General features: G+C 34.8%; 1 protein-coding gene and 1 long non-coding RNA gene across 3 annotated transcripts; both read right to left on the bottom strand.

Annotated features, from left to right (window-relative positions):
- Positions 1-11339: 11339 nt before the first annotated feature.
- LOC109048675 (glypican-5-like) lies at positions 11340-105609 on the bottom strand. Of its 2 annotated transcripts, none has more exons than XM_042717008.1 (6): positions 104866-105609; positions 99463-99624; positions 51618-52312; positions 47269-47408; positions 45838-45960; positions 11340-11516 (listed from the first exon to the last, which is right to left on the bottom strand). In XM_042717008.1, the coding sequence occupies exons 1-6, from the start codon at positions 105014-105016 to the stop codon at positions 11354-11356; spliced, it is 1434 nt and encodes a 477-aa protein (XP_042572942.1). In that variant the 5' UTR covers positions 105017-105609; the 3' UTR covers positions 11340-11353. The 2 variants fall into 2 exon arrangements, with proteins under 2 accessions (XP_042572942.1, XP_042572943.1); XM_042717009.1 differs by lacking the exon at positions 104866-105609 and adding an exon at positions 103893-104063.
- A 1206-nt stretch (positions 105610-106815) lies between these two features.
- On the bottom strand, positions 106816-109701 carry LOC122135897. Its single transcript, XR_006153756.1, has 2 exons — positions 109255-109701; positions 106816-109152 (listed from the first exon to the last, which is right to left on the bottom strand). It is a non-coding gene; the product is annotated as an uncharacterized LOC122135897 (long non-coding RNA).
- Positions 109702-132632: the final 22931 nt, after the last annotated feature.

Below are 132632 nucleotides of genomic sequence, written 5' to 3'. Positions count from 1 at the left end.
ATAGATAGATAGATAGATAGATAGATAGATTGATAGATAGATAGATAGATAGGTAGGTAGATAGATAGATAGATAGATAGATAGATAGATAGATAGATAGATAGATAGATAGATAGATAGATAGATAGATAGATAGGTAGATGTTGTTTTAGGAGCTGTTTTATCAGACGTCACTGACACCACCGTCTCAGTCAAATGAATAGCAGCATCTGTAACATTCACTGAAGTCTTTCCTCAAAAACAGTCTTTAAAAGGGTCTCCGGTGAGTGACAGCGGCACTGCGTTTCCATGGAAACCAACACACAGCAAACAAAGAAGCTGTTGGGCTTTCACAGGATGCAAAATCAAGAGTCCGAGCTCTGAAAATAACTCTCAATCAATTTGATTGGAGGCTGACCTCGTTAAACCCGCAACGATCACTCAAACATCCACGAGTACCTCGTTCAACGCAGACTGTAGGACCCTCACGTGACCCTTGACCCCGGCCTTAGGAAGCGCTCCTATGGGCTTCTCTGCTAACAAGCTTGATGCATCAAGCCCAGTCTCGCACATCCAGCCTGATATGCTGTGACATCTTAATTGCTTTTCTGTGTGTGCATTGAAGTGCGTGAGACATAGTGCAAATGAAGATTTGTTTGGATTTGCGTTTGTTTTTACCGTTCAGGGCTTTGAACTGGGAATGAGCAGGTATCAATAATTCACCAACAAAACAGGCGGGCGAGGCTGCATGTCAATGAACGGTAAATAATTCAACCAGTGGGTGATGGGGGGTTGATGGTGAGTTATTGCAATGCAGAAACACTGACGGGAAAGAGCTGATAGACTCTTATGATCTGGAATCCATTCGATGAAAAGAAATAGGAGGTGTTATTTTTTCATTATTGTTATTATATGTTAGAAAGAGGAAGAGTAGAAAACTAGGAAAATATGTTATTCTGTGTCCACAAATCTTCTAAGAAACTTGTTGAAGATGTTTCATTTGGATGTTTCACAGATGACTGGATGGATTCATAGTCTGAAGCAAAAAAAATAAATAAAAAATAAAATTAAATTAAATTAAATAAATAATAATAAACAAATAAATAAATCATTCTATCGTATCTGTCAACTCAAATCTGGAGACTGGCTCTGACTTCGGTTACTAGTGTCAAGTTGTCTGACCGTAAATCAGGGGTTAAGTCATGTGGTGCATTCCAGCCTTAAGAAAACAAAAGTACAGTATGTCAGTCTGTTGGAACTTGTGTTGGAACACAAGTGAAGTCAGGCTTGAAGACTAAGGTTCGTATACTACAAAACGGATCATGTGACCTTGTTGACAGCATTTAGCCAAGGTGAATGTCTTTACGAAGCTACTAGTCCTGATGAGGTGTCTTTGACCAGGGCTGGAGTTAAATCGATGGTTCCACACAGGGGCAAGAGTCTGAGTCATTCAAATGAGAGAAATTGATTGGTTACCATTTCCATTTCCATATAAATGAGAGCAGTTATCAGTGCGTCTAGAGTTGGCTATCCTGTCCACTTGTCTGAGTTTCCTGACAGCTCTAACTTTGTTGAACTCATTTTTTGGACAGTCTCCAGTCCAGGAGAGAAACCGTGATACACACACGAAATAATAAATTAGCCAGTTATTATGCGGGGAAATTACACCGAGAAGCTGGAAAAACTTTCCATTTGGTTTCAAGGAGTGTGAAAATGGTTTGCTTCTTAGGTCTACAATATTCAGTGTTTGCACAGAAGTATTGAAAGCAGAATTACATATAAGCTAAATATTTGTGGAAGCTTCTGACAGGAATAATGTTGTAATATAATGACAGAACGACTGGATTACAACAACAAGCTCATGTTTTACCTGACAGACTTTGTCTTTTTAGATGTAATATGGTTATTCCGACATTTACTCCTGTTTGCATTTCAATAGAAAGAGCATCATGTGTATGAATGACTTCTTAGTAAATATAACACAAACACACACACAAAAAAAAAAAAAAAACTAAAAAAAAAGTATTTAATTATTAAGTACGGAAGAGGATTAGGGCCAAGCAATAATAAAAAAAATAAAACCATCTCGAGATTAAAGGTCCATTATAATTGCGAGATTAAACTCGTTAAATTTCGAGGAAAAAAAAGTCGAAAATACAATATTGAGAATAAACACATGAAATATCGAGAATAAAGTCGTTTGTGTTTCGAGATTAAACTCGTTAAATTTCGAGAAAAAAAAAAGTCGAAATTCAATCTTGAGAATAAACTCATTAAATATCGAGAATAAAGTCGTTGTGTTTCGAGAAAAAAACTCGTTAAATTTCGAGAAAAATAGTCGAAAGACAATCTTGAGAATAAACTCATTAAATTTCGAGAATAAAGTCGTTGTGTTTCGAGAAAAAAAAGTCGAAATGAAATGTAGAGAATAACGCATTCGATTCAGTGTTCATTGCATACGCCTATAGAGGACATGGCAGAGTTGGATCACTTAGTCAAGCTATATTTTAGACTTTCTTTCAGTAACAAAAAAGAAATACTATCAACTTTAGCTAATTATGACACAATAATAATTAGCACACGAACTTTAAAGAGAATTTGCAAGCGGCTAGGTCTTTTTAGAAGAAAAACTCGCTTTTGTCCAACATGGCAAGGTTATCGCTGGCTTCACCCAAATGCACTCTGGCACTTGGACAGCTATGATAAATTAAAAACCGTACGGCATTTTGCCATTAATGGCGTGTAATGTAATGAGTTTATTCTCAAGATTGTATTTCAACGTTTTTTCTCGAAATTTAACGAGTTTAATCTCGAAACACAACGACTTTATTCTCGATATTTAATGAGTTTATTCTCAAGATTGTATTTCGACTTTTTTTCTCGAAATTTAATGAGTTTAATGTCGCAATATTATGACTTTAATCTCGAGATGGTTTTATTTTTTTATTATTGCTTGGCCCTAATCCTCTTCCGTAATTAAGTATTTAAGTATTTTATTTATAATTTTATAATATTAAATTATAAAAATAATTTATAATATAAATGATAATGCTTATATATCTGTACATATTGAGATTTTTCAGTCATTCTTTATAGTAGGTTGCAAAAAATAAACATCTTTTTGAGTCATTGATTCATTCATTCATCTGATTCGTTCAAAAGCAAAAGAACAGAAAAATAAAATATTGCATACTAGCATACTATTACTATTCCTGCCACAGAAAGATGTTAAAAAAAAGTAATATAAGTATGCTAGCATGTGGTTCCAAATTCTGCAAAAGAGGAGAGGCTGTTTTTAGGAAGTAATTAAACTGAATCATCAAATGCAAGAGATTCTTTTGAAATGATTCAATGAATGATTCAGTGACTCTCTCCTTTGTTGCCACCCACTGACATAATGCAGAACTAATGTGATTTATATTAATAAATACATACCATTTATATATATATATATATTCACACACACACACACACACATACAAAGACAAATGAGAAGAGATAAATACTGCAATACTTACAATTGTGCAATGAAGACACCTTTATTAAAACACAATTTGTTGTGCACCTCCCTGTATCATATAAGCTAAAATAAATGTCAGATTTTCCAGTTTATTGTAATATTGTTATATATTGCTATATTGTTATATATTGTTTCTAGCATCATGCTCACCCAATTTAGCTTCAGGAACATATGCAACTGTACTTCTATGCTATTGTTTACATCTGCCCAAGTTATATTTCGTTCATAAAATTACAGCTGTGGGTCCATCTTATACAACTTCATACTATAGACAGAGATAGAGGAGCTGATAACTGCTGAATAATTACTGCTTCTCATGAATGAGATATATGGAATCAGATCCACGCAGAAGCACAGCTGACATCTCACACGTCATCGTTTGGTCCCTCACGGCGCAGTATGAGCTACAGCCATACGACAGCAAACACGCTTTAGCATGCAAGTATCTGATGCACTTATCTAACTGACACAGAGCTCTATGGATCTGCTGCAGTGACACATCACAGATGGTGAGGATCAGGCTGTAATGCCAGCGCAGGTCAACTAGACGACCTCAGCCTCTGCTCAGCCTGCTGGGAAGTCTGAGCCGCAGATGAGCTCCAAGATGCTAAATTAAGATGTGTTGAAAGATGCAGATCAGACTCGATGTGTTCAAGCCCTCCAAGGAACGAGCAACTCCTATATGCATGCATAAGGTTTTCCCGTTTTATAAATGAAAGGGTTTGAGAGAGGAGAATAAGAGGCAGAACATGAGAGAGAACGTCTCAAAAAGGAACCGAGACACAAAGAATGAGAAGCAGACAGGCGAGAAGAAATACGGACTTATACAGACAGAGAGGGTATGACTTGCATGGTGATTCACTGCAAAATTCAAAAGTAACAACAAAACTGCTGTGCAAAAACTATTTTTAAAGGGGTCATTTCTATATATATACATCAAACAGGTTCCCAATCAATTCCACCATTATTATGTTGAACATCCTGTTTCACTTTGAAATATTTCATATTAAAGAAGTTAAATGTAAATGCATCCCCAAGTGAATATAACAAAAAAAAAATTGATTGATTACATTAAGATATGCAAGTATTTTTTTGTATTACAACTTTAATGAAATTTTACTTTTAAAAATGCTAAATAACTCATTGAATATGCATTAATTTGCATACAACTGGAGAACGGATATAAACTTGCAAAGGTAAGAAAAAGGTATTTTTATCTCGCAATGCACATTTATATCTTACAATTTGAATATTTATTTTCAAATTGCGAATGTATGTCTCATAATTCAGAGTTTATATCTTGGTATTCTGAATTTATGTCTCACAATTCAGACTTTTTCCTTAAAATGAAATGAAAGGTAACAATTACTATTTATTATTATTATTAGTAGTAGTAGTAGTAGTTGTAGTAGTAGTATATCCTGTAGCAGAAACAATCTTCAGTACAAATGATATATGGACAAACCCATTCATAAAAATCTTCAGAATATAGACGGTATAAATATAAAATGGTACTGTGTATCCAAGTGCTACTAAAGTGGAGAAAAATACAGCTTACAATATATATTGTAATTGAAATCCACAGATGTTAATAGACAAGTGCGATAAAATAATACTTAAAACTGAATTTTGCATGTTTTCCTTCCCACTTGCTACATAATGAAAAGCCAAATAGCCCTAAATCTCAAAACTGACTGATGCATTTTTTTTTTTCCTGTAGTCTTTTACTAACAAAAGCAGTTGCACACCTCACCTTTAAGAAAGAGGCTGTACCTGAAACGGGAAAGTAATTTTTGGACAAAGAAAGCAAAGCATTGGCGCTGAAACTGACCCCTCGTGGACCAGAGCTAAAGCCCTGCATCACAAGAACATTTCTGAAGGCTTCATGGCTTGAAAAAAAAAAAACATGGGCTTTGTTTCCTAAGTCTGTGGGCCGAGCTGAAGGAGAGAAGCTCATTATCCTGATGTTCTGGGCATACTGAAGCTGCAGGGTGCTTTTTCTGCCACAGGCTAGTTGTATTGAAAGCTTGTGTCTGCTTCGGTATCATGGGGTAATGTTTAGCCCTTGAATATTGACACCATCATCCCACTGCATTTCACTCATTGATTCTCTGTGATTCTCCCTGAATCATACTGAAGTTAAAAAAAAAAAAAAAAAGGGAATATAACGTTTTTTTTTTTTTTTTAATAGTAATTTTACAGTCCTTTGGAGATTGTACTATGGTAATACCACAATATTCTTTTACAAAAACTCATGAGTATTACAAATAATACAATGCTGTTTTTGACCATGGAACCGTGATACAGTGATTGTAATATTATGGTACTTTAATATATACCATGATACTGAAATGTTTTTTTTTTATCATGGTACTTTCAAAATACCACGTGGAAGAAATATGATATGTTTTAGTAAGTGTTTGTTTTCCCAAAAAATATAAGGTGTTGTTGTTAATTGTTAATAAGACAATAGCAATGCAGTAATGCTATTTTTTTAACATACTGTACTGTCGCTTTGGATAAAAGAGTCTGCTAAATGCATAAATGTAAATGCATAAATGGTATGGTATTAACACACTACTTAAATATTTATCATGGTACTAAAATTCATACGCCATAGTATTTATAAAATTACTATGATATGTATACGTACTACAAACTATGGTATATGTCCAAAATACCATGGTAGTGCCATGGTATTTTTTGGTTTATTGATAATATTTTCCCTTTTGTTGTACAGTGATGGTATGGCAATACTGTGGTACATTTATTTACCATGGGTAATGACTTGGTATTTTTTAATGGGTATTCCACTCTGATGTATTTATCAAAATACAATATCCAACACTTATATCCCAAAAAAAAAAAAAAAAAAAAATATATATATATATATATATATATATATATATATATATATATATATATATATATATAATATATATATATATATATATATATATATTTTTTTTTTTTTTTTTTTTTTGGGGATATAAGTGTTGGATATTGTATATATATATTGAAAATACCATGGTAGAACAAATCTTAAGTGTTGTTTTTTCCTTTCAAAAAGGGTTGTGGTAACATCATGGTACTGAACTCATGTACTATGGTATTTATATGGTACTGCCAAAGTACTTCAAAAAATACTATAGTACTGCTATGGTATATGTCCAAAATATAATGGTAGTACCATGGTAATTTTGGTACAGTAAGTACTGTTGGTTAAGTACTGTGTGTGGTGATACATGGTACAGTGATGTATGGTATGTTAATACTCTGGTACCTTTATTTACCATGGTACCAAAGTTCATATACCATGGTATTTGTATGCTACTCTAAAAGTACTTACAATAATACAATAGCCAACACTTATTTCCAAAAAAAAAGTATCAATAATACCGTGGTAGTAGCAGTGTTATCATTGATATACAATTATAGTGTAGTTTTTACAAAAATTTTTGAATTTGTTTTTATTTTAAGATTTACCATTTTCATTTTAGTTAAATTAAAATCGTTTTTAATAATTTTATTGTGTGTTATTTAATATTTTGTTATTATATATTTAATATTTTTTTAGAATAATATATTTAAATAAAAAAAACATATTTTATATATTTTATTGTATTATTTAATATTTTTTTAATGTCAGTCATATTTTTTTAATTCAGTGTTAGCTTTTAGTTATTTTAGTACATCAAGTTAAAACTAAATAAAAATGAGAATGCTGCTTTGGAATCTTAATTGTTTATATTTTTATATATTAGATAGATAGACAGACAGACAGACAGACAGATAGATAGATAGATAGATAGATAGATAGATAGATAGATAGATAGATAGATAGATAGATAGATAGATAGATAGATAGATAGATAGATAGATAGAGGTATTTATTTAAAAGTATTAATTTTACTGTAATAACCCTGAGTAGAACCATGTTCAAAATATATCAATATAATAATTATTTAGGACCACCTTACTCTCTGCACACCAGTAAATGTCTGATCTGCTGAAGACGGCTCATGCTGCTCTCCTGAATGAGTTTTTCTTCCAGTCAAAGGCACAAATTGTAGTGCGAGTCTGTAAGTGCCCAACTCAACACAATTTAATTCCTAACACCCCATCAAAATGTACTGCTGACCCATAATTGGATATCATGTTTAAAAAAGTCATTGCGTCGCCCCCTCATCGGTTCATTTCCACAACAGGAGGACTCACTCATCAAGGGCCAAATTGCTTTGGACACCGAGTCCCGCTGGATCTGTCAGAGGACCAGTGGCTTCACACTGAGAATCCCAGCAAATGTCCTCTCCGTGTTCCAGTTATCATCATCATTAAGGAGTACACTTTGTTGTGTTATCAGAGATGTGACGGCACCCCGGGCCACAAAAGTATTGAGATTCCACACAGAAAGACTGAAGAGAACCTGCAGCGAGGAGACGTCTGAAGGCCTTCTCTACAGGTCTCTTTCAATCTCTCTACCTCTTTTTCCTCCATCAGCACCTCACTACCATCGAGATACCGTGAGATGGCCTTGATTATGAGAAGAAATATTTCAAGAGACAAGGAAGAGCTGATCCTTAAAGCTGATGTAATTTCAATCTAACTCCTTAGAGGGGTGCAATTTTTCAGTGTTAAAATACTTTATCTCTATTCCAGTTTAATGTGACGTCTTCAAATGAAAAACATTTGAATCTTACACTCTAAATTTAAATGTATATGAATTGCATATAGAATTTTCATCCATTTGGATTACACTATGTGTAATGTACAATGTGTGTGTGTGTGTGTGTGTGTGTGTGTGTGTGTGTGTGTGTGTGTGTGTGTGTGTGTGTGTGTGTGTGTGTGTGTGTGTGTGTGTGTGATAATCACACATTATCCAAACTAAAACTATTAAAAATTAATATACAAAAAAAAAAAAAAAAAAAAACTGGATTACACAGCTTTAAAATAACAGACTTGTAACGTAAGGTCATGCATACTGTACATGTCAATCATACATAGATGTAACAAAAATTGTGGCATAGTATTTAATTAGTTAAAAATACATACGATCTAAATAAATTGGATTTATTGAAAATGAATATATAAAACTGTTTATTGTGTATAGTTTATTAGATTATGTTATTTATAAGCAATCATTTGTGGGCTGGTGGAATCCTCCAGAACTTTGCAGAGGTCAGATGATGGTTTTTGAAACGTATGAACTTCTGTTCCCGAAAAACGCATGAAAAGCAAAAAGAAGGTGATAACACATTGCACAAAATGTTTCTCAAGATCAGAACATGCTGAACTACTTCTGATAGATCAAGATCAACTGTATTTTGTCTTGAAGCCACATCCAGCAGGAAGGGAAGAAACACAATCTATTCCAGCAGGCAGGACAGTAGCATCTGCTTCAGGATGGTAAGACATCATTGATTTGGCCGCCGGGTGGAACAGGGATAGAATAAACACGAAGGTGTTAAGGCTGAAAATGGATTTTTAAATATGTATTCATTGATTTTCTGGTCTCCAAGTGTTCCGCTGTGACGCATTATTTTGCAAAACGGAGGGATATGAAAAGAAGCATAAACTAATTTGCCTTCAATCGTATTAATTAAAGCGAAACATTCAAGCGTGAGTCAGCGTTTGAGCTTTTACCGTCCTCCAAACTGAGAGTGATGACAATAAAAATCAAATCAACAAAGGCGTTTGTTTGTTCAGGGAACGTCAGTACTTTTGGCTCTCAAGGTTAGACGGTGACGTTTATTCATCCCTACAAAAGTGGAGTTTTCCATTTACAGCTTTTAAGAAATTACTGTGAATCACATGCAGAAAAACACAGATGATATTCATCATAAAAAGTGAATGCAAATACATTTGAATTTATGCATTTGGCAGATGCTGGCATCCAGCAATTTGCATTGTATTCAAGGTGTATAATTTATCAGAACATGCATTTTCCAGGATTCAAATCCATGACCTTGGTGTTGCTGATGCTAGCAACGCTCGGGTTATGGGTTCAATTCCCAGGGAATGCATGAACTGAACTAATGTACAGCATGCAGCATGGGTAACTTTGAATGAGAGCATCTGCCAAATGTGGTTTGGATTACTTGTGGATTATTGTGATGTTTTTATCAGCTGTTTGGACTCTCATTCTGACGGCACCCATTCACTTGCAGAGGGACCATTGATGAGCAAGTGATGGAGTTTGCTACATTTCTCCAAATCTGATAAAGAAAACAAACTCATCCTAATCTTGGATGTCCTGATGGTGACTGCATTTTTAGTCAATTTTTTGTTGTTGTTGTTTTTAATTTTGGGTGAACTATTCCCTTCACTTGAGAAGCAAAATTATATTATTTTTTGTTTTCTGAAAAATGCATCAACATTAAGTGAATTTATGTTTAAAAAAAAAAAATGTGAATGATGTTTGGTCCAAGTTTCTCTTGTCTGGCATCTTAGTCATCCAGTGCGGCTCATAAAACAGCCTGCTATGAAATCCTGTGACAGATTACAGTAATAGGTAATACGAGGGATGACATTTCTAAAATAAACAGCTACATAAATCGTTCATAATGCAATGCGGCATGTGTGTTACTCCCTCCATGAGCAGCACACCATCCATATGCAGCACTTGTGTGTAAGAAATATGATTAAAACACCAATAGCGTGATTAAAAACCACAGTACACATATTTTACCTGTGATTATGGTTACTGTGCTTATTATGAGCATAATGACATTAACAATCATGGTATCTGTTTACATGAGCTCCAGCTTAATCACAGTACAGCCCTGATCGCATTATACGGCTGCATGTAAGTGTAGCCGATGATTAAAGAAACTGGATATAAGAGAAGAATTGGTTATGGATGTTTAGATGTGAGACCACAGTCTTAAATTCACCAGAACTTGATGCAAAAAGAGCATAGACACCAGACACCGTATGACTGAGGTTATTATCATTAACTAAAACCATGAAAAAGGAGACAAAATTATTACTTGAAATAACTGAAATACAATAAAATATACAGACATATAAAAACTGTTAATATATTTTTTTAAATAAATAAATAAAATTTCAGCTAGTTTCAAAGACTTTTTGAGGTACTAAAAAAAACTACAAATAAATAAATTAAACCTAAAAACTAAATTGCACATAAAATATTCACATAAAGTGAAGTATTTGAATGATTAAAAACACAACAATATTATTAAGACTTTAAGTAAAATGAAAGATGAAAACAAATATTTATTAAAAAAAATATAGAAAATATAAAAATAAAATCTATTTAAAATATTTACAAAAACTATAATAGTAGATAAGTGATAGTAAAATAACACAATGCCACTGAATTTCTATGAGTTTTCCAATCTTTAGGAATAACTGGATTTTTAATCGCTGAATTGTTTTTTGTTTTTTAGCCAATTGAGTTTTTTTTTTTATGTATTCAATTATTAATTAATATTATTAATGTATTGTAAAGTATTTCTTAGTTTTTTAATATATATATATATATATATATATATATATATATATATATATATATTATATATATATATATATATATACACACACACCACACACACACACACACACATGGTTTTATGATGATGTCTCCATGACTTTGTAGCTCTGGAAACCACGATTGAGAAATATTTTCAAGACTCTTAGAACCTTGAGTCATTCTCAACAGCAAAAAATGTCTCTATCACATTTACTACAACCATCCTAACACGTTTTTAAACACACAATGCACAGTTTTCAGACACGCATGAGCGGAACTAATGAAGATCTGCTCTGATCTGCTGGCATGAAAACACAGCAACTCATGAAACAGCAGTGCGTGGGACATCAAGGAGCTTGTTACATTGTTTCCTTTGACTGTATTTTTGGGGCCTGGCTCACCTGATTGATGTGCTTCAGTTTATCAATGACTTGACTGATCACCGGGTCGGCCTCCTTCACTTTGACTTCTGGGTTTTCAGCCTGGGCTTTAATGCCGTTGCCAACCACTCGGAGAGTGTAGCTGTAAAGACAAAAAAGGGTGAAGAATGAGAGACGGTTGTTCATGGTGAGTGGGTGTCGTTTCTTTGGATTCCTTTCCAATTTTTCAGCGCAAAGCCGATTGAAGCTTTGTTGTTGGCTTGATGAGGAAGGCCTTACATGAACCGACTACATTTATCAGCACAACAAAGAAAGAGGCGTAAAAAATCCCAGAAAAACCCACAAGGGCCTGAAATGGGATGAATAACTCAAGCCACACTAAAAAGCGATAGGACTCCAGGCTGAGAGACAGATTGGGGTTTATGTGGGCCAGAATGGATGTGTGCTGTGATGGGCCACAGATAAGACGCACTAGTGCAGAGAAAGCGCTGCTGACAAATGACAAGACATATTACAATTATTTATGGGTGAATTCGTTTTACACTAATGGTAAAATCAGCCCGTCCTGTTGAGACTCACCTTGAGAAGGACACGTAAAAAGTAAAGTCTTTGAACAGTGAGGGAAATATATATGAATGAGTAGGACAATGAGCAGCGGGCTTAGGTTATCGACTTTATTTACAGGTAATAAACAACAACTCTTCACGAATCCTATGAAACTGGAACTGGGCTTTTTAAATAAGCATACTAAAGCCTATAAAATGAACATTTTTAGTGGTAGTGTAAATTCTGATGATTATTATTTAGATTATAAATGACATAATTATAATATGACATTGTTAATTATCATACGTTTTATTTACATATTTTAAATCTGACAGCACCAATAAAAATGTTCCACGGTAATACTATGATATTTCCTTGAAATATACACATTCCTTGGAGTACCATCTAAATGCTACTGTTTATGAATATTATATCATTTAATACAGTAGCCGATTTTAAAGTACCATGAAACCTGTTTTGTAAGAGAGTCAGGAAATAAAGGACACAAATAAAAACATGCATCTCATGTCACGCTAAGCCTCAAGTCTCAAGCGTGCATCATGCACGAGCATGTAGTTTCACCTCGGCATGTGTCTGAGCGGGTTGATGCGAGACAAAAAGCGCTGAGCGTCTCTCTGCTGCTTTGATTCCAGCTGAAGGCGTCAGAGGTGTGTGTTCCCTCACTCAGCGCCGTTACTTTTCCACACACTCATCTGAATACGGCTCGAACCCGCGGCGGCGCTCAAGAGAAAGACGCGCACTTCAGTGGAATGCAAATCCTCCAGAAATACAGCGTTAAGTCTCGCTGTGGGTTTTGTGCTCTTGAGGCTTGGAGACAAATTGATTTAGGGGTTCGAATGGAAAAAAATCAGGACTGAAATACTGACTTCTCAATCTTGCCTTTGTAAAACCACTGTCTTCATAAAGATATAAAAAAATAAACACCTCAAAAATAAATAAATAAAACATCATAGTTTTTTTTTTTTAATGTGAAATATACTATACTGTTTTGTGGTATTTTTAAAAAAAATTTACACACCATGGGCCTATGATTTCCGCAATGCAGAAAACGCAGATAGAATCGCAGAATCGAGTCATGAAAATGGAATTTACTGTATAATGCAGAATGTCACGGAATTTGTCAAATTCGGATGAAGTAATCAAAAGAAGGTCCATACACTTAAATCAAACCGTGATATGGACTTGTGTTTCTGAATACTAAGCAGCAAAAGTACCATTTAAACATGAATCATGCATGTTCTGCGCATCTCTGTGTGAATGATTGGTGTTTTTTTTGTTTTTTGTTTACTACACACATACTGAAGCGCGTGACGCTTACTGTGTTTTTTTTAGCCTCTGTTGCCTCAATATGAGCACATGAACACATGAACATGATCTCTAGAACTGCTCTAGAGAGAGTCTCTTTATAAGCATTTTACCGTTTTCTTTTCTTTTTTTTTCTTAGAGTAAAACTATCATTCATATCATATGCAAATAGAAACTTAAAGTTCAGTTTTCAGTCGGTCACTACGAGTCACGTTGTGACTGATGAATTGGGATCGCGCTTGAAGAGACCAATCTACTTAGAGTGTTGACTAAACGAGCCGATGCACATTGCCATGCGATAATTGCATGCAGCTGCTGCTCGTCACAGAACAAGCATAAGTACGCAGCAGGTGCAATGCATGTTCAGCTTTTTTGCTTCAGAGCCGAGTGGTTCTATTGTTCTGCTCTGACGAGTCAACGAGCGCTCTGGAGAAGAGGCTTCTCAACACTGGCGTTGGTATGACGGCGCTGCAGCGGTGGTTCCCCTGTGCACTTCAGCACTTCTGAAGTTTCCTGTCATAACTCGCCCGCCATTATTAATATTTAATGAAACCATTAAAATGGAATCGAGGAAATTAATGGAAAACAGAATTTGGTCCAAAAAAAAGTAAAAAAAAAAAAGTTAAATAAAACTGATTTAAAAAAAGAAATTGTTAAACTTTTAATAAGTTAATACGTAAAACATTTAATGATTTCAATTAATTGAGCATGCTTTTGATGAATAAAATTTAATTCAGGCAAAATACAGGAAAAAAAAAAGACGGAATTTGGGGAAAATAAAATGGATTTCATTTGGCCCTACCGTGGTTCATGTTTGCTAGTTGCAATAAAGAGCCATCGAACTGTTTTGCTGTGCAGATCAAGGACTTTCCTAACCAGACCGAGTATGATATTTCTCCCTTTGATGCAGTCTAATGCTTTTAAGACCCTCGTTAAACAGTTGGGGTTGGCTCTGTCGGACTTGATTAATACCGAATCATCAACACGCAGGTCACACGCAAACATGCTGCTAAGCACATTTAAAAAAAAAAATCTGCCAGGATGCCTGCATGTGCTCTCAACAGAACACACTCCGCACTCACTCACTCCATTTAAAAGCCATCTTTTCACTGTGCCACGGGCCGCTCTGCAGACGCTTCACTAATATTTCATAACACACTCACGGAAGACTCTCACAGGGCAACACGCTGTCGTGAAATACGGAGCTGCTTTTTTTATAGGTGTCGCCTGATAAAAAAAACTACTAACATGCACGACGCTGCTCTATACATGCACATGCCATCCTCTGACTGTGAAAACACTCGGTTTTGCAAAAGAGAAAATAGATCAGAGATAGCATTTATCTGGTAAGGACTGACAGACAGCCTTTTCTGAGGATCTTCCAGCAAACTCGCTCAATCACAATGCTCTTCAGTCGCTCTTTTGGTGTTGTGTGCGGATCCTGAGCGCCAGAGTTTGATAATTTAAAGAAAGTGTTTTTTATGCACGGCCTGTGAATGATGGGAGAGTGTGGGTGTGCAGACATATGAGCAGGATTGTCTTTTTTAAAGACATAAATCATAAAGCTTTACAAATTTACACTGCAGCAGCGCACAACGGCTCATTACGCATTTTACTGCTCGACAAAACCACCCACCAAACGATCCCCGCGTAATGAGAAATGTAACTGTGGCTGACATAAGAGGCATATCACAATCAAAATCACTTCATTTGCCTCGAATAAAACACAAGCTATACGCTCGTATGGGCCCAAGACAGACATTGTAGAGTTTTGGAAAAAAACAATAACTGCACTCATAAAAACATAGCACTGCATGAATTAAAACAGCCAATAGATGTAAATCTCATAGCTCACATTAATTATAAATGTGTGTGTGTGTGTGTGTGTGTGTGTGTGTGTGTGTGTGTGTGTGTGTGTGTGTGTGTGTGTGTGTGTGTGTGTGTGTGTGTGGTGTGTGTGTGTGTGTGTGTGACAATCTATATTTAGCAAAGTTGATTGGAAAAAACATACAAAAATATAAATTCCATTATTGTGTTGAAAAAAATTTTGTTACTTGTTAAAAATGATTATGAGTGTGACAATGATTCTTCAAATTGTATTTAGCTCTAATAATTGTTATACTGTAAATAACAACAACAACAACAATAATAATAATAATAGAGTTTTATTGGCAAACATAAAGCAGTCTACAAAACATTTATTTTATATGGTTGTTTTAAAAACTCATCATCACAATGCTAAGATGTTTTAGATGGGTTGTCATGACAAAGCGTGTGTTACACTGATTTGACCACAATCAAAAGGTAATCACGTGCTTCATGTTCTGCCAGACATATCCCCCTCAGACATGTTAAAATCACTGCAATGGCTCATTGCTTGAATAGTGAATTACACAAGAGGCCAGCAGTGGTGGGAGAGCCACACAGAAGCTCTATAATTGCTCTATAATTGCAGAATTGTATAAGAGTTCAATCAGCGCTGCGATTCAGGAGGTGGAGGCCTCGCAGAAAGCTGCCGCTCTAGCAGGAGACTCTGCTCCATCTGCAGCCACTTTTCCTTTCACAGCTGTGCCACTATTTATACATTTTGGACACTACAGATGTGCTTTCAAATATTATTTTTATACAACTGCCTCCCTACGATACAAGAGAGTGTTGTGTGGAGCTTGAAATAAGGTCAACCAGGGAAGCTTCACTCCATTTTGATGGTTGGACCCTGACTCGCCTCCTCCTTATTCATGCTGAGCTTTTCTCAACTGGGTCTAGGTGCTCTGATGTAGCTTTCACTGCCCTATAATTGGATGCAATCATTTTGTAACACATTTTTATAACTGATGCATCGATTTTATTTCATCCCTAACAACTTTCCTATGTTTTGTGTAGAATTCATTTTTCACTGCTGTCCTTCAGATTCACGCACTGAATAATGATCCGTTTTTTTTTTTCTTTTACTGAAATGTGGTAGTGATCATAATGACTCAAGGTACAAGAGAATTGAGAGGCAATTGTGTCCAAATGAAGGGAAATGGTTTTTCATTTGTGGAAACATAATGTCTCTGCAATACAGGGGATTTAAATCATTTGCCATTCTTTCCTTTTTTAGATCAACAAAATTTCAGTATAGAATTGGTAATTTATGTAATATAAATGTACAATCACTACTCTATATATTGCATATCTGACGATCAGTTCTAAAACCATAATGTTCAGGGTAAAAACAGGGGTCCTTTCTCTAGAACCTTAAACTCGAAATATGAGTTCACATTTATGAGAAACTAAACATAAAAAAAAAAAAAAATTTCCTCCATTAATTCATTGTTCCTGACGAATAACCCAATCTATGCCAGCATACAGAGGTTAGTCAATCAAAATAAAGGTTAGTTACGTATACTAGTCTTTTAGCTTTCAGGTCATGATAGTGCACTCTAAAAAGCAAAATAAAAAAAATAAAAAAAATAATAAATAAATAAATAAAATAGAACATATAATAATAATAATAATAATTATTATTATTATTATTATTATTATTAATAATTACAATTTTAAATAATTTAGCAATTAAATAAATTTTAGTATTTAAAATTGACAATGAAAATGAGGTAATGAAAAAAATCACAATTTAGAGTCTTTTTCTTCCAAGTCCAGAACAAAAATTCTGAAAAGCTCAAATAAAATTAAATAAATGTATTGATTTATTCATTTATTTGAATGCTAAATTGATTAATGTTAAATGTATTAGTGTTCATATTTAAAATGTATTAAAGTTAATTTGTGAAAAAGTTTCAATTTTAGAGTCTTTCAAGTTTCCAACTCTAAAATTAAAAACTGGGATAAAATGAAATGATAAATAAAACAATAATTATTAAAATGTTACATTTATTACTGTAGCAATTAAAATTTATTAAAGTTGTTGAAAAAATGTCAAAATTTTTAGAGTCGTTTTCTTCTAAGTCTTAAACTAAACTTAAACTTAAACTCAGAAAAAACTAAAATAAATTAATAAATAAATAGAGAAGGTGATGATGGTGGTATTATTATTATTTTAAGTAATTACAAATGTAAGTGTTTTTTTTTTAATTTACAGTTTTTCTTCCTAACTTTGTAGAAAATCATCTAATGTCCTCTCCCACACCACAACCTGACGCTGACTAGCATAAGCAAGTTTCGAATCTTGGTTTAGCTAAAACAAACTCATTTCAAAACCAAAAATATATTACATAACTTCCAGTTTCAATATAAGAATTAGGCAAAAAATTGAGGGAATCTGTCCACTGCGTAGGCCAACAGAACTAATACGCCCAACAAACCACCTGTGAACCACAATCTCTGCTCATAAGCATCAGAATCACATCGGACTGTGATGTGGTGAGAATGAAGATGTAAGGAATAATGATTTGTGCCCCGTTCTGGTGTGATTGCAGAATTGAGAGAGAGAAATCAAGTGAATCACACCAGCAGCTGTTTCCTCATCATCTCTCCTCGTCCTGTAAGTTTCGAGAGCCCCCTGGGTCTCCTCAGGAAAATACAACCATCTAAATGTATCCGTGTTCTTCGGCATAAATTCAACGAGACAGCGGTGTTAATTAAAAGAAATAATGGCTGAGATTGAATGCAATTGCTGTGAAAGGAAATGGGACGGGGAGTTTGGAAGACAGACGTCGCATGCGGCGCACAAATGCTGCAAAACGTGTCTCCTCCGTCTCGGAGCATGACTGCCACCCTCGGAGCTCAATGCCATCATCCAACCCTCCCACAAACATGAATATGATGATTAAATACATAATTACAGCGACTCTTTGGTGCACTGCGCTTTGCACTTACAAATAACGCTTGCATTTTTATATCAAATGTTCGTGAATTTATGCCAAAAAAACAACAAAAAAGAAACAAAGAAAAAAAAAACACTTAATATCTTATGCAAAAAATGGTATGTTTATCTTGAAGATTTTTGAAATCTTAACTATCTTAAACCATTTTTCTTCACAAGTATCTTGAAGTGAGTTTAATTTCTCTTTGCATTTTTTATTGCATTATTTTTGTGTGAAATCTTCACTAATTTTACTTTAATAATATATCTTAAAATAGCGAAACAACAACAAGAAACAAAAACGATTGATTTATCTGAAGGTTTCATGCATTTTTTCTTCATATTTTATCTCGCTTTAAAATTTCTGGTTGCTTTAGAGAAAAAAAAAAGAGAGAAAGAAAAAAAAAAGTTAATGTTTTTGCAGTACAATTAGAGCAAGACCTGAACAAAAGCCATGCAGTCGTCCATTAAAACTGCAGCGCCTGTGTTCCAATCAATGAAACCCCTCCGAGGCCCTAAACGCCCATCGATCTGTGCCAGGGGCAAAGTGTGGCATAGCCAACAGGCCGGGCATCCAGGCAAGCAAGGCTTTCTGGGCACCTCTGTGTTTTGTGAAAAGGGTCAATATCTTATTGTTGTGTCCTATCCTTACTCCTCAGCTGCTGCTTCAACATCCGTTACCTGCTGCGAGAAGCACAACAACAAGCACAGACAGAGCTGAAGGGGGGATTTTGTATTGAGGTCAACACATCTTTCCCTAACAATATATCATATCTATTATGACTGCTGCTTTTTCACTGTTTACAAGTGAGAACATGGAACAAATGCAGTGTAATGCTAAAAGTTAATGACTAATTTGTTAGCATGTGGTAAAGACAAAAATTATCCTAATAAATTCAGTTTCAGTTTACAAGCCATTTTAACTACAACCTTTAAAGTGTATCTCCATCCATTATTTTCTGGGAACCATTGAATTACTCAATTTATTTTTTCACTTTTCTTTATAAATTAAATTTTCATATATTTATTAATAATGTATTCTTAAATTTAAAAATAATAATAATAAATATAAACAGGTAAATTTTTGTCATTTTTTTGATGATAAAATATATAAACAAGAATACTTAATCTAAAAAACATTTTTCAAATAAATTACATTAAGATCTCTTCTGTAGCAACATGCAATATATAATGTCACCTGTGTATGGTGCATGACCTTATCATTCATTTAATTACAAACTACCTTTTTATGAACTAAAGTTTTTATGTTAAAATAAATAAAAATGAAAAGCATAAACAATTTGTTGAATTTTTAGCAAATATGAATACAAAATACTCAAATAAATAATTACAAATAGATATTAAATAGTCCTTTATCATTGCAATATAATGTAACTGGTGATAGACATTTAATTCCACCACATATGTAGAGATGTTACCCCTTCATTTAATAAAAATCTTTTTTTTTGTTTAATTTACTAAAGTTTTATTTACAATAAATTAAAATGAAAAGCATAAAAAAAACTGTTGAATTTTTAGCAAAATATAAATACTTAAACAATAACTTACGAAATATATATTAAATAAGTTCTTTATCGTGCATATTATTGTCACTGTGATATAAAATTAATTGCCCATGGAGACATATTCAATATTGATGTAATATTTTTTTGTTTGTTTTGCTTCCATAGGGTTGAATAGAAAGAACATGAAACAGTATAACTACTTTTTGTTAATTTTACAGCCGAAGCACCAATTTAAACAATATACTTAATTAAAAGTTATTTAATATTCCTAATAGTTACAAAACCTTACACAATACATAGTAAAATGTGATTATAAAAAAAAATTTTAAACATTCCAACTATTTTCTGGTAATAACTTCCACCTCTAAATTGTCTGTTTTATAACATTAAACTCAACAGAAAACCAATCCTGCTGAAAGTCCTGTATATGCGTTAAAAAGTAATGCACTATAAGTGTGTACGTATTTTTTTCAGGTAACAACATATTGCAGTTTACAAGCAGTTGATCCCGCCACAAATTAACTGGGTTCTTTAGCGGTTACATACACAAGACACAGGATACTCATCTGATTTGCAGCTGCTGTTACCTGGCTGGTTATACCTCAGGAAAAACTCTTTTTATATGATGTTTGAGCTATCAGCGCCCATGCTCCTTGTCCATTTATCCCCTACAATTACCTGAACTGAATATAGTAGCACATCCCAGCCAGCAAACCCAAGTCTTGTGGTGAAAAGCGGGTTTAAAAAAAAAAAAGAAAGTAATAACCCTCTAAGAGCTTTTGACTGGTTAGAATTTAAAACATCTATCCAGCTCCATCACATAATATGAAAGCTGCTTTTTCATTACTAAGCCTCAGACATATTTAGGCTCCATGTCGAGCCTGCATAATTTGGTGGCGACGTCTGGCACAAGAAGAATGATCTTGACTTGATTATTTCTCTTTAAAAAAACAGACGCCAGAAACGAAAATGCCAAAGTCAGAATCCAGAGGCCTGAAAGTGAGTCTACACTACGTTAACCACATGCATCCTCATAAATAATTCCTATTATCTTAGAAAAACAAGCTGCAGTACACAGGCTGTATGAAAATAGCAATATGCAGGGGTTCAAAATTAAGTCAACAAGAGATAAATATGAATAAAAAATGTGGATTTGGTGAGCACAATAAACCATGGCTATGCCATCATAGAATGGGTTAAAATCCAATTGCTTGTGTGATGGTGGTTTTTCAGTCATTTCTTTCTGCACGTTTCATTGTGATGGGCCAATAGGTGGCGACAGTGACCATCTTTCTGAGTGAATCATTGAGCCATTCACTCAAACGATTTATTCAAAAACAATGACACTGATTCATTCTGGGAAAGAAGCAAGTGATAGTCTGCATGAGAAAAATTGATGAGTCCACACATTCTGCCTGATTTGTTCAAAACACTCATTCATTCCAGAACAACACAAGTGCATCCAAACACTGATGAACTCATTCAGGAGTAAATCTATATGAGAAAATCAATTAATCACTCACTTAGAAGACTTAAACAGTAATTCGATCAGGAACAAAGCAAAGCGTATATATGAGAAAATCAAAAAGTAATTCGCTCCAACGATTACTTCAAAAATACTGATTGATTCAGTAACAAATCTTTATGAGAAAATCATTCATTTCACTTAAAGATCTCTTCAAAAGCACTGAGTTCGTTCACGGATCACTCATCCATAAGACAAATCAATGAATCGCTCACTCAAACAATTTGTTCAAAAAAGTGGTTCATCCAAGTCAAAAACAAGCATATATGAAAAATAAAATTAAACAAAAAATCAATAAAATTATTTTATCTCAAAGATTTCTCAAAAAACACTAATTCATTCATTCAGGAACAGATCTACTGTATGTGCGAAAATCAATGAATGAATCACTCACTCAAATGATTTGTTCAAATTAGATGATTCATTCAAGAACAAAACAAGCATAAAGCGTATCTGTATGTGTGCATATTCTTGTATTTTTTTAATTCTTTTGTTATGATTCTGTTTGTAATCGTACAACCTTGATGGTTTGTACAGTAAAAAAGAAAAAAGCAGTCGTTTAGTGTCTGTTCAGAAAGACAGAAAAACAATGAGTCATCCACTAAAACCAATTCATTCCAAAGCACTTATTCTTTCAGAACGATACACCTAAACAAAACTGCTAATCTATATTGTTATATATCCTGTGAATTATGTGCTGATTCATACCTTTGTTCAATTTCCAAACTGAAAAAAGTGAGCAGAAGTAATAGTGACACTTTCCTTAGAAGACACTAACACTAATAACACAATCCCCAAACACCAGATACATATCATGCAGTTTGTTCTGAGAATCAAAACACAACAGCTCGACACCTCCAATAACAGTCATCTGACAGAAATCAATGCAAACAGAACTGATTGTGCTTCTCTGTGCTCAGATTCTTCCTATCTTTGTCATTTGTGTTGTTTTTTCTGACCCTCTGTTTTCTCATTCTGCTTTTGGCTGACCCTCGTTCTGTTTCCTGTCTTTCTAAACAGACACTAAACGACCGTGCTTGCTTTAGGCCTGGCGGGATGTGAAACTTCCCTGATCTCTTCTCCAGCTTTTCCAACAGAAGCGGCAAACTGACGAGCAAACGAGACCCTCCGTGGTGCTTGCAAGGGTAAAAGGTGACTTACGAGTGCCAAATCATCACAATACTTGTCTTACAGGAACGACAGACCGTCTACCAGGTGCCAAAACCATCCCGCGGGTGAAGAAACGACTACTGTTTGAGTGTTCGAGGCGTGAGACTCACGCTCCGTGAGTAATGAGCGTTTCGGGTTTCGAGCGGCGAGTGGATCCTGACTGAGCGTTGCATTTTAAAGAAAGGAAGCTATCTGGGACGGAATTGAGATTCAAATAAAATTGTCATGCCACATGAGCTCTCTCCTGAAAAGCTTACCGGCGGTGAATACACTATCAAAGCAGATATAAGAGACATCGCATCGCCGGACTCTACTTCGCTCAACCCCTCGCGATTCGCCCGTTATGTTCACACGCCATTCTCCGTTTTGATTTTATGCCCCGATCACACATCTTTCCCTGCTTCCCAGAATTGCACTCCACGTATTGACTCCAGTCAATTTTATAGTCCAGTGGTCACTGCGGGCTCGACTGTCTGGGTTCGTCCCTGTCTGCTGTCCGTATTTATGTTTCCACATGGCATCTCGACGGAGTCATTTTCACGTGGACAATCACGGAAGAGTGCTTCCCGTTACCACGGAAACACTCTCTCTCTCAAGTGCTCTTCATTAGACGGCCGATAGCAGCCACCAGTCATCGGAGTGGTCGCCCAGCTGAGCAGGAATGTACTTCACTACTTACTTATGCATTGAATTTGTGACACAACAATGTTTATTCAAAGCGGCAGAAAGCTGGGAGATTTCGGACCAGGATAAACATCTTCATGGCATCATTAGGCACAGAGGATCGTATTTGATTCTTGCCTGGCGAAACGATATTTCAAAGACATCTGCGCTACAATGTTGATTACCACAAGAGAAATGTACAATCACCCCTGATCCTTTCTTTCTTTCTTCTTTCTTTCTTATCAAATAAAAAAAAAGAAAAGAAAAGAAAGAAAAAATGTTGCTTTTTCTTTCACATTTTGCACCTTCAATTCTGCTTTTTGAAACTTGGTTTGGCTGTGTCTGAATATTGCTCTTTTATATTCAACAAGGCTGCATTTCTTTACTTAGAAATACAGCTATATTGTGACATATTATTACAATTAAAATTTGAATATATTTTAAAATGCAATTTATTCCTATAAAGCTGAATTTTCAGCCTCATTACTCCAGTCTTCAGTGTCACATGATCCTTTCAAGAAGACTTCATACTAACCTTGGCTGCATTTATTTGATTAGAAAATGCAGTCAAAAAACAGTAATATTTTGAAATATTATTACAACTTAAAATAAGTGGTTTTCCATTTGGATATACTGTAAAATATAATTAATTCTGTAATGTAAATGAATTTTCAGCGCATTACTCCAGTCTCCAGTCACATGATCCTTCATAAATCAGAAATTTTTTTTCCTTTTAATCGATGTTAACAACGTTGTGCTGCGTTGATCATGTTATTTTTCAGGATTCTTTGATTAATAGAAAGTTGTTTTTTGAACTGCAGCTATTTCAAAACATAATGTTTTGTGCAGCATTATATCTGTCACTACCAGCCACTTTTGATGAAACTTTAATGCACTCCTTGCAGGAGCAGATAAGGTATTAATTTCTTGCAAAACAGAATCTGAACCCTTTGACAGTCTAGTGTATTTTTTATAGTATTTGGATTACTTTCTTGGTCTAATTACTAGTTCTAAACATGCAAGTCAATCAGACTAAACGATTAATTACCTTAAAACAGATCAGGAGCCGCCCCACATTAAGGACATGAACACTATCTGACAATATTTACCGTATGGTTTCACGTAAGCCCAAGACCGAGCTTGGTGGCAGATTGTGTTCTTGATGTTTCATGTCATAAAAATCAGTCTAAAATGAGTTCTCTGCGTTCTGTTTACTTCTGTAATATGTCTCATTTCACTCATGCAGCCCGCAGATGGCCTTGGGCGCCTCGGTGGTCAATCTCGGGTATGATGCAAGGGCTGTCTGTGTTCTTTCATTTAAGCATGCTTCAATATCATCTGAGGGATCCCCTCATCAGTGGCCCCCGTCCTTCTGGAAGAGGACGCATCGCAGCACTATAGCGAACGCACCCTCCACGTCTTCTGACCTCCTCTCCAGGCTCTCAGGGACCTGCGGGCAGCAGAGCGCCAGACTGTCAATGAACTGGAAATCCCCAGTACAACGCCAGAACACATTCCAATAGTCACAACGATCCGGATCGTGCGAGTTTTCCTCGGAGGGACTGCACAGCTTCCATTGCTGAGACGGTGGGCGAAATCCGACGACTACAGACTCACACATGTCCAGGTGTGGAAAATCTTTTGCATAGGAGGTCAAAAAAAAATAGGGGGTGGGGGGGGGGGGGGGTGCACGCTATATTAACATTTATCATACTGATTACTTTTCAACGCAATCAGTTACTTACACATTTTTGGGGCGCACGGCAGGCATACAAACGAAAGCTAATAAAATATTACTTGTTAATGCCCTTAAGGGATACTATCCTCCACCCGCAAAATGAATATTTTGGATGAACCCCACCGGGAGGCCTGTTGACTGTTCCCATAGACGGTGGCAAGTAAATAGTACAGTGTGTCGAAGCCCTCCAAGCAAAAGGCTATGAAAGCAGAGTCTCGTCAGAATACTCCATCTGCCATCAGACGCTGCACATATCTGTGGGTTATATGAAGCGACGGAAATCACTTTTTGTAAGTCGAGAAGGAAAATAAACGAATATAATCGATATAACCGTATCGCCGGGAGGACTGGTTGACAAAAGGTGTCGCGAATATGTTGAATAAGTCTCATTATTTTCTGTCTTTCTTGCGGCTTACCAAAAAGTTGTTCCTGGCGCTTCATATTTGACCGGCACGTAAGCACAACAACACATGAACATCACCCTATGCAACCATAAAAACCCTAGTAACCACCCACAACACTGTCGCAACTATGATTTTGGGGCATGGGGGGGCAACCTAACCAGGGTTTTTATGGCTAAAGTGTTGTTAATTAATTGTGATTTAACTTGCAAACATTTATATAATTAGACACACTATATAGAAAACTGTAACATTAAAAAAATAATTTTACAATATTTATTACAATGTATATATACAATATATAATATTTACTAAGAATATTTATAAATACATGTTTAAAACATCAGATAACTTTGGCAACCACCTGAAACAATAATACAGAAAGTTATTTTATTTTATTTTTCCAAGTAAAATTACTCAAACTGCACATCAATACATAAATCCCTGACAACTGGCTAACATACACTAGCAAACAACCGCCACCCTCCTACAACTTGAACAACACAGAGACACTATAAACCTCAAAACATTTACAAAATATGCAATATACTAGTGTAATCAATAATACTAAACATAAATCCCATTCTGACGAAACAACCTATACAATATAGACCCACCATTTTAAATTATTTGTGGACTATCGTGACTATTTTGATAACTGTAATACTTTACTGATAATACAAAATAGCTGCAATAAATAATTTCTCAAAATACATAAATAAATAATATTAAATTTAACCTTTGTTGGTAATTTGTCTCATACATGATTATTAACATCACTCTTATTGGTAAGACATCAGTTTTAATAACCAAATATTCAAGCTTGGCCAAACTAGATCTTAGCTGTATCTCTTGTAACCAGTAGGGTTGATCAGAGGTCAAAAAGACAGCAAGGTTGATGGCGATATTGTTATTGTTATGCCACACCAGAACTCCGTACCAACGCACAAAGATTGAGACCCAACAACATCTAGGGGCTATGTCTATTGGAATCATAGAGCTGCCCGGATCTCTACGGCATCTGATCTTGGCATTCTGTTCTGATCCAATTTATATGAGCTGGTCTTAGAGCACAGGCGTCTCAAACTAGAATCGACAGTGGATTGCTCTACTCGCACTTTATCTACTTAATCTACTTCAGTTAAATTACTTCGGGATCAGATAGAACCTCAGACTCTGAGAAGAATGACAAAAAAAGGAGGAAAATGAGAGAAAGAATGAGAAAAATGCTTGGTTTCGGGAAAAAAGTATGGCGTCATCCCAATTTAAGGTTTCTGATGCTCTTCTTTGGTCCAAGCCACCAGGGAACAGATGAGGGGGCTTTTCTTTACTGTGTGTTATTCCGATGGCCACTGATTGACGTGAAACAATCAGCAGGGACACGGGATTTTGGCAGTGATGTCTATCCGTCTTATCACAACATGCATATGGATGAGAACATCTCTGAGCCATATTTTTTTCTTTCCCAAAAATGAAAGGCACATTAAATATTGAAGATAACAAAAGTGAAATCCCTTGGAGTTGTAACAATTTTAGGAGTAAGATTTCAGGAATTGGTACATGCAAATTTATTATCGCATTGTAGTTGTGGGAGAGTATATTTCCTTTGCTTGAGGATTTAATTTTATTTGACACTAAAACTTATTTTTTTCTCATGTTATTTTGCAATAAATAAATAAAATGAATGTCTCAAAGGGAAATATAAATTTAAATAAAAAAAAATTAATATACATAAAATCTAAAATACATAAAAATACAAATGCATTATAAATATAAAAAATACTAAACAACACTTTATCTTGTTATGTAAAAATTTAAACAATTACTGCAATAATTGTTTGCAAAAATATATATTTAGTACAATCTTAAATTTAAACATCTGTATACGTAAGTAAATCCAATTAAATAATAAAGGATTTTAAATAAATAAAAATATTTTATGTTTTTTTTAGCAAAAAAAAATTGCTGCAAAAAAGTTTGCAATACATATAACGTTTGGTACAATTTAAACCGACTTTATCATTCATTACGTCTTTTATTGGTTTCATATAAAAACTAAATAAATAAATAAAAAAAGAGATTAAAAGAATTTCATTTCAAAAGTCCCTATTTAATATTTTTACAGTGCAACATCAGGATCTCTGGGAGCCTGAACATAGGAAAGTCAGGTCAATTGAGCAGAAGAAAAGGGGTTAATCAAATATCACAGAATGGAGTCAACTCTTCCTCACACGGGGGTGAAGCAAATTAATTAGCATTCTGGATTTGCCCACTGATACTGAATGTAATTTTCAGTGGGCTAGTTTGAGAAAAGGGCCCCGGTAATGAATCAAACTGAGGTGTTTGTGCCTTGACCCGAACTAAAGAGCTTCTAAAGGGGAATCCGACGGTTTATAGTAGCATATAACTCTCAGAATTTCCAGTATGCAGACTATATATGCACTGTATTTAAATCTCTATGCATTATACACAGTTTTAAATTTCATTATCGCAAAAGTTAAACAAACAGACAAAAAACAAACTTTTATTTTCCAAAATTATTGGTACATGCCCTTTTCACATGCAACCTGAGGGTCACATGATCAATATTTTCTACTATGTAAAATTTTTTTTCTTTTTAAAACTTATTTGACAAACTCTGAATGGTTATATTCAGCAATTTTAAATAAACCATCCAACAGAGCTTTTTGTGCTTCAAAGCATAATCTTGTAGGGTTGCCATGTCCACTTATTATAATTTAACTATTTAAACATCTCTGAGGTTGTTATTTGGCTCAGCTATTAAAAGCATACGTTTTTGGAATATAGGAAAATCACTATTTTAGTATTCAACTTATTTCCAAGATAAAACATTTGTAGGGATGCTATGATCGAAAAACCGCAGATCAGTATGGGCCCGATAATCATATTCTCATCAGTAAAATAACCCCTTTAGTGGTTGTTCTTATTGGTTTTTTTTTTTTCTAAGATCTGGCAACCCTGCATTTTTTTTAAAAGTTTTTTTGGTTGTAGAATGCGTTTTCATTCCCATAAACAAACTGTACAAAAATAGGATTAAACACAAAAGGTGAATTGGCAACCTAAATTTAGCTGCAGTTTTATGTAAGCAGATTCCAGATTGTATGCTGAACATAGACAATATATATGTGTGGCCTTCTTCAGAGGCTGTCAGAGAAAAAGTGCACAAAAGAAGTTCTCCTCTTATCTTTGAGATCAGGTGGGATTACTGGAAGCGGAGAGCTGGGAAACAAGAAAAAAAAGAGCATGACAAATGCACAGCATATAACAATGCTGTCTAAAAAATAGATACTACAGACAAGCAGGTAGTTAAAATACCCGGGGAGAAGAACAATCACCAATGAGATTCCTTTAATAACCATCTTTTTTCACCTTGGAAGCAATGCGACTACTGTAAATAGAGTTTGAATGGAGAATTCTGTGCTTTGTTTCTTACACAAGAAAAGATAGCAGGCGCTTAGTAACACTTAAAACGCACATCCGCAAATGCCTAACAACCAACGCACAGAGCATCCTAGCAACACTAAGCACCATCCTAGAACTTCCTAACAGCTGTCCTAGCAACAAACCTTGCCAAACCTTCATAGACCTATTTAAACACCACGCTGACCCCAACTAGACTACAAAAGCTTTTGCAGCTACCTAGAAAAATAATTTTACCCTTAGGGGCAACACCCTAGGCAACCAACAACGCATAACAAACAGTCAGAAAAAGTACCTTAAATTAACAACCATGCAATACCTAAACTACTTAAAACCGTCTTAGTATGCCACGCCAACAGCGCCTATAGAAGCTATTTTATAATCTTATGGGCTATGTCTCGCAAACAAAAATTCCTCAGAACCCTGAGCAACCACATCAGGACATCCTAATCAACTACCTAGACATTGCCCTAGGCAACGGAAGACATTATCAACCACCCACGAAATGCACACTTAACAATCGCACACACTTTTAGCATCAGCCACCCAGGGCAACCGCCTAAAAACAATTTTAGCACATCAGAAACCACTTAGACAACCTAGCAACTAGCCTATGGGAGAGCCACACAAAACATGTCACAAACCATCTAGGAACACCCTAACAAAAAACCATTCAGGAAGACATTATCAAACCACGTCCAGCAACAACTGATACTAGCCCTGCAGCAGCTATTTAACACCTTAACAACACCCCTAGCAACGAAGTCAACACACATGCAAAGTTTGCCACTGTTTTAAAACAACAGCTTAGCAACACCTAAAACTGCTTTTCAACCACACACATGCCCTCAAGTATTCAAACTACAGGTCTAAATATCCCTGTCAGACTTCAAGGTTTAACAATAACTTTTATTTTATTCTCCACTCTTTTAAACCAACTCATAAAAAACCATAAAACTGTTCTACAAATCTTCAGCCCACCAGTAGATTCAATCCATGTGCATTTTTATCTCAGTTTCTATTACTTATTTTCCCCTGTAATGTGTCTCAAGGCTCTGCTTTAGAAAAGGCTGTGTATTATGCTGGCTAATAAATACGGATTGTACAAGCCAGTCTGTATGCAATGGCTTGGCAAACAGAAACACGTGTTTTGTGCTCTCGTACTTCCTCTGCACACCGCCTGCGTGTTTATCCCTTGGCTGTCAGGTAAAGGGCAAACGGACGAAAAGGTGAAACGTTCTCTCTCTCTTCTCTCGCCCAATCCTATTAAATAAGCCTGCTGTGTCTTCAAGACCCAACACACTTCTTCTCTGAAAGTGACGAACAGCAAGACTAACGTGCATACAGACGCACATTACCAACCCTTCATGCACATTTAATCATTTCCTTTTAGATACAAGCTTGACAAATACGAGTGGTACAGGCTGTTTCTTGACTATGTAGGACATCGCTGGTTTGTGTCCTGAGAGACACTGGAGAACGCTGTGTCACTGGTAAGCAAAGATAATGAGTCATTATTAAATCTGTTGACAACTGTCATACATTTAAACAATCAAATGCACAACAAAGTAAATAACAATGGGTCATGATTTTAAAGCGGAATGTTCTGGATTCAAAACAAAATCGGTCCAACAGCATCTGTGGACACCCTGGCTAATTAACTGTAAGTTTGTGGATGTTAAGAACCATTCAAACCATCCTGCTAACCACCTAGTAACATTCCATCAACACATCATAAACAACTTGTAGCAAACCATTTAGTCATTTCAATGGTGGCTAAGGAATTTGTGATGTGGTTGCAAACAAACTATTCTGAAATATATCGACTTTCCTAAAAAAAAATATATATATATCTCCTACACTTACCAAGGGCTAGTACTGCTTAACTAAAACTTTACATATTTGTTAAATCAAAACATTTGAATTATAATTATGACAATATAATTGGAAATAAAAATTAGACATATATATGCCTTAACCAACTACTGAAACCGTAAAAAAAAAAAAAAAAACTAAATAAACAATAAATACATCCTAAATAATATATATATATATATATATATATATATATATGTTATATATAGTATATATAATATAATCTAATAATGCGCATTAATCTTTTATTTTTCTTATTTTCTAATTCTAGAAGTAAAAGAACATTTTTATATTATTAAAAAAGACTCCTAAATGTTCATACTTACACATTTCTTAAAAACTAAAACAAAATAATAATAACCAAATTAAGGAAATAACTAGAGAGGGTACTTAAATTGAATAAAAACAATTTAACCTATAATATTTAAATAAATAAAAAATAATATAGCACATGAGATTGTAAAAAAAAAATTTACTAAAATAAAAATGAAAACTGAAAACATAAAATGCTCATTCAATCTGCAGTAATATAAACTATATAAAATATCACTGCTACTTCAAAGAGTGAATAAAGTACTTTTTGCTATCTATTTTGTACTAATTAACTTAAGTAATTTACTATTCATAGAAAACAACGTAAGAAAATTCATGAAGAATAAAGGTAGCCTGAAGCCTGTTTTACTACTGAAAGTTAACGGTTTAACGAATTGAACATTAATATTACAATATATTTATAAAAAATTAGTAGAGTATAAAAAATCTAAATAAAACTGATAATTTCCAAAAGTTTGTATTTTGTTTAACCATTTCCTCTGCTTGCACTGCGCCCTGAATGTAAGTGTTACATTACTGTGCTTTTTACAACTTACGACGATCATTTTCACTGATAATTAACAGCATGTCAGCTTGTTTTTTTCACGGGTATTCATTTAACCTCTCTTAATGATAACTCAACATTCAAAGTTACGAAATGCTGAGTGCAGATGTCTAAATATGAGTTTTCATTGTTTACTGTTCACTGAAACTATAACTCGTTACGAAATGCAAACTGAAGGACACATTTTAGTCTCATTCTGCAGTTAATGAAGGTTGACAGGAAAACACATTGCCGTCAGAGAAATGATGTGTACATTATGATACCCAAAGGGCAGCGCTCCAAACTAGCGCTTTTATGAATTTATTCAATGCATTTTGTTTAAATAATAAGTCCAAACAAGCAGGCCTCAAAAGGAGCTGTGGTCTTGGCGGATGCTGCGAGTTTAAAGGTGACAGCACTATGTTTAACGCTTGATTTACGCCTGAGCTTTTAATTAGATGATTGCAGCGCTCATGTGATGGGACACATAACACATGGTCTTACGGATGCTGCAGTTAATTACTAAGAGGTTATTCATCTTCAATGCCCTCAGACTGTTGAAGCCCGGGGTTGAATGCATAATCACACAATTGGCTCGATGAAAAAAGACACGCAGTGTTATTCAATGTGATGTAATGTCTGCGAGGTCTCGAGACAGATGACACTAAGCTGCGCTTTTTATGCTGCTCCCACACAGATCAGATAAAATCCATCCAAAAGTGTGTACATTTCTTGAATCAGAGTTAAATTAACGGCAGCCTCAACTGGAGTCCATCAGAAACAGCGCTATTTTGGCTCATTTTCAGTCGGAGTGACTGTCAGGCGTCTGAAAGTCAGATTTGATTTCCGTATCTTATAGATCTGTGCTGCATGAGCCACAAACTTCAGTTTCAGATGGTTCAGTCCGACTAGGTGAACCGATTCAACTAAAGAGCCAGTTCAAACAAATGATTCATTCGACCAGGACATCACTCAAGACCGTTTCCCTAAGGCTCTGGATTGCAGGTAATAATGTTGTAAATAATATTGGGGTTGCTTGCAGACTGATTGTTTCCCTTCATAAGACCTCAATATATCTTTCAGAAGCCAAGGTATTCATTTTGTGTTCTTTGATATGCTTTTTTTTTTTTTTACTCTCAAACAGCCACTGACTTGCATTACATGAATCACCAAGGATCAGCTAAAATCTTCTTCTCTTTTCTACTGAAGGAAGTCTTAAGACTTTACTGTATTAACATCCTGTATACAATCAAAAGAAGTGATTCTTTTACAATCATTTAACAAATTAAATTTTTCAAAAAAAATTACCTTAATATGAAAGGCTAGTGATAAATAATTTAAGTGCTTTAAAGCAGATGCATTTTGAGTTTTGGGAGAGGGTTTTGCATACTGACAGTTACTGTTAGCATATATATATATGTCCCAAAATGTTTTGAAGGTTAAACATTCTCTTACTACAGGGTGTTATTTTACTATTTCAAGAAAAAGGAATGTAATAAATATATATAAAAAACGGCATTGTGGTCATTCTGCTGTGGTTTGGGTGTAGATGAGCAGCTGATATGTTAGGTCTCCATATTTCCTCCTCAAAAACAGTGTCATGTTTCTTTATTTTGGAGGAAGGGCAGTGGAACAGTCCACCATCACTGTTCATTTTATCTCTGAGAATGTGGGTGTGATCCGCGGTGTTCGGTCTGATGATGCAGTGCTGAGTGAAATGAACCCACAGTTGTAGGTCAGAGTCGAGGGTCACAAGGGGCCTCGGTCTATTGAGAGCAGACTTTTTATTACTTGAGTCTAAGGAGACACTAGCGTAGAGTGGATAAAGAAACAAACTAAATCCCACACAATCTCACAGCAATCAAGAATCAAAAATGCTGTTGTTGTATAAAAAAATACTGTAATGAATGATGGCAATCCATTATTGATCCTTAAACCATTCTCCAGAACAACACTGGACCTCCATCAGTGTCCTTCCACTGAATTACAGCTCCACACCAAAACCAACATTGCATTTTTTTTTTTTTTTTTTCTGGGTTTGGGTCAAAAATGAAAGACAATAAACAGACACACACCTTTCTATTGGTTGTACCAACATGCAAACTAACCAGTGTAGTATATCCATGAATGAATGAGTCATATAATCCAATTCTTTAAATCAATCGATCAAAATGACTCACCAAAACCTGAAATGACTCACTGAATCACTCAAAATGGTCTGAATCACTCACTGAACCACAGGATTTATATTTTGTTATATCTGAATCGAAAGGAACCAAGAACTAGACTTTTATGAAAAAAAAAATAATATAATGTAGTTAGTTAGTGGTGCTTAAAAATACAAAAGGAATTGCTAAATGCCAGAAATTTCCATCTTGACTCTAAACACACAAAAACTGTGGTTCAGCACTGGCGCTCGAAAGGACATGTCCAAAACACAACAAACAATCTTTTCCTCCACTCAGGTAGAAAAAGCATGACAAGTGATCCCCTGGTCCCTCTATTCTTTCATCCAACCAGCTGCCACCTCAGTCGAGCATCAGCTAATCTGGTTTTCACATCCGTGTGGATCCGATCGCAGCTCGGATCACCTGTGGCTCATTGGCCTTGCGTGACAGCGGTTTGAGGCTGCTCCAAATCAACCCACCCACCACACACAGAGAGAGAAGAGGAGAGAGAGAGAGAGAGAGAGAGCGAGAGATCTGATAGCGATAATCAGTTTCTCATACGGACCACTTGACTGAATTAATACCCGCTTTAACTAAAGGTGACACTCTAAAAACGGGTCCTCTTTTCCTGAGAGCAAGAGACACCGTCAAAACGCATTATCACATCTTGTCAATCTGTGCTCCAATGGTGTATCTGCTGCGACACTGTCAAGAAGAATTCAGTTATATGGTTATATATATGACCATTCCAAAAGTTTGGGGTCGGTAAGACTTTATGTTTTTGAAAAGAAGACTCAGCATTACTCAACAAGGCTGCATTTATTTGATCAAAAATACAGTAAAACAGCAATACGTGCATATTATTACCATTAAAATATGGGTTTCTAGTGAATACTATGTTACATGTGATTTATTCTGTGATCAACAGCTGATTTTTCAAGCATCATCAGTGTCACCTGATCCTTCAAAATCATTCTAATATGCTAATTTGCTGCTCAGAAACATTTATTATATCAAGTTCGAAAAACATTGGTACTGCTTCATATTTTGACCTAGTATGGTGATGATATTGTGATAAGAGCCTGATCAGTGATAAGATGTACGTCGTGCTTTTGCTTATTAGATAGATTTACATTTATTGAGTGTGAATTTTTCTGACCATCATTCGTGCCCTGACATGTACATCAAGAGATGTCCAAGAGCACCATGATTTTACTCTGGGGCATCTCCAAAAAACACCCCTCAGTCACCCTTCATGATTTGCTAAACGAAATGTGTTTTAGTTCATTTTGTCTTTACTACAAGTTCTCAAAATGTCATAAACATAACCATAACACTTTCTCTAACATTTGTATAATGAAGAAAAACAACAGATCATAGTTCCCAAAAATGGTTTTATTTTGTTTTTATATAAAATTGTAATATCTGGCACATGGTATTTTCTAAACACTTGCATGGTTTTCAATAAAGAGATCGCTTATATACTATATAAATATATATATATCATATCATATATATATACATATATATATATATATTATATATATATATATCTATATAGTTAATGCCAGTATTGAATTTTGCATGTAAAGGCACTCATTGTACTTTAAATCATTTATCATGATCCAGAATTAGTCAAAAGGCCATTTCCACGGCATTTGATGCAGTACAGTGTTAATGTACTGGGTTTGAGGAGCGTGTTTGCTTTGTCCCGCTCGATCCACCTCACGAGAACACTGTGAGGTGATGGCAGTGTTTTACCCGAGTATCTCCGCACCTGATTTTACCATCTGCTTTTCTGCATGCTGCACGATTGTATTTATTTTGAATTTCACAGACATAAACGCTCGGATCTAATATGCCATTAATATCTGTGTTTCGCAGACTGCAGCGGAGGTACTGCACATCTTTAATAGTCCAATGATTGATGACCAGCTAACTGTGTATTCTGCTTAGGCCTTACGTCGTAGGACCCTCAGTAGCGTTTAAGGACCAAACCCAAGCAGGCGCTGCGGATTTGGCCCTCTGGTCTGGCGTCTCCTGTCAACTAAGATTTATGACGCATTCTGGGTCTGGGACCCGAGAACATTAGGTCATGTCTGTGAACGTCCCACCATCTTTAACACACAGACGTGTGAGGACGGAGGCAGCGGAGTCGCCGATACGTGAAACATGTGAATTACTTGACCTTAACATTTCCCATTGATTCCCGCCTCAGAAGCATCTCAGCCGCTGTTTCTGAAGAAACCTCTCCCCTGTAATGAATGTTTTGTGAATCGTCTCTGCTGATAAGCCCCCAAAAAGTACCTGTTTGGCTTACTTTCTAGTCTCCTGGTGGTTCGGTTGATAAGACCTGTTTACACATCGGTTTGGAGTTGGGACGTGTTTGATATGCACAGATGAGAGACAAGGGAGAGAGAGAGATGAGAGATGGCAGAATGAATCATTAAAATGAACACGCCCCCCATCTGGACAGACTCAGCACCTACGACCAAACATTAACTATAGATCCAAACCATTTATGATAATATAATATAATAATAATTATTATTATTATTATATTTTTCATTTTTTTGTCTTTTTATAAAGAAATATAAAGTATTCACCTTATATGGTCAGTAAATTTCTTTTAAGAATGAATCTTTTTTTTTTTTTTTTTTTTTTGTCTCAGGAATGCCTTACATTGATCATTGTGACCGTAAAGACATTTAATAGTGGTACAAACGATTTCTAACTTAAATAAATGCTACAGATTTGATTCAACTTTATATTCTCAAAAATCCTGAAAAAAAAATGTTCCGTTTCCCACAGGATATAATCACTTAACTGTATTCTTATCGATAATAATGTGAAATGTTTCTTGAGGCGCAATCAGCATATTAGAATGATTTCTTAAAATCACATGACACTGAAGATGCTGAAAATTTCAGCTTTGATCACAAGAATAAATTATATTTTGTTACATATATATATATAAAAAAAAAAGATTTTAAATTGTAATAATATTTCAGAATTTTACACATTTTACTGTATTTTTTATCAAATAAGCACAGCCTTGGTGAGGAGAGACTTTTTTCAAAAATATTATTGACTCTTATTTTTTAAACAAACACAATTTTGATATTTTACTGCTGGTTTTATATACATAAGCTTAATTTATGTCCCCTTGGCCCTGGCAAAAAGATATTTTGCTACTTTCTATTTTCCAGTTAAGGCAGAAAGTACTTGGAGAGGCACATTCTCTTCTAACACAATTGCCTAAAATCTGCATGAAACTGGCTACGCCCTTGGGCAAAAAGTTTTTTATGAATCATCCAATATCTGGATCGCTTTCCTGGAAAACAAAGACTGTTAGTTAAAAATGTTGTACAATCTCCTAAACAAGTTGATAATTCATACAATAACTCCACACTTGACAGATAACCCAACACTCTTAGCGCCACACTAGTGTCCAAAATCCCTAATAGAACAGCAATCTTTATTTCGAATGTTAGTTTGCTATGCTCTTCATCTTGATGTGCATATAACATGCATTTAGCCTGCATGGGCAAATATGGGACTAACTGCATCCCTCTTCATAGTAAATGGGTCCCGATGAGGCCTGGGAAAGGTAATCGGGGGCAACAAAAGATAACAACGCAAGTACTAGAAAATGGAAGGGTAACGGCACTCCCCATCGTCCCACCGCAGCGCGCGCTCCGCCCTGAGGAAAACGGGAGCTCAGGGAGCCGAGGGAGAGCCGGGCGCTGGAGTGGGGTGTTCGGTCGGGAGAGTTGAGTCATTAATCCGGAATGGATGTGGTCGCCCACATGCTATCGGTAATCATTTATGCTAAACAGAGTGAAGGGGAGAAAATGGGACGGCGAAGCAGAGGGCACACTCATTAACAATGCCTTTTGTGTTACAAAATAAAGCCCTTCAAAAATATGAAGTAAAAGGTTTTTATGGTGTGCTCATTTTTATTTATGGGGGTGACTTGAGTGCCTTACAGGGACACATGACATTAAACGGAAATGTTGTCAGCATTTACTCACCTTCTAATTGTTTTCCCAAACAACTGCAGTTTAGACTTCAAGGTCTAAGTGATAGTCACGATTTCCCAGCCAAAAATAAATAAATAAAATAAACATTCCTTGATACTTTGAAATCTGAAACCTCTCGTGCATTACTAACTCAAAATACTACAGTAATAACTTTACCTGAATGTAAGAAGAATCAAGAAGAAATAATGCATAATATAAGTGAAGTAATAAACATTAAATTTCCCTGTTTTGGAAAAAAGATTTTTAAAAATAAATTAATTCAATTATTATCATGATTGAACTGGAAGGGTGAATCAGTTTACAATTGACAATTTGTACAAGAGTGGCAAATTTTTACATAGACAACAGACAGACAGACAGATAGACAGACAGATAGCCAGACGGATAGATAGATATATAGATTCGATCATACTCCAGCAGACATACAGACAAGATAGAGAGACGACAGATAGACAGATAGATTAGATAGATATATAGACGACAGAACAGACAGAACAGACAGACCTGAACATACATACAGATCGATAGACATACAGACAGACAGATAGACAGCCATCCAGATAGACAGATAGACATATAGACGATGACCTAGACAGACAGACAGGACAAACATATCGACAGACCGATAGACAGATAGATAGGATTTAGAGATAATCATACAGACAGACAGACAGACAGACATGACAGACAGACAGATTAGATAGGCAGACAGACAGATAGGACAGATAGAGAGATAGAGTAGATAGATCGACAGACAGACAGAACAACAGACAGAACAGACAGATCGATAGACAGACAGGCAAGAACCGACAGACAGCACAGATATATAGACGACAGATAGACAGATAGATAGATAGATAGCCAGACAGACAGACAGACAGACAGACAGACAGACAGATGAGATATACAGACAAAACAGACAGATACAGACAGACAGATAAGCAGATAGAACCGATAGACAGCCAGACAGACAGACAGACAGACATACAGACAAGAACAGACAGCCAGAACAGCCTGATAGATAAGATAGCTATATAGATACATCGAGAGACAGACAGACAGGATAGATAGACAGACAGACAGACAGACAGCACACAGACAGATAGGATAGATGAGATAGATCAGATGGATAGATAGAGAGAATAGATATATAGGACGACAGACAGACAAAAAGGATAGACAGACAGACGATCCAGACATGAACAGACAGACAGACACACAACACGACAGACCATGTAGATAGATAGTAGGTGGATGGATAGATAGGATGGATAGATAGATAGATAGATAGATAGATAGATAGATAGAAGATAGATGGATCGATGATAGATAGATAGATAGATAGATAGATCGATGGATAGATGGATAGATAAGATAGATAGATAGATTTCATTGCTGCTCTTCACAATAACCCAGAATTTGCTCTCCTGTTCCTATTCTGAGCGTACAGACGCTCCCAGGTCGCTCTGAACTCTTCCTCAAGCACCTTGATATTCCCTCATCGGTGTGGATGTGTATTTCACCACAGATGGGAATTCACATTTCAGCTTCCTGGGACCGAAATGTCAAAACATCATCGCAGGGTCCGCGGAGCGGAACTGTGAGCCTAAGGGAAATGAGCCCGACGTGTTGACTGGCGGTGGATCGTTTCCGGAAAGAATATGGATTTTGCGGCTTTCTTCTTTTTTTCATCCAGTTTGTCAGACTGGAGTTCAGCACAGCCCTGTTATCTTTTATGGTGTGCAAAACTGGTTAAAAAAGCAGTCCTTATGTCCATTGAAAAAAAGTAGCGTAATGAGCGTATGCATCGCAACCGTTACCACGTGCTTAGTGTTTTTTTTTTAACCAGCGAAACTGGGGTTCAATAAGACATTTTATTTATTAACCAAGTGCAAAGCACAGACCGGACGTGCCAGCGACCGCACCTGCCAAAACTCGAAGAAGATCCAAATTGTGCTTCAAACGCACACTCGATCTCAAGGTCAGAAACCCCCACCCTTATTAACCATAACACTGTAAGTTGTAAAATGTAGCTGTTTGACACAAAATGGCCTTATTTATAAAGAACTATAAATAAACATTTTGGGAAATTTGGAACGATGTGGAAAATGGGCGGGAAGGGGGATTTGGCAGCACTGAGTGTAATCATGAAGATAAAACATGGCGACATCTTGTTGATTTTGTGTGTGTGTGAGAGTGTTTGTGGATCGTCCTGGGCAGGAATTATAATTTGCTCATCAAAACACAAACGTCCTCCTGCTGCAATCAAGCCACAAAACAAACAGCCCTGAGACTTCAGTCATTGAGCCCACCCGGGCTAAACATGTGAAATAATTCAGCAGAACATGAATCATAAGGGATTTAATGTTTTTAACTGTGTTTCAATTCAAATTTCCACTAAATCAACTCCATTTAATAACTCCATTAATAGATCATTTAGCAATTGTAGTAACAATTTCTTTTAGAATTAGGTTCTTATAATCGATTAATATATTGAGAGGACTTGGTAACGTCGACAAGTATGTAAACCAAATAAATAAATCACTAATTTAATGATGAACAAAAAATAAATAAAATAAACTAAAATAAATCAGAATAACTAAAATAAAATAAAATAAAATAACATAAAACTGATAGATCCACAGAAAACTATTAATAAGAGGACTGGCAATGTCAAATTAAAATGAATGAATGAATGAATGAATTAATGCATGATGAATGGAATGACTGAATGAAAATTTAATTCAAATATAGGTATTAAATATGATGACTGTAATGGCAGTTATAGCAATACATAAATAAATAATAAATAAATAAATAATTCCCTGAATGAATGAATGAATGTTTTCCGGAACTAAGTAGTAAATTATTACATAAGAGGATTGGTATTCGTCAGTTATTATGCCTGCAAAAATACAAGAATAAAATAAATAAAATAAAATAAAATAAAATAAATAACATAAATAAAATAAAATAAATATTTACTTTAATTTAATTTATTTAATTGAATTTAATTTAAACTGATGTCCTGACACAGAGGTACATTTTTTAGACTGGCAATTCCGGAAAAAATAGTACATAAATGAATCAATCATAACCTGATGGACATAATATAACAAATATAACAGAAAAAAGAAATGAAGTGGACCAATTAGAGCCAGTTTATTATTAAAGAAAGAAAAGAAAGAAAGAGCAAGAAAGAAGAGAAAGAAAGAAAAAAGAAAAGAGCAACTGGTTTGATCACACATCATAAGATAAAACATATCCCAGTTTCAAAAACAAAGTTCACCCTGAAAAACAAAACTCGTATTGTGTTCCACCGAAGCGCAGTCAGTCCATCTGAACTTGGAGCAGGATGGGGTGAATAATGGATGACCATAGCCATTAGTAAAGCAAACTTTTTTCCTAGGCTGATTTGCAAACTGACATCCTTCCCAAGACCTGCCAAAATCTATATTTCAATCCTTTCAGATCCATCCAACTGTCCATCAGAGCAAGCCTTTAGTCTGCAAGTGCCCAAAGTCAATGTTTGTACCACTTGACCACTCCAGGAATGAGTCACTGTGATTCTCTCTCCTGTGAATTGCACCTACTCTCAGAAGGCCAGAGCCTGTCCAGGACGTCCCTGCCTGACAAATGTCCATGTCAGCCGGAGGAAAGGTCCTCCAGATTTTGTCAAAAACTGTTTTCCCTTAGAAGCTCAACACAAGCAACATGCAAAAGTTCTTTGAGACCGGGATCCTGATTTTACATGTTTCCGCTTTTATAACATAATAAATAACTCTGTCAATGAATCCAGAGAAGTGCTTTATTTGGTGATTAGAGGCCTACTCAAGTCAATTATGGCTGCAAACACATTTCCATATTGAGAAAAACACAGAGAATGCCCCCAGAAAAGCTGCAGACACCACACTAAAAGAGAACTAAAAAACTCTCTGCATAGCAAAGCACCCGAGCAGCCCCCCATCAGAGCTGAGTTTTTGTTTCTCTGCCACAATATTAAACATACAATAAAATAAAATAACAAACTAAAAAAAATTAGTTGAAAATACTGAGTTTTGCAAGCAAAGCGACAGCCTACTTTTACCAGAGATCACAATCAGAAAACACTGCAAGGTTAATCTGAAAACTGCAGGCTGGTGAGTCACTAATTGGTGTGTTTTTTCTAATATCATAGCGAGTATTAATATTCTTCAAGTTCACATTATACCTGCATCGTTTGTCATTTTCCACTGATCTTTAGAGAGAGGAGACGCGCCAAGACAAAACCTCTTTTATCTTTTATGAGTCCCATTCAGACATACATAATTAATACCAGACTGAAATCTTGGGGAAACATGTTCAGAGTTAAATAAAAAGATATGAAATAAAGGAAATTATCCGTATTTTTAGGATAATTAAAATTTTTGCAGGAAACCATTTCCTGTTACGTTTTTTTTTTTTTTTTTTCACTATTGTGTATTCTCACACCCACCACACACCACACACACGTATACAGTATAAAATTTGGCTTTTTTGCATATTTAATTAATTGATCATATTTTAGATATTATTTGGTAATTAATATTTTGAAAAACACTGGTTCAATATTAATTTAAATTAATATTATATTTAATATGGATATAATGTGGTCAACACTGTCATGTTGACATGACTTAAAAAAACCCTAGTAAATTAATATTAATTAAATATTAATGCGTTAATTTGAAAATTAATAAATGGCATTTATTTAGTATTACTTTTTAAATACTCATGAATGATTAACACATATATATATATATAATTTTTTTTTTTTTTTTTTTTTTTTGGTAAATCGTTGTTCTATAGATTATTACAAAAGTGAAAAATTAGTCATAAAGCATGAAAATGAATTATAATGCCCAAAAAGCACACTAGGCCACACAAAATCTGCTTCGAAAGGCTAACAAATAATACATAAAATTGAATACAGCATATTTGACCCCAGTTCTGAGGTGAAATATGAACCGGCATGTTTTCATAAAAAGTTGGCATCCCTAATGAGTGAACTTTCCCTTAAATAACTTTAAGGTCCACAACTGGTCACCTTTCCTTCTGCGACTGCCCTTATTTTATCAAAGCTAATTGCAGGTGGTTCGTTTTGGCCCCGACCGCTCGGAACATACCGGGGGCAAACAGAAAACCGTGTGCCTCCTTTCAAAGTGACCACGGGCCCACGTCCGCGTCCGTTTCAGGCCCGAATGGCCTTGCTAAATCAGTCTGTCCACCCCTCATCGTCCTGCTTTTATATTTGTCCGTTTTATCCCTCTGTGCTGGCAGAACGCGGGGCCTGGGGCTGCGTGGCGTATTTATCACCGTTACCGCCATCCGGGTGGTGCCGAGCGCTAAAACGGGGGCCTGAGGTGCGATGGAGGATGCAGGCTGCCATACATAAGTAGACCCGCTTGTGACAAAGTCAGTATGGAGCGAGACAAGTGGGCCATCTATCGCAGTAAAACAAGATTGCTGCCTTCCCTCCAGATATCATCAGAGACAGTACTACTATAGAGTTATATGAACATGTATTGACCTAAATTCATTATGTATTTTATTCCAGGTTTACCCTTAAAAATGATAATACCATGGTATTATCTTTGAAACATATCTTTGAAACATATCATGTGGTACTGAGTTATTACCACAATGTACCAATTTACTTCAAAGAATCCTATGGTAGTGGCTACTTTTGAAAACCATGATAATTGGATTAAAAACATCTTCATAATATCTCACTCTCTCCCTTGGCCTTCATCTTTTCGTGTTCATTTATTTGAAGCAAACTATTAACATAACTAATAAACCAGGTTACAAAAAAAAAAGAGTATTGTTGATGATTGTAGTTGTATGCATTATTTAAAATGTAATTGTATAAATATCAGTTTATTAGTTATTTTAAAAAATATATTTAAAATAAAAACGATTTAAAAACATTACTTGATTTGTGTTTTTTTTTTTTTTTTTTTTTTTTTTTTTTTACATTGTATATTTACCTACTTTCATTTCTTTCAGTTTTTATTACTGTAATAAAAAAATGTATTGCGGAAAACTATTATTTATATTTATATATAACTAGTTAATATCAGTCAAAGGTTTGTGAACAGTAAGATTTTTAATACATGTTTTTTTAAAGAAGTCTCTTCTCACAAGCCTGCATTTATTTGATCCAAAGTACAGCAAAAACAGTACAATTTTGAAACAGTTCTACTGTTTAAAATAACAGCTTTCTATTTGAATATATTTTTAAAATGTAATTTATTCCCTGTGATTATCAAAGCTGAATTTTTTAGCATTATTACTCCAGTCACATGATCCTTCAGAACTCATTCTAATATGCTGAGCTTGCTGCTCAAAATCATGTATTATTATTATTATTTATTATTATTAGGTTGAAAACAGCTGATCTTTTAAGTTGTTTTTATGCTACCCAACCTTAAATATATATATGATATATATATATATATATATATAATATATATATATATATAGATATATCTATATATATTATATCTATATATATATATAATTATATAATTATTGTTATAATTATCTTACAAGTACATTGTTTTAAGTTTTATTTTTTCTGAAGCAAACTTTTAGCTATTAGCTGCATAACTGTGATTACTCCTTTTCTGTTCTGTTCTGTTCTGTTCATTTAAATTAGGTGAGAATTGGTCTTAATTTACATACATTTTTGAAAGTGCATCGTTATTATTTTTAATAAAATAAACTGATCAATCCTGCACCAAAATCAATCAGATTATCATTTAAATAAATCAAAAAGAACTGATTTAATCAATAAGCAAATATTAATGACTTTACTGCATTTATTGGAGATTAGGCAGCAACAACAGCAGTTTATTTGATAACCTCAAATCCCGTATTCCTGAGTGTCCACTAGACGGCGCCTCTGGCAGTGATAACCGTCCGTCTCAGCGTTTACTGCTGGACGATAACCTCTCCTCTTGAAATATGCTCCCACCTGCCATCTGGCAGCACTGACAGCGGGGAGGAAATACCACGGTGATGAATTCATGGGAGTGTTGAGGCGCTGCCAGGCCAGGTGAGATAGCAGCGCGAGGAGACGGACTCGATGAGAGGGGAGGAGAGGAGAGGGGAACGGGAGGATGCTCACACGAGTCTGTCTCCATACAGTACACACTCCTGTGAAATAATGAGTGGCCACAGACTAGCTTGCATTTAACTTCCACATTCAATTTTGTAGAAAAGAAAGGGTTTCGTTTATAAAATGCAACTTCAACTCAATATATTTTGTCCTTTTTACTGGAAATGAGGTGAGCATTTAATTAATAATAATAATAATAATAATAATAATAATAATAATAATAATAATATATTATTATTATTATTATATAAATAATAATAATATATTATTATTATTATTAATTTATAATCACAGGTTTAAACAGCTACAAGCTAATAGTTTGCCTCAGAAAACAACAGACAAAATAAACAAAACATTTACTGTGAAACTGCATATATTGTATAAGAAAGTAATGTGTCATCTACGGTATCTTAATTATTCTAAGCATAAATAAATAAATAAATAATAACCTGAAGGTTAAATAAATAATAACCTTCTGTGTGGTTAAATAATAACCACACAGAATTTATTTTGAAAATATTTACGTGTTTACAAGTCTATATTTATATTATGAATCAATATATTTAATATATAAAAATATCATTTTTTTTCTGAAACATACAGTATACATGCATGTGTGTGTTTGTATTATATATATATATATATATATATATATATATATAATAAATATACACAGTACACATACTGTGCATATATTATGTAAACAAAAACTTATATTTTGGATGCGATTAATAATTTGACAGCACTAATTTAAATCTATCCATCCTCCCTAAAATACAGCATACTGATCAGAATAAAGAGCAAAGACTGAATCTCATCAACGACACACCAGACCTAAACACATTTCTGTTATCATGTAGACACGATTATCCAAAACAACTTACAGTATAATAATTATATCTAAGGTCACCCTGGATGATATATCATCGCTTAAATCTTCAGATATTTAACCAGGAAAGAGTGCATTCCCAAAAGATGGATGATTGAAAAGTTCAGAAATCACAAATAAGATATGCATTAATATATGATGATTTTCAAAAAAAAAACAAAAAAACAAATCCTAAATAGCAATACAGACGCGTATAAGCAGCTCCTTCTAAAAAAAAATCTAGCTCATTATTCACACCTAAAGAAGCTGACAGAAAGAAAGCTTTATGATTTATGCCATGCTTATGGACATGATGATGAATAATTGCAGCTAGAGGCAGAAGATGTGCAGAAGATTTGAGATGTCTACCTGGCCACACCAGCCCCGTTCCAGCAGGCCGTCCCGTCTCCAGGGGCCAGGTCGCTCACACACAGCTGGTCGGCCAGGCCGCCGTAGAAGGCGCGGTGCAGACGCAGACTGCTGAGGAACTCTCTGCAGACACACAGAGGAGTGTTTCACTGTCTGTCCAGCAGAGGGAGCGCTAACACAGCTCTGGAAACACTGCAGCTTCAACAACTTTTATTAAAAAAAATCTCTTCCAATGAATGCAGCTGTCAAGGACATAATATTGTAAGAATGTAAGAATTCTTTATGTGCATAAATTAAATATTAACATAACCAACAATTCACTTCATTGGCTACCCCAACTATTTTTCATTTACAGTATATTTTGTATATCTGGTTATTAAATGTTAAATATTATTGATTAACATTTTGATATTAACTGGTAAAATATATTATATGAAATGTATCATCTGTAAAAAGACCAACTTGTACTGTTATTAAAAAAAAAAAAAAAAAAAGTTTTTTTTTTTCTGTATGAGACAAAACCAAATATTAATATTGTATTAATATATTATTATATTGCATTAATATGTTATTATAATATTAAAACATGTTTTAAAAATACTATTATACACAATGTTTTAATTAATTAAAAATACCATATTAACATATAAAATCTTTTTTAATAATTATTTATGTACAAATACAAATTTATTTTCCTTTATATTATTAATTATATATGCAAAATACTAATTTATGCTATAATTATATTATTATAAATCTATGCAAGACCAAAACAAATCTTAATATAAGCATTAATAGTTAATAAGCATTAACAATATTAATAATGCATAATATTAATGCCATTAATGTTAAGGCATGCTGTTTTCTAAATACTAATATATATATATATATATATATATATATATATATATATATATATATATATATATATATATATATAAACAACATATTTCTGTAGTTTATCATTAACACTAGTAGTACTAATACTAATAATAATAATAATGTTTTTATAATGTTTTACACGTATAATTATGTTTTTAAAATACTATTATACACAATATCGATAAATTAAAATATTATATTAATATGTTAAATAGTATTCATTATATATGTACAAAGTCCAATTTATACAGTATTCATTATATATTTCTATAGAGGAAAAACATGATAGAATATTAAATATTAAATGTATTAATATTAAAATATGTTTTTTCCAAAAAAAAAAAAAAAAAATGGATTTTAAAATCCAATGTTAATTGTGAAACATTTAACATGACATGACACAACCCCGTTATAGTTCATAGTTTCAATGACTTCATTATTCTAAACTGTGTAAACAGTCATCATAACACAAAGATGAGCAGATGCCTCCAGAGCTTTGGCTGCAGTCTACAGCATGTGTTGATGTTAGCAGCTATTTTCCAGACTTACTTCCTCCTGTTGCTGAGCGTGTCGTCTGCGTTTCTGACCGCTCCTTTCAGAGGAATGGAGTCTCGTCCGGCGCTGCCGTGCTGACCGCTGCTCACCTGCTCCGGCTGCTGTCTGACGGGGTCACCGCACACCCTGCGCACCTGCACAGATCACACACCATTACCAGCACATCCACACACTAACAAGATATTTAACAGTGGCTAAAGCACTTAAACTTGCACTTCTTCAGGTCAAAAGGGGTCGATGTGCCTGTAGTAACACGATCAAGCACTAGGTGATGCTGCTGATTAACTCATGCAGCAACAGCATTCACAAGACTGGGACGGTCAGAGAAATAGAGAGCGATTGTTTATACACAACTACCGGAAAGTGAGCTTTTATAGGAAAGAGGTGGTAAGAGCACATTTATATGTTGTAAAGTGACTGACTCATTCACTGTTTACTGGATATACTGACTCATGTGCTCAGTCAGTCGTCTCAGCATCAGATGGCACATCCATGGATTGTTCACAGACTTTCTGGTTTTGGAGACAAAAACGGCAGATCTTCACCATCTGAAGCCAAGTCTGAAACCACCGGGTCCAATCTGACTTTTCTCCAACACAGTTTTCAGAATTTAAAATCTCTTTATATATATTTATGCCAAGGTTTTGTTTGAATACTGGATTCTGACTGGCTGGAACTAAGGTATGCATTAAAACCCTTTAATGCACAGGTAGTTCCAAGTCAGTTTAATCACAGCTCTGTATTAAAGGGGTCATAAGATGCTGCTAAAAAGAACATTATTTGGTGCATTTGGTGTAATGAAATGTGTTTATGCGGTTTAAGGTTAAAACACATTATTTTCCACATACTGTACATTATTGTTTCTCCTCTATCCTTCGCCTTCTGAAACACTCAATTTTCACGAGGCTCATCGCTCTGAAAAGCGAGGTGTGCTGTGATTGGCCAGCTATCCAGCGCGTTGTGATTGGCCAAATGCCTAGAGCGTGTGACGGAAATGTTACGCCTCTTAACATAATGTGATGCCTTGTCCGGCCGGAGCGACAAGGCATAACCATAAAACCCTTTATAAACGTGATATAAACATGATTTCTAGTTGTGTCTTCTTTTGGAAGAACGCTTTCTCAACGAAACAGCGTCACACACCGCGGTCTAGAGTGAGCCACGGCCGGCTTGAGTGAGCTTGAGAACGGTGCGGCGGGGGATTCTACGAAGGAGTGTACCTTGGTCTTGCAGCAACCATATATGACGACCCCGGGCTGGACGCCGCTTCGTCCACAGTGAAAGCCGATTTGGCGATCCACAGTGCAAAATTGATGTATTTCTTCAGCGACCAGCACAGTTCAGCTCCAGGCATGATGGAGAGGATATCGTCCTCTTTTAGAAGGCCAAACAAAATAGTTTCGCTTTCACAGTGAAACACACAGCGTCTATATGACATGGCGGCAGCAGAAACAACAATACTACAACCAGAATACAAGGTATGCCTTCTTTCTTTGCGTGAACATCTGGGCGGCGTTATGCAAATCTTCCCACATCGTGACGTAGAGATGTGGGGGCGTGTTTAAACGAGCCGTTTCAGGGGGCGTGGACGAGTCTCAGCTTTTATAAAGAATATCTCTTTGGATTTAAGACTTTAGTCTTTACAACTTCACAGATCTTCTTTATTCACCAAGAGCTTGTAACACTCCAAAGAGAAAGGAAAAATTGAAATCGCATCATATGATCCCTTATAATAATAATTATATATATATATTGGTGCTGTCAAATGATTAATCACGATTAATCGCATCCAAAATAAGTTTTTGTTTACATAATATATGTGCTGTGCTGGGTACTGTGTATATTTATTATGTATATATAAATACACACACATACAGCATATATTTAAAAAATATTTACATGTATTTACATGTTTATATTTATATTCATATATTTTGTATCATATATAAATATACTTAATATATAAACGTAACATATTTTTCTTAAATAAATATGTTATTACACATACATGCATGTGTAATAAATATACACAGTACACACATATATTATGTAAACAAAAACTTTTATTTTGGATTTATCATTTGACAACACTAATACAGTATATATATATATATTTATAGTGGTGTAACGGTTTACAAAATTCACGGTTCGGTTTGATACGACACTGTGGTGTCACGGTTCAGTACGTTTTCGATACAGAAAAAAGAACAAAATGCAAGAGAAATTGCTTTGATTTTATTTTATTTTTTTAAACTAACATCATTAAGTTTTCTTTTTTATATATATTTTGAACAATGCAGTGTGCTGAACAACAGTCGCTCAGATCAGCGGCTGGCGTCGAGCTGATGAGGTGAGAAAGACAAGAAGCTGGCGATAGATTTAGTTTCAAAGCACCATGCTTAAAAACTATTTTAGACTTTGGAGGGCCTTTTGACTTTTGCCATTTATCTAAGATGATTCTGGAAGCTTTTTTTAACATTAATTTCTTATTTATTTGTTTGGTGATTTTCAGTGTTTTATAAGTTATTTCTCATATATTATATATATATGAGAATATATGAGAATATATATATTATATTAGGTCTATAGCATGGTGTATTTGTTTTGTTAATAAATTAAACATTCTGTTTAATATAAGTTTTTGTTTTTATGTAAAATGTATATATATATATATATATATATAAATTATCGATTTTTCTTTTATGCCAAAAATCATTAGGATATTAAGTACAGATCATATTCCATGAAGATATTTTGTTAATTTCTTGCTGTAAATATATAAAACTTAATTTTTGATTAGTAATATGCACTGCTAAGAACTTGATTTGGACAACTTTAAAGGTGATTTTCTCAGTATTTTTTTTTTTTTTTTTGCACCCTCAGATTTTCAAATAGTTGTATCTCAGCCAAAAATGCCAGACACTCTAGAGTCTAGACACTTATTGACTTTTATGAAGATCATCATTCCTCCACAACAATTGGGATAATTTGGACTTAATTTCCACAGGTCATACAAACTGTTTTCATTGTTCTTACACTAGCCGTGACCCTCAGCCAGTGACAACACCTTATTAGAGACTTGATTCTGATCCAGATTCTGATCCACTCCTGACCCCCGCAGATCAAGTGTCACTCGATCGCTGACAAATCCCTGCAGTTTGAAGACTGCGCACACACATACATACACACACAGACGCTCCGTCTGCAAACCTTCACATTTCAACAGCACCACCACAACACTATCTGAACATGTGTACAGAATCCCACAGAAGCGGAGTATGACTGCAGGCGTCCAGCACACATGAGCGTGGCCGGCCGTCCCGCTGCAGCTGCCCACACAGAGAGTATTTTGGGAATGTTCTGGGCTCTCTGGCTGCAGCATGGCATGTGTGACTGCGAGCAACTCATGTTCAGGCCGTACAGCATTCCACATCATCCAAACAGTAGTTACACCACGACTTTAACACCGACTTCTCAAGACATGAAAACTGCAAAAATGCAAAGGCTTGGATTTGGGTTTGAAAGAAAAATGTTCACCTATTTGTGAATGTTTAGCCTTCAGGATTTTAAAACTAAATGCTGCCATCAAGTCATGTCAGAATATTATACACTTTGTGAAAAATAGAATGTATGTATGTAATTTGGCAATGCATTGTTTTATTCCAGTCAAAATCGCTTTTGAGAGATGTGTGCGCAGTCTCAGAAACTAAATAAAGTTTATCCAAGAAGCTGCTAGATTTGTTGCTAGGGGCTTTTTAAAAAAAAGTCGCTAAGCAGAAGCACAACTGTTTTCAACATCAATAATAATCAGAAATGTTTCTTGAGCAGCAAATCAGCATATTACAATGATTTCTGAAGATCATGTGACACTGAAGACTGGAGTAATGATGCTGAAAATACAGCTTTGATCACAGAAGTAAATTACATCTTAACAGATATTCACATAGCAAACAGTTATTTTAATTTGTAATAATATTTCACATTTTTACTGCTTTTACTGTATTTTTCATCAAATAAATGCAGCCTTGGTGAGCAGAAGAAACGTCTTTCAAAAACACTAAAAAGCCCCAAACTTTTGAACAGTATAGTCTAGTCTACTTTTGACATTTGCATAAAAATGTCATCAAACTAGTGATCTTAATATATGATGTGACCCCACTGAAAAATAATTAATAATTGTATACATTTTATGTGTAGATTCTATTATTTACTCTTGTCCCAGAAACATTTAACTTATTATGAAATAAATACTTTTAAGTAAAAATACCTTACATGATAGCTTTGAAATTCACTTGAGCATGAAAATTGTTTAAAATGTTCTAATTGTCAAATATCCGGCGTACCTGTGCAGAAAGTCGCGGTGCGTTCCTCTGCGCGTGGGCCACGGCGTCCCTCACCAGCCCGTGAACTTCCAGAAGCACTTGCTCCAGATCCTGCGCCCCGTGCATGCGGGTGGAGAGCGTCTCTAACGAGCGCACAAACTCCCTCCAGTGGGCGTCCACTTCGGCCAGGCTGGCGAGACAGCCTCGCACCACGTTGAGACAGTAGCCCATGCAGGGCTTACTGGTGGTCAGACCCTGGCAGTGCGGGCAGTAGCTCATCCTCAGCAGGCCGCGTCTGCACTCGCGGCTGAGCTGAATGTGATCGGTCGTGTTGATGACCTCCACGCCCAAGTGTAGTGCCTGGAGGAACACCCGGCCGGGCATCGAGGCACGGGAGATGAGCGCGGCGAGGCGACCCGGGGCTCCGCCGTATGGCCCCAGATCCCGACAGGAGGCACGGACGCACTCGGAGTACGACAGAGACATGCGCGACAGATCCGGCTCCACCAGCCGCTCATAAACCAGGGGGAAAAGGGCGTCAAAGAAGCGCTGCGAAGCTTCCTCCAGACTGAGCTCGGAGCCCAAGACGAAGAGACCCACGTCTGTGAAAAACTCCCCGAGGGGAGCCGCAGCCGGACCGGCCAGATCACGGTACGTGTGCAGGAGGACAGCATGAGTGTGATTCTCCGCCTGATGCACAAGGGACTCCACGGTTTCTGGAAGATAGATGGAAAAAAAGAAGAAATTTTCAAAGCATGAATCATTTACAATAAGCTAAAGGCACATTTAGAAACAGTACTGTTCAATTTTTTTTGTTGACATGCAATGCTTAGAAATGAAAACAGAAATGTTCACACGCTTTACAGGTTTTTCCTTTCAAACTATTCAATATACACTACATTTCAAAATTTCGGGGTTTGTTTTTCAAAGAAAATAATACTCAGATTCAGCAAAGATGCATTAAATTGATAAAAAGTGCCAAAACTAACAACTTAAATTGGGCCCTCTAGAGTTCTTTAATATAATATAATATAATATAATATAATATAATATAATATAATATAATATAATATAATATAAAGGGCTGTCAATCGATTAAAATATTTTATTTAAATTATTAAATTAAATGAATCGCATGATTGTTATGAGTAAACTTGTGATTAATCGCAACTTAATCACATTTTTATCTGTTCTAAATGTACTTCAAATTAATACTGTTTCAAGTTTTTAATACTCTAATCAACATGGGCATGGACAAATATGGATGCTTTATGGAAATGTATGTTTATTATTAGTGAAGCCATATTCAACAGAGCATGAAGACTAGACAAGTTTCGTACGGTCATAGATGTTTTTCAAATAACTTGTTCATGTCCATTAGACACATGAAAAAAAAGAACATAAAAAACAGGTTCCCATTACTTCTCTTTCTTTGCACTGTTAAATTACTTACACAAGCCTGTTTACATTTTTGCACAACAGGGCAGCTCACTTCTGAACATGCACAATGCACATTTATTATTACTGAAACCACCCTTAACTTATAGCATAAAGAACATAGACATTTCAAATTAGAGATTCAACATAATATGCATTTTAACTGAAAGCGCTGCTCCTCTCAGCCGCTCACTGAACAGAGCAGACGCTGAGAGATGTGTGCGCAGGGAGCAAGACCTCGCGCTCGTGCAGCAATACTGGTGAGTCTCAGAAACTAAATAAAGTTTATCCAAGAAGCTGCTAGATTTGTCACTAGGCGCTTTTTAAAAAAAAAAAGTTGCTAAGCAGCTGCACAACTGTTTTCAACATCAATAATAATCAGAAATGTTTCTTGTGCAGCAAATCAGTATATTAGAATGATTTCTGAAGATCATGTGACACTGAAGACTGGAGTAATGATGCTGAAAATTCAGCTTGGATCACAGGAGTAAATTACATCTTAACAGATATTCACATAGCAAACAGTTATTTTAATTTGTAATAATATTTCACATTTTTACTGCTTTTACTGTATTTTTCATCAAATAAATGACAGCCTTGGTGAGCAGCAGAAGAAACGTCTTTCAAAAACACTAAAAAGCCCCAAACTTTTGAACAGTATAGTCTAGTCTACTTTTGACATTTGCATAAAAATGTCATCAAACTAGTGGCATTCTTGCAATATTCTCTGTAGTTAGTGCTTTGAGCGTGTAAAAGCCCACACTATACAGAAACGAGTCCCAGGCCCATTGAAAGCAGCGGAGCAGAGAATGGCTCTTCCTGCAGGCGAACCCAATATGAAATACTTTTTTATCTGTGTGCAATGAGATCTAAAGAGCTTCCTCAGTCCAGAGAGAGAGAGAAATAAAAAAAAGTGGATAACAAGACGCATAGAGCTTGAAGATACACTGGTGCAATGATGCCTTGAAGCGCTCTCCATATCTCTGCGTTTAAAGAGCGCATTGAAAGATCATTCTTTTTTTATTATTCCCTATTATCTCTATATATGATGCCCAAAATCATCTTTGTGCACATTCTCCAAACACTCAGCGCTAATTCATATGTGATGTATAAACAATAACTCATCATGCTGGAAATGACTCATAGTTATTGTAGTTTTAATGGCCTTTCTTCCATCGGTTTTAATTCTGTATGCGGTTTCTTGGAAGAAAAAATGTACGAGGGTACATCATAAGAAATATATTTCGTGAATACATACACTAACACATTTTAATGCAAAGTTTTATAAATGATATTCAAAAAGAAAAAAAATCTCTGAAAAACTATACTGTAAAATAACTTCTGTAAAAAGAAAAACTCCATGGATTTTAAGATATTCTCTTAAAAAATATATTTTATTCTATTTATTTTTGGTGAAATTATGAAGTAATACAAACTACTGTTGTAAGGTTTGAGGTCAGTAAGATCTTTTTAAACAACTTAATTTTATTCAGCAAGGTATGTATTCAACTGATCAGGACTTGTATTATTGCAAAAATAATTATTTCAAATAAATGCAGTTCTTCAAGTTCATCAAAAATCTATTTATCGAAAAACAAACTGTTTTCAATATTGGTAATAATCAGAAATGTTTCTTGATCAACAAATCAGCATATTATAATGATTTCTGAAGGATCATGTGACGCTGAAGACTGGAGTAATGATGTTGCAAATTCAGCTTTGAATCACAAGGATTAAATTGCATTTTATAATATATGCACATAGAAACCAGTTATTTTAAACTGTAATAATATTTCAACATATTACTGTTTTTATAAAATTTTTCATCAAATAAATGCAGCCTTAATGAGCAGAAGAGACACAAATCTTACCGACCCCAAACTTTTGAATGGCAGTTTATATATATATATATATATATATATATATATATATATATATATATATATATATATATATATATACAGTACAGGTCAAAAGTTTGGAAACATTACTATTTTTAATGTTTTTGAAAGAAGTTTCTTCTGCTCATCAAGCCTGCATTTATTTGATCAAAAAAAAATACAGAAAAAAAAATTTTATATTGAGATATGTTATAACAATTTGAAATAATTGTTTTTAAATTTATTATACTTTAAATGATCATTTATTTCTGTGATGCAAAGCTGAATTTTTAGGATCTTAATCACATGATCCTTTAGAAATCATTCTAATATGATGATTCATTTTCAAAGTTGGAAACAGTTCTGCTGCTTAATATTTTTTCAGAACTTGTGATACTTTTTTAGGATACTTTGATGAATAAAAGGTAAAAAAAAAAAAAAAAAAAAAAAAAGAAGCTATGTTTTTAAAATATAAATATTTTGTAATAATATACACTACTGGTCAGTAATTTGGGGTCAGTATTTTTTTTTCTTCTTTTTTTTAAATAAAATCAATACTTTTATTCAGCAAGGATGTGTTAAACTGATAAAAAGTGATAGTAAAGAAAATATATTATTAGAATATATATTATTAGAATTTTTTTTTTTTTTTTTTTTGAATAAATGCAGTTCTTTTAACCTTTTATTCATCAAATATATTAGACAGCAGAACTGTTTCCAACACTCATAATAAATCAGAATATTAGAATGATTTCTAAATGATCATGTGATAGACTGGATGTTACATGTGACACTGAAGGCTGGAGTAATGATGCTGAAAATTCAGCTTTGCATCACAGGAATAAATTATTTTTTTAAAGTATATTCAAATAGAAAACTATTATTTTAAGTTGTAATAATATTTCACAATATTATTGTTTTTCCTGTATTTTTGATCAAATAAATCCAGGCTTGATGAGCAGAAGAGACTTCTTTCAAAAACATTAAAAATAGTAATGTTTCCAAACTTTTGACCTGAACTGTATATATATATATATATATATATATATATATATATATATATATATATTTATATATATATATATATATATATATTGCCAAAAGAGATTTCCAACTTGGAATGATTGAGGCCAACAATATTTTTGGATTAAATCCTTCAGCTTTGATGTCATCCAATAAAGTATAATAAACACTATATATAGCCAAAAGAGATTTGGGATGATATTTCTACAATCAATAAAGTCGGGCCAGATAAGCAGAAATAACCTGATGCAAGTTGCAGGATCAACGCGGCAGGACGTCCAATTTCCTGCTAAAGTCTTTTTGTCTGTGAGTGAAGTATGACTTTCAGAGTTAGCAATATCCTTGCTGCGCTTTTTATGAGCCCTGAGAAATACCTGAGTACAAGAGAACCTCGGTCGGCACAGAACGACCTCCTGTGTCTCCTCGTTAATGTCTGAACAATTCATCTAAGTGGAAATACTGTAAAATGAGTCTCAGTTTCTCCCAAGGTTTCCTCTCATTATACCATAACTTCTTTGTAAACCCCCCCCCCCATTTTCCAAATGTTTTGTCTGTGTCTGTCTGTCTGAGAGCCAAGCAATTTTTTAAATGTGCAAATGTGTAAAGATTTGTATGACATATATAACCTTCTTATACAGCATGCAACTAATTTTTTTACATTTAACAAATTACCTTTATTTCAAGAATGTACTACTCTAAACTAGTATCCTCGTGGTGGCAAAGACAAAAAGAGCAGAAATGTGTGAGTGTCGGGCAGTGATTTGTGTGAGAGGATTAGACGCATTCGATACGTTTGGTCTTGGCTGACTACTGAGGGTTCACAGGGATTAGACACAGCTGATTAAGAGCTGGCCGGCTCAGGGAGGTCACCGAAGATTGTTTACCACCGAGCGTTAATGAATCCTCCTTACTAGACCACAGAAAGACAATATGTCTGAGCATGTGTGTGTATAAAGATTGACGTCTTTAGGAGCTAAACGGGAAGATTAGTGAGTTCACTGACTGGAGGTGACTAGAGTAGAACCCATTATATGCTCCGTGGCTATTTGTCTCATTTAGTGGCTCGTTACGCACTGTAGTCAAGGAGAACCAAACTCGCAGGACACGCTGAGAGGATGAATTTCCAAGAAATTCATTGCACTCGTGGTTAATCCAGAGTCAAAACCTCAAGCTACCACCCTTTAAAGGGTGCCATGGTTTCCCACACTCTTTGGCCGATGAGTTTCTGTGAGTTCTCGGGTCATTTAAGACAATTCCAGTCACATGTAGGTCCCCTTATTATAGATGTTTCACATATTCACATAAGAAAGAAAGAAAGAAAGAAAGAAAGAAAGAAAAAGAAAGAAAGAAGAAATGAAGGAAGGAAGGAAGGAATAAAGAGAAAGATAAAGATAAAGTTCATTTGTTTTTGAATCAAATTAAATGTATACTTAAAAAATAAAAAACACATAAGTTTTATATTATTAAATTGAATCTATATTTAAATATTTGAATCTATATCTTTTTTTTTTATATATATATATATAAGATCTATGATTTGGTGTACAATTTGCAAAAGGAAGATTTTAACTATTGTAAAAAACAAAACAAAACACCCAGGTCTGATTTTTTATTTCTATTTTTTTTTCAGGTTATATTTACAGATTTTTACAAATTATTCAAAAAAAGAATTAGATCTATAATTAATACCTATACTTTTATAAGATCTATAATTAAAGTAGGAATACGTATTGTTGTCATTTATAAATAAATAACAATAACAGTAACAGTATTTTATAACTGAGTGAATATTTGAGAAATGCGTAACTTCAAAATTGAGGGTGGGATTAAATTCTATTTTGTTAATTTCATTGACTTTTTGGGGTTTCAAAACCCCATTATCTTTAGGTTGTCTATTACCACAGGAAACCTGGTACATGTCGAAAATAAGATATCTTCTTTTTAATTTATTTTATTTTTTAATATAACATTGGATAAACAGTCAACATGACATGATGTATTCTTAATTAACACCAGTGACTCCATCCATTCCTTTGCCTTCATCTTACACGTTCACTTTCCCGAGGCAAACTATTAGCATGACAGCAGGATAACCGAGACTGAGAGACCTTGAACATTTGCCCTGAAGCCTGGCCGATGGCTCCAACATTTTCTGCTGATGTCTCCACGAGGGGACGCCTCAGGGAAACCCCCAAAGAGTTTCAGGAGAGATCAAACCAAATCGTGACAAAAGTGCTAACTCATCAGAACTGAGACGAAGAGAGCGTGGAGAGCACACCTGCGATTCATGATGGGTAAAACCCTGGCATTTCCTTCATTCGGAGCATGAGGAGGACAGGAAAGGCAGGAGGGAGAGGAGATTCGTGTCACCTCAGATTGGAACCATATGAGTGCTTCATAGCGGGACGCTAGAAGAGAAAAGCCCATGAGAAAATCTCAAGGACGGCTATGCTATGCTGAGTTTCAGCAACTTCAGCAGGAAGCATCTCAAGCGTGAATATCACAGGGCTATTTTTCATTAGCTATCCGCTGGGAGCCGTAGAAAACACCACAACTATTTACTAAACAGCATTCTTATTCTTTCTGCGTGGTTCGATATAAATCAGGGCCAAATTAAGAGTTGGCATCACTGATGATCCCAACTGTGAAATTAAAGTTTGCCAACTTTTAACTGTTAAATAAGAATCTGGGGATTTATTTAAAGATTCCCAATAAAATAAAAATGTCAGTTTTATAACATTTATTCCATATATTCTAGCTCCAAGGCCATTTATGTGCTAGTGTACTAAAGCTGACAATAGGCAATGGCATAGTTTACATACTTAAAATTGAAAGAAAAGAGGAAAAAAAAAATTATATATATATATATATATATATATATATATATATATATATATATATATATATATCTATATATATATATATATATACACACACACACATATATATATGTATATGGAAAATGTATAATACATGTATAATACAATTTATATATTTATAATGTTTGTATATACTTGTACATTCATTATTTTATATATTTATTATAAAATATATTTTGATTAAATAAAATATTATTAGAAAAACTATTAGTGAGAAAATTACATGTATGTTACATATATACTCATTTCTTAATAATATAAATATTTGTACATGTAAATATTTTCAAAATATATTCTGTATGTATGTATTTATATATACATAAATAAACACAGTACACAAACATATATTATGTAAACAAAAACTTTTATTTTGAATGCAATTAATCAGTTTGACAGCAGTATTATATATATATATATATATATATATATATATATATATATATATATATATTAAAATATTTTATTATAATTAATATTGTCCCAGGCACAATGATACTCAGCAGCAATATTTTTTTTATTAGCAGAACTTCAATCATCCCAGTTTTTCAGACTCTCACTGACAATCTTATTATATGATTCATACAATTCAAGCTCTAACAAAGATCAGGGGCTTTACACAACACGCTCATTCACCGAGGTTTCAGGGGTCATTAAAACCCCTTGATGTTTTCTAACAAGCATCCGCAGTTATACATATTTCAAACCACAAATTGGGGCAAGATCGAGAAGAACGGCATGACTGTGTGTGAGTTTAACTTCACCACGTATGCTGTGCCATTACTGAAAGTTATCAAACGAGGGGAGGAGGAAACAACGTGCGTGATTTGAGCTGGGAAACATTCATTTCAAATTAAGAAATAAAACAGGAGAGGACATGATATATTGGGAATGCAGTCATGGACCGGTTTGAAGAGAATCTTCCAAGCAAGTCAGTTACAGTTAGAAACTGCTGACATACCTAACTACTTAAAGAAATAGTCCACCCAAAAATATGTAAAATATCCCAAAAATTTGCTGAATATTTACTCTTACCCTCAGGCCATCTGAGATGTAGATGAGTTTGTTTCTTCATACGATTTGGAGAAATGTAGCATTACATCAGTGTCTCAGCAATGGATGCTCTGCAGTGAATGGGTGCCGTCAGAATGAGAGTCCAAACAGCTGATAAAAACATCACCATAATCCACACCACTCCAGTCCATCAGTTAATGTCTTGAGAAGACAAAAACTGTATGTTTATAAAAAACAAATCCATATATATATATATATATATATATATATATATATATATATATATATATATTTTTTTTTTTTTTTTTATCTTCAAACCGTTAATTGCTTCCGGCTAAAATAAGAGTCCTCTATCCATGTTACTTTCTCCAGTAAAAAAAGTCATTTTGTCTGAATCAGGGGAGAAATATGCACACATCAAACACTGTAAAACAGCCCAAAACAGTTCTAAACGAACATGTCAATGGATTTTGATGTGAGAAACCACATCATTTTCACTGGAGGAAGCGTTACTGTGGACTCGTATTTTAGCTGGAAGAGGTGGTTTGAAATTAAAATGCCTTATTGATGGATTTGTTTCTTACAAACATGTAGCTTTTAGCTTCACAAGACATTAACTGATGGACTGGAGTGGTGTGGATTACTTGTTCATTATTATGATGTTTTTATAAGCTGTTTGGACTCTCATTCCGACGGCACCCATTCACTGCAGAGTGCACTGGTGAGACAGGGATGTTATGCTACATTTCTCTAAATCTGATGAAAAAACTAATTTTAATTTTTAGGTGAACTATTCCTTTAAATAATAAAAAAAAAAAATGATGCGTGAAACCAAGCTCAGCATAGTTAGCATTAGCATTAACATGCTTTTGCATTAACATTGCATTAATTATGGTTTGTAATATTGTTACAAATCAGTCATCTGCTCATTATGAAACTGCCTGGGTTCTTGTAGTTCTGCCTCTTAATGCTGGAGATACATTTTGTCAAGTGCTGTGCACGTCCCAAACGGGACTGATCTTTACAGGTGGCCTTTAGTAGAAGAACAATGCATCAATGCTCAGACTGGTGCATGAATACTGCATGAGCTGCTCTAATGCATTGTTCATCAGATAAAGGGCACAACCACAGCAAAGACACCAAATATCTTTACTCCGAGCTCTCCTACAGACAGCTGACGTGATGTTTGTAAGGTCTCGCGACCCGGTAGGTTAATTCTACTATGACGAGGACCTTCAAAGGACATAAAGAGATTTCGTAAATACCGCAAGCCCAGGTGGAAACTTGATTTTTTATTTGCAAACAACATGTGAGCTCTTAAAAGAACAGTTGACTATTGAAGATCAGGCCTGTGGTTTTATTGTCAAAGGAAATAAACGTTACAAGCGAGAATAAGCAAGGTTATTGTTTTTTCTTTGCTCAACCACTATTTTGACAACGTTTAAGTCAACAAAGCAGAATTCACAACTCATTTTACTTCAGTAATCTGATGCATTTATATGTGAACAATACAGGAGGAGACTTGATCTTATGCATTAGGATTAATTGGGTCCTAAGATGTTGGCATTACATCTCTAAATAGAGCCATAACAATGTTTTTATTGGCATAAAAAAAAAAAAAAAAAAAAACTTGGCCAGCTATTTATTTATTTATTAGCTTGCCTGCTTGCTTATTTTTTGTTGTGCATTTAATGCATACTATTTTTTATTTTAATAAATTGGGTTCTATATTTCATTTTAGATATTAGATACATACAAATAACATTATTATTATGACTATTTTTATTATTAGGGTTAAAAACTAAGCAACAACGTTTTTAAATAAAAAAGTAAAAAAAAAAAATCAGCAAATAAAATATATATATATGTATATATATATATATATATATAGATATATAAATAATATGTTTATTATTATTATTATTATTATTATTATTATTATTATTATCACTAAAAATAGAAAAAGGTTAAAAAGTTACAAAGAAAAAAATATACAATAAAAATATATATTTTTTTTAGAATAATTGTACACAACAAATTGTTCACAATATGACAAGGAATGTGCATTAGGAAAGTAAAGAGGGTTAATTCTGATTTGTTGACTTTAATGTCGAGTTAAGTAAACACTACAGACAGACGGGTCTTGTTGCGGCTTTTCTCTTAACGATAACTTGTTTTACAACTCTTAATATAAATAACTCGAGTCAACCACTTTCACGTACGTGTCCACGTCCTGCAACATTCAATTAGCCGCAGTGACGTACAGCCTCATCCGAGACGCATTGTTCTGGCAGCTGTTTCGCCTGACATCTTTGTCCATCGTGGCACAATCAGGAATGCATTTCATCCTATTTGCTGCAGCTCCTCCCTCTCATATGAATCTGCTCGGCTGCTAAAAGGCTTTCCCAGACCCCATTCTCATCCCTCGACCCATAATTGCAGCATTACTCATTTTCAATAATGCTAAGTAATCCACTTAGCCATGACAGCATATTATTTAATTCAGCTATGAAGCATGGCACAGCACGGCTCGCAGGACTATAGGTTTCTGAGGTGGTCCTGAGTTCTGTTGGTGGGGGGGCGACGCCGTAATATGAAACAGCTATGCTTATGTAAATCCAATTGTTGAGAATCCCAAATGGTAGCAATATGTAAAATAAATACATTATTTATTTATTTTACAAAATTAAAATTAATATTAATGAGCGTATCTGGTGTTCCCTCAATTTTCATATTTCCTACATCCTGGTAAAGACAAAATTTAAATTTTAGCAAAGCATAAATGGAATAAAAACAGTAAAATTACTAACCTGCTTGGAAATTATATCTGAAAGACTAAAATAAATATATAAACAAACAAACAAACAAACATTAATATATATATATATATATATATATATATATATATATATATATATATATATATATATATATATATATATATATATATATTTGTACAATTTTTGTAATAAAATTTGTAATAAATTAAAACAAAAAATTACCAAAACTGAAAAACAAAAAAGTTACTTGAATAAAAAACATATTTAAATACAAAAAGTTAAATATATTTTAAATATTTTATATTAAATTATTTTAATATAAATATACATTATTGAATATTGTAAATGATATATTTTCTGAAAAAGTTGGATAGTCTTGGACTTTCAATAAACCTTAAATTAAAAGGATTAAACGAAGGACTAAACAAATACCATAAATACATATTTTTATATAGTTTTTTTATATATAGCCAAATTAAACTTTAAAAGTATCCTTTAAAAATTTACGAGCTTATATGGCAAACACGAGTGAGCTTGACGATGCTCTGATTAACGAGGCGTCACTGAAGGTGCTTCTGTAATCGTCTGACCTGAAACCAGAGCTCTAGTGTGAAGAAAGAAGCAGCTTTGTACGGCTCGCCTGCTACGTCTGTTTGAGTTGGACCAACACTCGCTGGCAGCGCTTCTGTTTGCTTCTCTCACAAGGGTTCGACTGCCGAGGAGAAGCTTTTGGCAGGAGTTTCCTTCACAACCTCTGCAAACATGGCTGCAAATACACCATCCTAACTAAAGTGCAAAAAAGAAGGGGATAACAGAAAGGTGGCATGGGTTTTATTTGGACTGCAGTGAAAAACTCACATGCATCTGATGATGAAATGCTGGTATCTTTCACCCCTATTAAGTGCAGCGGATGGCGTGCATGTTAGCGCTTTTATAGGGGACGGGGTTACGTCTGGGACATATGCTTTCATAAGCCGTGTTACATCAGTGTCTGATTTATATGAGGCATGCACTGCAAAAAGTGAAGCTGTGGGCAAAGCAAATGATTCAAGCCCTGGTAGGATCACATGTCAGTGCTAAAGATTTCAGGTCACCAAAACAGTCTGGAAAAAAAAAAGAAGAAGGAAAAAAAAAAATCTAAATATTCCGAAAAGCAAAAATAGAAAAAGAAAAAAGAGGGGGGGGATTAATGTTATTAAAAAAAGAAAAACAATTATATATATATATATATATATATATATATAGATATATATATATATATATATATTATATATACTATATATATATATATATATATATATAACATTTTAAATATGTAAATATTTTTTCAATAAAAAATTAATGGATTAAGCAAAGCATAAATAGAAAACAATAAAATAAAACATTTGAATTAAACTTACATTCACAAATAATAACCTGTTTGTTACTGACACATAAAAACTAAACTAAACAACTTAAAAAAAATAAACAAAATCATTCCTTATTTAATATTACTTATATTTTCACCTCACATATCTTAGAAAAGTGAATTAATATATTTAAAAAATAAAATCCTAATATAAATTCATTATAGATCGGAAATTATAATAAAACTGCAAAGCAAATTATTCAATCGCAGGTAGGATGACATGTTAGTGTTACAGAGTCTAGTTTACCAAAATGTTTATTTGGAAAAATATTCAATGAATCGCAAAACATTAAAAATAGCAAAACAGAAAAAAAATCTATATATATTTATTTGTTTATTTATTTATTTATGTAAAACATAATTTTAAAATATATTTAAAATATTTTATATTTACATTATTTTACTATATTTCAATCTTTATTTCCAAATATTGAATGAATGAATGATGCATTTATTATATAGCGCTTTATTGTGTATTGTTGTACACCCAAAGCGCTTTACAATCATGTGGGGGGTCTCTCCTCAACCACCACCAGTGTGCAGCATCCACTTGGTTGATGCGACGGCAGCCACAGGACAACGGCGCCAGTGCGCTCACCACACACCAGCTACAGGTGGAGAGAAGAGAGAGACAGAGCCAATCAAGTGGTTGGGGATTATTAGTTCCCCCAAATATTTCCAAATATTAAACTATTGGAACTAAACATTTGTCCACCAGGGGGAGCTGCATGAGCCTGCATATCTAATGAATATTAATGTTTAGTTGTGTTTTGTCAGACAAGCATCTGAGCAAACCAATAACCCTAAGTATTAAACAGTGGTGCATAACTCATAACTTTACATGAATGATTCCTCAAATAGTTACTTTACTGCTCAGATGCACCAGTTTCACATGTGAAATAAAAAATCCCCCAGACTTCTCTACAGATCAGAAAATCACTTGGTTTGTTATCTTGAACATTACCACATCCTCCAAATGAGCCGATTTTATGCATATTTGAGGTGTAATGACATTTGCAGTATTTACAAACAAGTGGGTTTTGTACCAACCATGTTTACAAGAATTATTAAATATTTTGTCCACGTGACTCTACCGACTCTTTGTACTTTAAAGGCCAGTATTTCAAGACTTCTGAAACAGAAACACAAAAGCGTTTAAAGAATAATTGCACAAAAATAAAAATTCTGTCATCATTTACTCTCCTTGAAGCTTTTAGATTTCCTTCAAGTACTTTTCTCACACAAAGCCTTGAAATAAAGCGCGCAGGATGTTTCATAAGGGTTTTGAATGGCATGCGATGAACCAAATGATGACAGTTTTCATTTTTGGGTGGAAATGCTCCTTTCCATCAAAGACAGGATCATCACAGACACCAAAAAGCCATTCTGAGTGAGAAAGAAGCTCCTCTAAGTCAAGTCCGCCCACACACGAACACATCAAATCATTGTCGGTATTGATTTTCTCCCATCATAACACATCAGCGGTGTGGCATCAATTAGCGGCCAGTGAGTGCCGTGTTACGAGGTCACAACTCACTGCTGCTCTCGCCTACCAGCAAAACCGGGCACAGAGCCATCAACAACGCACCCACACACACCTAACCAGCATTTGATCGCTCAGAGGTTGCTCTTTCTGTGCTCAGAAGACTTAAGCGTTTCCATTTAGAGTGCCTTTCATTTAAAGGGACAGTTCAGACAAAAATGAAATTTGATGTTAATTCACTCACTCTTCTTAGGACATCCAAGATATAGATTAGTTTTTTCTTCAGTGGAACAGTAAAGAAGATTTTTAGCTGAAACGGTGGTTGTTGGTGATTCATAAAATGCAAGTCAATGGCTAAGAGCAGCACTTTGAGAGTCAAAAAACAACAACAAAAAAAATTATCCCCGTGGCTCCTGATGATATATTGAGGTCTTATGAAGTGAAATGATCGGTCTGTGCAAGAAACTGAACATTATCTACAACTTTATTACCTGTGTTTCAGAGCCTCGGTCCAGAGTTATCTCCGGTTCACGAACAAATCATTCTTTTGAACTGGTTCTTTTTGGTGAACTAGTTGAATCAGTTTACCAAATCGCACTGAACCATCTGAACCTGTTCATGGATCGAGCAGCACAGATCTACAAGTTACTCAATCAAAACTTACTTTCAGACTCACTTTCAATTGCTATTTTTGAAATTGTGAAAAAAAAAAAAATACTTTTAATATAATCCAAAATCACCAGTAGGTGGTGGCAAATCACTGCATGAGTGAGTCACTGAGTCATTCATTCAACCGATTCGTTCAAACGGCTGATTGATTCAGTAACAAAACTCCATCATGTGTTGCTCAGAGACGCAAAACTGTTCTGCTCTATCTTTGAAGCTATTTCAGTCATGACAACTCTCGGAAAGGATTGTAAAAGCTTTATTGATAAAATTAGAAAAGCAGGTGTTTGGTCTTGGCGGACTAGATCTGATATGCTGCTGCTGCTGCAGAGCAAGTAGACTTGCATTGGCTAAATGCACAGATCACAAAATAAAAGGAAACATGCTGCTGCTGCTAGAAAGAGAGGAAGATCCCCCCAACAAAGCAGGCTCTGGGCTGCTTAACATATAATCCACCCCCCAACCCTGCAGATCTATCCGCCATGACTGGTGCGCTACTGCTGCAGCCCCGAGAGCCATGAACTTAAGTTTACTGGCTATGTGGGCTTGTCACGCTTGCCCTACTAGGCAAAAAATAAAAAAATAATTCTAAGATAATTGGCTGCCGGTTTTAGAAATGCTGTAGCACAGGGGTCGGCAACCTACGGCACACGTGCCAACAGTGGCACACAGAGGGATAATCGCTGGCATGCAAGAAATAGAGAAAACTGCATACTGACATACATTTTGAGGTATAAAACTTCTCATAGTCACGCAGCCTGTTATGAGCTATAAATACTATTAAAGTGTGAGAATTAACTTGTACTAGTCTACGGATGCGCACGCGGCCGTTGTACATACTAGGCACTTCAGATCAAAGCCTCAGCGTTCTAACAGCACTCGTCAATGTCAAAATGACTGTGATGGCCAATCAAATCAAAGTAGGCGGGGTTTAATGCTGACAGATGCACACCGCGAAGCGTCAGTTTAACGTTAAAGAGAGCGAGGTAAGATAGAGGCAACTCATTTAATATTTGTCAACTTTTAATGATACATTTACGATAGAAATGTTAAATGACCGACAGCTATATCCAGTGATGGAAACTACTAGAATTAATTTTTCTCAAAAATGGCCATTTTGAGAGAGAGAGAGATAGAGAAAGTATAAATTGCCTGCGTATGTCTCTCTCTACAAACAATGAAGCTGAGTTTAGTTAAAAATAGCGACAACAACAAGTTTATGAGCTTGAATTTTACTTTTTTGCACAGCGCGATCTCAGATCTGTGTGCCAGTTGTGTGTGTGTGTGTGTGTGTGTGTGTGCGCGCGCGCCTGCATCAATTAAAGCAGCGCATTAATGTAGAACGTGATGATTAAACTGAACGTTGTAATGCATTGTCCTTGTCACACACACATACAGCGATGTTCAGTATGGTCACACTGTATATCTGTTATTCAAGAAACTTTTGAAAAGTTTGAAAAACGATTAATGAAAAAATCTTCTGAAACTTTTTGCATGGAAATCAAATAGGCTTATCGTTTTTTTTTTTATCGTATCATTAAAAAAGATGTATGTACTGTACAAAGCGGGGGGGGGGGGGGGGGGGGGGGCTGTTAACCAGGTGTTGGCACAGTGGTTAACCAGAAAAATTAAAAATGGCACGTCATGTCGAAAAGGTTGCCGACCCCTGCTGTAGCAGAATTAAGTATGGAGACAAAAGTTATGCTCGATTCATGTTTATTATTTCCAGCACCACCTGGTAAGCATTCAGTGTTGCTTACAATACATTTAGGAACTCATTAACTTTTGGCCTTCGACGATATCTCTACAATTAGGTCTGATATAGCGTTCGTAAGCAGCTGACGACCAACGGCCCATTTCTTTAAGAGTGGAGGTTGATACTTTAGGCGCTGCTGTAGTTGCTGCGCTGATTCTGATTGAGTGCGGAGTGTACACTCCTGGATCAAGACTGCAGAGCCGACAGAGCTGCTTGAATTTAGAGGCAAACCAGGAGCTTGTCAAGGGGTTGCCATCCTCTGTAAGAAACAATGGGTCGTCAGGTAGGGCATGATGCCGGGTTTTCAGGTACCGAGACAAGGAAAGGAGAGGACAAAAGACAGAATTAATATTTGATATAATAATAGGGACAACTTTATCAGATTTGGTGAGATCATGATTAGGATCAAAGTGAAGTGATTTACAAGTAAATTCCCCACACCTCAAGAAACCATAGAAAGCTGTGAGCAGGACTGAGTCTAAAACAATGTCTGAATAAATCCCGAAGACCCAGAGTCTGAGACGTTTCAATAATTTGTGTAACAGTGGAGGGGTTCAGAGGTAAACGTTTAGCTTTCTTCCCTGGATGAGTCTTCAAGATTCCTTTGATGAGCAGGGAGATGGAGGGATGACTGAAAGAGGCTGATGCTTCTAGGGGTCTCGGCAACGAAGATGGAACTGGATTCCTGCTATAGTTGCATTTAATAGTGGGAGGCTGAAGCTTACGGCATTTACACGTTGGACTATAAAGGTGCATAAAACTTCAATATTTATTGGAAAGGCGGGAGGTGGGGGGGCGGGAAAAGCAGAAAAAAGCAGCACAAAGAAAAAAAAAATATAGGGACCACACAGAGTCATAAACTTTCAGTGTAGATCTGGCCAATCCCAAAGCTCATATATTTGCTAGCAGCCTCCAGATATGTAGACGAGCAAACTTAGTCTAGAGATTAGTTTGGCTGAACTGGGGGGCAAGGCAGGCTGGATGGGTGAGCTTCGGGGGTAAAAGACAAGAAATTCCTGAAATTTAAAGTGTGAGAGAGCATTAGCTTTACTATCAATAAGAGGAACATATGTAGCTTTGAGAATAAAATTATTAATAACGCAAATTCCATGTGAGGCTTCTTAAAAGACAATTGAATAAAAGAATAATCTGAACGACCTTTATTAAGAAAATCGACTGCTGATTTGCTATCGCCATAAAAACAAAATCTTTTATGGTGCCATTTGTTCCCCAAAGCAAAACAGGCTATGACGATAGGTGTAAATCTCGAATAGAGCAGAAGATTTAGGCTTCAGGAGGGAGGTTAAGAATTTTGTTTGGCCATTTGTCTGCAAACCATTCGTTACCAAATAATCCACCGAACCCGACGGATAGAGCGGCGTCAGTGTAAAGCTGAAGAGAAATAGAAGATTCGAATGAGTCGTTATAGAAAAGGGAGATCCCGTTCCAACTTGTAAGTAAAAGCAACCAAGTACGGTAAGTCAGATTGACATCCTGTCTAAACGGAAAAAGGAGAAAAAAAGAAAAAAAAAAAATCGACACAACGAAAGTGAGCCACACAGCGAAACACATCTTCCACCTGATGCCAAGATATGCCACTGGGAGGGATGGAGGGGCATGACTTTTAAAATGCATCAGGTAATATCTGCTTTGGCCCATACAGGCGTCTTTCCCCGCAATTTTAAATAAACGAATAGAATGGTCTATCGTAGCGTAGGCGAGTAGTGCGAACATTTCCTCGGGAATTAAAGTATGGATGCTAGATGGAGGTTTCGCGTTTATGGGGAGAAGATAAGTCTTATTAATCAGTCTTTTTCTTTCCCGATTATTTTCTAGTGGCGATACCAATTGGGTTAAATGCAGTAGGCTTTAATGGGGAAGTGAGAAAAAGCCCCGATTAAATAACACTTTCCAGATTCTTTTTGGATTAGTGTATCAACACCCCGGGTTCTTTGAAGGCTGATAACAAATTTTTACACACATGAATGCCTGGTGGAAGAAAACTGAGACCTGCCAAGAAACCTTGTATGAGTCTGGTTAAGAGAAAATTGACAAAACATCTATTAGGATGAGAAGATAAATTATTAGAAAGCTTGTGGACGTTGATAGGCATAGAAGGGTTTTATTAATCTTTTCGAGGACCGGGTTGGAGGCGCTTTGAAACCTGCGGAGGGCAAAACAGTTCTCCGGGGTGACTATCGCCACAAAATAGCACAGCAATGCAAAAAATTTACAACTCACGTAAGGACACAACCTGATTCGTTGAAATCATACATACTGGAATACTGGATCCTTCTAAAACTCTGGCCTTGTTAGGTAAACCTTGAACTTGAGAGCCTCCGATTTCGGAATTAGATTGACCAGCTTTCCATTGGGAAGTTTCATATGCAGTACGAGGACACAGACTTGTGGTATGAGAGAAGGAGCCACACATGGAGCAGAGTTAGTCTTAATTGACCAGTGAAGTTTGGTCTACTTATGCAGTTCCAGATCGACGAATGACCCTCCAGTTTAACATTTTTTGGGGGGTTGGAAACGCCCATGTGATATACAATGCTGCTTTAGTCAGAAAAGTGACTTGTTTATGGTATGTTGTATTGGTACAGGAATAGTCACAGGCATAGTTTTACTAAATTGATGAATAGTCATAGCGCTGCTAAGATCCTCTATTTCTCAAACTTTTCTGCAATAAGCTGCTGCAGGTGAAATGGATGGGGTTCCACTGGATGGGTCAGGAGGTTGGCCGTCGGCCAGCATGTGACTCGGGGGGTGGACACATCCACATCTGTGAACCACCTGGAGCTTCTATGGGGAGTAGTGAAGACTTCTCTAGTCGCTGGGGCTACTCTGCGCGGTCTATGTTGTTGACTGAATCTTTGATGTCCCGGAAAAGAGCGCAAGCACGGGGTCCTGTCCGTTTGCGGAAACACTTAGAAGATCTTTTTGGCTGACGGAGTGGACGTTGCTGTAGTGTATGTTGTTTTTTCTTTTTTAGCCTTCAGCCTTCGTCGGGGCTGTGTTCCACAAACTAGGTGGTGTTGGATCTGGATCGACAAGGCTAGGAAAAAGGTAAACCAAATCTTGGTGAGGATCATCCTGTTGGAGCTCGCTATGTTTAGGGCGGCTAAATAAATTCTTCCGCAATCTTAGAGACTGGTGCCATTTTGAGATTGGGAATGCATGGGCGTTGGGCCAGAAAAACGAGCCCTCCCTGCGTTTGGCAAGGGAGTATCGTTAGTGGATGATTCGTCCTGGATATCATGGTTAGACAAATTCTCGTGAAAACTGGGTATTCCCAAGGGATAGACGCAAGCGCTAGCAAGAGGATATGCATTGCGCGGCAGATTAGGGTTATGCTTGTATGTGTCCGGTTTATTAGGCACACGGTAATTATAATTAGAACCTGATTGGCTGGGAAATGTGATTTTGAATGAGCCAATAGAGCGGCCACCACAATGAGTTTCATGGCTGAACTACAAGTAAGTCAAATAATATTAACTTCTTGGTTTATTGGAAAATCGATATAAAAAATCCAATTCACATTTTGCAATCATGCTTGATAATTTGGAAGAAAAAAAACTGGACTCATTGTGTGATATGAACTACAAAGGCACATCAGATGACAAAATATAAAATTAAATATAAAAAGGACTATGGGGGGAACGGAAAAAGTCAAATGCGGGTGTATCTGATCCTGAGTTCCTCTAAACATTCATCCTGAAGCTGGACAGTTTGAATGTGTTTTATGGCTTCTCATAGTTTATGTAAAAAGGTGAGCTGATAAAAAACTAATTTCAATTATATGGCTTTCACTTTATATGCTCTTTTAGACATATAAAACATCTGTGATTCACATCATCTACTGGGTGCTTTATATAATATATTTGCGTATAAAGTATGTTACTTCATGCATGATTATGTAAACAAACTAGTAAAACGAACCAGTTCACAGAAACAAAATGTTAAAAACAACTAGTTCATGGAAAATAATCATATTTCCCCATTTGCCTGAGGCATATAAAGTTGTAAATAATTGTTCAGTTTCGGGCACAGAGGCGATTGTTTCGCTTCATAAGACCTCACTATATCACCAGGAGCCACTACGAGTATTCCAATTTTGTGTTCGCCTGTTTATGCTTTTTTGACTCTCATAGAGACGGCAGGCCATTGACTTTCATCATTTATGAATCACCAAGGACCTTCTTTTTTATGTTTTACTCAAGAGGAAAGTCACCCTTATCTTAAATGGCCTGAGGGAGTGTTTTCATTTTTTTTTCGTGAAAATATTCGATTTACGTATATAAATTGTCTCAGATGTTTCTCGCTGAATTTCGCTCCTAAAACAGTAGTGTGGTGCTTCTTTCCTACAGATCTCACACCTCACGTCTTGTTAGAAAGCCAAGACAGAATGGTGTTCTAATTAGCAAAGGGAGAAGTAAAAGAGGTAAACGTTCTCTTGTGAAATTAGTCTCATACTTGTTTGGGTTTGACGTCTGATGGGAGGGGAATTCACAGCTATCAATAGCGTGATTGTGCAGCGATGCTGCTGTGAAATTTGATAAGCGAGATGGGCCTCGTGCGACAGCTAAATTTCTGACAACTACTGCTTACAGTGGGATTGCTAGAAAAAATAACCATACTGTGGAAGTATTGTCAAAACATGTTTGAAAAATGAAGTTGAAAATCTCCCCCATATGAAGCTCATTGCTCATTCTAATCAAAGCACAGTCAGATCCATAAATGTGTTGGTGTGTGTGAGTTTTTGTTCTGGTGGTGTTTGTGTTTGTGTGTAATATAATGTAGTATGCATTGAAATGCCATGATTTTTGGATATTACATGGCATGGTCTCAGCAATACGACAATATGTAGACGGTCCAATCGAATCACTTGGTTTAGCATGCCACAATTTCAAAATAATATATGGTAGCACCTTTTGGATTTTTTAAATATTAAAGGCCACCAGATTCTGGTTCAGATATTATTTTTGCATATAATAACATAAAATTTAATTAAATATAACATAATACAATATTAACATCTAACGCGCACAGCTATTTACTCATAATAAAACACGGGGTATACAACAAAAAAAAGAAAATAAGTATACTCCAGTAGTTCAATTCACCAGATTATGCCAAAAATAGACATAAAAAATTTCTAAATACATGAACATAAAATATTTTATATCACGCACCCCCTACTTGGTGTCAGTACTGTACAGAAACAAAATATGAGTACGATGGAAAATATTATAATCATTAAGTATTTAAATATCACATCATTCGGTGAAAAAATATATCTCTCTCTGGAACAAAAAATGTAAAACTTAATACCAAAAATATTGAAAATAAAAAAATAACATTAGTAAATATTATGGCATTTAAATATTTTCATTATTATATTGCATAGAATGCAGATTTCTCCAAACAAAAATATATTAAATTATGGGAAATTATGATATTTAAAAAAAACATTTTAAAAAAAGATCCAATATAATGCAACACAAAAAATAATATATTTTACAAATCGATTCTTTCGTATTTAATTCAAACATCACATCGCTACTTAACAAATCCATACCTTGAGGCAAACAAATAAGAAATATAATATAATAGTAAGTTATACTAAAAGATAATATAATGATAGATATAATATAATATAATATAAATATAATATAATAATATTTGGGTCAAAACACCCATCCTTACAGTACATGTACAGTTACATGAATACAAATAATTTAAAAAAAAAAATGCTATAATCATAGTATAGTGCCAGCACATACCACAGTATTGTGCAGCATGTAAAAAAACTAAAATAAGTTATCGAGTATGTTATAAACAAATATCAAAGAATTACACATCTGATTGTCATCATTACTCCATGTTATAAAAGATTGCCAGTATAATCAAATTACCAAATAACCCACTGTGTACCGACAAGTTTAACTTTAAAAGTGTGCCACAGTATCAAAACTAGGAGCATAAAACACCGTTGGACCATGATTCTCTGAGTTTGATGTGACATTTGAATCTGAAAACCTCCAAATAGGGTTTTAGTAGTCACAAAACCCGTACACGACTCACTTTGAACTCATACAAACAACAGACAGCTCAAATAAACGATGTGGTGGTACCCACCAGTATACATGATACAAACAGAACCAATATTGGTGCAATTCTGACTCAACACAGACCGGGTCCAAACAAAGAGTGGCGTGGGCCCAACATGCTTGTCGTCTTTAGTGTCACCTTCCCAAAGCCTTCAAGCTCCTTTCCCCCCTTTCTCTCGGGTCCCTAAAAACAAAAGCGGGCCCACAAAGGCAACGAGAAAAAACGAGGAGACAATAGTGTCTATTCTCTTTCTTATCATTCTAAAACGGTCTCACTATGAGAGTCAACATGCCGCCTGTACAATGCCAGCTTCGGTTCTTGCCAATCTCCACGTCGTCGGGTGATTCGCGTGCTCGTCCGCGGGCAACGGGCTAATCCACACTGAAAGGGTCCAAGTCGCCGAGGGAGGCCCTTATTTTTACTTCCTGCATTCTAGACAGAGTCAAAAAAGGGCGCCTTCTTGTGCCACCTGGGCCATCTCCGATGTCGAGGAAACGTAAAGAAATGACTCTTATCTGCGGCCAGACTCAGTTACATCTGAATGACCACAGACCACAAAAAAAGCCAGCAAAGTGGACATGAGATAAAAAGAGAGTTAGAGGAGTCATAGTAGACGTAGGTGATCGTCTCTGTGACGTCTGGGATGGATCTGTATTCAGACACTCAAACGTACATTAAAGATTTGAGAAAAAAATATACTGGTCTCAAGTACGTGTTAAAAAATAACATGTTGTGGAAACTAATAATGTTAATGGCAATATATGTAAAATGAATGAAAAAAAAATATATAAATATATATAATATATTAACAATTAAATCTATATACACACACAATTAATATTTATTTAAAACAGTTTTATATATATAAATTATATTTTATACACATAAAAGTATGTATATAAATGGGGGTATTTTATAAAGTAAAGTATAATAAAAATTCTATATTATTTAAATATGCTGATACCTACAAATATATATATATTATATATAATAAATAACTATATAGTAGTAAATATATATATATATAATGCTGATGGAAACGACAGTAATGTAATGTACAATGGTTCTTCTTAAGGTAAAATATATATATAGATATACTATATCGATATATGAAAATAATATATATATATATATAATAGAGAAAATAATATTATATATATATATATAAATAAATCTAAATAATAAAAGAAAATATATGGCTAAATATAGTAAAATAGCATTATATAAGTAAGATGTTATATTGTAAAAACATAATTATTTTAAATGGTGACTATGCTATTAAAAAAAACAAAATAGATAAAACATTTTTTTTTAAAAAATGACTTTTAAAAACATAAAATGCTGTTGCAAACTAATAATGGAAAAATGTCTATATTAAAAAATATATTTAAAACCTGGTATTTTAAAAATCTAAAATGCGGTTTGATGGGGAAACTAAAATGTAAATGTGTTCATAAGGTAAAAAAAATTAATAAAAAAATACAAAAATCTAATTAAAAAAATTTGGCTAAATATTTAAAATAGATTATGTATAGAATTAAATTTTATTTTGGAAAAAAACAAATTTAACTCATAAAAATAAATTATGTATTATTTTTTAAAAGTATTAGCATAATATATTTTATTATAATAAATCTATAAGACAATATGACCAAAACAACCAACCAGATCATCTCGGCATTTGTGGATGAACTCCTGCTATGGGCAAACACCAGACATAGTTAATTAAAAATGTAGGTATGAAAGTAAAATCATTGATTTAAAACGACGTTCTATCATTTTTCCTACTGTCGGCAACGCTTAATAAAAGTCATAAGATATTATTTGCATGGCCTCGGGTGAAAAAAATGATTGAATGACATCAATCGCAGGACGCTCTTAAACGAAACCAATGAGGTCAAATCTGTTCAAAGAGACCTGACACTCATGAGCCGCTGTGAAGAGAATCAAGACAAAAAGTGAATTAACAGGTATTTCAGGTCAGACATTAGTCTCACTTCATCAATGTTATATGAGCTGCAAACAGCAGCGTACGCAACGCTCCCCCACAAGGACAAAATAAAGACGTACAATCAATACGGACAGGCAGTAGTCAGTAGAAATTAAAATTCGCCTACGCCCACTTAAGGCTGAGAAGAGAAACAGACAAAAGAGGGGAGATAAACTATGTAGAGTCCATGCAGACGGGGGGTGGGGGGGGGCTGTCTGAATGTGCGGGACTCGTTCCAGAAAATGAAGCGGGCTCGGCCAATGAACTCTTCCGCTGTGAGGGGAAATAACAGTCAAACGCAAAGAATACGGCCTTTTATCAAGAACCAGTTCTTGGCTGTTATATGGTTCATTGCAGATTAAAAACAATTCGCATGACATCAGTTCTTCAGATCAGTATGATGTTATAGGAATCAACTATCAAAAAAAGGAAGCGCTCTCTTGGTTTTCTTTAAAGTAACAGTTGCTGACGTTTTTCTAAACCTCCTCTAAAATGCATTAAAAAAGGTTCCCCCCCCAAAAAAAATCAAGTGTTATAAACGTCAACGTGAAATCAAGATTGACTTTCATTTAGTAAACTCATTTCGTTTCAAAGAGGTGTTGCCATTTCTTTCTTCTGTTGAAAACAAAAGTAGGGCAGTAATATAAAATGTCCTCCTGTGTATGAAAAAAAAAAAAAATAGAGTGGGTAATAAAAAAAAAATCGTTAAAATGCAATAAAACTAACAAAAATAAACAAAAATAACAATCAAAGTTAAAATAAATAAAATACAAATCTTAAAATATTATAAAACTAAATAAATAGAAGTTTAAATAAAAATAAAATAAATTAAATACAAAATGAATCATGAAAAAATAATATAAAATATAAATACAAAAACCACAAAAACAAATAAAAAAACAAATAATCAAAATATAAAATATAAAAACATAAAAGACAACTGAAATTAAAATCGTACTCATCAGTAAAAACAGTACTATTCTAAGTACGTAAAAAAACCAAGAGTATGACCTTGATCCTCTGGCCTCTGACAGTGCCCAGAGCTAATTATCAAAACATCATAACAAATCATGTCATTTTAAACTGTCATACTGTGAAAGTAAAATGTTTTTTTGCACTTTCACCTCATCCTCATTCATCCTTGCTAATTTAAGACGGTTGCTTTGAGATCCCACACAGATCTGGCCGGAAGTTTGAGGACCCTTCTCACCCAAAAGACATGCCCCTCGAGGTCTCCACTACAAGTGCAGCTTTCCAAACCATTAACCAAACGACCATTTCCTCCGAGAGGGAGGGGTATCACTGCTAGTGAGTGCTTAGTATATTTTTTTGGGGTTATGTTGGTTTTGTTTTTTTGGTTGTTATGTGAATGGTTTTGGAGATAAGCAAACATCTCCATTATCACCCGCTTTAGAGAAGCTGCTCCTGCCGTCCAAACAAAACACAGCAGTCCTGCCAGCGCTGGCCAGAACATGACCGTACGCAAATACCAGCCATACCAGCAGCTGTGACCGCAGTGACCCGGCCTGCATCTCAAACACATGCAAACACACTGGGAACAAAGAGGACAGAGACATCTGATAAATGTAATGGCACTTGGCAGCTCTGAGTGGCTTTTTAGGGTGTCCTGGCCCATTTTTATCACCCGCCAAGAAGAAATCATAGTTTGATTACTTGAAAAACGATATGAATTCAGCTACGAAGTATGTGAAGCAAACGGTACAAGACGAGTTACACGCTGAACAGAAATGCTTATGCATGCTTTTTATTATAGATAAATTAAAATGATATAAAACGCTACTACAATAATAGTAAGACTCTGGTTTCTAAATCATTCCTATAAGAGACTGCAGTGGGGGATTTTTTTAGGTGCCATAAATGTTATAAATAAAATATGTACTGTAAATTCTTAATATTAGTAATTAATTTGTTAATATATAATATTTAAAGTACCACACACACACACACACACATATATATGGAAATCACAATATGATGTAGTAGATATTAAAAATAATTAACTATAATTATTAAATATTGTAATATTAAAATAAATCATGCATGTTAGCCAGGCATGATTTTGGCTCATAGACAAACAAAAAATCCTTAAAATGTCAAACGTTCAGACATTATCAATATATGACGCATGCCCACTCAAGTCTAAACCAATACAAAGAGTGCAAACAAATGTTACAAAAGTTCTACATAAACACAAAACTTCACTTTCTGGCCCCCAGCTGCAGTTGATTGGTAATCAAAAGGGTCTCTGCATTCACCTCGGGCAACGGACAAGGAAAAACGAGAAAAAGAAAAAGTGCAAAAACAACCTCGCTGGAGTGTGAGGTGTCTTGTGATGTGTGGGCTGTAAAAACAGAAATCAGGATGAATTTTATGAATTTGTGGTATGCTTAGGGGATGGTTGTGAATATTGATAATAAACTTGGCTGCTGTTAAGCCATCAAACTCACTCCCTGGGCTCTCATATCTGTGTATGAATGTGTCTCAATGTCCCTCCTGTAGCTTTGACCTGCTCTGCCTAAATGACTCAGTGTTTAGTCAAAGAGAGAGCAGTCCAACACAAAATGCCTTTTTGTTACTTGTAGACGTATTTCACCTCACCAGCATAAAGAAGGTAAAGTCAGGTGAGGAAAAAGAGGAAAGAGGGTGTAGTGCACAGCAATTCTGACTGAAAGTTTTTTTTTTTTTTTTACGAGGGGTTTTATATATTTTATATTGTTATATTTTATTTGTTTTTTTTTATTGTTTAAGTGTGTAAGGTGATATAATTGATATGTTTAAAATGTGGATGTTATGGATGTACTTTAATAATACATTAATATATATTTTTATTTTTTATTTTAAGTCTAGTAATTTGAACATGGTACAAAATAAAACAAAAATCTTTCAAATTAAAAAATAAATAAATAAATAATATAAGATATAATACACAAAAAAATCTAAGCAAATAAAAATAAAATTATAAATAAAAATAATACATAAAACATGAAATAAAAACAAAGTACAATAAAACATAACAGTCACACAGGAAAAGCCTTTACTTTTGTTTAGAAATGAAAGTTCATGTAACTGAAACAGCATATTTTCATATGTTTCATAATGAAAAACATCACATTTTCATTTCCTCAGACTTAAAAAAAAAAAAAAAAAAAAAAAATGCTACTAGTTTGCAGATTCTTTTCCCAAGGTGCCCATGTTGTTTGTTTGGTGTCCAAATCCTTATCTAGGAATGTTTCCTACAGTTAAACAGCATTTAGGTCACAGGAGAACCGTTCTAGTGGTTACAAATATGCAGTTTTATCTTTTAAAAGATAATCTTATACAAGCATATAACAATAACAACAAAACTGATTTGACTGATCTCTGTGCCAATTTTTTTTAGCGATAGCAGTTGGCATTTTAATATTTTATTGACTTCACAAGATCACTATCCTGTCACAGACATTCATAACCAAAAACTGCAATTCAATTTCGCCATGGAGTCAAGTTAATGAGTCAATTGCCACCAAGTTAATATTAACTAATAACCTCAAAAAGAAATGAAAGTAAAGGAATGTTCCTTTGGAATAACAAGCTCTGAGGAATCCAATAAGATCTGAATGTGCAGTCAAGTTAATAAGGTCAATTTTGACTTCATGTTGACTTTAACGAAGAGTGGGGATCTCAAACAAAAGACAAACAAAGTTACAGAAGGAAAGAAAAAAAAAAGTTACAAACCGCAGAGTTAGTGTGGGCATTTATAATGCTACTGGACTGGTCAGTGTTTCTTCGACTGGATGCACATCAACATATCCAGCACGACAGTAAATCAGCCCAGACTCCAGCACTGAGTACAGAAAAACAATAACGCCTCTGATAAAGCTCTTGAGAGCTTTCAACGCTTCCTCAGTGTTTGACTTCAGCAGTCCACTGTAAACAAACTCAAACGCACAGGTATGCTGCTCAGATCACAGATAAAACCATACCATCTGTGTGCTGGATCAGACACGTAAACTTGCGCTCTCACCCTCCTACCAATGATCGTGAACAGCTTGTATTTTTTAATACCAAAAAATGGTTGATCTTCCTGCAAATAAGAAAAAAAAACATCAAAAAGTGCAAATGTTAATACTTCGGCTCTGGATTAGCTAGTGAACTTAAAGAACTAAATACAATAATAATCTTACACAGCTTGGACCAACTTCAAAACCAAGATGGATTTATAATGCTGGTGTGGCTCTGGAATAAGCTTGTTAACTAGGCATCGCTGTAGTCGAGCTTGACCAGTTTAACAACAATGGATGACCAGCTAAAACCCACCATGTATTATCAAACTGGATTCAAATTTGTGTTGCCCAAAAAAGTATAGGCTAACACTTAATTTCAGAGCATTATGTTGACCACAACACTAACAAAATGGTTAATAGTTAATATTTAACATAGTTTAATAGTTTTACATTAAGGCCTTTAATTGCATATATTATTTTATTTACAACTTTCATTGTGTATCAGGTCTGTTGACTTGTTGCATTATGTATGTTAGCATAAATTCAAGCAAGATAAATTCAAACAAACATAAGTATTTAAAAAAACTGTATTCAATTATTATTAAAAATACTAATAAATATCATTAAATAGAAATAATACAATATAAAAGAAAAAAAAAGAAAACTATATAAACTAAAAAAATAAAGATATTATATTAAATTAAGTTTAATAAAATAAAATAATTTAAATAAAACAATAACATAAAATGAAATAAAATAATAAAAAATAAATTTAAAAACAAAATGAAATAAATATTTTTTATTATTTTATTTTATTGTTTTATTCAATAAAATAAGTTGAATAAAACAATAAAATAAAATTATTTAAAAACAAATCAAAATTAACTAAATATTAACTAAAGACACTGCATCACAGAATCCTCTGAAAAAATTTGGTGACGTTCGCAGGAAAACATCACTATTGCATGGCTTTAAATAAGGAAACATACAGCAGCAGGCCAGCAGTGCTCCTGCTCTCCTGAATGATGCTCTGCTGAAAACACGTGAACAGAAGATGTTATCTTTCCTTTCTAAACCCCTTACACCCTCATAATTCACTGTACAGGACAATAGCCCAGCACTGTCTACAGCACAATCTGTCTGGCATGTGAACTTCAAAGCTTCATGGCGAGATGCAGGACGCTTGTTCTGTGCATTAAGCTGATGGCACTGTATTGTTGCTGGAGAGGGTCACGTGCGACGTGATAAAGCGTGAACCATGTGTGCTGTGTTTGTAAACAGATCTACCCTGAAGTCAGAAAAAGGCAGAGCAAGGCTGATTTGGTCTGATAAAACCCAAGTCTTGTCCAAGAGCCAAAGCAAAGGCTTACAGGTTCAAAGAGAATCTTGATAAATGATTAAAAAGACTCAAACTTCTTACAGCTTTCAGAGGCATTATGGCTCCCAGATGACGCCGGAGCAACAATGGGAAAGAGGAGGAACGCAGTGAAGCACAAGGATATGTCTTAAGGTTTCTTTAATTATCATTCGCTGTCCTATTCATGTAACTATTCTCACACCTTGCCTTTACAACCTTTGACCTCTTTTGGCACTCCATGTTTGGATCTCACTGTGTTTGACCCTTACAGATGCAAAACATTGATATTGATGATACATTTTTATTAAATTTTTTTAAATTATGATTATTTTGGGTGAACATTGAAAAAAGTGTTTTCAAGGTTGCAAAATTTGTGAAAGACGATGTCTCACACAGTGAAAATTTATTAGGCTGCATTGAAAATCATTTGGAAAACTGATCCATCTGAGTGGGCCCTGAAGGACTAAATTCAGAAAATTTGACTTAAATTTACAAACATTCCTTTATATCTGCGATCCACAAAAAAATTAGAAAATGGTTAAACAGCATAGTTAAATAATAGAAATAGCATGGTTAATTAAATGGTTAAATGTATAAGTATTTAAAAATATTTTATAAAATATTAGTTATATTGTTATGATTTTAAAAATGTATTTAAAACATTATATATATATTTTATAACAGAATATGCATACATAGCATTTTTCTTTCATTTTGAAAGAAAGAAAGCAAGAAAGAAAGAAAGAAAGAAAGAAAGAAAGAAAAAGGAAAATAACTTTCTGTTTTCTGAAAATTACTGGATTTTCTGAGACAGGAAAAACAAATATTGGCCTGAAACTCTGTGAAGGAAAATGCAAGAATTTTTAGACAAGAAGACCTTCAACACAGGACAGGTTAGGAAGGACCCGGAGCTCGTCTGTAATTGCTTAGTAATATCCATCTGTCACTCAGGGCCGGATACTCTAATGGTATACGACAGCAATTATGTTGTTATATCTTCAATATTCCCAAGACCTGGAAGAAGCATCTGAGTGATGGAGCCAGAGAGAGAGAGAGAGAGGGAGACAACCAAACAATGCAGATTTACGCCATCAATATTGTGAAGAACTTAAACAGTATAAAAGTACACTCAGAAAAAAAGAGAGAATAGTACATCCAAAATCAAATAAAAACTATTCAAGAATCCATAAATTCTAACAATTTCTGGGACAACTGGAATTACTTGCATAAAAAACTTCATGAAAAAGCAGGAATACAAAACGGAGACACCTGGAAATATCACTTTGAACAACTTTATAGTGAAATTACAATGAACCCAGAACAAGCCCAAAAATATGAAAAAAAATATTCATATGGAACATAAAAATTGTAAATATTAAAACCCATTAGACTACCCCATTACAGAAAATGAACTGATTGATAAAATCCAGGCCCTAAAAAACAAAAAAGCAAGTGGACCAGATGGCATCCTCAATGAAATGCTCAAGAACACAGAGCACAAATTAAGACTGGCCCTACTAAAACTCTTCAACTTGGTTCTGAGTGTAGGTCTTTTCCCTGAAACCTGGAAATCAAGGACTCATGACGCCCATATTCAAGAGTGGAGACAAATCAGACCCAAACAGTTACAGAGGCATCTGTGTGAGCAGTAATCTGGGGAAGCTGTTCTGCAATATCACCAATACAAGACTTGTACACTTCCTCACCGAGCACAATGCCCTCAGCAAAAGACAAATTGGATTCTTACCAAATTATAGAACAACAGACCATATCTTCACCCTACACACCCTGATCAACAAATACATCAACCAAAACAAAACCAAAATGTTTGCTTGCTTTGTAGATTTCCAAAAGACCTCCAACAGAAGAGGGTCTACAGCAGGACCTAGACATCCTGCACAAGTTCTGTCAGACCTGGGCCCTGACGATTAATCCTAACAAAACTAAAGTACTACACTCTAAACAAAATCTTGGGTTATTTTTTTAACCCAAATTTTTGGGGGTTATTTTTTCAGTGTTTGGGTAGTTTTTGTGTTACCCAGCTCATGGGTCAGACTTAACCCAGCAGTTGAGTTATTTATCGCGGGGTTTTTGCTTCTCTTCTGGAGAGAGCAGTTCTTAGGGCCATCGAATTGATGCATTCGTCTGTAAAATACAGGTTTGTATACATTTTATTTTATATATAAAATCGTTACTGTGCTGTATATCATTCAATCTTATGCAGAGCAACACGGCGCACGGTATGAATCACCTTTAACGAGTGTCACGGTCTTTTCGCGTGATGGAAAAGCCTGATGCTTTGCATAAAATAAACGATTTTATTCGTAAAGATACAGAATACAAATACTTTGGATGTTAAAATATTTCCTCAGAGCTGTTTACTGTTTGTTTTTGGCCAGGTTATAAAGGCAATCGCAGTATATTTCGGACTATGAGTGAAACGCAGGGGTGCAGCCTCAGGCGTGAGCAGTTCCCCGCCGAACACGACTCCAGCTCGGGCACGAGAACCAGTGCGGCGCAGCGCAGTTACGGTGGAAACAGAATAACATAGACTGGTTGATAACACGTAAATTACTTCTGTTTAATGTTTAATTTTTACTTTTAATGTTTGTTAAACAAGGTTAAATTTGGGCAATATGTATAGCCTATTAAAAACGATATAAGCAATGCTGTAAATGATAAATAAAGGAGAATAAAGGAAGTTATCATGCAAACCTGTGGTTGTGTGGAGTATTTCAGAAAAGTTTAGAGGATTTCAGTTAATCTGTAAACATTATTTAATGTATGAAGTAAAAAATAAGCTAGTAATATAGTAAAAATGAATAAACCATATCTGGGTTAAATCAACAACCCAGTTTGCTGGGTAAAATTAACCCAAGATGGGTTCTGTCCTATATTTACCCAGCCCTTGGGTTAATAACAACCCAAATTGGGTTGTTTTTAACCCAGTGTTTTTTAGAGTGTAACATTCCGTTCGGGGAAAGTTCAGGGAAAGAGACACAACTTCACCCTGGGTATGACCAAAATAGAATATGCCACAAACTACACATACCTCGGGCTGAAGAGAAGTGCAACTGGTAAACTAAATTGAACTGAAAGAGAAAGCAAGAAGGGCCTTTTATGCCATCAAAAAATACCAATTAGAATCTGGCTCACAATATTCCAATTAGTCATAGAACCTATTGCATTATGTGGCAGTGAAGTGTGGGGTTCTTTCCTAAATCACGAAATTGAAAAATGGTACAAAAATCCCAAAGAGAGCCGCATCTGCCCTTATCATGGGGAAAGTGGAGACAGAGCATCACTTTCTCACCAGCTGCCCTAACTATGAAGAAATTAGAAAGAAATGACATCCCAAATTTGAAATACTTTACCCTGACTTCAAAATGTTAAACAAGAAAACACAACTTCAATATTTATTAGGCGAAAAACAAGCCTGTATCTTACTAGCAACAAGATACATTGCTGCTTGTCACAAAAAGAGGGAGGAGTCAACAAATCAGTGATGCCTACACACACACCACATTAAATTATAAATTGTTCATAGAATTCTAAAATGTTATTTGTTCTACTTTTTAAATGTATATACACATGCATGTTTTTGTTGCATATATATCTGTTCTAGATTCAGTGTAAACACTGCTTTGGCAATACATTACAACAATTGTCATGCCAATAAAGCACATATTGAATTGAAAATTGAGAGAGAGAGAGAGAGAGAGAGAGAGAGAGAGAGAGAGAGAGAGAGAGAGAGAGAGAGAGAGAGAGAGGTCAACAGGAGGAGAGTTTTTTATATATATATATAGATTATCGTACCATTGCAAGAAAGACAATAATACCAAGAAAAAGGAGAGTTTCATCCACAAAAAGCAAACTATATGGGTTTAAAATGACATGAGCATGAGTAAACGATGACTCCGAGCGATGACCTTATATGACGACGATAAAATACCCACATAAAATGCCATATCCGGGCAGTCAAGTCATAAAGGCACTTCTCCGTTACTAAGGGAGCAATAACAGACCTAAAATGATGGTTTCTCTCTCTTTAAACAGACACACACACACACACACTTTATAGCAATCCACAATACTGTCTGGGAAACCCCAGAAACTGAAGAGGATAAAAGACAGAGGGCTTGATCAATGAGAATTCATTTAGCCAAAAGTAGACACGGAGAATGAAGATGAAAGCAGCAGGTTCATGAGTGTCTTGTCAGATCACTTCTTCAATGAACAACCTCTTGAAGTGCTTTGTTATTCAATGCAATTCAACGCTAGCATGCCTAACGGCTACGAATGCTTCATTGACCTCAGCCTGCATAGAAATGTGCTTCATGCATAAATCAACAAAACTCAAATGTTTGATTTCAACTTTCCTAGACTTTATTTCACTGGCAAATATAAAAAGCAAACAATCATGGATGTTTTATGAATGTGTGCCAGGACAGAACTTCATTCTCATGGCAGACTTCACAGTAAAATAAACATTCAGCAAAACAGAGCTTGGAAAAAGACAGTAAAAAATAAGAAAATCAGGCCAAGGAGAGATGCAGGAGGAACATGAGGTCAGTTTTGTGGAGAAACTAACTAAAAAGTAGCAAACCAAACAACATTCTTCAGAAGGATAACAGCAGCTTCAAGTGTCTCCAGTAGCAAACTATGTTTTCCAACATGTAGCAAGAAAAAACTCTTAAAAAAATACATTAATGTCAGTTCATGTCAGTGATTTGGTTCACAAAAAGATGCTTCTTTTAAATTCCTGCACTAAAATAATTGTGTTTACTATGATTTTAAGTAAAGTGTTGTATCATTCAAAAGTAACACTACTGCTCATAAGTTGGGTTGGTAATATTTTGGTATGTTTTTGAAAAAAGTCCCTTTGCTCTCCAAGGCTGCATTTATTTGTTTAAAAATACAGGAAAAAGACTCTCAATGAACTTTCTATGATCCAAAGCATCTCCCTTTGGGCCGAAAAAAAAAAAAAAAAAAAAAACGAGATTTAGGATTTTGAACTTCATTGTTTGTAACTTATTCCTTCAAGAGTTTACATTTTATACAGAGCAGTACAACAAACCAAGAAAGCTGTTATTTTCTTACTCGCAGGAAACCTGCAGCTCACATTTCAGACTCGCAACACAAGCTCTTCCTAAATTAATGACACTTCCCATGTTTGCAAGCAATCAGCCACCGAGTTTGTCTCTTTTGTTTCCCTGTGGTATAATTATGGGGTCATTATGCCAAATGTCTTTGGGGACATAGAGGAAGAGGTTGGATAGTTGCACAAACCATATCCTGCTTTTGAAGATGTTAAAGCCAGACACATTCAGACATAAAACCACAGGAGTAACGCTGTGTTGCTATTTATGCCCGCCATCCCAGTTGGGAGTTTATTTGAGAGCGAAATCCTGAAGCAGCCATTCATGAAGAGAAGAAAGAAGTCAAGACAGGGAATTCCTGACACATAGGAAACAAAGGAGTCGTGGATGAGATCTCATTAACATCTCAACTGTTTCCTGAGACAGCGCTGTTAACAAGAAACTGAATTCGCAATAGTTGTCAAAGATGTTTCGATACGTATCAATTTTGAAATATCTAAGAGAGCATTAGACCGCGGTGTAATGAGAACATTTATAAACCTGTTGTTCAACAAAATACAAATTTAACAACATATTTGGTCTCCAAACTCAACTCATAACATCAGTCGAGTTAGGGCTGGATGATTAATCGAAAAGAAATCATACCTGAAATTCAGAACCCCTAACCGACCTAATTTTCAAATTTTTATACAATTTTCACACAATTTCATGATTTAAAATAACATTAATTTACAACAGATACATGTTATTTTCTACTTTTCGCACGACAGCATTTAATTTTTTTTCTTCTTTTGCAAGAGATGCTTGTTATTTTCTTCTTTTGTCATAGCAATATTCATTTATTTTGTTGAAAAAATGAAAGTTATTCTTAACACCTCAAGAAGTTTTCAGTAATATAAAAATATATATTGTCATGTTGCAGTCTAGTTATATTTCAAAATGTATCTTTCAGTAGTGAAAATGCTATCTAATATCAATATTTTTATCAATATCGAATTTAGAAATTTCATTATCGTGAGTGACAACATTACTTTGCATCTGTTTTTTTTTGTTTTTTTTTTGTAATGTGACATTTCTGAGTGGGCATTCTGTAAGAGGAAAAATTAAAGACAAATTTCCACAACGTGGACAATAAAGTTACTGAACATGTCAAAGTATGACTTCTCTCTCAGTGTCTGTGTCAGTTTCTCCCTCTCTCTCTCTTTCTCTCAATGGAAAAGAATGCAGTCTTTGCTGAAACCTGTCATTTACTGCACGGCTGCTGAAAACAGTCTGGACTCTTTCACCCCATCGGCGTCTACGGCCTCTAAATCTATGGAAACGCTTGCATTTCAACACACTGAAATACCCAGACAGGAAAATACACATAAATCTCAGCATGACAGTATCTCTTACAACATGTCTATCTAACCAAGACCACCACAGCAACCAACTAGAAACACCTTAACAACCCAGAGCACACAGGACAGCACATAGCAATGCACCAATCAGGATTGTTCATGGTCAATTCCATATCATTTAAAAGCAAACTGACCGATACTGATCTAAACAAAGCAGCGCTGCGCTTATAAACACTGCTTTGATTATACAGAGGAAGATGAAAAGAAAATACCATCAAAAGTTTTCTGAAGACAGCTTCACTCAGAGATACATTCATACAAACCCCTAATTCAATATTTTGGATTTTCTTCCAATATTTCACGGATTGCGAACAGTGCGCTTGCTCTACCAGTATTTTCTCCTCTTTGCGTTTGTCTTCAGCGTCTCTGTTAACATCCTGTTTGCAGATTCGTAATATTTCAACACAATTTTTTTCATAAATGATTGCAATGCAGTTTGCGTGCCATTTCGGAATAGAGATCGGCCAAAATAAAACTAAAAACTGTCCGTCATTGTGTGTTTCTAACACCCCCAGCCCACCCCCCACCCCCAAAAGGTCAATGTGTGTCAAAAGCCATGCGCTTTCTCGTCTGCGTCTCACACTAGAGGTCTGGTTTGTGGTCAAACAGTGGCAGTAATGAGTGAGCCACACTTAAACAGGGCTGTTAGAAGGGGCTCTGAAAGGGGTGCGAGTCAAACACACAAACACAAGAGAGTTATTAGGGGCCCTACGAACACAAGTCCTGACACACTGACGTTACTGTGTGAAAACGGTGCTGCTTTCTAGTGGCCAGCTGATTTACTGCTTTGTTGATGGATCAGCACTGATAAGGAATTATTGAAAACCTGCCAAAATGAATTGAATAAACAAAAGCATTTATTTCCTTGAAGTGTACTATTAATATCCTTATCTAATATCCTCAGACATGCTGATTTGCTTTGCACATAGAAGCTGCTTATGCTCGCTTGAGGGGAAGCTGAACTATGTCTAGTTTTAAACATTTGAACACTGTCAACTATTCTTTAGAAACAAACTAATTTAAATGTTAGATAATTAATGATATCTTGTTCTGGGATTTGCCAAGAACATGCTAATGTTAATGTGCTGTTAATCCTTTAAGAATCAATAATCTGTTTCTATCAAAACAACATGACAATCCAAATAATTAATAAGAAATTTAAAGTTTTATCTACTACATGCATAAGATTTAACTGAACTTACAATAGGCCTATTTGCACTAGTTAAAAACTGTTATGTATATAACATTTTCCATAAACTATAGCAACCTATTTTATAGTAAAAAAGTACATTTATTAATAGAATTAATTTATTTATTATTAAAAACAATGCACATACACTACAGAAATTAATACTTTTTTTTTTCAGAAAGGATGCATTAAATTGACCAAAAGTGACAGTTAATAAATAAAAAGAAATATATGCATACATGCTCTTCTTTTGAACTTCCTATTCATCAAAGAATCCTGAAAGAAATGTATCACAATTTCCACACAAATATTAAGCAGCTGCATTCAGTTTTCAGTGTTTTCAATCCAAATGTTTACTGAACAGCAAATAAGCATATTAGAATGATTTCTGAAGGATCATGAGACACTGAAGACTAAAAACTCAGCTTTGCATCAAAGGAATAAATTATATTTTGACACATTCACATAGAAAACATTTATTTTGAATAATTATAATATTTTACAACATTACTGTTTTTACTGTATTTTTAATCAAATAAAAGCAGGCTTGGTGATCAGAAGAGACTCAAAAACAGCTGCAAACTTTTGAATGGTAGTGTATATAAATAGAGTAAATGAGAAAATAACAATGTAATCATAATAGGGCTTATCTTTGAAAGAATCTGCAGTGAATTACATGATGGATCACTTCCTGAGTTACAGCGTGTTCACTTTCCATTTCCATGTAAGTCACGATACACTGTGTTTACAACGATACCCCCTTATGCATTTCCTTAAAGCATTCAGACCTTCGCAAAATACTATTATATTTATTAGTTGAATTATAATGCTTGAGCTGTTCTCTTCTTTAAAATAATTGCATTAATACTGCAAAAAAAAAAACATTTGATTTCAATTAAACTGCATGATGGAAAGAACAATACCAGACCAAAAAACAGATGCAGACTGGATGCTCTTCCTATCCAGAATATTAATGACAACTTGAAGATTTCTCAGCTAACAGCTCATGAAAAGAGCTCTTGAGCAGATTTCCCAGCTAACAGATTGGAGCGAATCAAATTCAGAGGCTGTCGACAAACAGTAAGACATCCATACGCATGCATCTGCTCATCTCCAGTGTTTGTTTACTTGCCAAATATTCACAGTTTAAGATCCTTAAGGGGGCACAGAATGATCCAATGTCAGGCTTCAAGGTCTCAACCACCCAAACCCTGGCTAACTCTGTGCAAAGCACACTAGAGATGGTAAGCTGGATGGATGGTGAATGGCACTTCAGCAGGGCATGAGTGCCACTCAGCCTGGTGCAGCATCAACCTCTGATTCATGAGTTAAAGGAGGCAAAAATGCACAGAAGACCACACAGCAGCGGAAATGGGACAAAAGCATGACTTGCCCTCCAACCAGAGTCCTTTAACAGGAAGACGTCTCGAACAGAGCCATTCTGTTTTCATTAAGCTGCCTTTGTTACCCGCTCCAGCGACAGGTTCTGATTAGTGAACGGCTGGGGACGGAGAGGTTGGTCTAGGTCATTTGCCTGGAGTCTACAGTAAATCACAGGCAGGTTCATGTGAGAGGAACGCTGTGGACTGTGCTCTAAATGCAAAGATGCCACTGAAGCCCTGTTGGGAAATCGAGAACATATGCATGGGAAAAGCATACAAAATCAGGGCTAATGAGAATCTAAAAATGTTTTTTGTATTTGTGCGACATATGAATGACACCTCAAATTATATGTTTTGTTTCTGAAGACTTAAATGCAATTATTAACTACAAGATCATTGAAAAAAGGCATATTTAAAATCATTTTTTACACTAGCATAAGTTTTGAAGTTTTTTTTTTTTTTTTTTTTTTTCCCAAAGATGTGTCTTCTACTTGCCAAAGCTACATTTATTTGATCAGGAATACAAGAAAAACAGTAATATAGTGAAATGTTATTACAATTTAAAATAACTGTTTTCTATGTTAATATATATTAAAATATAATTTATTCCTATGCAAAGCCAAGCTTTCAGCATCAATTATTGGTAATTATGGTACTCATTAATAATGGTTCTTATTAAAAATGTTGAAAACGAATTAATATTTGTTAAAGAAGGTTTTGCTTAATATTGTGATTTATTTTTCTTCAGGATTCTTTGATGAATTTTTATTCCTTTTTATTTTATTTTATTTTATATAATTATTATAAATATCTTCAATGTCACTCTTAAACCGTTTTATATGTCCTTGCTGAATAAAAGTATTAATTTCTTTCTTTTCTTACACTACTGTTCAATATTTTGTTACATGGTTTTAACAAAAATATTAAGTAGCAAACTTTCAACATCGATAATTTTTAGACTTCATATTTCTGAAGGATCATATGACTCAAGATGGCTGCTGAAAATTCAGCTTTGCATTATAGGAATAAATTATATCAAGTTATATTCAAATAGAAAATAGATATTTTGAAGTGTAACAATATTTCACAATTTTACTGTATTTTTGATAAATAAATGCAGACTATGTAAGCATAAGAGACTGGTAGTATAGTAATATAGTGATAGTAAGGTCTTCCAATCAAACACGTCAAATCACTTGTTACTCTAAACGCCGAATAAAGAGATTCCGGCTACATCCTCCACTGTCTCCAGGGAATGTCAATCCGTGACATAAACGGTCTAAATTCAGCCCATCACAGTGTACGCTACCACCCACATGGCATTGTATCTTCCTGCTATTGAGAACAATCAGTCAAAAAGTCCCACTTTCCACACTGAAAATGCTTATGGCCACATAAGCATGGAAAGCACGGAGGGACGTTCGATCCTGCCAAGACGACTTCCTGAATCACAAAGAGGAATTAAGGGACCGCAATGCAAGTTAATAGGGACACATTCGGAAATACAAGTCATGCATATAACATGTTTTATGGGCTCAAAGTGGCCGGTGACAGTTGAATAAATTGACAGGCTTTGCATCTTTCATCCAGTTGTCCAAGAACCACAGATGCACAGTTTAGAGGGAAAGGCTTTTCTACCTTTATGTCAAGTTCTTTTCAAGCAGTTGTGTTTAAAATCTACTTAAAACCTGAATTTAAATTAAAGTGACACAGATCTGAATTAATCATACTTAAATAGTTTGTAAAGAAAGAAAGAAAGAAAGAAAGAAATAGGTAAAAACAACACATATACATATATACTATATATATATATATATGTATAATATAGATATATATATATATTATATATATATATATATATATATATATATATATATATATATATATATATATACACCATATATATATACACACATATATATATATATATATATATATATATATATAATTCACATATATATATACACACATATATATATATATATATATATATATATATATATATATATATATATATATATATATATATATATATATATATATATATACATATATACATATATATATATATATATATATATATATATATATATATATAATATATATACACACATAATACATATATATATATATATATCTATACATATATATATAAAATAAGTAAACAAACAACAAATAATTAATTAGACAGTTGCTGGCTCAAATCACTGGCATAATTTTAGGGTGTTCTTGGTGATTTCTCAAGAATTTTGATTAAAATTTAATCAAAATTTAAATTAAAAATTAAAACAAGTTTTAAATGTTACAATGGCAATTATTATTTTTATTATTTTTTCAACAAAATAAATTTCCCTTTTTTTTCATTACCATTTTTTCGAAATTATAGTCATGTAGACATTTAAATTATGAAGTATTTTGAGATATCATCCATGCATGTGGTTTCATAATAAAATCAATAAATGAATGTATGACTGCCAAGTATGGAAGAAAAAATGCCTTACAGCACTTAAACACCTGCAAGCTCTATTTAGTCTTGAGCCAAAAAAGCAACATATGAACAATAAAACTGTGTTGTGCATGGTTCGTTTTTATTGGTGTAGATGTTTAAGGCTTTTTTGCACAATAGACTATTATCTGTACGCAGTGAGTCTGTTTTGTTGTTTTGTGCCTGTTAAAGGTTTAATTTTTTTCACTGTCATGGGGAGGGTGATAAATCACGGCGTTGTCTCCATCCGTATCAAATAGAAATACATAATTGAAGGGCTTGTGTGTAACAAATGGGCACATTAGTCCTTCATTTCATCTCGCTCTCCCCAGTGTGACGTGAACACTGTCTGTATGAGCGATTGGTGATTAAATTAGGACTGCAGATCTGGGGTCAGTGGACTTGCAATTGGCCTGTCTTGTCTTTCAGTGTTCCTGTCATCATCATTACAGTACACAGACTTCTGCATCTGATAGCTTTGCCTATCACTGTGAAATATGGAGAGGGAGTTTTTTTTTTTTCAAGCTTTGCATCGGTGCATGACAATTTGTTATCAGTCTACGATTGGTGGAACTTTATAATCATTGGAGAAATGTAGCATTACATCACTTGCTCAGCAACGGATGCTCTGTAGTGAATGGGTGCCATCAGAATCAGAAATAAAAACATCACAATAACCCAAAAGTAATCCACACCACTCCAGTCCATCGATTAACATCTTGAGAAGTGAAAAGCTGCATGTTTGTAAGAAACAAACCCATCACTAAGGTGTTTTAACTGCCGCTTCGGGCCAAACTGTATGAGTCCATAATCCATAATAACGCTTCCTCCAGTGAAAAAGTCCATCTCCTGTTGTCCTCTTACATCAAAATCACACTGACATATTTATTTAGAGCTGTTTTGGATTGTGCATATTTCTGTCTTGATTCAGACGAGACACGTTTTTTACTGGAGGAAGCATTATTATGGATTATGGACTATGGTATTTTGGCTGGAAGCAATGGTTTGAAGTTAAAAACATCTTGATGGATTTGTTTCTTACAAACACACAGCTTTTCTCATCACAAGATGTTATCTGATGGACTGGAGTGCTGTGGATTATTGTGATGTTTTTATCAGCTGACTCTCATTCTGATGGCACCCATTCACTGCAGTGGTGAGCAAGTGATGTAATGTGTCATCATTTTTTGGGTGAACTACTCCCTAAGAAGTTTCCATGCAATCTATTGCTTTTTAGGAGGGAAAATTCTTTAATAAAAAGCTCTCATTTGTAATATCATTCCACTGGACTTTCACAATTTAGCAGGTTGCTAGACTAGTAAACCACAAAACATCAAGATATTTGCATTAACGATGGCAGAAAATGTTCATAACTCCCAAAATGATGATTCACACACTTTAAAAGTGATTCACTGTGAATCGAACAACAAGCCAGAGGCCTCTGCACAAATTCTGCTCATTTTCCTCCTCGACTTTAAAAAGTATGCCTACTCAAATACTTTCAACAAGTGACTTCCAGGTATTTTGCTCACTCAACAGTGCAATTTTGCTCTCACTAGTGAGGCACTCTTAAGAAAACATCTTGCCCTCTTATCCCAGCCTCCGTCTCGGAACAGATTGCCGTTTTCTGCATCACCTGCTTGGGCATTTCACGATATCAGCTCTCCACTGAAGCAGAGCTCACTTTGATGTCATTTGGCAATGTTGGGGAAGCAAAAAAAATAAATAAGGAGAAAATAAAAGGTGGAATAAGTTTAGCCGATGGCCTTTTCAACAAGCAACCTTCAGCCGACTGAGAGGCCGCGACTCCAGCTCCACAGGAGCGTGTTTGTCTTTAACCTGGGGCCGTAAAGGCTCAAATGTGCAAATATGTTGCTGCCCACTGAGAGAGACGCCGGTCAACTCTTTTCTTTCGCTCTGAGAGAGGTTTGCCATCATGCCATGGCAACCACAACTATTAATCTTACTGGCTAGGAATAAACCAGCGACCAAAGATCTGCAAGCAGAAATTCAAAAGGCAGCAAACAATAAAGTACAAGAAATCACCATCAATATGATTTTTTAAAAAATTACAGCGAAAGAAGTAACGTTCTGCATATAGAAAATAAGCCTTAGTGTCAAAGAAATTGCATTGTGACTTTATGAAATTTAAGCAAGTTTTAATAAATATATAAAACTAAAATGTAATATGTGAATATATACATGAAACTGAACTTTAGGGTTATAAAATTGTTATATATTTATAAAAAAAAAAAATTTATAAAATTAATTTAATCTAAATATCAAAACATTGAAAAAAAAAAGTATATTTATTTACAATAAATTTTGATTTTACATATTTTTTATATATTTATATATTCTAAATTTAGAATATGTGTGTGTGTGTATATATATATATTATATATATATATATATATATATATTTATATTTGTATGTTTATATATATGTGTATATATATATATGTGTGTATGTATATATGTGTGTATATATATATATATATATATATATATATATATATATATATATATATATATATATATATATATATATAAAATATATATATATATATATATATATATATATATATATATATATATATATATATAAAAATATTATTATAAATATAATATAAAATAAACATTTCATATCACCATGCAAATACTAAAAAATGAATAAATTATCAGAAGACATGTGTTTAACTGGTGGTAATATATTATTAATATCTAGCACACAAGCAGGGACCAACAGTACACCTCCAGGAAATTTTACACAGCTACATTAACAATTGTGCAAACATACGGTCCTCACTATACACATGACTGCATGAATTACAACGGGGAAGTAGAACAGTCTAAAATGCAAACAAGTCTTGTAGGCAAGCAGACCATCACCTTGTGGTTGAATTCTCACAGTATGCAGTGGTTGAAAAGCAATTCCTAGCAATCTAATCTTCCCAACATCTACACTCAACACATCTCCAACTGAAACTGAAGTTTAATTAGGAAAAGGTGCAGATTTGTTTCAAAGACAAAACTATTCACGTTCCTAAAAAACAAACCGCATTATAATTTGGGTTCCATCTAATCTCATAAAAAGGGTAGCAAACCCACATTTCACTCGACCACCGAAATCAAAGCAAGTAAAACAAGATGTTACAGTAATTTCTCCAAACACCCCAAATGACAGAAACCGCATGCATTGTTTAAAGACAGTAAAACACATGGGAAAACTGACAGGATGGGAAGGATTGGGAAGCTTGAGTTTCAGATGTACTGATTTATTGGCAGATGCTGACAGCCGATCATTATTTTTTACAATTGTCAATAATTTAAATATATACGGACCTACAAAAGGCAAATGAATGAAATACAGCAACATAAAAACTAAAATATACTTATTTATTGTTTTATTGTATTTTTGGTATGTGTTTAAAAACTTTGTTTTTCCCCTATAACATACTCATATATTAATAAAAAATATAAAATATATATATAAAAATTCTTAAAAATCTAATGAATTTATTCTTAATATATAAAAAAATCCAAATTTAAAAAATACATAATATACAGAATATCTATTTGGATGGATGTGCATACTATAATACATAATGATATTACAATAAAATGCAATACAATACTCTTATTGAAAAACACATACATAGAATTCTTAATGTTAATATTTGTCCATTTTAAAATTTGTCTAAAATAATTTGTCATTATTATCCCTATCCAACCAATGCTCAAAATTTAATATTTGTCAGTATCAATATGGTTTTATTTGTGTTTGTTGTTGTTTGATGAATTAGATATTTTATGAAACCACAATTTTGAATATGCTCCAAGTCACACCCCCAGCACTCATTATTAAATATATATATATTTTAGCACATTAAAATATATATCTTATATTGTAAAAATACACACTGTCATGTAAAAAATAAAATGCAGCATTTAATAATCATGACAACTAATATATTATAACAATACGGTGTGTTATATATATATATATATATATATATATATATAAAATTTACAAAATTTACAAAAAAAATATATTGTGAAATGTTATTACAAATACAAAAAATAAAGTTTTCAATTTGAATATATAATTTTTTTTATGTCATTCCTGTGATGCAAAGCAGAATTTTCTTCATCATTACTCCAGTTTTCAGTGTCACATGATCTTTTAGAAATCATTACAATTTATTTGACTCTCAAGAAACATTTCTGGTTATTATCAATGTTGAAAACTATTTTACTCTTTCATATTTTGTGTGGAAATGACAAAATGCCCCCCTCAAAAAAAAAAAAAAAAAAAAAAAAATTCGGATTTCCAAAAAAAACCTCCCCCATCCCTCAGAGGTCGGAAAATACAAAAATCTGTATTTATACGGAAAAATCACATCCCTGTATATGGTGCATCCCTGTTTCTCACAGGATGTGTACAGCTGTGTTCCATTGCTTGTTTTCATATCTGTTCAGTAGAGCGTTGGGTATCGTAGGCAAAGGGTAATAGCTAGTTAGACAACAGGAGGCTGAGACTGGGCCCTGTAATATGGGGCTAATCTCATAAAATGAGTCTTGTGATTAAACACCATCAGGGCTCTCCCCGAGTCTACGCCCAACAAAATGTGCAAAATGTTTTTAAGTACTATGGTAACTGCTACCTGAATACCGTTTTTCCAAATGATGTGATATAACAGGTCTCGAACTGAGATAAAAAAGGGCCCTAAACCACAAGAGAAATAACGCGAGAGGTTTGGTTTAATGATACAGTCTCGATTGTGGGGAAACTCTCACACTACTGTTGTCTACCAGTGTAGGCAGTAAACAGAAGCGTGTCTACACCTGCATGGAACTGTCAGTCACAACTCAGAAATGCAAGTGCGATGCAAAAGAGCGGAAAACAACAGGATCATTTTTACCACTGTGAAGCTGTGCTGTTTACTGAAACTGAACACTGCTGTCTTAAAGCAGAATATGAGAACAAGAGATGAAACCAACATCTGTAGACACATCTTTAGAGAAAGGGATGAACAGTATATTAGTAGCCGTACTGATTTCTGCAAATATTCAATCTTCAGCTTTGGTCAGATTGGGCTAATAATGGAAGCAGACAATAACCTTTTTATTTCTGATTTAAATGGCACATAAATGTGGTAGTTGTAGTATAATATTATATATATTATATAGTGTATAGTGTGTGTAAGCATATATAAGTATGTATTTATATTTAGAATTTTAGATTTTCTATATATTCATATTATATATTATATAAAAATGTAATATAAATATATGTGTGTGTGTATATATATATATATATATATATATATATATATATATATATATATATATATATATACACACACACACACATAGATATATACACAATATATAGACAATGTAATTTTATATTTTCTTTATATTAATAATTCATTTTGCAAGTAAAAAATTAATTTTTCATCATTTATAAAAATGTTATATAAAAATTCTACCGTTTAATTTTGAAAATGCTGTCCTACAAACAGACAAAAAAACTGGGTTATGATCTGATCCCGTTTGATATTTTCAAACAGTGTGAAAATTGTTATCATATCAATCAAAATACAGTAAAAAGCTTTTTCTCTGCTCCATGTTGCCATTTTTAATGCATTTGCTTTTTGTAAGTCAGTATAGATTCAAAATATTGACTATTTTCATTTTCAGAAATAATGACTGACTATCAGTATTGGCAGACAAAGTGTATAAACAGACATATAATGAAGCATCACCTCACTCATTTTCAAAGTCAGCATAAAAGTGACAGTTCACTTTTAATGTAATGGAGACTCTTAATCTTCACTCTTCTGGCACATATGCAGCAATCCAAGATCTCACAGTGAACCGGCTCATCGTGAGCCACTACACACTGACTAACCACCTTTGTGAAACCTGAAACTGAGCCTCTGCTGAGAACTCGCGGTAGGGGACAGAGAGGTTTTTGTCAGGAGCGGTGCATCTTCTTGCATCAGCACTTATGGGAGATTACAGGTTATCCAGGTTTGTCATTTGGTTCAGATGAAGGATACCCTCCTCCTCAAAGGTGCGTAGGCTCCTATGACCTCATATTATGAAGCTGTGAAGGGTTTCATTAAGTCCTCAAAACAAGCATCTTGGTGTACAGTTCATCAAGGAAGCCATTAATTCACAAACCTTAAATGAACACTGGTCGACCTGAAATGGACTGAAAAGACAGCCCTTGGAAAGCCACCAGAGAGCTAAATCACATATTGTGGGTCTCAGGGAAAAGTATACACTGACAATACTTTACTGTACACCATGTAAAATGTCTGAAACAAACTGACATCATACCAAACAAGAGCGCCACAAACTGCTAAAGAATAAATAAACTGTTGATTTTTTGAACTTCTGATGAGCTTTAAAACTGAGTAGAAACACATTTTGTGGGAAGAGAACTGAGGAATCATCTGCTAAGCATTGCAGACAATAAACCAGTGCTAGTCTCCAAAACCAATCAACTAACCTTGAAAAGCAGCCACGTTGCGTGAGATGAGGAACTTCAGGCTAGAGCTGGTTGTCTGGAGGAGGTTCTGGATGTCCCGTCGCGCCGCCACCTGGTAACGCTCCTCCATCTTCTTGGTGCAGCACGTTAGATTCTTTGACAAACAAACCTGAAGATCTGAACCTGTTGGGATGAAGGTTGGGATTGTTAACCAAGGTGGATATGTACTTCTGCATCTAGGAAAAAGTACATTTTCTGTCAACAGTGACAGTTCTTCTTCACCTAAACAATATATAAAAAGATACATAATACATTAATTTCTTATTATTTATTAATTAATCATGTTCTCACCAAACTTCTGCATATAGGAAAAAGTTAATTTTCTAAATAACTAACAAAAATATAAAAATACATCATTATTAATAATAATAATTAGTAGTAGTTTAGTAGTACTTTAACTAAACAATTATATGAAATAAAATAAAAATAAAAAACATTGGTTTATTATTTAAATGTACTAAATTATTTATTTAAACACAAAATGTCCTCACCGGACTTATATATTTATTATTATTCATCTAAAAATTATATAAAATAAAATTAAAATGCATTAATTAGTCTATTATTATTTTATTATGTATATTATACCACCCAGACACAACATATCAACCATCATAACAACCACCCAGAACAGCCTAGCAGCTGCATAGCAACTTTCATGGCAATTGGTAAAAACAGCATTGTGGCAGACACAGCTCATTTTATTTTTCTTCCTTCCCACAGTATCTTTACATTTACAAATCCACTTATGTTATGGACCATTATCAGACTCACTCAGATGCTGGTCGTGAAACTCCATGTTTGTGCAAGCCGCAGCAGGCCGGTAGGGTGGGGGAGATAAAAGGGCTGATATCTCTAGCCATCAAAATTCTTATCCCACTGAGATCCGACAAAAACTTTCCATCACGACAAACTTTTGTTTTTCCCCCAAAAAGGTCAATGCAAATGACAGCACCTAGGGGGGCTTTAGCTCTAGGAGAACAGCACAGGACGTGCCAGGACAAGCCAAGTTTTGCTTTAAGACACTATCACCACACCACCACACAATGTTTCGAGTTCCTGAGCAAGATGGCAAAAGGAGATGGCTTGAGGAAAGGAATTCATCTCTGTCTCACTAGAACGAAATGAAGCGCCCCAGGAAGTGTTTATTTCTCAGTCACAACCCGTTAGACATTTCGGTGTAATCACCTGAAAGAATAAATCCACCCAACTGTGAACCCTCCACCCTCCCTCCCGGTTTCACATGATTCAACAGGCTGTGAGACTTGGGAATTGTTGAAGACGACTGAAGAAGGGACTCCTCGTAGGTCATCCCACAGACAGAGCACCTCCTTGATGACACGTTGCTGCTTCTATGTTTTGTAACATTAGCTGTGTTTCCATCCACCTATTTGTATGCAGATTTTGGAATATCGCATAAAAAAAAAAAAAAAAAAAAAAAAAAAAAAAAAAAACGCTGGATGGAAACGGCAAGATGCGCATAAATGCACACATTTGAGTAGGATTAACTTTTTACCCGATAAGAAAAACTACTGCACATAAACTACAATGGAAACACATTAACTGAATAAATTCCTCCACAGCATATATGCTGTTATGGTCATTCTGAAATGCCTGAGCAAAGTCTGTCGTCAAAGTATTTCTGTATTATTGTCTGCGTTCCCAAACAGCAGCATCCGCCTCTGAAAGCATTGACAGCATTTATTGTGTTACATCAACTCGCTCTGAGGTGCAAGTACTTTATATCATATATGATAATTATTACATTCAGTGGCTTCTCCTATGTTCTTAGTTATATTTAGTGCCACAGTTTACCAGGAAGTGACGATTTTGTTCTCTTTGACTCATTAGATGGAAACGGTGCTATATTCGCATGTTTTAAGTGATATTCCAGTTTTGTGCATAAGTTTAATTAGAATCATTGGATAGAAACATGGTTATTTTCAAAGAAAAATGCCCATGAGTAGCATTCAGTTTTATCCAAAACAGCTGAACTTAAATCTGAAGGTTTTTTTTTTTTTTTACATTGGTTGATGTACGTATTTTGGCAGTGCATAAATGAAATGTACAGCGAGTGGCTAATAATGTACCACCTACAGTAAACCTAACCAATAGAGTTAACAAAAAGCAAATGCAAAAAAAAAAAAAAAAAAAAAAAAAAAACCTTTTGCTGAAGCAACCATGGCATTTTAGCTGGCTTCAACAAGTCTTTAAACTCTTTTTTTTTTAACTCGTGCTTCACTGGACTCGGAACTGAGCAGTTTTGCTGCACCAGGTGCACTACCGAGCAAGTTTACTTCATCAGAAAAGCTGCACACATAGAGCTGGTTATGTGATTTAAATGTCAAAACGAATTTGTTTACAAATATGCACTTTGATTAAAGTGTTTTGCATTCATATAACACAGTATTATGCAAGAAACTGCACGAGAATGTCTTTACATAGACAGATTATTCATTAATAATCATAATTTGTGTAAAAAGAAATGTTATTGGTGTTTTACTGCCTCTACTGTTCATTTCGGCTTGAAACTGCAGTGATTTGTATGTACAGCTACTTTTTTGGACTTTTTCCAATGAACCTATGTTGACAACTCCCCCACGACATCCCAATGCTCAAATAAGAGAGAAACCACTCAGAAGTTCATGCTTCATTGAAGCCTCATACACCCCCAGCACTTTCTTACATCAGGCATTATGAAAAAATTACCACAAAACCCCAAGATTGATCAAATCAAAACAAATGCAACGTGAGGCTTGGGTTTTTATTTTGCTAGCAGCGACATGCTGTTTCAGGGGTCTGAGTGAAGCAATGAAATGTGTGATTTGGAAAAGACAGTGCATTTTGCAAGCTTCCCTGACAAGAAAAATGTCTGGCACACATGCCAGTGCTACATTAATGGGAACTTACAGAAATAAACACCTTTGAGGAACCGTTTAAATGTCAACATGACTATTTTTAAGTCTTATTTACCCACCCACCAACTATGGTGGTCAGTTTATTATTTGATGTTTTAGGACCCAAGCTCTCACACTGGTCATGTGGCGTGGGATATAATTGGCCTAAAAAATGCTGGACATCAAACAGTTTGCTTTGCTCCTAACATCCAAGATTGGAAGCAGAAAGAAGAAAATGCTCTCATTTCTCAAAATGCTCAGCATTGAGAAAACGGCAATAAAAGTCTATCCTTCAAGATACCTTCCACCAGATTGTCTTGTTTGCTCCACAACATTTTAATAAACCAAAAGTGTCAGGAAAAGCTTTGAACATATTGCTTTATAAAATAAAACCTGAAGGAAAAAGTGGTGTGATGGGAGTGACAGCAAAACAAAAGAAGCAGAATGCAAGTCTATCTCAAGATGTGTTGATAGAGTCGAACAAAAATGTATTAATGAATCTCTTCAACAAGGTAAAACTTGGTCTGTAATCATTTATATTGTCTCTGCACATTTATCATAAGCTTAAAAGAGAAAGCAAGAAATCATGCAACTGTTTCTGCAGACGTACATAAAAACTACACATATGCCTAACAGCGTTTTCTCTAGATCTGTGATCAAATTTGGGCAATAGTATATCTACTAAACTCAAAGAAAGCTAACCTAAATCCACATTAATTGCTCATTAGCCAAAGACCAAACAAAAGAGGAGAGTAGAAAATGTGACTAAAAAAACTACAGAAATAGACCCCTTTTTAAGCAAAATGACTCTTGATCTTGTTGCCCTTGTCAAGACACCGACTTTAGGAGAGGTTGTTAAATATACAGTAGCCTACAGAATACAGTATGATTTGATTCCAAGTCAATTACTATAATTAAAGTTAATTACCCGATCTGTATTTTAAAAATGTTTCATAAAACTGAATCACAAAGCTGTAAATTTTAACGGCTCCCAGACTCCCAACCAAAATCTCTGGAGTTCAGGATGAGCAATGAATACAAACACCTTACTTCACCAGCAAACCACACAACCCCGAGCTCTACATTCCTGTAAGACTCCGAAACAAACTTCTTCCAAGCAGCACTTTGAAGTGAGCTCCATTTGATGACCTCTGTGGGAAACCATGTACAAGCTGTTCTCCTCAAGCCACTTAGCATCCATTAACGCAGCAAAGTTTGGCAAAATGGTGAGAGGTTGCCTTTCCCTTCTGATAGACGCAGCTAGAGACTATCAATAACCATTATTTAAGAGGCCACAAAACTAGTTTCAGATCACAAGAGCAAAATAGAATGATTATCCAAACAACCTGACAAAGACTGTTTCAGAGGCTCAGAGAACACAAACCAAACAGTCCTCAGAGATATACGTGACAGCTGTTTAAACCAAACAGAGCATCTTCTCCTGACTAATTACAGCTGTATCTTGCAGTCAAGTGGCACCAGTTAGTTTCTGACCTGTATACTTGATCTCGAGGACTGATTTGGGAAAACAGCAAACTGATTTTAAATCTCAGCTTGAGGCTGAATAACAAGTAAAGCACTTTGAACTGCAGGGTTTGATGAGAGACTGGGTTATGTTCAGTCTCAACCCAAATTCATCTTAACTGATTTGTTTTTGTTAGATGCTGGAGCGCTTGTGAACACCAAGTAAACGATTACTCAAAAAAAAAAAAAAAAAAAAAAAAAAAAGTTCCAAGGGACCCTTTATCTCAATTTCCTGTCAGGATAAATCGTGCACAAATCCTATAAACTTAAAAGCACGGACTACGCATAATCTTCCAGCTAACTTCAGATGTTCTACTTCCAAATAGGCTTCTTTTAGTATAGCCTGAATGTACTTTTCTTGAAAGTAAACTGAAAATCTTTGGTCTTTTAGTCTTTCGAGTGAAGCGAAACAACTTTAAGCTTTCATCTGCTGCATGAGACACCATTCATTACCGGAGTTTATTTGAAAAGTAATGCCCTTCAGTCCAAACAGACTGTCTTTGAGTGGACGATTATTACCTCTAACTTCTGAAGCCGGTAAACGCGCCCTGCGGCGAGGAAACGACTGACGCGTCATTTGAAGTTCATATATCAAGCGATGAAATGTTCTGGGTGAATTTCGCCCAGTTTATAAAAATATTCAAATCTTTTACATCTTCGAAGCGTGGGAACACGTTAAAGGTTTTTTAACCGAGGTGACAACAGGTACGCGCTGAGTTTTAGCGTGCTTGTTTATTTACATTAAAGCGTTTCCGCATCAAGAATGATTTGAGAAAAATGAATGACAAACTCCAAACTTTACTATATATTAAAAAAGTTATATTTATATTTTTAATGACCATCTTAACATCTGTTGTGGTAAAAGGAACAAAAATGGATAGGTTATATTAACTGTGGCACGAAATCAGAATGTCTTGGAGATGTCATACTCAACAGATCTTACCTGTTCTCGGGGTTTCAGGTACTGATTTCACAGGTCCGATTTCCTTCAACTGGAAAACTTTCCGCACTTCGTTGCAGTTCGTTAAAGTCCCCCGACACGGATCGATGAAAACCGCAAAAACTGCATAAACCAAAACTCCACGCATCCCCATTTCCAGAAGCGTTTATCCTTTCGAGTAAAACACTAGAAAAGCGCTGGCGTTGTACAGGCTAGGTCTCAGAAAACTCGAGCACAGCAGTGGGTTTAGGTGAAGAAGAGATTGTGCTCGTCGCAGGGGAAGGGTTTCGCGCAGGACCTTCAGAAAGAGCGCAGTGAGTGTGTCTGTGAAACACTGAGCTGTCAAGAGAGAAGGGGCGGAATCCTTAGTGTACTATAATACACCATCTACACCACCGACGAAGCGGACTAATGAGACACAATACCGAGAACTTTTAGGAGCGTAACGTTAGCCTATAGTGTCGAAGTCGCAACATTTTACTAATTACGGGCGTGTTTGAACCCTAACAGGCTACGACAAAACTCTAGGAGCTTTAAAAGTTTATTAAATGTATATTTTTTTCCGTTTACGATAAGTCAGGCACTTATTCCTTTACGATAAATCTTACGATTAGTTAGCATGAGCTAAATGTATACGCGCAGAAACCGAATTCGCTGTTGCTTGATACGGTAACCATAGCAACGGCTGTTCGATTGATGGTTACATATTACATAAACATAACCGTCACTGCGCTAGGGGCGTCTGAAAAAATAATTAAAAACTGATTTATTTATTTTTAAGATAACCCACCCCCTGCACAAAGTCTGTATAAATTGGTTTATATGTAAAAAATAAATAAACGTTTTATACATGGGTAAAGTTAGGGAATGTTGAGGGATGCTCTTGAAAAAGCTTAAGACGCGTGATGCAAACCACAGACTGGAAAGAGAACATTACTGAGAAAAGAAAGGAAAAACACTTTCTCCAGGGAAGTGCGAGCACATGGGGTTCCTCAAACAGGTTGCAATAGAGCCATCTACTGGACAAATAATGAAACTACCTGCACCACAACGCTCGAATTTATGAGCCTAAATGGATTGATTCTGACATCCAGTTAGCATAATAATAAAATCATGAAAAAACTACATCTGCACAGATACTCACGTGTTCTTATTTCCTAAAATATAATTTATAAAATATAATTTCCTAAAATATAATTTAACCAGAAGAGGTCATCCACACGTCATGACCGAGAACAGGACCCATAATTAATAATCTGTTTATTTTATTTTGATTAGTAGCGTTACTATTGCAGAGAGCATTATAAAACATACTGACAACATACAGATTGAAAGGCTTTGAATACTCACAGATCTGCTGTGCTTTCCTATGGACAAACCTCAAAAGCATTTTAAACTCAAGCATTGAGAAAACCTCTCTTGGAAATAAACGATCAGCAGTGTGCTACACAAAACCTCACTAAATTCCACTGCTGCACAGTAGCTGGACACCATGGTAATGTTTTATTAGAAAGAGCTTCAGATGGAAATACACAATAGAATAATTATTTTTCTCGTCCCACAAGACATGTACACAAAAGGTATCAATCTATTATTTTTTATATTATATAAAAAAAGATTTTAAGACCACCCCTCTGTATTAAGCATGTTCACTAAGAGGGATACTAGATAACTTGGCTCGCTCTGCATTTTTATAATGGGATTTAACAGAGGAAATGAACAGCTGACACAGCTTTGAACTTGAATCTGTGCAAGTTGGTCCAGTTTAAGCCATGAAATGTGGTACAAAACAGACAAAAGGTCACCTCTTTAGAAAAAAAAAAAAATCGTCTTGAACCGTCAATACTACCCCATCACAAACCATTGTGGTTAACAATTACCAGCCCAAATGTCTCATGCTGTAAGAGTGACAAAAGTTAGATAACATTACAGAATTGACACAGTAAGACAATGCACCTCTTAATCTTTTATTGAAAATCTTTGCATTTAAAAATTACATCACTTGATGGCGAAAAAAATAAATAAATCAATTTTACATAGATTCAGTATTTCAATTAATAATAAAAAAATAAAGGAAAATACACAAATGTAATAATGAAAACCAAGAATGTGGAACTTCCAAAAACAAAAAAACCCTACTTGTTGGGTACAATCTCCACAATCCTCTACAGGCCGGGACAAGTGCAATACCTTCCAAACTCACAGCATTGCTACCAATCCCAACCTGTGCAGAAAGGGACCAAACGGCTCCAGAAGCGGCTCTCGGATGCGAGCTGCCACTGTCAGTTTTGCATGGATTTGCACAGCGCACAGTCTTAAAAGCTGAATGCAAACCAGCAAAACTGACCGGGGTCCAGCAAGGTTCCAGAACGGTACGGAGAGACCTCAGGAGTGTCCGCGAGAGTCTTCGGATCCCAGATGCATTTAGCTAGAAGTACTTCAAGTGCTCACACTGCAGTAGATGACAGAAATACTACCTGCACTATAAGCACTTTAGCACTGCTGAAACTCCAACACAATGGCAACACTGGCAGAAAGAGATTAAAAAAAAAAAAAAAAATTGAGCCACCGCTTTTCAGATTTCAAATCAAAATCTGGGAAACGTGGAGAAGCAGCAGGCCACCATCAGTTTTGCATAGATTTGCACAACTCCAGTTTTCTTGTAGTGCAACTATGCAAAACTAGCAGAGAACTGCACCAAAAAAAATAAAAACAATTCTCACACACACACATATGGGTGAAAGTCACAGTCCCTCGTGCCAGAAGGAGCACTTAGGGCAGTAGGTGCTAGTCTACTTCACTATCTGCACTAGATGCACCTTAGCACAAAGCCGTTAGGTATGGGGTCTTGGTGAAGGATGCTTTAGGCAGAGGGAAAAGGCAATGGTCAAGTGTATTGCTAGAAGTGCCTCCACTGCAGTAGATATTCCATAATACTACCTGCACTGTAAGCACTTTGACAATACACTGACATCCACACCATCAAGAGTGAACGGATGCCTCCAGAGAACTTGCGGGCAACTACTCCCATCTTTCTTGATGTTTCTGAGAAGGGGAAGGGGAGACATATTCGAGTTAGTTCATTGAAATGAAAAAGAAAGTAAATGGGACTGACTTTCTATACTACAAAAGCGAGGGCCTCATGGCAAAGCACATGCAGTACCATTCATACCCAACTTTGACGGTGTAGGCTATCGCGCTTTTAAAAAAAAAGCTAACTCCACCAAACCATCATTACCTAGTTCGCTCCCACCGTTTTGAAGGTGCGTTTCACTATCAATGTCCAAGTTATGAGAACTAGAGTTGAGCGAGTGAATGAATTGCGCAGCCTGCGGACCGCGCCGTCGGTCTGTGTGGCGCATGCGCAGTGAGGCGCTCCCCACTCACCCCTCCCCCAAACCCGAAACAATCTGCACTAACATGGCGCCGTTGAGTTCACCAACCGGATCATTCTTAGCTCAAAAACTACTGTTTCAGACAACAACTAATAAGTTCAATGTGTCAAACAGGGAGAAACAAGAAAACGAGGCTGGGAAATAAAGTGGCGCGTTGTTGCTTTCGCGTTCGGCTGATGTTGAGGGCAGCGTTAGCCGCTAATGCTAAGCTAGCTGGCTAGGAGTGTGGCTTAAACATGCACTCAAAAATATAAAAGCAACGAAATGTCTCAACGTCAACAAATAAGGCGCTCGTGGCATTTACACGAAGCGTTTGCTGAGCGAAACTAGCCGGTTAGCAGTTGAACTTCAACGGCTAGTGCTGGCTAGCTCCATCCGTTTCTCCATCAAAAATAACTTTTTATTAAAAACCGTGGAGCTTCTGTGTGGCTAGTCATCTTTAATAATTTTAACAACCTTCCACACGCATCCTCGTAAACCTAAAGCTGAAAGCCAATGCAAAAACGGGGGATGTTTTTGTCCGGCGCGCCGTTGCTAAGCTAGCGCGTGCGGCCTACGCGTCCCCCCATGTGCTACTGCTTTGTTCTGGAGGCACTTTAACTCGCACGCTCAACAGAACGAGAAAACATCGCTCTCCGAGTCTAAAAACAACTTAATTCGTATCCGACTACGCGAACGCGTGCGTACGAGGCGAATTAAAGCGCCCTGCGCAGGCGTGCGGTGGAAAACAATAGTTGGTAGTTGCATTGCAGCAAGCATGCTTTTCAAATCTCCCACATTCTCCCCAACTATGGAGGTGGAGAGGACTACCATGCGCCACTTACTACATTGTTTGTATCGCCGTCGTTGTCGCTTGCGATAGCGGAGTTACGAAATCCTGCGCGGAGATCACCTCCTGTGTGTTTAAGCGGGAAATCGCGAATGATTTTGTGAGACTAGAAGCCAGAAAAAAATTAACAACAGGTTCCTGGTCAATAACGCACAGTAAGACACTCACCAGTGAAATCCACCATCTTCACTCACTTGCCGTTTACTGCCACTGCTCTGGACAAATCTGCGAAACTGGTGCGTGAACTTAAAAGTGGACCGCGATCGAATGAGACGAACGCGGCGCGCGTCCAAAGCGAAGTGAAACTTCTGCCAAAACGACTTTCTTAATCAGAGTAAAATTGCAAAAGTGGCGCGAACACGACCTGCCTTGAACCATGTGGGTGAATGAAGGGCGGCTCCCGATGAACGTAAATATCTACAACCCCCAACTCGTTCATTAGCATAAATAAACTGCTTCCGATCTTTAGCCCTCCAACCAATCGAAAAGAAAGGGGGAAAAAACGAGCGAAAAGGCACGGACGCTTAAATGTCCTTATCATGCAATAAATAATAATATTAATAATAATAAGTCAAACCTGAAGAGCGAAAAGGTGACGCTGCAGTTGCAGTTTAACTGAAATGTTTTAATTTAGATAATAATAATAATAATACAAAAAGTGCAAAAAAAAAAAGTTTTTTGAGTAACACACACAGGCTGTTTGTTATTAGAAATACATTATTTATTAGAAATAACAAATTGGTGTAGAAGCAACAAATTAATTGAATAAAATGTGAAATTTTGAAGTAGTGGAAAGACTGAAATAATATTTTATCGTAGAAAAAAACCCTCCAATAATTATGCACAACATTTTTTTTTTTTTAATGATAATAATTTGTGTGCAATGCATTAGAGTATGGCACAATTTTCAAACAGTGGGGAAATCGGTTAAACAATACAAGTTTTAGTGCATTTTTATATGATTTTAACAATTAACACCATTGGATTTTTTTAAAGTGAATCATAAAAAGATGCATTCTTCCTCTTCTTTTTATACCCCTTTTATTTTCAGTTGATGAAAATAAAAAAAAATTAATAAATTCACAGCATAAAATTAGAAATCATTGCCTTAAATTAGATGAGCATCTTTGTTCAATGTGTGAGGATATTGTTATAAAATGTACAATATGCATATACACAAAATGTAAACATAATATCTGGTATATATTTACAATCCTACATTATAGTTGTTGTTTTTTGTACCACCATGTCTTAATTGAGAAGATGGAAAGGTTTGCAATGACACATGCAAAGAGAGAAAGAATAAGCAAACTACATGATGTGCGTCTATGCTGTATTGTTTAAACATAATGTGTCCGTGCTGTTAACTAGGTGCAATTCCTTTTGATAAAGCAGAAAATGTGCATGTTTTCCTCTTTGTTCCTCAGAAAGTCTTTAGACGCCAGAGTTGGAGCGAGCTACGGGCCGGTCTTGTGCTTGATCGCTGGCTTGTAACCTTCCCAACCCCCATTCCAATTCAGGACTTTGAGAACAGGCTCTTTTGCTCAATGGGGGCAGATTTCAGGCCTCACATGGACGTGGGGGTCACATTCGGCTTAAGGCTGCCTCTTGGTCAACACCCCGTTCCCTGTGTCTCCGGACAAAGGATGCAATTCCATTTCGGAGGGAGGGAAGGAGGGAGGATATGATGAAGCTCAGAGACCTGGAGAAAAGAGAAGAGAAAAAATTAGTTCTGAGAACTGATACAGAACGGGGAAAAAATACATGTGGAATTGTAAATAATTTCAACCATTTTGCATCTAAGAGAAAGAAAAAAAAGAAGGAGGAAGAAGAAGGAAGTTCATTCTTTAAGAATGAAGAATGGCGGACAAGCAGGAAGAGGAACCATCCTGTTTCTTTGCTTTTTTTCTCTCTATTTGTCTTTTCTCTCTCACTGTACCTTCTTCCTTATCTCTCTCTCTCTCTCTTTCCCTTTCTGTGTCTCTTCCTCTCTTAAAATGGCAGCAGACTCCTCCCATTTTAGGGGGCCAGGCGAATTTTTTTGTTTGTCTTGAAACAGCAAGGCCAGGAATTGTCACTGTTGGTGACCCAAGGTCAAGCAGACTCGCTTCTCCCATTTAACTGGGAAATCCCACACAAGAAATTCAATCAACAGTTTTTTTAATCATTTACAAATGGGTATATAAACTGTAAACGGTTGCTGAAAAGTTTGGCTAATGTACTTCATGTGGTTTTATTCACTTTTTTTTCTTTTTAATGGAGATATAGAATATGTACTTTTGGAAGTGCAACTCCAAAGATAAAAATTTGTATTTACTGATACTGAATTGTATTAAAAACTCAATGAGCTTTGGTAAAAATAACATGTATTATTGCATCATATATTTATTTTAAGCTGAAATACATACTCTAAAAAAAATGGTATAGGATTTACTTTGAAATAGTTTTAATTTAGAAATTGCTAGGTAATTTGTCAATGAAACAGCAAGTAACATTGAATTAAATGTGAAATTTTTAAGAAGAAAGACTGAAATAGTAAACTCAAAAAAAAAAAAAAAATCTGTAAATCTAGGGCATAGTGTAATGTAGGCTATTTAATTTTTAAAGAATAATTTTATGCATTTATTTTTATCGGTCTACCTGTTTTACCTGTATTTTCAATTTTGCATTGCATAGCGTTGTGTTTTAGAGTAACAGAAATGTCAGGTAATTTAATGGATAATGATACCACTATTTTCTTTCTATATATATATATATATATATATATATATATATATATATATATATATATATATATATATATGTATTAAATTATGAATATTCATATGTGTATTTATATTTTTTTTACAGTTTAGGAACTAATTCATCTTAGCATTAAGTGAAGCTGCTTTTCATAAAACTTAAAACTATATTCAAGACTGAAATAATCATTTTTATGCAAGTACTGTTGGCTGGAGAAGCACTGCACTGACAATAAAAAACAAAAACTGGATTCTTCCAGATGTACATGGAAAAACAGCAAAATTATGGAGCATTTCATTGGTCTTATAAGTCTCTGCCAAACCACTTCAAATACATTTTGCGAGTAGTTGTAAATACATGGCAGTGATGTTTCCTCTGTCAGTGTTCACAAAATATAATTATTTTATTTATGTTTATATTTTATTAAGTCAATATGCAACATTTTGCGAATTGAGTCTGGTTTAAATTACTGCTTCTACTTTTTCATGTATTTTTATGATATTTCAGTCTTTTTTTGTAGAGACTATTTATCTCTTCTAATTTTATTGTTTCTGTTACATTTTGTATTACCTTATTGTTTTTTAACTAAAGTACAAACATTTACAGCTTTTTAGTAAATACTACATTTCTTGATGGTCCCTTAGTTTATTACAATGTGTTTTCCATAAACAGAGTTTTCATATTTTACACAAGTCAGGATGTGTTTATTTCATTTGCTTACTATTATTTATATCAATTGATTTAACCGTTTGGGTGATTAATGTATTTTACCTCATATTCCTCAGTAAAATATGTATACAATAACATTTAATTTATATGTGTAACAAAACCTTAATTCGTTGCTGTCAGGTAACAAAAATATTGTGTCATGTTGTAACATGCATTAACTGTTTTTATTTGAATCAAAAATATTGTTTATATCGAATCATACTGACAGCACTGAGTTACAGCAACAAAAGGGAAATTGCAAATGTTTGCAGTTTAAATATCAACCATGCTCTTTTGAGCTGCCACTTTGCAATCTTTTCTATTGTTTTTTTTTCTTTTCTATTCATTGCAGTGTATTATAGAATTGTTGTGTTCTAACCACTGATGTTGTTTTTGTAAGAGTGTGAAGGAAGTTTTCCAGTTTGAACTTGTTTCCAGGGATGTCTAACTGTAATTCTGTTGTTTTTCTTCAGCATGTTCGGGAAATAAAATCTTTATAACGAAAGCTCTCTCTCTGTCCTCTTTTTTTTCTTTTCCCGAAAATGCAGTTAATGTTATCACATTGGACCAAATACTGACTTTTCTCACACAACAACTTATTAAAAACAAATGAATAATTTTTGTACTTTTGGGGATTTTCTCCCACATTGTAATACTTGTGGCATTCCTGGTCAAAAAGGACCTGCTTACAAAAGAAAAAAAAATGCTTGCGAATGTCTTATTATGCTATTACAGCCTAACCAAATCTTGGATTCAATCTTTTTGTCAGCTTGTTTTCTTTCAATTAATACAGGTTTTGTATTTATTTTTGAAACTGTTTAATTATTGATCAGAGCTTATGCACCTCAGATTTTAAATGAACATTTCCAGAATTATTCACAAATAATGATTTATTGTCTTCTTTTCTTCTTCTTTTTTTTATTTTTTTTTTTTAAAGTTTTTTATTTAAGCTCAAATCAATGAGACGTGATCAGCTAGTTCCAAAAATAAATACAAAACCTGTGTCAACTGAAAGAAAATGTGGACAGAAAGATTAAATCCAAGATTATAAAGAAATTTACAAGCAAGTTTTAAAAGTCTGTTATTAGTACAAAGGCTTTATGTATCAAATACTCAAAATAAAGATCATTATTATCATCATTATTATCATTTAAGTATTTCTTTTAAAGTTTCAAGGAACTGAACACTTTCCAGAAGTGCAACTCTGGACTGATCCCATGATTCTAAAGAAACAATGTTTTCTCATTATGTTATCCTTTATTAGTCAATTTCAAATTATTAGTAAGGAAGTGGCTGTCATATTTTAATTAATTCTTCCAATATATAACATTTACAATAGAGGAAACTGGGGTTAGTTGTCACACTGAATGTTTCTTCGATGTCTATATCAAAGCTTAAAATCTTGACTACAAAAACATTTTCTTGAATAAATTTTAATACATATACAGACAAAGTAGAAATTCTTGATGGAAAAAAAAAATATCATTTTCATTGTTTTACCCTTTAAAATGCTATGCAGAGTAAAAAACAAACAAAGCATTACATAACAGATCTGTACTAAATAAATTAGTTTTTTAAAAAAAATTATTATTCTTATTATTTTTTATTATTTGTATATATTTAGCCTATATTATACGGAGAGAAAGAACAGCTAATAAATTTTAATAAAACCCAGACCTGCCAAATATCCTTGTCCTAACAAGAGAATTAAACCTTTCAGTTAAAATCTGAAACAATAAAACATATATTACAGTATTGACATTTTAGTTTGGAGGACAACATTTACAAAAATGTCCAAATCCAAGACTCAAATCAACAGACAGTAAACAGGTACTGCACTTTAGACTCTAAATTTGAATAAATTTTGTTTAATCATTCAATTCAATTCAATTCAAGTTTATTTGTATAGCGCTTTTTACGATACAAATCATTACAAAGCAACTTTACAGAAAATTAAGTTTCTACAATATTTAGTAGTAGCTTATCAGTGGTGACTGTCAGTTCATGTGCATATGGCAGAAATGTTCAGAAAAATCAATAAAAAGACGTAAACAAACAGACGATTAACACTATTAACAGCAATTATGCAATCAAACTTATAGCAAAATCATCTTCCCGTTAATCCATAAACTGCTCCTATTTTGCTTTATAAATTATTGTAAAAACACAAATGAAGCAGCTTTGTGCTAATGTCAGGTGGAAAATGTTTTGGCTGGATTTTAAATAAGTGAGCGCTGATTAATCAATTTACTGAACCATCTTACTGCCACCCAGCGGTACAGAACGATACGACACTAACAAACACTTTATCAACAACATGTAGCCTACATAGTGCATACTGTGCATGTAAATACAGCATGCAGACATTTTCAAGCTTTGAAAATTTATATTCAATAACTATTGACTTTCTTTCTCGCTTGCTTGCTTTCTTGCTTTCTTGCTTTTTCTTAAGAATTAGCATAAACGGTTTCTAATGTCATCTGGCTGCAAACATTGTTTGGTTTCTAACTGGAACCTTTATTTTTAAAAGTGTAAACTCCACACCAAATAAGCTTGACTTATTCAGTTAGTAAATGTATTTTTATTTCTAAAATTGGATGCTGAATATTATTGCCATCGACGATTGGTGATTTGCTGTTGAAGTATTTGAAATCAGTTTTAAAGCCAAATATAGCCTATAATAAAGTAGTGTGTCATACAGGTGCATCTCAATAAATTAGAATGTCGTGGAAAAGTTAATTTATTTCAGTAAATCAACTATTGTTGTCAAGTCTTTGGTTCTTTTAATTGTGATGATTTTGGCTCACAATGAACAAAAACCCACCAATGCCAACAAATTAGAATATGGTGACATGCCAATCAGCTAATCAACTCAAAACACCTGCAGAGGTTTCCTGAGCCTTCAAAATGGTCTCTCAGTTTGGTTCACTAGGCTACACAATCATGAGGAAGACTGCTGATCTGACAGTTTTCCAGAAGACAATCATTGGCACCCTTCACAAGGAGGGTAAGCCACAAACATTCATTGCCAAAGAAGCTGGCTGTTCACAGAGTGCTGTATCCAAGCATGTTAACAGAAAGTTGAGTGGAAGGAAAAATGTGGAAGAAAAAGATGCACAACCAACTGAGAGAACAGCAGCCTTATGAGGATTGTCATGCAAAATCTTCACAAGGAATGGACTGAGGCTGGGGTCAAGGCATCGAGAGCCACCACACACAGACGTGTCAATGAATTTGGCTACAGTTGTCGTATTCCTCTTGTTAAGCCACTCCTAAGGCGTCTTACCTGGGCTAAGGAGAAGAAGAACTGGACTGTTGCACAGTGGTCAAAAGTCCTCTTTTCAGATGAGAGCAAGTTTTGTATTTCATTTGGAAAACAAGGTCCTAGAGTCTGGAGGAAGGCTGGAGAAGTTGCTTGAAGTCCAGAGTTAAGTTTCCACAGTCTGTGATGATTTGGGGTGCAGTGTCATCTGCTGGTGTTGGTCCATTGTGTTTTTTGAAAACCAAAGTCACTGCACCCGTTTACCAAGAAATTTTGGAGCACTTTATGCTTCCTTCTTCTGACCAGCTTTTTGAAGATGCTGATTTCATTTTCCAGCAGGATTTGGCACCTGCCCACACTGCCAAAAGCACCAAAAGTTGGTTAAATGACCATGATGTTGGTGTGCTTGACTGGCCAGCAAACTCACCAGACCTGAACCCCAGAGAGAATGTATGGAGTATTGTCAAGAGGAAAATGAGAAACAAGAGACCAAAAAATGCAGATGAGCTGAAGGCCACTGTCAAAGAAACCTAGGCTTCCATACCACCTCAGCAGTGCCACAAACTGATCTCCTCCATCCCACGCCAAATTGAGGCAGTAATTAAAGCAAAAGGAGCCCCTACCAAGTATTGAGTACATGTACAGTAAATGAACATACTTTCCAGAAGGCCAAAAGTTCACTAAAATTTTTTTTTTTTTTTTTTGAAGTATTTTGTATGAAGTATTTTAATTTGCTGAGATAGTGAATTGGTGGGTTTTTGTTCAATGTGAGCCAAAAATCATCACAATTAAAAGAACCAAAGACTTAAACTACTTCAGTCTGTGTGCACTGAATTTTATTTAATGCACGAGTTTCACAATTTGAGTTGTATTACTGAAATAAATGAACTTTTCCACGACATTCTAATTTATTGAGATGCACCTGTACTGATTCGTTAACAATCAGAAACCTGCCCTTAAACATCTCTGAATGCATAAACTGCAATCAAACTCCAAGCAACATAATAGCCCAATAAATTAAAAATGTAAAATTCAAAATTATCAATGTCAAAAGTAAACGGATAAAATGGTACTGCTGATCTGAGAAATATACAATTTCTCTAATCATTTTGGGAATGAAACTCTGTTTACTGGCTCCATCTTCTGGTCATTGTTGGGTACTGAAGTCTAAAAGATTACGGTTGCCTTTTTTTTTAAAGATTGTCACCCATCATTTTTCTTCCCTTCTTTCTTTTTCTTTTGACAGTTTATCAAATATGCAACCAATACACTGGGTCATTTATTTATTTATTTTTGCATTATTAACAATTATTATCGTACTCACCTTGAAGATATATGACTGGCGATAGCAAACTGTGGAAAGTCCAAACTTTTGAGTGCATATAATGAGTATTTAATGTATATAGCCGTTCTGCCATGTTTCATGTGCTGTGGAGGGTTTATACGCACTATCTTCGACTATGACTTCAAACTCAGCTTGTAAGTGATTTTAACTCATGCACTGTTCATGTTAGATGCCTGTTTCAGCAGCGGCAGCCTTAATAAGCGAGATGGAGGACTTGGCATAAGGGAAATAGAATGATAAATTGTCTGGAGCTTTGGCTTATTTGCCTCAATTTATTTCATTTAGACAGATTTACCATAGCATGCTGCTGTACCAGCATCTAAATCAATATCTATCATCTCACAAACTAGGAGGTTTTTCTCACAGGAGGACTGTAGCAGCTGTAGGGTGACAGACACTTTGCATCTTGTATATCTCAACTCAGCTATTTCTCCAATGATCATCAATCTCGCAGGTTTACTTGTCACTGGTACTATGGTAAAGCATCATCAGACAATAAAAGAGCAGCATTTACCTGTGACCCCAAGGTAGTGGTAAATGGTACCTGTCCAAAAAACACAGTACATGTTTTTTTTTGTTTTTTTTTTTAGTGCAATGCTGCATTGACAAGGTCATGAGGTATGATTTCTGAGCATGAACTGTCTAAATGTGTACTTTTAATACATTGTAAGTCACTTTGGATAAAAGCACTGCCAAATGCATTCATGTATATGAAATAAATTTTTTTCCCAGGGAAAAAAGTGATTCTGTTCGATTTTGACTCATCTCTGAATCTGAAAGTGCCCACCGCATACATTTTTTTTCTTTCTCTGAAGAGCACATGAAAAATGCATGATAAGATGGGTATCTTTGACAATTCAGATAGCAGGCTGATAACATGTATAACAAGAGGTATTTGATTATTATCACACAATCCTCACCAGATCTCCTGATATCTTCGAGTGCCTTCAAGTGTTCACTTTTAAGTCCATAAGAAGCCTCTTTCAGCAGTCCAGCTGTGTGTTATTAGATTTCTGTGCTGATACATACCTACACATGTACATGGTAGTCCCAACACTATGAGGACCGAATGTCCCGACAAGTATAATACCAGTAAATTTTGACCTTGTGGGGACATTTTTTGGTCCCCATGAGGAAACAAGCTTATAAATCATACAGAATGAAATGTTTTGAAAATCTGAAATAGCAGAAAGTTTTCTGTAAGGGTAAGTTTAGGGTTAGGGTAAGGAGACAGAAAATACAGTTAGTACAGTAGAAAAACCATTATATGTGGAATGAACCCATAATGAAAGGTATATATTGAGTTCATGGATATTCATATCACAATCTAATGCATTTGTTGCAATATAACATGATATAATCAAATGTATGTGTTGCAATGGGACAATATGGAAACATGTATCATATGGAAAAAATATCAACAACAACAATAATAATATTATTATCTAATACACAAAATGGTAAAATGAATCTCAGTTGAACGTGCATCAATTTTTAAATTGTTTGCATATATTTATGAGCAAATAATAGGTTTAAAATGAATATTGCACTAAAAATTGTAAATTCTGTCATCATTGATTTATCCTTGTAATGTTTCAACATGCATGTCAAATCGACTGATCGTAAATGAATCGCATCCAAAATAAAGGTTTGTGTATACATAATAAGTAAAAAAAATAAATAAATAAATAAAAGGGCATGTTGCACTAGTCTTTCTACTTTCATATCTCATGTTTAATTCTGTGTGTTATTTTTCAGATTCTTACTTTCGGATACTAGCAATTTATGAGTAAAAACTGTTTCTTCATCATTTTTTTTCAGTGTAGTTCTGCTTCTTTTTTGAAACCTGCCTCAATGTTGACTGCGAAACACTTAAGAACCAATAACATCATTAACATCAAATCAGATCACTTTTCATATCTGAACTCAGGTACAATAGTGCAGAACATTGAAAATTACACATCCTCCTCAGCCTAGAGCAGAGTCTTAGAGTTGAGACTTTATGATGTATAATGATAGTTTATGCATGAATGCTTTTTTTTAAGCATAGTTTATATAGCTGTAAGCTAAATTTAAATATGCATCTTCTCTTGGACATAAAATACTGAAATAAACAGGTCAGACTGATCAGAAGTCAAAATGCTGTTTGCTAGCACGTTTACCCAAGTTAAATCCAGTTGCAAAGATATATAGTGCACTTATTCAAGTATAAAATGCCAACTTTGATAAGCAGAAGTCCGGGCCTCTCTTCCGGATTCGTGGGCCAAAAAAACATGTTGAGAACTAGTGGCTGCATGCTAGATTTGATCATGAACAAATCACCTCAAAAGTTCTGCCACTAATTTCTGCATTAGATGTTTTATTCATTTGACTGAGGGAATAATGAGGACCATCCAAATGAATCTCTTCATGTAAGTGCTTTCATCTTGACAATGTCTCCACCGCAAAAGTTAAATGGCTTTACCGTCTCTTTTCAGGGGACTCATCTGCTCTGTACTGCGTCTTTATGTCCCTTGAAGTCTCGCTTAAATTTTCAATCAAATACGTTTGCCGCCTGCTTAATAATTCGTACAGGTGATTAGGTGCGTTCTGATTTTAGTGCATGCAAAATGGGGTCTGTGATTGATCTGGTCGCATACTGGAGCCAATTAAAGTGCTTAATGGGGGCAGACGACTGGCGAATTAAAGGAGAATGCGAATGTTAACTGGCATGATTGGAAATGTGCCGTCGGAGGAAGTGACTCTGAGAATCTGTCTGACAAAAAGGGCATGATAATAATAATAATAATAATATATAATAATCATATTATTATTATTATTACAGTAATTTCACGTTTTTCACCAGTCTGTTCAGATTTGGCAAGCTTCAAGTTCAAGCTCGCAATGAAAAGTCATTGATTATTTCTTATCAGTAATTGGTGTGATGCTTTTTCCATTTCAGATGTACTGTGGGACTTTGGGCGTTATAGGGGACACAGCTACTGTATGATGCCTTAAAATGCTACCAATGTAGGACACTCGCTAAGTTTTGGAACATTTATCTTTTCCTATTAATGCAACTCTCATATCATTTTAATCAATTACCCTGCAAACTGACTCTGTCGTTTAAACTGGGATTTCTCTGCAGGAGTTCTGAGGAAGAGCAACTTTGCAATTTAGTCTGCCTTTCTACTGTGAGCATGATGCAAGATTCTGCAATGTTCCCGGCAATATCACCTGCATGGACAACAGTCAGGAGCCATTCGCTTTAAAAGAGTGTGAAACTGAAGGTCAGTGGCGCTTACGGTGATGCCATCTGCCAAAAGTTACATGCTTTGTACTGCAAAAATACATTGCATTATTAATTATTTAGATGCGTGTGCATATTATCTGCAGTACTGACAATGCATCTGCATGCAAGACTTAAATTGTAAGAGCAGCCAATATCATATAGAGAGACTTTTAACTCAAGCAAAAACAACAACCTAGAAACCACACAGAATACCCTAGCAACGGCATAGCAACCACCCCAAAGACCCTGCAATCACTTGTTCAAGCAGCAGCCCGAAACCCCCTGGCATTGAGTTTTACAAGAACCTCTCTAAAAATGTTTAAATATGGTTACAAATAATGTAAATATTAAGTACTTTATAATAAAGTTGTATAATCATATATTTTGTTTTTGATATTTTATAGTATATAATAATATTGTAATTATATACAGAATGAAATAGTTTTTTGTTGGAGGTACAAGACTGTTTGGTTTAAGATTTTAGCTATATATATATATTTGTGTGTGTGTTTTCCATACTATATGGAAGTCAATGGCTACCGTCAACTGTTTGGTTACCAAACATCTTCTCTTGTGTTCAACAGCTGAAAGAAACTCATACAGGCTTAAAACAAATTGAGGGTGAGTAAACGCAAACAGAATTTTGATTTCTGGCTGAACTATCACTTTTAAATCTCTTTAGAATGACGTTTTCATTAAATCCGTGTGCCATGTAAAGGAAACTACTGTCAACAAAGATCACTCGCTCCTCTGATGAGTCAGTTTGAGCATCTCAATGCAAACACGCATTAACAGCGTCAAATAAGTTTGTCTGTGTCGGGCTTCACTTTAAAAGAGCATTAGGAATTCTGGCAGAGCCTCAGTTTGCGCTCATTTGCTGGAGAGCGTGAGATGCTCTGTCTTTCAGTGCAATAATCACATCTGTCTTCCCCATCTACCCCCTTCAGAGCGACAGGATGTGTCTTCCACACTGGCAGCCGCAAGACGAATGATGCTTCTTCCTCTCAGCACTACACCATCTCCTCTGCATCCAAAACACTTTTTGTTACCCTTGACTGGGTGAATGTAATTGAGAAGCAGCCACGATGCACTTGCGTCTCCCAATCGGAGAGCCTATTTCACTGGGCTTGCAATTTACGGCCCTGCGAGAGAAAGAAAAAACCCAGAAACTAGGAACAAGGGATTCTCTGACTACTGCAGGCTCATTTTACTCACTTATTCAACTCTTGTTCTTCAAGGAATAGTTCAGCCTCCCAAAATAGAAAATCATTCATTTCACCCTGTATGACTTTCTTTTGTCTGTGGAACACAATGGGAAAAATGTACTGCTCGCTCTTTTTCATGCAACTGCAATGGATGGATGAATAAAATGATCCAAAAATACTAGAAAGCATCTTACGTGAGCATAGTCCATACAACCTACAAAATAATTCTTATCAATCACGTCTTTTCAATGAATCAATTATAATAGTTTTAAGAATAATTGGAAATGATAATGTAATACCAAACAAAATACAACATTGTTATTTATTTTAAGTAGTATTTCAGCAAAAATTAGGTTAATGCACAAATATATATATATATGTGTGTGTGTATGTGTATGTGTGTGTGTGTGTGTGTGTATCAAAAACTATACAGCAAAACTTTTTTCCTCATCTTTTGGATTTCTATTTTTTTGTAACTTTGCTTGAATCAGTTTTATGTGATTTATAATAATAATAATAATAACAACAAACAAATATATAATATAATATAATATAATATAACATAATATAATTAATATAATATAATATAAAACATTTGAGAGTCTGAGAATGTAGTAAACTGTAAGATAATATAAAATAATATAAAACAAGAGATTTATTAATTATACATATTTTTTTATATTTTTAATTCCCATTGCAAAATATTTGTATTTGTTTGATTTTTTTTCATACAGTGAAATTATATTTTATTTTCTTGAAACTTGTACCTATATATATATATATATATATATATATATATAAAACATTACACTCAGATACACACACACACACACACACACACACACACACACACACACACACACACACACACACACACACACACACACACACACACACACACACACACACACACACACACACACACACACACACAAAGCACATGGTAACAAGTAACAAAAATAATAATAATAATAATAATATATATATATATATATATATATATATATATATATATATATATATATATATATATATATATATATAGAGGGAGTACAGACATTCTGTAGAGACTCAATTACATCATTCGCAATGATCATTGGGAGCTGGGCCCTTTTTCCTGCTGTTTCCGTTTCCATGGTAGCAGCAATCTCTCCTCAGGAACATAGCTGTGTTCGTCATTGGGAAGTTTGTAATTAAACACAATAGGCCTGTTTTAAACATGATGTTAAAATCACACAGACTTCCACAGAAGCATATTTCATCACTTAGCCTCATGGTAGGTTTGGCTAGAAAGGTTTACAGATTGACATTTTAAATCAGTTTCTCTTTGGAGGTAATTAAGAGCTTTGTACTTGAGACTCGTTTGAGGAAAGTGGCAGGTGCATGTTATGTGAAATAATAAAGCACCAAATTAACAGATGATGATGAAGAGTTACTCAACAATCCTCCTTCCCTTATATATTTATATTTATATTTACATATATATAATATTAAATATTTTTAAATATCGAAAATCTTTAATACTAAAAATAAATGTACTCTTATTATAGAAATAATTGTGTTGATATGTATGTATATATAACAACTTTCAACAAGCTTATAAACAGAAATGTATGTTTATTGAATACAGAAATACAGAAATGTATTGAAATATGTATATTTTGCTAGTAATATGAATCTGTAAACTTCAGTCAGTCAGTTGATTTGTGAATCAATCGCAAGATGATGCATTTCAAAATAAGACCTGAAATAGAATGTGAACATATTATTTGCAGCCTCAAATCAACACGTCCCTCAAAATTGCTGGGTTAGATGTGATTTTAGTAGTTTTGGTTAGATGTGTGCGAATAGCACTGATGTATTTATGATGTATTCATGATGTACTGATGTCATAAAATAAAATAAAATATAAAATAAAATAAAAAATAGTTATTGAAGTAAATAATTATTAGATTTTTATAAGTGATTTCATGACTTATTCATGATTATTTTTTATTAAATCAAAATAGTATAGTATTTAATTGTATTGAATAATAAAAAGAAGAATAAAATACAAAGTTAAAGCAATTTTATGTAATATTTCTTGACTTTCCTTTAACTAATATATATATATATATATATATATATATATATATATATATATATATATATGAATAGGAATTGTCTGTTAGGGTTATTGATTTTCTTTTGAGTAATTAAAAAAATAGATCCTTAAAATAGTAATTTTATTTGGATTTATTTCTTGTTTTTCTTTTGAATGGTTTACGTGAAATAAAAAATAGTTATTAAATTAAAATGGTATAGTATTTATGATATTGAATAATTTAAATAAAATAAAAAAAATATTCAATAAAATTTTTAATTTTATTTAATATTCATTGATTTTCTTTTGAATAATTAAATAATAAGTTATGAAATGAATAAAATGTTTGTTTTTCTTTTGAACGATTTAAATAAAAAAAAGTTATTAAATTGATTAAAAAAGTACTTTTATTTCATATTTATTTCTTGAATGGATTGAAACAGATTCATTAATGAAAGAGCACACTTATTTATTTATTTTTGCAAATGCATCTTTTGCAAGATATTTGAACCATCTGCATACTTTTTGGTGCTCTTGTGCACACAAGGAATCCCGTCTGACATGATTTCCATTTCCTTTTAAACCAAGCAAAACATTCTCAACAGGATGAAGAGCTGCGGCATCCTCTACATTCAGTGCCGATTGTAGCTGTTGCACCAAATTCTTGTAGCGTTTGCTGGGATCCCGCATGCAGTTTTAATCAGGACACCGCTGATGCACAGATCTTCCTTCCCTCCTCTGTCTTCAGGGATTTGTCCCCAGGTTTGAAGGAGTGACCAAGAGACAGCCCATTTATCTCCCGACAAAAGAAAGCCATCTCACATTCACCCCAGCCCAAATAAAATCCCCCTTAGGCTGGAATTACATATTGATTTGATATAATAATAAATTCCCCTTCTTCCACACACACCCGATTGCTCCCTGAGATAAAATGATCTGCTCTGGCAGGGTGGGTTGGAATGCGGGATGTCGTTGGAGCGCTCGGTCAGCAGAGGGCAGTGGAGACACACGGCTCTCTCTCTCTTTCTGTCTGTCTCTCTGTCTGGGATCAAAGCTGCTCTATTTAGGACTCTGGCTGAGGAACTGCCATGCAAAACAATGTGCACGCTTGACTGTGGAAACACTTGATGCTTCGAGGCTCACTCTTTTTTATCTTTCCGGCTGTCACAGATGTTCCACTTTGAAGACATCTTTCCTATTTTATACACCAAAGACTTTCTCCCTCAGACTGGGCTGAAGTGCGGTTCTCCCATTCTAAGCGTCCTTAAAAGAGCGTCCCGTGTGTGGGCACTTTAAGAGAATGGATTACATCGGGTTTTATGTATTTATGTATTTATTTATTTTTTTGTGACTGGTTCTGCATCACCAGGATGCTGTCTGTAAAGTGTTCGCTTATACAAAAAGCTCTGAAATAAATAATGCATGCAGATGCATGATGTTTTGCAATACTGGAGTCATTTTATTTGTTTAATTTAGAGTAGCTTAAATACAAATAAAATAAAAATAGTTATTAAATTTAATTAAATAAAAATAGTAATTTATTCTTTTATTTTTTTTTTCTTCTGAATTTCCTTTGAATATTTTAAATAAAAAAAAGAAAGTAATTAATTAAAAATAGTAATCCTATTTCAGATTCATTTCATGGTTTTCTTTTGAATTTTTGAATCTTAAATAAAAAAAAAAGTTCTTAAATGAAGTAAAATGACTCTTTCAGACTGATTTAGCATAATGTTCTTTTGTAAAATGCTGAATAATTTAAATAGTAATAAAAGAGTTTATTAAAATAGTAATTTCAGATTTTAAATAATTTAAATAAAATAGCCATTAACCCAACTAAATAAAACTAGTAATTCAGATCTGTTTTATAATTTTTTTTAATAATTAAAATAAAAAATAAAATAAAACTAGTTATTAAATTAATTCCAGGTATTAATTAGATTTTGGATTTATTTCATGATTATCTTCTGAATTATTTTAAAATAATGTAAACTAGAATAGCTATTAAATTATTTATATAAAATAATTAGTTATTTAACTCCGATTTAATTCATGATTTTCTTTTGAATAATTCTGCATATAAATAAAAAAATATATATTTAATTTATAGTTTAAAATATATAGTTAAAAGTAACCAGCTATTTCTGTAACCAAGAGGACGTGAACTTGGTCTGGACTGAAGGTGGAGTCAGGACTCCGGGTGTATGTTTTACTGGGTCAGTATAAGGGTCAGGACAGATACGGGATGGTGGTCTCTGAAACTTTCGAGCTGAGAAGCCAAAGGTCTTTCGATCAAACCCCAGAAGGCATGAGTTACTGAGTTTAGCTGTCACCATCGCATGCCCGAGTCAGGAACATAACCTCAGGTTGCTCAAAAAGGGACTGCTCTGTTTCTTAAGATTAAAATAATCAGATGCCCTGCAGCGTGATACTTCCTGTTTCTATTTAAAAGTTTTCACTTTATGTTCAACATCCGAAACCTAGTGAGCTGCTTACCTAGAGTCAAAGCATCGTAACATACTGTAACATCTCAGTGAAGACACAAGAGACGACTTTTCACACACGGCTCACAAAACACCCCTCACAAATACCGATAATGCACTGAGCAGCCAATAAGAACTATTTACAGATTGATGCTACAATCCTTTCTTTAGGCCACAGTCTAAGGCAGAACTGCATCTATCGTTTGTAAAGAAGGCAACCCCAGAATGAATTGAAAGTGAAATCGATTATAAATGATCATATTAAAATAGTTAAAGATTAGACTACTGTTCTAAGCTGTCATGTCATTTATGGTAAGTGAAATAAAGCTAAAATAGAATAAAATATAATACTAAAATCCTCATCTGACATCCCTAAATCAATATATATATATATATATATATATATATATATATATATATATATATATATATATATATATATATATATATATATATATATATATATATATATGTATGTATGTAAATAATATTAATAATAAAATATTATTATTATATGCATAATTATTAAATTATGTAATGTTTAATAATATTATTTTAAGTAAATAATAAAAATAATTTATTATTATTATTATTATTATTATTATTTACATAATATAAGCTATTATTATTATTATTATTATTATAACCTGAAAATAAATGACAAAGGCACATAGCAAAATTATTATTAATTAATTATTATTAACTTAACTAAAATTAAAACTGAAAATATAAAAATAAAAGCTATTTTAAAACATTAATAATAGTAATATCATATAAATAATCTAAAAATAACAACACATGAGACTAAACAAATTTCAGTAAAGTTTTGGTATTCAGTTGTTATATATATATATATATATATATATATATATATATATATATATATATATATATATATATATATATATATATATTATATATTAATATAAATACATTTATAAATTACTTTTCCTTTGCTTCATACTTCATCTCAGATGGCTGTTTTTCACTGAGCTCGTCTGAATTCATCATCAAGTGTGCACACAATGCTGTTCATTCACTGTTAGGATGCAGTTCCTATTCAGAACAGGTTTTAGAACAGAGCTGAATGCATCCAGTAGTCTCAGAGTGAGGATGAAAAACGAACATCTTTGCTTCTACACCGCAATCCCCTTTGATAACCTGTATTTATTCTCTAAGCCGCACATCTTTACATGCATTATCTGCCTCTCCCAGCGATACACAAAAAACAATTCTGCATCATATCCGACAGTTTATAATGACCCCTTTTACCTGGAAGGCCGACGTATGATTTGTATTCTGTCTGCTGGCCTGTAGATATGTCTGTAACTCCAGGTCTCTGAGGAGCCATGATGAAGTGAGCCAGTCACTAAATCCCCCTCTCGTTTTTTCTCTGATCGCTTTTTTGGATAGAGGACACCGGAGATATCATATGTCTTATATCACGGACAGGAGTCTGTTGTTTTGAAGGCTGATGGCATCTGATGCCGATACAGGGCGACTGTCTGACCGCCGAAGATTTCGTTCTGTCTGTATTTGGCATTTTGACTGACAGCAGCACGAGGAAAGGCTGTCCATGAAATAGTGATGAAGCCTGCCAATGGACTCGGGCTTTTTGGGGGTGACTGACTGACACTTGGCATCAAAAGTAAGAGTAATCATTGAGACGCGGGTGATCACGAGCGTGGGCGTGTGCGTGTAGATAGAAGCTGCCGTCCACGAAATGAGATCTGCTTCATTTGACCCACATGTGCCTGAGGTTTTTGAGGGCACTTCAAAGCGTGGAGCGATAAAGAAATCCTGAGGAAGGAAAATGGGGGAAAAAGAAAGAATCACAGTGGGGAATCAAAGCCTGACTCCTCCAATCATTCACAGGGATTAAAATCAGTGAGTGAAAATCAGTCCACTCCAAAACTCTTCTCTTCATGGACCTTAGAAACTCAAACATGTTTTCACAGAAACCCTCATATCAAGGCTTCAGATACTAAGATTGTGCAGAAATTAAACATATGCATGTTTTTCCAAACCTGTATGGCTTTTCTCTTCTGCGGAACATAAAAGAAGATATTTTTTAAGAACCATTTTTTTTTTTTTTTTTTTTTTTTTATGTGATGAAAGTCAATGGGGGTAAAAACATGTTTTTGTGTTTCAAAAATGTGAACTGTCTCTTTAAATGTCCACATAATTTTCAGGGCCACTGCATAATTATTGCAAATCACACATTCATTACTGTACAAGGGTCTCTTGACACATTAACACCTAGTGTTTCTGCCACATAAAAAGTTTAGTTCAATTTTTTTTTTTAATTATATACCAACATTAAGTGAAGACTCTGGTCATATCAGTGGTATGGAAAAAAAGTAGTTATCCTTATGACATCATGGTCATACAAAGATTAGTGAGGTTTATGCTTAAAAAAATCAAATTTATCATTTTTAATATAATATCTAATATTACAAATTATCTAAATATATTTACGCCTTTTTTCATTTTCCTTATCCCACTGACAAGTAGTTTTTCTTGTTTTAAGCTTAAAGCTCATTAAATTAAATTTAATTAATTCTGCTAGATTTCAATGGAAACAAACCTAATCACTTATGCATTTTTGCTTCTCAAGTTTTATTTTAGATTTATATATATGTATATAAATATATGTGTGTGTGTGTGTTGTGTGTGTGTTTGTGTGTTTTATGTTTAGATATTTATACTGAAAAGCAAGGCAAAAAAATGACCCCCTGAGCAAAGCATCGCTCGATCCAGCTCTAAATACATTCCTCGGGCATCTGGCAGATGACTTTAGCGACAGCTGATGCGCTTTACCCACCATGCCACACTCTGAAATGTCACCTGTGAAGACCAACCCGAGGAGACACGTCTATAACTCAGCAGGTGTGATTCCTGCACGAGAGCGCCTCACTCTGTGGTGTCGCTGACAGTAAAAAGACAAAATCCCTTGCCGAGGAGAGCTGGCACAAAGCAGGCTGCTCTTAAATCCAGTCTTTTATGGCCATACTTAGTAATTACTGAACCATGACAAAGTACATTCTTCATTTCTGACCGCTTCTGAATGTCACCGTCTGAAAGAGCGGGATAGGAGATTGGAAACACTATCAGATACACTTACTTGGCGCTCTCGGTGGTATTCCTGGGCGAAGAAAGGCGGAAGTCGCTAATAATTTTAAACCAGCAAATGTGGAATTGTAAGCCGTTCCCACTGCTATTTATAGGCCTCGCTGACAGAGGGCTGGAGATTTGACACGAAGGGAAATATCTGAAAGCAGCTCGGTGTAATCGCCTCAAATTGAGACTTTTGCACCATTATTTCCAATCAGAATCCCTTGACACGGAGCCAGCCCTCCGCATTAACCCTCGCTCGCTAACCTCCCTCTCCATCCCCTCTCATTTCTCCATGGGATCAATTGTACAATAAATTAAATGAATTCTCTGCCAACCCTTATATTTCCTTGGGGAGGAGTCTACCTACACTATCAGCCAAACATGGGAGCGAGATGGAGGGGATGAACAACAACAACAAATATATATACTGTATATATATATATATATATATATATATATATATATATATATATATGAAAGAAACAGTGAGCTTCTGTAGCTAAACGCTATTTAGCGCTGAGCTGTACGTGGGCCTGGCAGAGACACTGGTTCCCAGTGAAACGAAATGAAAGATGGTAACAGGAAATTTAAAGGCCATGGGATAAGATCAGGAAATACAATAAGGGGCTGATGTGTAAACACGCCTCGATGGAAAAAATAGATAATCAAGTCTACAGGATGGCCTTGTATTGAGCTTGAAGGTGGCTGTGTTTTTATCATGAGTGAGAAGTATGGAAGTTTGTTTCCACCTCAGAGATGAAAATTGACTGACTGAATGAATGAATGAATGAATAATAATAAAAAAGTATATATACATATACATATAATTTTTTGTCCTATAAATTATAGCTTACACACACACACACACACACACACACACACATACACACACACACACACACACACACACACACACACACACACACACACACACACACACACACACACACACATCAGTTAACATTTATTTTATTTCAAGTAATTATTTTTAATGGTTTAAATTTTAGTAAACTATAATAACCCTGCAATCCAAAAAAACAAAAAAACAACAACCCTTTTTCTGGTTCATTTGTCACATTAGGAATGAAAGGTCAAGTCGACAACATTTCACTGTGTAATACAGCATTGCACACTGTATAGTGCACATTCTGCCAAATGCAATAAATCATTTGGATATTCACCTCACAGACACATACAAAAATCATACATACTGCACTCACATACTGCGCTCAGTATACATGCTATACACTGCAAAATCAGAACAGGCCTGTTCGTTTACCATGACTGCTGATCAAACATGTCAAAACCACTGTCTTAGTCTTATCGTATGTGCCATTTCTAACTAGGCTTTGCATTGTGCAATAATAGCGGCCCGAAATCCTTACTTATAATGACGTGTGCTTTAAAAAGCATAAAAATGTGCTTGTTCAGATACTTCTCATGTTTGAAAGTTATAAAGTGAACTTCAGCAAGTAAGTCATACATAATTCATAGCATAAACATAAACAATATTTTAAAATAGCAGCTCTCAACCAACCAGAGTATCTTTATTGATTTTATTCATGGATTCTTTTAAGGGAAACCTTGGAGTTTAATTAGTGTTGTTGGATAATGCATGATTTTACTCATTAGGGAGCGAATTCGATATTAATGTGTCCTTACAAGGAGGAGGCAGCAAATGTCAAGATGAAGAGACTCTTTTGAAATTGTGATCAGCATTTTGGGGGTCAGACCCAAGGACCAAAATACAGCGCAAAGTAGTTCAAAGCGTTGTTTGCCTCTTTGTATGGTACAAGTGGAAGACCAAAGAGCCTATTTGTCTTTAAAACGCATACTGAATGGCCAAACGCGACATCAAAACCAAGAACTATTTGTCCAGAAATCCTCGCGTTGTTTGAAGTAGGTGTCTAAAGCTCCAATTCAGTGAAGAAGTGGCTAAATGAGTATAACATATTAAGGTGACCGATCATTGTTGACTGCAGCCGTTTTCGAGAGAAATGCATCGTTTGCAAATCACAAGCAAATTGGCAGCCATTATGGCGCTCTTGCAAATAGCCTTTTTCTCATTCCAAGAAAAGTAATTACAGTAATTGTGTGGGCAATGCAATGCGCTCGCTTATGACTATGGTGAATTATCTTATCCCAATGAAACTCTGCCTAGGATCGTGTTAAAGAGTATTTAATGGTTTTTGTAGCTAAAAATTGAAAATTTGGTGTGGTTGTACTAAATATTTGGTTTGTAATAAAAAAAAAAGATAGAAAGAAAAAAAATCCATCAATATGTTTTAACTTCAAATCATTGCTTCTGGATAAAATACAAGCTAATAATCCATAATAACGCATTGTCCAATGAAAAATTCCATCTCCTGTTGTCCTCTAACAAAGAAATATTTGTTCAGAATTGTTTTGGACTGTTTTGGCTTGTAAACGGTGCTTGATCTGTGCATATTTCTCTCCTGATTCAGACCAGATTACTTTTTTCACTGGAGAAAGCAATATTATGGATAGATGACTCGTTTTTTAGCCTGAAGCAATGCTTTAAAGTTAAAAACACATTTTTAACAAACTTTTCTTTGGGATTTGTTTCTCATAAACAAGTAGGTTTTTACATCATATTACATTAACTGATTAACTGACTGGAGTGGTGTGGATTACTTGTGGATTATTGTGATGTTTTTATCAGCTGCTTGGACTCTCATTCTGATGGCACCCATTCACTGCAGTGAATCCATTCATGAGCAAGTGATTCAATATTACATTTCTCCAAATCTTTTCCCATGAAGAAACAAACTAATCTACATCTTGGAGGGTGAGTATATTTTCAGGAAAAAAATCATTATTTCCTTCAAGCAGTCCATCCACTAGATCCACTCGAAATCCCTGTGTATCTGCACTCCTTGATCAAATCAACACAAACATGATGAAAGAAGTTACGACCACAATCCAGTCTGTCTGATCCATGTTGATGCAAGAGGTATTTTTTTGCCCATTTTTCAATGCAGTTTGCCAGATAAGAAGAAACAAAGTACATATTGAGAGCAACATGACTGTGCAATTATTTAAATGAGTTTTCCCCCATGCATAAACAACACATAAAAACAAAACAAACCTCTCTTTCTGTCTAAGTAAGCAGTCTTTTCCAGAACTAGCCACATACTGTACATGACTTCACACTGAAATACTGCAGTGGTGGCATCTATGTGAAAAGCAAGAGCAAAGCTTCACATACAGTACTGTATCTTGACCTGTGTTTGAAACAAACCCCATAACAGAAGTCCAAACTGCCTTCCAAATACCTAATATCAGTGGTTTGCTGTCAGCCACTCAACCTAC

Source organism: Cyprinus carpio, chromosome B1, assembly GCF_018340385.1.
Source record: "Cyprinus carpio isolate SPL01 chromosome B1, ASM1834038v1, whole genome shotgun sequence".
Taxonomy (NCBI): domain Eukaryota; kingdom Metazoa; phylum Chordata; class Actinopteri; order Cypriniformes; family Cyprinidae; genus Cyprinus; species Cyprinus carpio.
Note: the sequence above shows the minus strand (reverse complement) of the source record. Positions and strands in the feature narration are given on the sequence as shown.

Bases quoted from the DNA above. Each gene is read 5' to 3' on its own strand.
- LOC109048675 (XM_042717008.1), bottom strand. From the start codon at position 105,016: ATGGGGATGCGTGGAGTTTTGGTTTATGCAGTTTTTGCGGTTTTCATC. The intron at 52,313-99,462 runs GTTAGTTGATTG...TCTATCTTCCAG, and splicing joins CAACGTGGCTGCTTTTCAAG to AAACCGTGGAGTCCCTTGTG. The intron at 47,409-51,617 runs GTACGCCGGATA...TGATCTGTGCAG, and splicing joins CACCGCGACTTTCTGCACAG to GTGCGCAGGGTGTGCGGTGA.